We start from the raw sequence: 144,179 nt of genomic DNA on the forward strand, positions 1-144,179 counted from the left end.
GGTCACCAACTACTACATGTCCCAAAATTAGTAGTCATTGAGGTCAAAGGTCAAAATACTTAAAACCTAATAACACGAAAACTGAGCCACGTATTGAGGTGCTGTTTCCAAATCTAGTAACTGGTCATCAACTACTACAAGTTACAAAATAATGACCATCGAGGTCAAAGGTCAAAATACTTAAAACCCAATAACTCGACAACTGAGACACATATTGAAGTGCTGTTTCCAAATCTAGTAATACGCCATCAACTACTACAAGTTCCAAAAATAGTGGTCATCCAGGTCAAAGGTCAAAATACTTAAAACCTAATAACTCAGAAACGGAGCCACATATTGAGATGTTCTTTCCACATTTAGCAATTGGTTATCAGGTACTACAAGTTCCAAAATAATGATCATCGAGGTCAAACGTCAAACTCGAAAACGGATCCACATATTGAGATGCTGTTTCCAAATCTAGTAATACGCCATCAACTACTACAAGTTCCAAAAATAGTGGTCATCGAGGTCAAAGGTCAAAATACTTAAAACCTAATAACTCAGAAACGGAGCCACATATTGAGATGCTCTTTCCACATTTAGCAATTGGTCATCAGGTACTACAAGTTCCAAAATAATGATCATCGAGGTCAAACGTCAAACTCGAAAACGGATCCACATATTGAGATGCTGTTTCCAAATCTAGTAACTGGTCATCAACTAGTACATGTTAAAAAGTACTGATCATCGAGGTCAAAGGTCAAACTCGAAAATGGATCCACATATTGAAGTGCTGTTTCCAAATCTAGTAATTGGTCATCAACTACTACAAGTTCTAAAATAATAACCTTCCAGGTCAAAGGTCAAATATTTAAACGCAAATAACTCTTAAATGGATCCACGTATTGAGGTGCTGTTTCCAAATCTAGTAACTGGCCATCAACTACTACAAGTTCCAAAAATAGTGGTCATCGAGGTCAAAGGTCAAAATACTTAAAACCTAATAACTCAGAAACGGAGCCACATATTGAGATGCTCTTTCCACATTTAGCAATTGGTCATCAGGTACTACAAGTTCCAAATCAACAAATGAATAAATTTGAGTGACCTATTCAATTTGGTATCAACAAGAAATACCATTTTAAATAACTCAGCATTTTATATCTTTTTGTGCTATTTAAATAAACGAAGAAAGCGAAAGAGATCCAATATAGCTAATCAAATAAACGAAGGAATAAATTTTTGTAACCTATTCAGTTTTGAAAAACAAGCAGGAAAAGGAAAGAATTAACATTTTGTACTAATCAAATAAACGAAAGAATAAATTTTGAGTGGCTTAAGCAAAGAAGGTCAATTTGTACCTTTTGTGCTATTAAAACTGAGTGACCTATTCAATTTTGTTTGCAATTAAAAAAAACGGAGAAGGTCTATTTTATGTACATTTTGTACTACTCAAATACCATATTCTGCTACTCAAACAAACGACGGAATAAGCTCAGAATTTCTATACCTTTTTGTGTTATTCAAATAAACGAAGAAATAAATTTGTGTGACTTGTACCAACCAGGAAGGTCCATTATACCATTTTTGTAACAATCAGAAGAAAACAGCTCAGAATTTTATACCTTTGTGGTGTTACATTTGGTATATGTCTGTGCCATCCAGAGAACAATTTAAATTGACTCTCACTGACAATTCAGTTGCCACAGTCCAATGTTTGTAATATTACAGTACTACAAATTGATCCAGTTAACAGTTCAAGTTCTTCTATTCATTCACAAACAAATGCATATGCTACAGTGGGCTCAGTGTTCATTTACAGAATTAAATAATTGTTTATCTTTCTCTAAAAACATTTCTACTATTTTGTTGATATAATAATCACACTCTGTAATGTATTCATATACCAGATTAAATTTTTTCTCCAAAGTATAAGTGTTCTTAATATTACAACTTTTAAAATGCTTCTTTAAATAAAGTTTATAGATTTTCTGGCTCAGAATTTGAGTTGTCTATTTAGTTTTGTACCAACCTAAGAACAAGGGCGAAGAAGGACTATTTTATAATTTTACTACTCAAATAAGCAATGGAGTATTTAGTTTTGCACCATTTTGGAGTATTCAAATTAACAAAGAACTTATAATTTGTGTCAACTCTAAAAACGGCCATTTTGTATTATTTCAACAAACAAAAGAAAAAGCAAAAAGGACCATTTTAAACTATTTAAATAAACGAAGGCATAAACATGAGTGAGACCAGAGAAAAACCGAAGGAGGTCCATTTTAACTAACTGAGAATTTCTGTACCTTTTTGTACTATTTAAACAAACGAAGGGATAAATTTGAGTGACCTGTTTTTTTGTACTAACCAGAAAAATCGAAGAAGGTACCTTTATACTAGCTCAATGAACGAAAGAACAAATTTGGGTGTTCTACTTTTCCATTTTAACTTGCTGAGTATTTTATACCATTTTGTACTACTTAAATAAACGAAAGAAAAAGCGAAAAAAGACCTTTTTAACTAGCGCAGAATTTCTGTAACGCAAAAAATAAGTTGGATGGAGTAACAAGAAAGAAAGCAAATATATGCCATATTAACTATTTAAATAAACGAAGGGATAAATATAAGTGATCTATTCCATTTTGTACCAAGGAGAAATGTCATTTTTATCTAACTTAGAATTTCTAGTGCATGTTGTATTATTTAAACAAAACGAAGGGCTAAATTTGAGAAAGCGAACGTGAACCATTTTACTCAAAATTTGGATGGAGTATTTAGCTTTGTATGAACCAGAAAAAAATGTAAAGAAGAACCATTTTAACTAACTCAGATCTTTATACCATTCTGTACTATTTTTTGTACCAATCAGAAGAAAATCAACGAAGGGTTATTTTAACTAGCCAAGCAGAAAAAAGGAAAGAATTAACACTTTGTACTAACCAGAAAAGGAGAAGAAGGATCAGCATTCTATACTTTTTATGCCATTTATTCGGGTGTCCTATATCTTTTTTACCAACCAGAACCATTTTTAATTGACTTAGAATTTTATACCTTTTTGAAAAATTTGTATCAAATCGAAAAAAGCAAGGAAATACCATTTTAAATAGCTCAGCATGTTATAGCTTTTTGCTTTTTGGTCTACCCAATTTAAACAAACAAAAGAATAAATTTGTCTGACCTATTCACTTTTATAGCAAGCAGAAAAAGGAAAGAAAAATTTGAGTGGCTTAAGCAAAGAAGGTCAATGGTAACTAGCCTATTGAAGAATGAATAAATTTTGTTTGCAATTAAAAAAGCGGAGAAGATCTACTTTCTATACCAAGCATAGAAAAACAAATTTGTTTGAGCTATTCACTTTTATAGCAAGCAGAAAAAGCATGAAAAAAAAAGGGAAGAAGGTTCATTATAACAAGCTAGGTATTTTTGTACCATTTTGTATTACGGGTGGTCTATTTCATTTTTGTAACAATCAGAAGAAAACAGCTCAGAATGTTATACCTTTGTGATGTTATATTTTTGTGTCATCCAGAGAACAATTTAAATTGCCTCTCCCTTCACTAAGAAAGGCTCATAAAATATTAATAGTGAGATTTAACAAACCAGAGTTGAGTCATAATTGTGTAGAACAGACTCCATAGTTATTTCCGTAACATCATGCATGGCCATTTTTGATCACAGCAGAAGAAGAGATTATATCAAAGTAAGAAAAGCAGATATTTAAACAACGTTATGAATGCGTTACCTAACAGGTGTATTGCCTATTGCTCAACGATTCAATTATTTATAGACTTTCTTTCCTCGTCTAAGTCAAAAAAGACAAATATATATTTTTGCATTTATGTATTTTATTATAATGGAATATAAGTTTATGAAGTATATTTGGAAATAATAGAACATACATCACGATGTTGTATTGTTTTGAAACATATTATTAAACACGGAGAATGCATAGAATGCTTTTTTTCTAGGTATATAAATAGATGTATCACACTTGATTTGTTTTTGCTGAAGAGCAGAAAAAATGACTAGCAAGGAGATTGTTTATGTTTCACCTAGAGAAAAAGAAATTCAGCGTGAAAACGAGAAACCCATACTGTTAATCGAGCCGTCTGACCCCGATTTGCCAGATGAATTACGTGATAAAGTGAGAATAATATATCCAACACAAGAAATAGAAGAAGTGCATTATTTTAGACGCTATAATAGATATAATGATGAAATACTCCCGGAAAGTGATGATGACAGTGTTTCAAATATTACCTGTTTTGAACTGGAAGCTAATGAGTGCGACTGTACTAGTGAAACTAGTGTGTTCGTAATCGTATGTATTATCTCCTATGTTAAAATAGGGGTTGGAAAATATGCTCATAAAAGGGAACGAGTACACCCCTTCTATGTTTCATATTCTTATCTGTTATCTGTTCTGCTGTGTGTTACGTAGTGTTATGTGTTATCTGTTCTTCTATGTGTTCGTAATTAACATATGGGTTGGAAAATATGCTCATAAAAGGAAATGAGTACACCCCCTAAAATGGAGGTCGTAAAAGAGAATGAATACACCCCCCCCCAAAAAAAAGTGGTCATAAAAGAGAACGAATTCACCCCTAAAATGGAGGTCGTAAAAGACCGTGGGCTCACGGTGCACGGTGGTCATTTTCTCAGTGGCTTGTGAGTTGGCTAAAACTGGCTCAGGTCTGTTCCAGATCGATTCATTTTTTACTACTTCTGACGTATCGAATTAAATATTTTTTGTTATTTAAAATACATGGAATCTAATTCAATGCGTAAACAAGTATTGCAATGGAGAAAACTTTTAAAATATTCGTACTTATTTTCTGCGCATTTGTTTCGCGCACCCCTACCCTTGCACTATAAATCCGGCGCATGCGTGTACTTGTAGAGGAAAGGAACCGAATTTCGCCTAGTAGCCCAATTTCGCCCACCAGGAGATTTCAGCTGTTATGAGTTGGCAACTCTGCCAACTACGTGCCACGTGGAACAGTAATCCTACACAGTAATCTGTGAGAGAGTCGAGAGCGTAGCGTGTGTTGTGCGTACACAGCGACGAAAAATATTTGTTTTTTCGTGTGGAGTTTTGTTGAGGATTTGTTCTTCTAAGGAACCTACTTTTAAAGGTAAGTTTTTTTCTATTACAAATTAATATTTCTAATAAGGGATAGATGAAGTATCATATATAGTGATACTTTGGCTGGAAAGAAGTGCGAAGCTGAGCTATGGAGGTCGATGGTTCCGTGTACACAAGACCCTAATTTCAACAACTTGGTGACTCCTAATTTCGCATAGGCGAAAATAGGACGCAAATTTGTGTAGAACGTGAATATATTTTGGCCTCAAAGGATACGAAAATATATGTTTCTATTAGACTGAAGATCTGGCCAGAGAAAGGGTTACAGGAGAAACCTGTGCATTCTATTTCTGCATCATTATTTATTTACATTGATTTTCTATTGTTGTGGTACAAAGTGGAATCGGGAAGTATTACAAGTTTTGGGATTTTATTACGAGATTCTGAGCAACGCGGTTTAGAAAGAAATATCGCTCTGACCGTAAATAGTGTTCACGTTCTACACTGTTTCAAGATTTTGTGTGAGAAAAAAAATTATCCCAAGTTTTCCTTTTGCTTGGCATCTGGAAGGAAACGGAAATACTTTGTGACTTGGCTGTTAAAAGTGATGAAAAAGGCCATTTCCGCAGTGAACGAAAAGGGAATGGGATTGTTAAAAGCATCGAAAGCATTTAAAATTCTTCGGTCGGCGCTGAAGGATTATGTGAAGGACAACGGACGAAACAACATCGACGCTAGCATTGGAAGGAAACCAGTGCTGCCAAAAAAAAAATAGAAGATGAGTTAGTCTCATACTGCCTGTTGATGGAGAATACATTTTATGGTTTAAGTGCAAGGGACGTAAGGCGGCTAGCTTATCAGTTAGCAATAAGGAATAGATTGAAACACTCATTCCCGGAAGAGAAAGGAGCTGCAGGCAAAAAGTGGCTGAAACTGTTTCTTGGCCGACACCCGAAATTATCAATGAGGAAACCGCAACCAATTTTAGCCGCTAGAGTTCGGGGGTTCAATCGTGAAAATGTGAGTAAATTTTTTTCTGTGCTAGAACCGGAGTTGTCTAAAATAAACTGATCAACGTGGACGAAACAGGAATAACGATTGTGCAACACAAAACTAGTAAAGTTGTTGGTCTCAAAGGGAAAAGGCAAGTTGCCAATTTATCTTCCAAAGAAAGAGGTGCGCTAATAACAGTGGTAACATGCATGAAAAAAAAATGAAATTTTTAGTTTTACGTCCCACGTTTATGCCGGTTAGGCTAAAGGAGACGGTGATAATGAGTAATGAATGAAATGGTGGAATGAAGAAAGTGGGAGGAAACGGGAGAACCCCGAGAAAACCCACGCACACGGTGTTTAACGTGCATGAGTGCATCCGGACAAGATGTGCCTCCTATGCTTGTGTTTCCCAGAAAGAATATGAAAGCAGAATTGATCCCCCAGGGTCAATTGCAGCATGTCATGTGTCTGGGTAGATTCAACGTGAATCTTTTACACAGTGGCTAGAACACTTCATTTCAATAGTGAAACCTTCTAGAGAAGATCCAGTCGTGTTGATACTCGATGGTCATTATTCTCATACGAGAAATATCTCGGTCATCGATAAATCTCGTGACAACGGGGTAATAATTGTTTGTTTACTGCCCCATTCCACCCATAAATTGCAACCTCTCGATGTTGGGTTTATGGGTCCACTCAAAACTTATTATGCTCAAGCTGTAGAATCATGGCTAAAATCTCATCCAGGTCGAACAGTTACGCATTATCAGGTAGCTTCAGTGTTGTCTACTGCTTACGTACGAGCTGCAACAATCGAAAATGCAGTTAATGCATTTCGAAAAATCGGTATTTTTCCATTTCAGCCAACAATTTTCACAGAAGATGCATTGGGGTCAGATACAATCCCTCAGACTGCCTGTGAGGATCCTGCGCCTACACTTAACGTTACATACGTGACACCCTCTGACATTAGCCCTGTTCCTACAGACTTTCCCTCAGCCAGTAGACGTTCTAACGTTTCTGAAGCTTTTCTTATGACAGGAACTCCCCACAAAGAACGTTTAACAGAGCACTCGAATAAGATGATTAAAACATTACCTGAACATTGAAACTAAGGAGTGACACTGTACTGCGGAAACTGTCGATCAGCAGCAGACCGCGAAGCTCCTGAAATTAACTGCAATTGGATAGGTGAACGTTAAAGTGGAAGCCCATCGTGTACTGAACGTCTCTCGTAGCATAATATCGTGTTGAGAATTTCTAAACTCCATCGAGAAGGAAATTAAATCGGAGCTTGATGCTTTCAGTTTGCCCATGCTTCCCGAATACATCAAGGCTGGTTATTACCGACTACAGGTCCGTTCGTCATTCCCAGTCCCATGAGCTGATTTAAATGTCAACAATTTGGGCACACCAGCACATCGCGTAACGCGGGTGCTGCTCTTTGTGCTAATTGTGGAAAGGATAGTCATGATGCGGAACTTTGTACAGCGGCCAAGACCTTTCCTGTTAATTGAAACGGCAAGCATACTGCTTCCTCCCAGCCCTCCAATGGCAGAGACGTATCCGAAAATTAATGGTTGTTGAGATCTGTACTGCTTATGCCAAGCGTCGTTTAAAAGAAAGCATTCCATCTTCGCTAATCATGTGACTCATATGGACCTCTGCCTCGGAGACCTAAGAAAAAAAAATGTTTCTAACTGTCCTTGGTGTATATACTAGGTATCTACAGGCATATTGTCTCACGGTCGCCACAAGCGCCTCAATTATTAAGTTATTTCGAGCATTTAGAACTGCCTTCTTCGGTAGTCACCGACAATTGCGCAAAATTTACATCCAAGATATTGAGTGAAGCTATGGCCAAGTATAGCGTCAAAATAAAGCACTGCACCCACTTCCATCCGAAATCAAGCATCGTTGAACGCGAGCATTTCATCATTTCGCGATTGTTATGCCTTTTCTATTCAGAAAAGAACGCAGATTGGTCGATTTTTGTATCACAACTTGTAAGATTACTCGATTAATTTCTTTCTGTTTTATTAGGTCTGTCACCGATAGAACTGAACCTTAACATTCATCACAACAATAGTATAGAAAAGCAATTTAGTGTTCCTTTGACAGAGAAAACTTCTGAAAACAACTTGCATGGTTGGAAAAAGAAACTTGTAGTGGCAGACTTGCGTAGAAAATATTTATTCAAACGCAAAATGATTTTTAAAAAAATCAACGAATGTGAAAGTAAAGAGCGTTCGATAGACTCGCGATTTACTGTTCTTGAGACCTCCCATTAGTAGCGTGGTTGATAAACGGATCTCAAAAAAGTTTGTCGATTTATACAGGGGATCATACATTTGCACTAGACCAGTAGGACAGAAGGTATTTGAACTTCGGGATGCTTTATCCGGTAAATCGACTACGGTTCATTCTATTGGAAATCTAAAATTGTGGCTGCAAACTCCGCAAACAGAAGAAATTTGGTGGAAAATTGCGCTCCGTCATATCAACGACGCTGATGCTCGTAAATTAAAAGAAAAACTTACGATACTGGACGACACTGGAACCGACGCGCCTTCCTGTTCTACATCCTAGATTTTCCCAAACACCCCAGCCTCCAGCCCACGGGATTTACAAAAATAAAAAAAGAAAAGATAAAGCTACTCGTAATTGTTTTTATTAATACACACTGTAATGCCTCTTTGGAAGTGCCTTTTTCAGTGCTTATTTTGTGTAAATAAAAGTATAGTGTACTAACCAGTTCTGAAACGCTTCATTGAACTGCCTGTTCGAACTAGAATTATCTCTAAATGTATATTCTGTGTGAATGAAAGTATGGTGTAGTAAACAGTTTCGAAACATTTCACTTACAAAAAAATGGAAGTGTTCAATCGTGTATGTTTCCTCCAAGAGTGCAAATAGACACCTCAAAAATAAAACTCCCTGTACTTTGTTGTCCTTTAGTTGTGTGTGAATTAAAACCGTTTGTTAATACGCAAGTGATTTTCAGATTTTGACTGCATAACATGATCTTCCCATGTGTTCTAGCATCATTAAGGGCCAGATTTCTAATCCTTATTTTTTTATGCGTATTTCAGTTAAATTTCCTGACTATTCAGCCTTCGTGTGTTCGTCTCCAAGTAGTCTTACCGGAGCACCACATGTGGTAAGCAGTGTCACCACATCGCCTCGTCTCTTCTTCAATATCTTTCGATAGTTCCTCAGCTTTCCTGGGAGGTGGCAGCACATTGACCGGCCGAGGGGCTATATACTTTCACGAGAAAAGGACAGCTTCCTTCTTTACGTTGGAATCAGGAATGCAGAAGCAGCAGAAGAACCGACGCATGAAAAAAGTGCAGAGAACGAGTGTCCCAAGAATACGTGGTTCAGTGTTTGATGTGAGACATATGTGAGAAATGCGACCGGTGGATGGACTTCCCGTTAAGTATCCAACTTTCTTTTTACCTGTACACTCTTATTGTTTGCCATCTATGTATATTTTTTGTAAAATATGTGAAGCATTTAAAATTTTGATTATCATTTAACAGAATCAAAACCACCTTGTTACTCCACGCGTCATCTGTGCAACGAATATAAAATGCAGGTGCTCATTTGCTCAAGCGCAAATGCGCCGGTGACATCATCACTCAGGTGGACGTAGTTCCTCCAATCTCCAACATACAGCGTTGGGGCTGGCTTACGGCCACAAAGTCGGCTACACTGTCTGTTTGGTTTGGTTTTGGTGTGATGAAGTATATAGTCTATTGTAGTAGATATAGGTGATATGCCACCGTTGTACACATTGAAGAGCATATTTTACAAAGCATTATATTAATTCTATTTTAGAAACTTCATTTACTTCTCGAAGCAAGTTTCGAGGGTAAAATGTTGCTCAAAAAAGACAGAGGTGTTGCAATGGAATAAGAGTCACAGAAGGAATTGACAAAAATTATATGTACTAACGTCCTTACAGATGACACCGTAGCGACTCAAACGTACGTACTTTGGACTCAAGAAATCAACAAGCTATTTCTACGAGAGGTAGAATATGTTTATCAGAACTTTCCACGGAAGTGAAAAGGGAATGGTGAATCATGCTATAGCAAAGCAACCAGATATGATACACAATCTTAAAAGAAAGGCAGAAATAGTGGTCTCATTCCTCGTCGCCAGCTTTCTACATCACCGTCGTCTGTAAGACCAGTCAGCGTTATCTCAATCTTCAAGATTTCGTCCAGACATACTTTCTTCCTGGCCCGAAAAAACTAAAACACAGGTAGAGGAAAACCTACAATGATTGAGATATTCCAGTGAGCTATGGCAGGTAGCAGAAAATAAATGGATGCAAACAATCGGCAACACCTGAGTAAATCGCTCAATAGGCTATTTGAATTATGCAATGAAATAATACATAAAGTTCGTCGGATTATAATATGTAAATTTCATTAAGGAAACAGAACATAAAATTTGACTTAAATAATTTTATAAACAATTTGATCACTCCAAAATAGATTCTACAACAAATATAAAAAATTAATAACTGTGTATTCATTGATTATCAGCACAAATATATTCTATTAAAGTTATTTTATTTGATAATCTTCAATAATCTTCAATCAACTTAATAGGATAACTTTGAGATAAAAGAGTATTCAATTAGAAAAGTTAACATTTACCAATATTTTTCGCATATTACTACATCTTTCATAGCGAATATTACACTTTATACAATAAATATGTGGTTTTGTTCCAAAACAAGCTAATAAGGAACCTTCAAAACAACTTTAAACACCATTCATTTATACTCAATACTCACAAGAATTTAACTAATACATACACTATAGCTGTATTCACAAAACCTATGAAAAGCAGAATAGCATTTGCCACTAATAAACTTCAACATATTTTCGGATCAATCACAGAATATAGAATAAATCTTGAGATATTGGAAGAAATTGCTATATAACTCTACTATCCATATAGCAATAACTTGAACGTTCTATCACAAAATTTCATGCAAAACTTCCCTTAATAACATACAGATTCTTGCTTTTCAAACGTTTCTCTTCCAGTTTCGGAATGAAATTGTTACAGATATTTGATAAATAGGACCTTACTCATGAATTTGGATAGATTTCCATGTTTTCACTTCTGAGTATGTAGAAAACTAAAATGAAGATCCAGGATCAGATACTGAACCTTGAGAATTTGACTGTCCACTTCTCTATCGTAGTCGTAATTATGAACATACGGACGGCTACGGACAATTCACAGCCTAGCGCACGAGTTCCAATTCTATCCACTATCACATGAGTGGTGCTATTTATACTATAAATTGACTGCCGATTTCCTCACCTTTTTAACTTCAATAAAATTGATACATCACTTGCGTAGTTAGTGGGGAGTCGGGGGGACGCGTCCCCATAGATTTTAGTCAAATATATTTAAAGAAACTATACTACTTTCTATATGTAACTTTTGTTGAAAAGAGGATTTTGAGTTTGATTCGTCCGACCTCCCCAGAGTTAAAAAGCTTACGACGCCAGTGGTTGCAGACTAAAATTTACAGTGTAGAGCATTGCCAACAACAACACACTGAACATTGTCTACAAAACGACCGATAAACGGTCGTATTAAATACCGCTATAAACGGTCGTATTTAGTAGCTCATTGTCCAGGTTGTACTGCAAGAAATGAAAATATTTCTTCGCGCTACTGTGATTGCCAAAGTGAAATGTGTTTTTACTCAATTTGCTTTTCTCACATGACAGGATAATTTTCAAAAAAATATTTGGCTTCAGTGGGAATCGATTTGAGAACCCCGCAATCACTAGAAAAAAATTCGAACACAATGGACTAAAGTTAACTAATTTACCGAACGTGCCTCATTAGCTTGTTTAACTACTTATTAGTAGGTTTCAACTTATTTTACTCGCTTTTTACCCGTTTAACTCGCTTTAGCATTAAGCTAAAACGACAGGGACACGAACACAGGAACTTCGAAAACATTTAAAATTCCAAAGGCTCTCCCACTGGGACCCGCACAACAAAGGAGCACAAGCTAGCCACTTGACGAGCGGGGAGAGCATACTGAGACACTGCTTACAACAGAAGTGATTTCTTCGAGGGAGCCAAAGCATTTTACGTCGAACCTTTCTTTCGTCGAACCACAGAACGTTTCTTCATAGTGCGCTTCAAGACAGCTGCGATGGAAAGGCAGATAAAGAACGTGAAAGGCGGTAGAATAATAGGCCAGTGGGAGGCTGGAAAAGCATACGATGCAATAGCGATGGATATTGGTGTGAACGTAAAAACTGTCAGGAAATGGATAAGAAGATATCAAGAAGAAGGTGAGGAAGGTTTGATAAACAGGCCACAAAGTGGGCAACCAAGGGCAACAACACCAGATGAAGAGCCAAGGATTCTAGAACTAAATGCTGCTAACCCTTTCTTACCAGCCACGAGTATTGGTCGCAAATTAGGATTAAATGTGCATCCTGTCACAATACGTAGAAGAATGAAAGAACATGGGCGCAAATATAGGAAAGCAGCAAAGAAGGTAAGAGTTTGAGTTGATTTGATTTTGAAATGAAATTAATGAAGTTTTACGTCCCACGCTTATGCCGGTTAGGCTAATGGAGATGGTGATTATGAGAGATGAATGAAATGGTGGGATAAAGAAAGTGGGAGGAAACGGGAGAACCCCGAGGAAACCCGCGAGCACGATGTTTGTCCACCACAAAGTCCACACGGCGCGAGCTGGGATCAAACCAGAGACCCCAAGCACCGGAGGTGAACGCTCTACCACTAAGCCACCGCGGCCACCCAGAGTTGATTTTGAGTTTAACGTCCCGTTCAGCAGCTAGGCTATATGAGATATGGACCTACTGATTAACGTGGACTCCGAACCCGGGTATCTCACACCAAAGACGCGTACTCTAACCGCTAGCCACGAAGGAGCTCAAGGTAAGAGTTTGACTATTTACGTATATTATATGGGAAGAAGGCATGCTTGCATCAGTTCGAAATAGGGAACGGGAAATGATGTTGGGAGAGTAAAACAGGGCCTTTGCAGTGGAGTAACTAACGGGCCCGCAGTGCCCAAGACATGTGGGAGCCCAGGGCAAAAGTGGGGAGCATTTAAATGTTAGAGACAAACTTTATTATGTTAGGATGTCAATATCAACTTTTTAGGTTTCATATTATTCCACAATTTTGCTTTAAATTTGTTGTGTAGTCTTCTAATATTATAAGGTTAGAAAGACATTTAATTCACGGTGAGTTCTCTGTATAAAGACTAGAACAATAAACCGAAGAATTTGAAAATAACTTTTACCTGAGAATAAAGATGTGAAAGCGCCGGCTTTTCGCGGTGGTGTTTCTTTAAACTGAAATTTCGAAAATAATTTAGTGTCCGAGGGTGGGATATAATCAGCAGCGAAATATATCCTATATAATCTGTAAATCAATCGATTCAGTTTGAGAAAACAAATCGATCGATACTGATTGTAACTACTTCCGGTTATCAAGTTCCGGTTAGAGAGCCTAATTTAGTTACCAAATGTGGGGTATAATCAGTGGTGTTACGTATTCTATTTTTTTAACAACCGGCTCTCTCTCTATATATATACAAGGTGGTACATTTAAAATTTGTCACCCTCTATATCTTCGAAACGACTGAGAATATGAGAAAACGCAAAAACACGTCCATCATTATTTTGAGGGGCTTGAATTTTGAGCTATAAAAGGTCCACCCCTGGTACCCCATAGGGGGGTACGTGGGGTCAGCTTGAAAATTTTAAATGGCAAAGGGGGTCCAGTGATATATCGTTGGAAAGGTCTCAACAAGAGAAATATTCTGCTAAAAGTTTCAATGAATGAATGAATGAGTGGGGGTTAATGGGGACGTCAGCAACGAGGCTATATGTCCCCGTCACGATGAACAACGTTGCTCAGGACTGCAAGATTAAAAATGAATTACACGTTAAAACGAAAACAGTGCAAAGGAACGAGAGTGCTGCTAAATGAATAATAAATGGAAAAAACCAAAAGTGTAAGATAAAAGAATAAATAAGATAAAAAGATAACAATAACAATATACAAAAATAAACTTAAAACAAGTGACAAAATATAAAAATTTAGCAGCAATAAAACAAGGACAACAGACTAAAAACAGCTCAGAGAACGTGAGCAACGCCAATAAGATGCAGAAACTCAAGTACCCGGCAAACAACAGCACTATCATCCCCCAAAGCACGGGTGAGAACAGAAGGCAGTCCATAACGTTCTCTGAGATCTGAGTATTCAGGACATTCCACAAGAATGTGCTGAATACTCAGGGGAACTATACACTCTTCACAATACGGACGGTTCAACCTCCGTAGCAAGTAACTATGCGTCAGATGAGAGTGTCCGATACGCAAACGCGCCAGGAGCACTTCATCTCGACGACGAGCGGACGAAGACGTACGCCACTCACCTAGGAGTGGTTTGACTGCATGCAATTTATTCACAATGGCCTGGTCCCAATCGGCTTGCCAGTTAGAGCGCATCAAGGTGTGAAAATAGGAACGAAGATCGGAGCAAGGAAGGCTATGCTCCAGTGCAACCCCGGCCAAGGCGGCGTTCTTGGCGGCTGTATCAGCAAGTTCGTTTCCCCGGATGCCGACATGACCCGGCACCCAGCAGACAACGACGACACAACCCTGTTGCTGCAATTGATGGCATCTCAGAAGAATGTCCTGCACGAGAGAGTGCATACTAAAGGCATTCTGTATACTCAGAACCACGCTCTGAGAATCGGTGCAAACAAGCACACGACGTAATGAAAGCGTGAGAGCATGGTCCAAGGCAAGCTTAAGTGCAGTCAATTCGGCAGTGAACACGGAACACAGGCGATGCAAATTGAATTCTGAGCTGCCCTCGTCGGTGACAAAGGCACAGCCTACAGAATCCCCATCCTTAGAACCATCCGTATAGAACACACTAAAATCGGGGTACTGATCTAACAGTGCGGCAAACTCTTGCTGGTACACCTGGGGACTAGTTTGCTGTTTCGAATGCATAGATAAACGTAAATCATGGCGAGGGAGACGAAGCAGCCATGGGGGAACAGCGCAAAAGTGAACCAATGAAAGAGAGGGCCACACGAAATCGTCGCCAAGGAAACTCTCACACGCACGGATGTACCATGGACGTGTAGAGCGAGGACGTGCAGCATAGCGCTCGTATATCCGACCACCACGGAGACATGGTCTACACGGGTGGTCTGGAATACAACGCACATGCGCAGAATAATTAAGAAGTAGTCTGCTGCGACGATATGATAACGAAGGTTCATTGGCCTCAGCATACAAGCTGGCGACGGGACTAGTTCGGTAGGCGCCAGTAGCAAGACGAATACCCAGGTGATGCACTGTGTCAAGTTGTCGTAACAGAGAAGCACGAGCAGAACCATAGACAATACAGCCATAGTCTAACTTGGACCGAATTAGACTACGGTATAAACGAAGTAGAACAGTACGATCAGCACCCCACGTGCGGTGGGAAAGGACACGAAGGAGATTCAGAGCTCGAAGACAAGAATATTTAAGAGTCCGTAAATGTGGTGCCCACGACAAGCGACGGTCAAAGACCAGACCCAAGAAACGGACTGTATCAACGAATGACAAACGGGTGCCATCGAGGTACAAGTCCGGGTCAACAATGCAGGTACGCTGTCGGCAGAAGTGAACACATTGGGATTTCTCAGTAGAAAAGCGAAATCCAGTCTCATTCGACCAGCGAACAAGACGATTGAGAGTCAGTTGAAGCTGTCGAGTAACGCCGCGAAGATGACGGGAGCGACAGAAAATTACAAGGTCGTCAACATAAAGCAAACCAGACACAGGAGCCTGGATCTCCGAAAGAACGCTGTTGACGGCGACAGCAAACAACGTGACACTAAGTACACTGCCTTGTGGAACACCATTTTCTTGTACAAAACGCTCTGAGATATTAGATCCCACACGCACTTTAAAGTGTCGCTCATGAAGAAAATTCGAGATAAATTGGGCCATATGTCCACGGAGACCCCAGTCATATAATTGTTTTAGGATTCCGTAACGCCACGTGGTGTCATACGCCTTCTCTAAGTCAAAAAAATATAGCAACAAGATGTTCGCCGTTGAGAAAGGCGTCTTGAATATGACCCTCAACATAAGCAAGATTGTCTGTAGTGGATCGGAAACGACGGAATCCACTTTGATGCTTGCTCAGAAGTGAATTGGATTCCAAATACCACACCAGGCGCTTGTTGACCATGCGTTCAAACAGCTTACAGACGCAGCTCGTGAGAGCAATAGGTCTGTAGCTCGTGGGGCTAGTTGCGACTTTGCCTGGCTTCAAGATAGGAAGAACGAGAGCCTCACGCCAAGCCGGTGGGAAAAACTCCTCGACCCAGAGGCGATTATACAGTTGCAAGAGAGCAACCTGTGTATCGTGGGGGAGGTTGCGCAACAATTCGTAGGGTATACGATCAAGCCCTGGAGCAGTATTGGATGATTCACGAAGAGCAGAATCAAATTCAACGAGGGTGAAAGGTGCATTGTAATCTTCGCTGTTGGCGGTACGGAAGTTTAACGGTGTCCGCTCTAAACGGGCCCTAAGGGGAATGAAGGCAGGAGGATAATGTCCAGACTCAGAGATAGAAGCAAAATGCTGGCCCAAAATGTTAGCTATCTCCGAAGGGTGAGTAACTAAGACACCATTCACATTCAAGGCAGGAACATTAACAGGAGCAGTAGTGCCAGTAAGAGAGCGGACCCGACGCCACACCGTGGACATCGTTGTTCGATTATTCATCGACGAAACGTAATTTATCCAGCTTTGGCGCTTCGAGAGCTTGATAAGACGTCTAGCTCGAGCACGTAGAATGCGGAAACGCTGCAGATTGTCGTCAGTTGGATGACGATTAAAAGTGGCAAGAGCGTGCCGACGAGCCAGGATAGCCTCACGGATTTCCGCAGACCACCATGGAACACGCCGGCGGGAAACGTCGCCACCGCATTCTGGAATGGAACAATGAGCAGCATCAACAACAGTCTGCTGAAAAGCCTCAGCCACAACAGCTACAGGGAGATCATCACGACAATGAAACTCACTGAGCTCACGGAATTTACGCCAGTCAGCACGCTTCAAATTGAAGCGGCGCAGAGGAAAGGGAGGAGAAACAGGGAGACCTTCAAGAAACAACGGGAAGTGATCACTGCCACAAAGATCGGGATGCACCCTCCATGTCAATGAGGTGAAGAGACCAGCACTGCACATGGAGAGGTCGATACAAGAATATGTGCCATGGGCAGTGGAAAAATGAGTAGGACTGCCATCATTAAGGATAAGCAAGCCACTCTCCTCAAGAAATTCGGTGACCTGTCGGCCACGACCGTCAGTACGGACAGAACCCCACAGACGGTGGTAGGCATTGAGGTCTCCTACAAGCAAGACTGGCGGCTCGAGCTGATGGAAGAGCTGAAGCAGATCGGCGGTGCTAAAGGCTTCTGAATGAGGAATGTACAATGAACAAACTGTAAGCGGGCGAGAAAAGTATACTCGCACCGCAACTGCTTGCAGGCGGGAGACTAGGTGAATCTCCCGAGAATAAACTGAATCAGAGACGCATACGGCCACGCCGCCAGCAGCGTGACCAGCATCTGACTTATCACATCTGTACATAGTGTACCCAGAAAGAAGGAAGGACTGGGTTGGCTTAAAATGGGTTTCTTGCAAGCAGACGACAACTGGCGAGTGGTCGGAGACCAGTTGTAGCAATTCCTCACGGTGACTACAGAAGCCATTCAGGTTCCACTGAAGAAGCGCCATACTGGAAGATATCAACGTTTAAGGCGAACTTTACCACGCGGTCCAATCACAGCCCACTCAGTATCCATCAGTTCGTCCTCCACCATGTCAGACTTCAGAGAAGCTGCAGGTGGCTTACGAACTGGAGTAGATTTCGGTCTCTTCGGAGAGAGAACCGTGTCGTTCAACCTGCGGATATGCTGACTAAGTTTCAGGCCAGCCATATAAGGTGATCGGCGAGGGGCTGGAGTGCGCCGAAGACCACCACTAACAGTAATACGAGGAGGTTTCGGACGTTCACTCGGCGTTACAACTGGAGGCTTGGGATGTTCGCTCGTTGTTGCAACGGGGGTCTTGAGAAGTTCGCTCATCTTTGCAACTGGGGTCTTTGAGTCAGAACTACGCTTTGGGGTCAAGTCTGTTTGGGTGGAAACGTCTACGGTCTGTGTAGCTACAGATTTCCGAGAACTAGCAGCGACAGTAGCGAAGGGAACAGAAAGCGAGGAAGGAAGGCTTTCTTTCAATCGACGCTTCGCATCGGTAGCAGAAATCTTTTCGATTACCATGAGTTCTCGGATACGCTTCTCGCGCTGATAAGCTGGACAATCCCGAGACCAAGCAGAATGCTCACCCTTGCAGTTAACACAGAAGGGCTTGGTCGCTTTACAGGGTTCCGCACCATGAGCAGCACTCGCATTACACGAGGTGCTGGTGTGCCCAAAATGTTGACATTTAAAGCAGCGCAGAGGACTTGGTATGTAGGGTCGAACTTTTAAACGATAGTAACCAGCTTTCACAGACTCCGGAAGCGTGGGCAGACTAAAAGTAAGAATCAGTGACTGAGTAGCGACAAGTTCACCTGACTTCTTACTTTTGATTCGAGCTACATCTATAACGTGTTGGTCCGCTAATTCCGACTTGATCTCCTCTTCGGTGGCATTGAGAAGATCCCAACACGATATCACCCCTCTTGAAACGTTCAACATACGATGCGGGTCGACTGTAACCTTCACCGGTCCAATGGCAGTTAACTTAAGTAACTTCGCCGTTTGCTTCTCGTCTACCGTTTCCACCAATAAAGTGCCATTCCTTAGTTTCTTTATCTCCTTAACCTGTCCGGCTTGATAATTTATGACTTTATTGATTACAAAAGGGGATAAGCCCTTAATAGCACTCGGACGGTTTTCCTCAGAACTGGCACTATCAACATCTGTCTCTTTAATTACAAGATATCGGACAACAGGGGTCGCGATACTTGTCTGTTCCACAATTTCACTATCAGTTTGTTTGGGCTTCTTCCGTGAGGGAGAGCCCGGTTCAGTTGGAAGAGTTTTTTTACCCATATAAGTGAGATTATAATTAAACATTTATATAGAAAAAAGGGGTGTGAGGTCACACCAGGGCGTTAACAGGGGAACTAACGCTACCCCCTGGCAATCCCTTCAGCACGCCCGACACCTTAGGATCAGCGTGGGGCCGACGCGGTCAAGGGGAATGGGAGTGCAACAAAATCATTCCCGTCGACAAAAACGCGTGGCCCCGGAAAAGGAAGAATTAGAACAAAACAAAAGAGACCTGTTCAACAAAAAGAGAGACCCCCTCCAGCCCAGGAAAAACAAAACAAAACAAAAAGGTGCGGATTTTTTTGTATTTTTTATTTTTTTGTTTTTTTTAAGTTATTGTATATTTTGCGATTTTTTTTTTGGTTTTTTGTTTATGTTCAAAGACTCAACACCCCGGACAACACCAACACTGGACGTACACAACATTAGGCCGGGTGGGTGCACGTCCTCCCCAAGGGGAGGAAGACGTCCACTAGACCTGCCTCTTCCCGACTCCCACCAACCACCCGCGAGTCCGGTAGCGGTATTAGCGGCTGAGAGGGCGTGCAATGATATGAAGATGAGGGGTGATACATGAATGAATGATGAAGCCGCCCTCTCAGCTCCACCCCCTCCCCGACGATGACGGTCCGCTACATGGAGGGGGGCTAAAAGTTTCAAGTCCCTATGTTGACCCCATCCTAAAGGGCGTGGGTTCACATTTGGTGTCCATAAAGTTCATTGCCACCCAGCATATCTTCGAAACAACTGCGAATATGAGAAAACGCAAAAACACGTCCATCTTTATTTTAAGGGGTTTGAATTTTGAACTATAAATGCCCACCCAGAAACCCCAATAGGGGGTACATGGGGTCAACTTGAAAATTTTAAATAGCAAAGGGGTCGGCTGATATATCGTTGGAAGGGTCTCGACAAGAGAAATATTTTGCTGAAAGTTTCAAGTCCCTATGTTGACCCCATACTAAATGGTTGGGGTCCACATTCTTTCGAACGATATATCACTCGACCCCCTTTGACATTTAAAATTTTCAAGTGACCCTACGTTCCCCTATATGGGGTGTTTGGGGGTCCTTTTATGGCTCAAAATTCAAGCTCCTTAAAATAATGATGGACGTGTTTTTGCGTTTTCTCATATTCCCAGTCGTTTCGAAGATATAGGGGGTGGCAAATTTTAAATGCACAACCCTGTATATAGCGACAAAACATAGATAATCTATAAATATATCGATTCACCTTGAAAAAAAAACAAATATATTGTTACTGATATTAACTTCTTCTTTTTACCGACTTCCAGTTTACGTAGCCTAATTTAGTTAGCGGGAGAGGAGCATAATCCGCACAAAAACAGACAGTGTATACAACAATTGATTCAGCTTGATAAAATAAATCGATCTATACCGCTTTTCCCTACTTCCGGGTACTCACTTCCAGCGTAGAGAGACTAATTTAGTTTCCAGGGTGGTCTAGACTATAATCAGGAACAACACATAGACAATCTATATATCGTATTGATTCAACTTGATAATATGCATCGATCGATATCAATTTTAAGTACTTCCGACTACCCATTTCCAATTTACAGTCTTATTTAGTTACTGAGCATAGACAATTTATATTTCAATCGATTGAACTTGACAAAAGAAATCGATCAATACTGATTTTAACTACTTCCGGTTTAGGGAGCCTTATTTAGTTGTCGGGGTGAGGTATAATCAGCAATGAAACATAAAAAATCTATATACCAATTGATTCTAATTGACAAACAAATCCATCGATACTCATTTTAACTACTGCTGGTTACCAATTGTCGGTCTACGGAGCCTAACTTAGTTATTGGGGTGGAGTACAATCAGCAACAAAATATATTCAGTCTGTATATCAATCGGTTTGAATCAATCGATCGTAAGTGGGTAACTGGAAGTAGTAAAATCGCATCGATCAATTTGTCTTTTCAAACTTTATCGATTGATACATAGATTGCTTGGGTCTTATGCAGAGCTGTTCTGACGCGCGATGTGTACCATATTAAAGAGTTTGAATAACATATGTTTCCTGCAGTAGTCAGGCCTTTAGTATGACGCTAAGCGTACGTCAAAACGACTCTGCATAAGGCGGCTTATGTTTTGTTCCTGATTATATCTTACCCCGGCAACAAAATTAAGCTCTTAAACAGGAAACAGTCAAAATCGGAATCGATTGCTTTGTCTTGTCTTGTAATTTCTTTCTCTAGTAATAGAAAAATGCGTGTGCAAACCTATAAAGTACTGATCTGGAGTTAAAGGATAGATGAGGCTATCACATATACAAGATTAACGTGCACATGTCAATTAATGTTTCCAAGGAACTGTAATTTTTATAGCGATCCCGGGTTCGATTCCCCGTGGGGACACTCGGTCGAAAAAGTGTAAAAAGCTTTTTCAGGCCAGCCACCCTGAATGAGGTTTTCCTCATTCCCACCAGGCAAATGCCGGGGTGGTACCTAACTTATAGGTCCCAGGCCGCTTCCTTCCTTCCCTCATCCTTTCTCTCTTCCCTTTTTCCGGATTGTGTGCTCGCCGAGGGACGTCATCCTCAAAATGTGAAGGGCTAAATGGCCTTAGGTGCCGAAAGGCCAGAAATCTAAATCCCCCTGTAATTTTTATAGTGCACAGACGCCAGGTCATTCACATATGAAAATGAACATTGGCACAGTAAGTTTGTCATAGAAGAGTTGTGTCGGCTTATGCAGAATAGTACTCCTTCAATTAAAGGATCCATAAAATTATCATTCCTCCTACGAAACGAAAAGCACGACCAAAACTCATACTTACTCCCTATTTCTTACTATTGAGGTTAGGGTTGATAACTGCTCGAACCTCGAACTTATTACGAGTACCAACACTCTCCTATTACTTGGCCAAAAGATAACGTCATGTGTGCAAAAAAGTATAAATATTTACTTTGAACCCAAAACTGTAATCTTCCTTCACTACGACAGTTTTTACCCAAACTGTAGTCTGCAGAGCCCATGGAGCCCAACGAGTGATTCTCAGAGCCTCCATCAACAGCAATGACGAAAATGATAATTGTCAGCTGCTAAACAACACAGCATGACAAAAAATCAGTTGCTTCCTCTTTCTTGCGGGAAAAACGAGACCATTTCGATCAAGCAGAAAATATTTCTCTAATAATAACTTACTAAAATACTACGATTACTAATACATGGATTTTTGTACGAAATAAAAAAAATAATATCTCTTGTTTTGCACATGTCAATACATGCAATTAGTGATTATTTGTAGACAGGAACCCTGACAAATTCCTCCTCCACCTTTTCTTCTCTACCACTAACTCATAAGAACGTTTTCTACTCCTCTAGAACTTTTCTTTAAAATTTTTATAGACGTTATCATTACAATTTACATCTCAACAAACATCGTATCAGCAACATAGATATAATAATAATAATAGAAACAGTAATAAATATCATAATATAGATAAATACAGTCTTGAAAATAGTCAGAATTTGATATGGGCTTAATTGGTCGTCCCCCCTCTAGAACATGTCCAGCAAACTTTCTTACTTCTAGAAGATGCACAAATACAACATTGCATTTAACCGTACTCATATTATTTGTTTTGTTTTTCAGGTTCAACTAACAGATGCACATATCCATGCTCACTTACAGTTTGCAAGGATGCACATCAACAAGCCACAAGAGTTCTGGAACCGTGTAATCTGGAGTGATGGGAAAGTATTTAGTTCAGACGAGGGAGGAGACCTGCATGTGTGGCGGCAAGATAACACAAGATATCTTCCAGAGAACGTTCAGCCAACAAATAGACAAGGCCATATATCTGTGTGTGTTTAGGCACGGATGACTGCAGATGGAGTTGGAGAACTAGTTGATGTATCATCTAGAATGAGCGCTGACGAGTATGTTCAGGTTTTGGAGGACTGTATGTTTCCATCAGTGCGCTTAGTCTATCCTGCTGAACAAATGCCACAAATAACTTTTATGCATGATAATAGTAGCGTTCGTAAGGCACGAGTTACTACGGAGTGGTTAAATGAACATCCCGAAATTTCGGTTTTGGACTGGCCTGCAAAATCTCCAGACTTAAATCCAATAGAGAACCTTTGGGGCATGATTGTAAGGGAATGGGATAAAAGACAGGAGAGAACAAAGGAGGCATTGCTACAGCATGTGAAAGAGACGTGGGATAGTATCAGGAACAGACCACGAACATGTGAGAGACTGGTATGTAGCATGCCAAATCGCCTTAGAGCTGTGATAGAAAACAATGGCTGGTGGACACATTATTGATCAGTGGATTAGTGCTACTGACTTGCTACTACTAGTCACTATTACTACTACTACTACTACTATACTAGTGACTAGTGTCATGAGGTCTAGTAATACATAACTTCCGATGGAGGTAGGCAGAATATTTCGTGTGTGTCTACCCATTATGAGCCACCGAGACAAATGCGTTGTTGCTTTCCGTAAATAGACTAGGGTTCAGTGAGTGTTCTGTCAAGTGTATTGTATGGTGTACAATATGAATGAATGAATGATTGGGGGGTTAACGGGGACGTCAGCAACGAGGCTATATGTCCCCGTCACGACTGACACGGTTGCTCTGGACTAAAAACGTAAACAGAAAAAGCTTAAAATACCAAAGCACAATAAACAAGTGCTGCTAAATAATAAGAGAAAACGAAAAAGAGAAAATAAAAGAATAAATAAGCTAAAACAGATAACAATAACAATATATAGAAAACAATACAAGCTAGCAAAAAGTAAAAATTTAGCAGCAATAAAAAGCGAAAACACACTAAAACAGCTCAGAGAACGTGAGCAACCCCACAAGCTTTAACAAAGTCAAGTACCCGGCAAACTATATCTCTTGAATCCCCCAAAGCGCGGGTAAGAACAGAAGGAAATCCCAAACGTTCTTTGAGAGCTGAGTATTCAGGACACTCAACAAGAATGTGCCGAATACTCAGCGGGACTATACACTCCTCACAGTACGGACGGTGCAGTCTTTGCAGCAAGTAGCCATGCGTCAGATGAGAGTGTCCGATACGCAGACGCGCCAGGAGCACTTCATCTCGACGACGATGGCACGAGGACGTACGCCACTCACCTAGGAGTGGTTTGACTGCATGCAATTTATTTTCAATGACCTGGTCCCAATCGGCTTGCCAGTGAGAGCGCATCAAGATGTGAAAATAGGAACGAAGATCGGAGCAAGGAAGGCTATGCTCCAGTGCAACCCCGGCCAAGGCGGCGTTCTTGGCGGCTGTATCAGCAAGTTCGTTTCCCCGGATGCCGACATGACCCGGCACCCAGCAGACAACGACGACACAACCCTGTTGCTGCAATTGATGGCATCTCAGAAGAATGTCCTGCACGAGAGAGTGCATACTAAAGGCATTCTGTATACTCAGAACCACGCTCTGAGAATCGGTGCAAACAAGCACACGACGTAATGAAAGCGTGAGAGCATGGTCCAAGGCAAGCTTAAGTGCAGTCAATTCGGCAGTGTACACGGAACACAGGCGATGCAAATTGAATTCTGAGCTGCCCTCGTCGGTGACAAAGGCACAGCCTACAGAATCCCCATCCTTAGAACCGTCCGTATAGAACACACTAAAATCGGGGTACTGATCTAACAGTGCGGCAAACTCCTGCTGATACACCTGGGAACTAGTTTGCTGTTTCGAATGCAGAGACAAACGTAAATCATGCCGAGGTAGACGAAGGAGCCATGGTGGAATAGCACAAAACTGAACGAACGAAAGAGAGGGCCACACGAAATCGTTGGCAAGAAGGCTCTCGCACGCACGGATGTACCATGGACGTGTAGAGCGAGGACGTGCAGCATAGCGCTCGTATATCCGACCACCACGGAGACATGGTCTACACGGGTGGTCTGGAATACAACGCACATGCGCAGAATAATTAAGGAGTAGTCTACTGCGACGATATACTAACGAAGGTTCATTGGCTTCAGCATACAGGCTGGTGACGGGACTTGTTCGGTAGGCGCCAGTAGCAAGACGAATACCCAGGTGATGCACTGTGTCAAGCTGTCGTAACAGAGAAGCACGAGCAGAACCATAGACAATACAGCCATAGTCTAACTTGGACCGAATTAGACTACGGTACAAACGAAGTAGAACAGTACGATCAGCACCCCACGTGCGGTGGGAAAGGACACGAAGGAGATTCAGAGCTCGAAGACAAGAATATTTAAGATTCCGTACATGTGGTGCCCACGAGAAGCGACGGTCAAACACCAGACCTAAGAAACGGACTGTATCAACGAATGACAAACGGGGGCCATCGAGGTACAAGTCCGGGTCAACAACGCACGTACGCTGCCGGCAGAAGTGAACACATTGGGATTTCTCGGTGGAAAAGCGAAATCCAGTCTCATTCGACCAGCGAACGAGACGATTGAGAGTCAGTTGAAGCTGTCGAGTAATGCCGCGAAGGTGGCGGGAGCGACAGAAAATGACAAGATCATCAACATAAAGCAGACCAGACACAGGAGGCTGGATCTGCGAAAGAACGCTGTTGACTGCGACAGCAAACAACGTGACACTAAGAACACTGCCTTGTGGAACACCATTTTCTTGTACAAAGCGCTCTGAAAGACTAGATCCCACACGCACTCGAAAATATCGCTCGTGAAGAAAATTCGCGATAAATTGGGCCATATGCCCACGAAGACGCCAGTCATATAATTGTTTTAGGATTCCGTAACGCCACGTGGTGTCATACGCCTTCTCTAAGTCAAAAAATATAGCGACAAGATGTTCGCCGTTGAGAAAGGCGTCTTGAATATGACCCTCAAGATAAGCAAGATTGTCTGTAGTGGACCGGAAACGACGGAATCCACTTTGATGCTTGCTCAGAAGTGAATTGGATTCCAAATACCACACCAGGCGCTTGTTGACCATGCGGTCAAACAGCTTACAGACGCAGCTCATGGGGCTAGTTGCGACTTTGCCTGGCTTCAAGATAGGAAGAACGAGAGCCTCACGCCAAGCAGGTGGAAAAAACTCCTCGACCCAGAGGCGATTATACAGTTGCAAGAGAGCAAGCTGTGTAACGCGGGGGAGGTTGCGCAACATCTCGTAGGGTATACGATCAAGCCCTGGAGCAGTATTGGATGATTCACGAAGAGCAGAATCAAATTCAACGAGGGTGAAAGGAGCATTGTAATCTTCGCTGTTGGCGGTACGGAAGTTTAACGGGTTCCGCTCTAAACGCGCCCTAAGGGGAACGAATGCTGGAGGATAATGATCAGCCTCAGAGATAGATGCAAAATACTGGCCCAAATTGTGTGATATCTCCGAAGGGTGAGTAACTAAGACACCATTCTCAGACAAAGCAGGGACATCAACAGTAGGAGTATTACCATTAAGAGAGCGGACCCGACGCCACACAGTTGACATTGCTGTGCGACTATTGATGGACGAAACGTAATTCATCCAGCTTTGGCGCTTCGAAAGCTTGATAACACGTCTAGCTCGAGCACGTAGAATGCGGAAACGCTGCAGATTGTCGTCAGTTGGGTGACGATTGAAAGTGGCAAGAGCGTGTCGACGAGCCTGGATAGCCTCACGGAGTTCCGCAGACCACCATGGAACACGCCGGCGGGAAACGTCGCCACCGCATTCTGGAATGGAACCATGAGCAGCATCAAGAACGGTCTGCTCAAAAGTCTCTGCCAAAACAGCTACAGGGAGATCATCACGGCAATGAAACTCACTGAGCTCACGGAATTTACGCCAGTCAGCACGCTTCAAATTGAAGCGGCGGAGAGGAAAAGGAGGAGTAACAGGGAGACCTTCAACAAACAACGGGAAGTGATCACTGCCACAAAGGTCCTGATGCACTCGCCATGTCAATGAGGTCAAGAGACCAGCACTGCACATGGAGAGGTCGATACAAGAATATGTGCCATGGGCAGTGGAAAAATGAGTAGGACTGCCATCATTAAGGAGAAGCAAACTACTCTCCTCAAGAAATGCCGTGACCTGACGGCCACGACCATCAGTGCGGACAGAGCCCCACAAGCGATGATAGGCATTAAGGTCTCCTACAAGCAAGACTGGCGGCTCGAGCTGATGGAAGAGCTGAAGTAGATCAGCGGTGCTAAAGGCTTCTGAATGAGGAATGTACAATGAACAAACTGTAAGCGAGCGAGAGAAGTATACTCGCACCGCAACTGCTTGCAGGCGGGAGACGAGGTGAATCTCCCGAGAATAAACCGAATCAGAGACGCATACGGCCACGCCGCCAGCAGCGTGACCAGCATCTGACTTATCACATCTGTACATAGTGTACCCAGAAAGAAGGAAGGACTGGGTAGGCTTAAAATGCGTTTCTTGCAAGCAGACAGCAACTGGCGAGTGGTCGGAGACCAGTTGTATCAATTCCTCACGATGACTACCGAAGCCATTCAAATTCCACTGGAGAAGCGCTATACTGGAAGATGTCAACGTTTAAGGCGAACCTTCCCACGAGGACCAATAACAGCCCACTCAGAATCCATCAGTTCGTCCTCCACCATATCAGATTTCAGAGAAACTGCAGGTGGCTTACGAACTGGTGTAGATGTTTTCTTCTTTGGAGTGAGAACCGTCTCGTTCAGCCGGCGAATATGTTGACTTAGTTTCAGGCCAGCGATATAAGGTGACCGGCGTTGGGCTGGAGTACGCCGAAGGCCACCACTAACGGAAACCCGTGGGGTTCGGAGAAGGTCGCTTGTTGTTGCAACTGGGGTCTTGGGGTCAATACTAGGCTCTGGGACAAAGTCGGTTTGGGTGGAAACGTCGGACGTCTGGGTTGCTACAGATTTCTTAGAACTTGCTGCAACAGTAGCGAAGGGAACAGAAAGCGAGGAAGGAATGCTTTCTTTCAAACGACGCTTAGCATCAGCAGCAGAAATTTTTTCAACAACCATGAGCTCCCTTATCCGCTTCTCTCGCTGGAAGGCTGGACAATCCCGAGACCAAGCAGAATGCTCACCCTTGCAGTTGACACAAAAGGGCTTGGTTGCTTTACAGGGATCCGCACCATGACTAGCCTGGCCACAATTGGCACAAAGAGCAGCACTCGCATTCCACGAGGTGCTGGTGTGCCCAAAATGTTGACATTTATAGCAGCGCAAAGGACTAGGTATATAGGGCCGAACTTTCAATCGATAGTAACCAGCCTTTACATATTCTGGAAGCATTGGCAAACTAAAAGTAAGAATCAGTGACTGGGTAGCGACGAGTTCACCTGACTTCTTACTTTTTATGCGAGCTACATCTATAACATGTTGGTCCGCTAACTCCGACTTAATCTCCTCCTCGGTGGCATTCAGGAGATCCCAACACGATATCACACCTCGAGAGACGTTCAGGAGACGATGAGCTTCTACTGACACGTTCACAGGTCCAATCGAAGTTAATTTCAGTAGCTTCGCTGTTTGCTTCTCATCGATCGTTTCCACCAATAAAGTGCCGTTTCGCAATTTCTTGATGTCCTTAACCTGTCCGGCTTGATAATTAATGACCTTATTCATTACAAAAGGGGATAAGCTCTTAATAGCACTCGGACGGTTTGCATCAGAATTGGCACTATCAGCGTCTTTCTCTTTAATTACAAGATATCGGACAACAGGTGTCGCGATACTTGTCTGTTCCTCAATTTCACTATCATTTTGCTTGGGCTTCTTCCGTGAAGGAGAACCCGGTTCATTTGTTAAAGATTTTTTACCCATAAAAAAGATATTTTTTGAAACATTTAGAAAAGAAAAAAGGGTGTGAGGTCACACCGGGGCGTTAATAGGGGAACTAACGCTACCCCCTGGCCATCCCTTCAGCACGCCCGACACCTTAGGATCAGCGTGGGGCCGACGCGGTCAAGGGGAATAGAAGTGCAAAAACCATTCCCGTCGACAAAAACGCGTGGCCCCGGAAAAAGAAGTAGAACTAAACAAAAGAGACCTGGCCAACAAAAAGATAGACCCCCACCAGCCCAAAAGGAACAAAACAAAATATGTGCGAATTTTTTTGTACTTTTATTTTTTATACTTTTTTTGGCTTTTTTTTGTTTTAGGATTTTTTTATTTTTATTTAATTTTCTCAAGGACTCAACACGCCGGACAACACAAACACTGGACAGACACCAGCAGGCCGGGTGGGTGCACGTCCTCCCCAAATGGAGGAAGACGTCCACTAGACCTTCCTCTTCCCGACTCCCACCAACCACCCGCGAGTCCGGTAGCGGTATTCGCGGCTGAGAGGGCATGCAATAAGATGAAGATGAGGGGTGATAAATGAATGACTTATGAAGCCGCCCTCTCAGCTCCACCCCCTCCCCGACGATGACGGTCCGCTACATGGAGGGGGGTGTACAATATATTAAAGTGTTGTTCATACCCCTAAACTAGAGAGTGAAGAAGTGCATATAGATCATGTGATGCTTTGGAAACGTAAACAAAGGAATGGCGTTGACGCGAGTGCGTAATACGAGGGCTATCCAGAAAGTAGATTACGTTTTGGAATAAAAAATCAACAAAGTATAGGAAACAAATTTTATTATATACAGATGAAAGCCACACACAAATACTACTTTTCGACATAGTCACCATTCAAATTAAGGCATTTATCGTAGCGATGTACGAGCTTGGAAATTCCTTCGTCGAAAAATTCGGCCGCCTGCGACTTCAACCACTTCGTTACCTCTTCTTGCAGCTGTTCGTCGTCATCAAAACGCTGCATAGCCAGCCACTTCTTCATTGCTGGGAATAGGTGGAAGTCGCTCGGTGCCAGGTCGGGACTGTACGTCGGATGAGGAAACAACTCCCACTGAAAAGATTCAAGAACTTCACGCGTGACATTTGCCGTGTGGGGCCGGGCGTTGTCGTGAATCAACAAGATCTTAGAGCTCAACATTCCTCTGCGCTTGTTTTGAATTGCTCTTCTGAGGTTTTGCAGAGTTTGGCAATACCTTTGAGCGTTTATTGTAGTGCCTCTTTCCAGGAAGTCCACCAAAATCACACCTTTTCTGTCCCAAAAAACAGTCGCCATCATCTTCCTTGCCGACATTGTTTGCATGCATTTCTTGGGTTTTTGGGGAGAACCTGTGTGCCCCCACTGCATTGATTGCAATTTCGTTTCACAGTTCACGTGTTTCACCCATGTTTCGTCACCAGTAACGATGCGATCGAGTAAAGAGTCACCATCCTTATTGTAGGCGTCCAAAAAGTGCAACGCTGCAGCCATTCGCTGATTTTTGTGGTCCTCTGTCAAGATTTTTGGAATCCATCTTGCACAAAACTTGTGGTAACCAAGCTTTTCGCTGATGATTTCGTGCAACAAACTTCGCGAAATTTGTGGAAAACTCAAAGAAAGTTCCGTTATTGTGAACTTTCGATTTTCACGGACTTTAACATCGACTTTTTCGACAAGTTCGGCAGTCACTTTGCTGGGTCTCCCACTTCGATCTTCGTCGTGAACATTGGTTCGGCCATTTTTAAATCTTATGACCCACTGTCGCACTCCACCTTCAGTGATAATGTTGTCCCCATACACTTCACACAGCTGCCGATAGATTTCTATCGGTTTACAGTTTTTTGCTGTCAGAAACCTTATTACTGCACGCACCTCGCAGCTCGCGGGATTTTCAATTAACGCAGACATTTCAAACCGTCACAGTATCTTAACGGAGCACAGCACGAACCTCTCACTAGCACGGCTAGATGCCGACTGAGCTGCGCAACGCTCTGACCCCAAGATGGCCGCGCTAGCCCCGCCCCTAGCGGACACAGACGAAAACGTAATCTACTTTCTGTATAGCCCTCGTATATCCAGTGTATACGGTAAAGGACTGATATTCGTGCTGGTAATTAAAACTTGGTTTGTAAAATTTAGATCTGGAGAAACGACCTTAAAAGACGAACAGAGGCGGAACATCCTTTCGACGTTTGAAGGCAATATGAAAGCAAAATTCACATCACACAACAAGAGATATACAAGGAAGGCTGAATACATCATAGTGAACTCTTTACCACCACCTAAAGAAGTTAGGGAAAGTCAGCAAGGTAGGAGTAGGAGTACTTCACAGTCGCAGTGAACGGAATAAAACACATCGCATGTCAATCTCTACAAGTCTGTTCTCACGGGTAAATGTCAAACTATAAAACAGAATGTTAATATATATATACTATGTATAAAGGCACTGCGAATAGTAGTTGTACCGATCAATAATGCGGATCGTTGTCAATAGATGGAGTTGCCGTAGAATGTTTTAAATGTGACGTGCTGTGTGGGTTATTTTGTTTCAAGGATAAGAAACGTCAAATTCCCAGAAGTCAAGTGGGGAAAAATATCAACGTCATAGATATATTTACGCTGAACATGGCATAGTTCGTGCCAACAAAAGCAGCACATGCGAGAGGTGTTAATTCATTACTTTATTTTAAAGAAAAGCACTCCTGAAAGGTATCGTATATTCCGGGAAGCATATGGTTAACATGTGCCATCTCAAGATACGTATGAACAAAGAGTTAAACGCATTACAACTGATGATTTTGGTGTGAACGATAGCGAACGACCAGGTCAAAAAAAAGTTTGAAGTCGAACTACTGCAAGCATTATGGGATGAAGATGCGTGTCAAACTCAAAAACGACCGCTGCACTATGAAACGTTGCTCAGGAAACATCTTCTGATCGTTTCGAAGCAATGGGAAGGGAGTGACACATCAGCTTACCGAAAGACAAATCGAAACTCGAAAAGTCACCAGTGAATTCTTGCTTTAACGAAACTAACGAAAGTACTTTCTACATTGATTAGAGACTGACAACAAGAAGGGGATTTATTGTGAACATCCTCAATGTACAAAACGTACAACGTGGGTAGATCCATGTCAACCATCAACATCGACTGCACAGCCAAATTGGTTCGGAAAGAAGACAGTGTGGGATCACAATGGGAGTGGGATATGTGTGTCTGGCGTCAATCTAAACATGCTTTGATCGTCAAGTGCCCGCAATGGGCAACAAGACATGACAAGCTAATTTTGCTTTATGATAACGCAGCAATGCACAATTCAAAACGTTTTATCGACAAGAAAAAGGATCTTGCCTGCAAAATATTAACTCACATCCCGAATTCACCAGACCTTGCCTCTTCAGATTACTAATTGTTCCGATCGATGTCACACACACTTTCTAGGCAGGACTTCACAACGTATGAAGAAGTGGACAAGTGGGAATCTGAATAATGTGCCTTCAAGGACGCAACGTGCTATTAAGACGGTATTGACAAATTATTACGTAAAAGATGGGAGAAATGTGTAGCTAGTGATGGCCACTACTTCGATTCAAGTGCATGTGATGTTTCTGTTAAACTTATCGTGTTTTCTTTGGTTACAAAATCCGCATTATTAACCGGTACCTGTAGTATCAAAGACAACCAGACCCGCAGCCAGCCACCAAATTGTGGTTAACCATAGAGCCGTAAGTAGGGCCAATATAGATATTAGGGGGGGGTGAAACTTATCCTTCTCTATAGTAAGCATTATATATTAGAGGAGCAGCACTGTCATGCCTCCCGTAGTTGCAGGTCTGATCAGAAGGGAATGGTAAATTATACTAGACGTGTTATTATACTAGGACGAAGAGGCATGGCCGTCGTAGCCCCCTTTGGATACGGCCCTGGGTATTTTGACTTGTATAGTAGTATTAGAAGTACCAGTAGTGACTAGTAGTAGTAAGTCAGTAGTAATAGTACATTGATTAATAATGTATCCGCCAGCTATTGTTTTCTATCACAGCTCTAAGGCGATTTGGCATGCTACATACCAGTCTCTCACATATTCGTGGTCTGTTCCTGATACTATTCCACGTCTCTTTCACATGCTATAGCAATGCCTTCTTTGTTCTCTCCTGTCTGTTATCCCATTCCCGTACAATCATGCCCCAAAGGTTCTCTATTGGATTTAAGTCTGGAGATTTTGCAGGCCAGTCCAAAACCGAAATTTCGGGATGTTCATTTAACCACTCCGTAGTAACTCGTGCCTTATGAACGCTACTATTATCATGCATAAAAGTTATTCGTGGCATTTCTTCAGCAGGATAGACCAAGCGCAATGATGGCAACATACAGTCCTCCAAAACCTGAACATACTTGTCAGCGTTCATTCTAGATGATAGATCAACTAGTTCTCCAACCCCATCTGTTCTTATCCATGCCTAAACACACATAGATACATGGTCTTGTCTATATGTTGGCTGAACGTTCTCCGGAAGATATCTTGTGTTATCTTGCCGCCACACACACAGGTTTCCTCCTTCGTCTCAACTATATACTTTCTCATTACTTCAGATTACACGGTTCCAGAACTCTTGTGGCCTGTTGATGTGTGTCTATGCGAACCCTAAGCCAGCATGGACATGTGTATCTGTTAGTTGAACGTGAAAAACAGAATAATATGAGTATAGTTACATGTCTCTGCACTGCATTCCAGATCGAAAGTTGTTTGTATTTTTTCTGCAGGGAACATGTTTGCTATGTTTGCTTTAATGCTCGACACATTTTCATTTTCGTTGTCACGTGCGGTCTAGCCAGTTTCTGTTTATGTGAAATTCCTATTCCCCTTTCTGCTTCGAATCGTTCAATTCAATGTTTTACTCTTTTTAATACCTTGTCCCATGGATCGAACAATTTCCTTTGTTAGCATTCCAGCCTCCCACATCCCAACTATTGCTCCTTTAGTTATAAGGGACAAATGGCTTTCCATTTTCGCTTTTTATTATGAAATCAGTTTGCCGCACACAACAAACGGTCTTTTGTGCAATTAATGTGTGTTAAGAGTTGTAAAAGTAGAGTTCTTTACTTCAAAAAGGGTCAAACTGGCAAGAAAAGTAGCTACATGTCAGTAAATTCGGCAACAGCCCCGCTTAAATGTGTTCACAGTTACTGAGTTTAATACTATGGATAACGTTACATACTATTGGTATACTTTAGAAACAGATTTCAATTGAGATGTGACTTTGTATATTCATTAGCTGTTCACTTCCTGCTAGTAACAAATTGTTTGCAACTTTCCTCTATGCAACATAGTAAGACTATACTATCAAGTACAATGTTTGTGTCTTCTGATATGCAATTTCTTATAAGTGAATAAAGTATTTTTAAAGAAATGGTTAGCGTATTTCGTTTCCATGTTACGCTTCTCAGGTTCAAATCCAAATGGAGGTTTGTATTTAGTAGAAAAATATTTTATAGCACTATTCTACATATACTGTTGATAATAAATAAATGAAAACTTACCCTTTCAGACACGAACATGACAAACACGTTTTGAGTTTTACTTTCCAACATTGTAATCATTTCAATTTTCTGCCAAGTTAAGCTCGAAAGATGCCACGGAAGATAGCTTTTCTGGAAACCATTCGGTGTGTTTCTGACCTCTCATTACTTCGTTCTGGATGCATTTTTGCTTCACTTTTAGGATTAGATGTAGTCACCAAGCTTAGATAAAGTGCTACATTTGACTCTGATAGTCCTGTTACTTTAGATTTTATTAATGCGCAAAGTTCATTTCATCAGTTACTCTTTTATGAACATCAGAAGTTTTATGGTGCTTCCTGTACATATGGAAAGCTGAAATTTAGTATTGGTACGCTTGGTTTAGTGTGCAAGTAACAAAAAATCGCTTTATATTTCCATCCCTCAGTACCTAACAGTGGGGTGTGCAGATTATATAGCAACAACCAGAAACGAAAGAAAGGAAGAACGGGAAAAATGAAACCACATTAAACATTTCATGGAAAAGATGTAGTCACGTCATGAGATATCTTCACACTCGGAAAATTATTGTATGTCTTACAGGACCGATTCTATTCTGCTTGAACTCTTGCACTTTTACTGTCGGAACATTACAGGCCTCTTACTTAGCTTTATGACTTGGCCAATACGCAGCGAATCATTGACGCTACAGCGCGCTTTTATATTTCAATGTTCACATTTCTTATTGAAATGCCTATTACATGCACATATTAAAGAACAGTTTGCAGCAATTTTGAAGTGAATATAAGTGTAGCAGCATACCTATTGATATACTTGACCTAAATTCATATACGGATAACGATGGTAGGTTTTAATAACTTCAGAGTTCCGTAATAGCCAAATCATGTAAAATATGAAGCCGTATGTTCATCTTTCGTAAATAGTTTACAAATTTTGTAGCTTAGTTTACAAGCGTTGTGTAAGTGATTTGTGGCGTAATCTTAACGAAGGGGACTATCAAGACCACTACAGTTCGATTCCCGTCGCAGTAGTTGCTTTTCTTGTTCGATTTATTGTATCAGACCCTCAGAATCATTTATCTCAGATTCAGAATCCCGAAGAATATCCTGGTGAAGAAGAGAATAATCAAAGGCTATACATGGATGAAAGGAAAGATGGAGTAGCCAAGTCAAGGGTTTGACGAATTCCTAGACAATAGACGGAGGATAAATTGAACCAACCTGCTACTTTCATTTCAATTACTTGTATATTTAGTTTCCGATTTAAGCTTATTTTTATATTTTATTAATGGAAAGAAATCTAGAATATCGTTACTCTTGATCTACCTAGGTAGAGTCATACTTGCAGCCTTATATTATTACCTTAGACGAGAATAAGAAAAATCTAACAGAAGGGTACCATAATACTACAAGTAATGGCCGTTCTTTCGACGAAAAGAGAAAAAATACTACAAGTACTGGCTGTTCCTTTGATGAAAAGTAAAAAAAGTAAATATTACAAATAACGGCTGTTCTTCGACGAAAAGAAAAAAACGCACTTGCCGAAGATTCGAATATGGATCGGCTGATTGGTAGGATAGAATGTTACTCACTACACCACACTCGCAGGTGTCTGTTTTCTTCCTATATACTTTAAACGTTCAGTTTATGATTTTTGTTTGTCTCGTCTTACCGTATAACAGTTTCTCTGTTTTCCCTGCTTGTCACACTATTCGTGTTATTTGTTGTGTAAATTGCATTTGCAAACGTAATATGTTTTGTTGTTTTACTTGGATCCACGGCTTTAAAAGTTTTAAATGTCAATTACATTACGCGAAATGATTTTCTCATATTTTCCATCGCTTTCAGGGGCAAAAGATAATATCCATAGAAAAAAATTCACTTACTTATGAAACAGAAAATCCACCACAATACATGATTCTTGCTCTCATCTCTAGATGGAGAACTTTGAGCAAAGAATATTGATCATTCACCTTCCATGCAGCCATTATTTTATGCGAAAAAATATGTTACCTGGTGTGGAATCGAATGGAAGTTTTCTAGTTGGAAGGCAAACATGATACTCAGTGGCGGATTTAAAGTGTAGGCACGGGCCTACCCAAGAATTTAGAAAAAAATTAAACGCGAAAAGATACGATAAAGAGTAAATATACTTTCCACTTTTTATATTAATGGTAGATAATTATTTAAAAAATAGCATCAACCACTCCTGTAAGATTGATTTCCTTCTCTCATTAATCAATCAAATGTGTGTATGTATCCATAAGTGATGGAGCGGGCATACTCAAAATCCGCCCCTGATGATACCGATACCCCACAGATTACTCTACCGAAAATGTATTTTTAACAAATTGTGCAGTGATTCTTTCTAAGACCAATAACATGAAAAGAGGATACTTCAGATCAGTGAAGTTTTGAACGGCACTGGTAATCCCCGTAGATGTTGTTTGTCCTTTTTCAACCAACATTCGTAAATCATCTCCACCAGATGTGTGATTCCACCCTCTCAAGGATTGCTCGTTTAGTATGAGAAGTCACTCTTCGATTTTTCACGACCGTTTTGTAAAAAAAAAAAAAAAAAAAAAAACCTTTGAGTTGAAAAGAATTTGGACCTATGTTGATTAGCTGTATTTCTCAGAATTTCACCATGTTATCCCTACACGATCTTCCCACAGGAAATCATAAATAAAATAAGTTGGTATTACTAAGTTCAGCCCTGATGTTTGGAGCGAACCGGTAATGTTCTTCCTGTAATGATATTTCCACCAAAGTGAATGCCGAAACTCATTTATTCGATGACCTGGAGATAAATTAGTGCCCATTAGTAAACTAAATAACATGCAATGCAGGAAAATTACATAAACATTAACATATTATATAGTAATTTCAGCACTAAACATTAACAATAATAATTGATACGAAACACTAAAACGAACAGCTGATCTCCTAACGACAGGACTTACAGTTCTGGCCAAACTATGTTAAGAACCTCTGTGTTCAATAATCCCCAAGGGACTAGAACCAATGTCCACTCGCACGAAGACGTAAGTAATTCGTTAAAGTTAAAACTATACAGTGAAGGTGATAATTTATTATTATTATTATTAACATACTTTTGAATATACACGGCGAAATTACTGTATAATATGTTAATCTTTATGTAATTTTCCTGCATTGCATGTTATTTAGTTTACTGTCCTGGTACTTACATCCTATAACTTTGAGTAGTACATATTTTGATTTAGTTTGCTTCGGATATACTTTACTTGCAATAAAAAAGGGTTCTCATTTGAAAAATCAAAGTTGAGCCCCCTGAGTCCCACACAGGGCCGCACATATTTTGACAGGCACGAGCTTCCGATAGTTCCTTTGATGTCCTGCAACTTTTGTACCTTCAAATTTTCGAAAAAACGCATACTATTTGAGATATTTAGCCGTTCCGGAACTTTTGACAAGCACGATATAAAGTATATATATATTGTTTTGGCCTGCGGCGTTGAACAAGGTACCCATAAACTAAATTTGGTAACACTCAGCCCAGACCCCACACCGGTCCCGGTAAACGCTCCCCATGAGAACCCCTGGTTCGAAATTTAAAAAAAAACAAACGCTTCGTCTCGTTGACCCCTCTATTATAACCCCCGTTCCTAAGCTGATTGAGGCTAAATTTCAAAGTAAACGCGATCTTAAGTTTCACCATTGAGCTCAGCAACCACGAAAGCTATGGATTTGACACTTATATCGGTCTTTTTAGATAATTGTTACATGTCTCGGTAACCTCCCCCACATGTGACCCGGGCCCGCATACAATTTCATCTGAATTTGCAAGTCATCGCTAATGAAAGTGTCACCATTGATCTCAGCGACCGCGAAAACTATGGATTTGATACTCATATCTATCATTTTGGATTATTTTTACATCTTGGTACCCCCCCCACACACACACATGTGACCCTCGGTCCGCATACAATGGTAGCTGAATTTGCACGTCATCGCTAATAAAATTGTCACCATTGATCTTAGTGACCGCGAATATTTCAAATTTGACACTAATATCGGTCATTTTGGGCTATTTTAACATGTCTCGGTATCCCCTACCCGCTGACCCGCGGCCCGCATACAATAGTAGCTGAATTATTAAGTCATCGCTAATGAAAGCGTCACCATTGATTTTAGCGAGCGCAAAAACTATGGAATTGTCACTAATATCGGTCATTTTGGGCTACTTTTTACATCATGTCTCGGTATTTCTTTCCCCCTCCCTTTCCGCTGACTCCCGGTCCGCATACATTTGTTATTAAATTTGCAATTCATTGCTAATGTAAGTGTCACCATTGATTTCAGCGACCGCGAAAACTATGTATTTGACACTGATATTGGTCATTTTGGATTACTTTTATATGTTTCGATATTTCAGCCCCCCCCCCCCCGGTGACCCCTGGCAAGGAGCCGAATAGCGTGAATTTGGAAGTTTATTGTGAGAGGAGCTTCATTATTGATTTCAGCGACTGCGAGAACTATGAATTCGACACTAATATCGGAAATTTTCTACTACGTTTACATGTCCCAATAAACGCCCCCCTGGTTCGAATTTTAAGAAAAACGTTTAACCCTGATCTGGAGCATGGACCAAGGTATTTGTGACTAAAATTTGGTAACTCTCGGTCTATTTTTCTGGTTCCCAAGCTGGTTCCGGTAAAAGCCCCCTGGTTCGAAATTTGAAAAAACGGCTTCGTCTTGATCTCGGGCCTGGACTAAGTACTCCTGACCAAAATTTGGTAAGTCTCAGCCCACTCGTCTGGTTCTCAGGCCGCACACAGACAGACAGACAGACATACAGACAAACACACACACTCTTTATTTTATTTATATTAGATAAAGAATTAATATACTGAATATCAGCTCTGCAACTTGAACGGCTTGTGAGATACTAAAGTTTTCGCAAAAATTCGGACCCCCTTAGAATATGTAATATAACGAAACCGATACATGTATGATAACTTCCTAGTTGAGATTGAGGCTTAAGTATATACCAAAAATCATTTCATTTGACTTTGCAATTTGGATATGATGATCATGCACACATAGTCACATTCAATTTTTTATATAATAATTCATATATTACACATGATTCAAACACTTTCCCCAGTAGTTAGCTCCTCTAAGAAATCACAGGCTGCGTCTCAAATAAGTCCTATTGCTATTATTACAGTTGCAAATATCAATATCTAAAATTGCCTGAAGTTCTTTTGTCAATAGAAACAAATGAAAAGAAAAAGGATGCCTTGAAAGTAGACAAATTCACCAGTGTTCAGAAGCTGTCTACAATGCACTGAGGAGAATGAGACTGTGGGTCGTAATACGTTGTTAAGTCAGAGTGGGTCCTGGTGGGTGAGGGGTTGCAGTGGGTCACGTTCTGTTGACCCGTGGCCCCACGACCCGCTCCATCACTGGACTGTACATACGGATAAAAACAATCATATATATATGTATTTTAACCTTCTTGATTTTACTGAACCTTCACTAATTTACGATAATTTACAAAAAATGCAAGAAAGCAATTATTAATAACATATATAAAATATAGAAATGTATTTTGAAGGAAAAAATAATTGGTGTACTCGAGACTCAAACTCGAGTTGCCCACTCAATAAGCAGACACCTTACTGACTTATCCACGGTACAACGTGCAACTTGTAGTTTCGAAGCTTTATTTCTAATGTGTGTGTTACGTAACACCGCTACTAGATGTCAGTAGTGGTGCGATCACCGTCTTGAAGACCCATTACGAGGTTACGAAATCACTCTTTTAACCCCCATTAATCCGATTTTTATATACCTATCTCTCTCTCTCTCTCTCTCTCTCTCTATATATATATATATATATATATATATATATATATTGACAACAATAAGTAAGAGTATAGATTAATTTATTCTTGATTTTAATCTACAGAACAAGAACAAATGCTTTTAATGAAAACATGGGGCCTGTTACCGTAGATGGCTAAAGGCCGTAAATAAAATTCAAACTTCAAGCGTAACTGGGTAACTCCCGACATTGGCTGATTTAAGACGTTTGATAACAGCGCGGGTAATGGCTGGTTTATAAACGCATTTGCTATAACGTGTGTAGGTAAGTGGTTACACCGTCTGACTATCATTCTAAGGATCCGGGGTTCGAGTCTCGGCCTGGACTGAGTTAACTTTTTTCAAGGAATTAAACACTATAAATGATGTTCGCGTTTGATGCTGAATAGATTTATCCTATGGAGGGAGAAAAACCAGGACGGATACAGGGGGCAGGAGGAAAGACCGATACTGTTTATCCTTAAGTGTTAAAATTTAATTTATTCCCATGTCTTTTGCTCTTTCCTTTCCCTCTTTCCTTCTTTTCTCATTTTGTTTAGCTTTCCATACTTTTTCGGTCTCTGCATGATGCGTATTATTGTTTTCGTTTCCTTTGCATTAATTCCTAACTCTTTGATCTTAAAGTAAATGGAATTTCTGTAGATTTATCTCGTGGTTGTTTCTCTAAGTGATGCTCTCAGATAGTAATACTTTTTCCTCCAAATGGAGGAATATCCTGGCATGTTACGTTTTCGTGCATGTATTTGCTGTCATGTTGGTTGTACAGCTATCATACATAGAGTGAAACTATTCTGCTAGTGGAAAAAGCTATCAATTCTTATGTATCCAACCTCATATTATACAGAGAATTTGAAACATGCTTTATCATTGTAGAACAGTTCATCCTATACTAAACTCTATTTCATAATTTTTCCGATAGGCGTCACGACTAGAACCAATTTATTTTATTAATAATAATAATAGTATTAAAATATGAAGCATTTCTTCAAACAAAAATAGAACCCAATGTAATATCAAGTATTTCATGAAAAAATAGAACCCATGTATTATTAATGCATTTAAGACACTTATTTAATATAGTTACTGGAATCAGATATATAGTGTTTGTTTAGTTGAGGGGAATTAAAATTGAAGTACAGAGCGTAAACATATGAAGTGAAAGCGTTACCCACTTTTTTCTTTTTTTTTTGGTATTGAAAACTGTCTTAATCTGTTATGTTTGAGGGGGTTCTTGACGACTACTGTATTCGGGAAAGAATTGGGTTGTAATCAATACTAATTTATATGAATAAGAAAAATTCTACTCGATATGGTAAGCCATACTTGTAAATTGAATTTTGGTTTATTTGCACCGAACGCATTCATGTTAGCTTTTTATAGCACGGGAGGGGAGCGTTAGTTTTTACCGGGAGTTGAACCCATGTTCGTTCCACCAAAGGCGAGAGGCTTAGCTATTACCACATGCGATGGGAGCGCTAGTTCCTGCACTGGAAATTGAACCCGGGTTACTATGCACAAAAGGCGGTGGCATTAGCGGTTACGCTATGCGGGACCACTGGAAATTAAATTTAGCCCCACTTCCACCAAAGGCGAGAGTCTTAACGATTATGCTATGCGGGACCACTGGAAATTAAATTTGGCCCCACTTGCACCAAAGGCAAGAGCCTTAACGAATATGCTATGCGGAACCACCGCGAATCGAACTCGGGTCCGCTAGCACCGAACATCAAAGTATTAGCGCCCGGATCTTTTTACCGTACAGTTCTTATTCACGAACATATTGTAAGATTTATTAGTGGTAGCTTAATTTCAGTTAACCAAGCGTTCAGCAGCGTGATTATATAAAACATGAACCTATTAACGTTCACTGGAAAAGAAATTCGAACTGTCAAAGCATGAAAAGACATACATGGTAATTGTTTACTAACGGTTAACTTTGAATTGACTTTGAGTTTAGCGTTCTGTTCAGCAGCGATAGTATATGAAACTTGGACCTACACAAAGTTTAACTTTAAGAGAGTTTAGTTTAGACATATGAAGAAATCTTTTTATTTGATACTCCTAGAAACAATTCAAATAGAATAAATTAACTCCTCAGACTTGGTATTGCAAGCTATGAATATATTGTGCTTATTAAAAGAATAATTATAATTTGTACTAATAACAAGTTTATTTCTTTTTTATTTTGCAGAAGATAATGGCTGAAATGGAGTTCGAATTTGTAGAATATACCCCATTTGATTTTTATTTGGATCAACGTAGGAATGATAATGAGGAATTCATATTAACTTCTTATTTTTCTTATGAGTGCCGCAAAAACAAAAGGAAAGACGGCGCATATGCAGAACGTGCGAAAATCTAGATCTGGCCAGTTTGATTTTTAAATATGATACAGAGGAAGAACAACGGGTGAAAGAAATATTAGGGTTACAGTGGGACTTAGAGGGACGGGAGTTGGAAACAGAGCATTAGAAGAAAAGGAAGACGAAGAGAAGGAAGTGTTGGATAAAGAGGAAGAGGGGGAGAACTTATTTTGGGGTTGTAAATAGCTGCAAATATATCGTAAAAATAAATGTTTTTTGTGGGTGAAGGGAAAATTTGAGTTTTCTTTCCTTTGAATTTTTAAACCTTCTTAACAAAGTTCATAAATGTGTAACTTTTTTTCCTGGTCATATTGAACTTATATCGCTAAAATTGTATAATGAAACATATAGATGTTTTTATTAAGAGCAAAATTGAGAATAACAATTGTTGTTAGAATTTAAAAAGAAGCAGGAAAAAATTGTCATGCTTTTTCATTATGATGCACTATTTAGTTATCAGTCAGCAGGGAAAAGTTTTTCAATTTTGCTGTAGTGTCTACCAAAACTAGTTTGATTTCCCTCTAGTTTTAAATTGCACTTGAGTTTTCAGGATAACTAGTTTGTTTTCCTTATATTTTTTGACCATTATATACAATTGCAGGGTAAAACTAACCCATTGGGCCCCTTCTTTAGATGTTATTTAATTCTTCATTGAAAATATTTTATTTCTGTTCTTGTCTTAACCCAAAGTTAACAGTCACCAATGAAAAGATTTTTCAAATTTTGATGCAGTGTCTGCAATAACTAGTTTGATTCCCATGTAGTTTCTTGATTAACATACATACATACATACATAGTTGTAGGGTGAAACAAACTCATTGGGATAATTAATGGAAAAACAAGGTTTTCGTTTACTAATTAGTTTGTTGTTGATAAATGTTTACTATACAGTATTCTTGAAAGAAAGAAAAAAAATGAAATCTTTGAATATTACTTCTCGGTTAACTCAGACCAGATCAGTTTAAGATGAATGAATGAACTACAGATAGTGAAAACTGGGAGGAAACGGGAGAATTTCGAGAAATTTTATGCAGACAAGTTAATGAATTTGAAAACTTTTTCTTCTGTGAACACTAAAATTTACTTGGTAACAGGGAACATACAATGAGATCAGTTTTTCATTCCTTGAATAATTAATTAGGTATCTCTTTCGGGTTTGAAGATGTGGATTTGCGACCCAGGGTATTTTATATAAAATCATTTTAAGATGAAATGTTGTGCAAAAACACGATAATATCCAGCTATCTAAGGTATTGATCTCATACATGAAGGGTTTCAGTGTAGAAGGACAAACTATAACATGTATGTTGACATACTATTTATCCAGTTGGATTAAAGAAAAAACTTGAAAAATGAAATGGAGTCCCACACTTAGGCTAAAGGAGACGGTGATTTGTTGTATTATAGCTTTTATAAAAGCTCTTAAAACACAAATAGAAAGTGACCCTAAGAAAACCCAGGCACACAGTGTTTACCCACCAGAAAATCCAAAACTTGATGCTTATCATAAAAATGTTCAAACAATTGGCATGAGCTGGGGTCAAATCAGTAACCCCAAGCATCAGAGGTCCACTTAATTTTTTCAGTGACCCACCGCAGCCCCAAGAAGAACTTATGTTCAGATACTTAATTCTGATGTTCACCACCGCAGTTATTGTTTTAAAATTTTCAGAATATTTAGTTTTAGCACATGGGGCCACCGTTATTAGTTACGGTATATTGCCAATTGGGCAACTTTCTGAAGAAGCAGCTGAAGCTAGAAATTAGCATTTTCGCCAGTATCGGCAGGATTTTTTACGAAAGTTATCACGAAAATTATGCATGCGAGATGTTCTCAACAGGCTATTGCTCAGTTCTGATCCTTTCTTAAGCTGTTCCAAGCCTAAGTCAAGGACAAGGAGAAAGTTCTTTTCAAGCGAAACATTACAACTCCTACTTCCAGCGACACCAGACGTTCCACTCTTTGCAGGAGCGACAGGAGGCAGTGATGAAGGCGAGGATGAAACGGATGCATCATCGGATGAAGCTTCAGATTAGAATGTGTTACAGTTCTCGATGGTCGTTTGAAGATAGCAAGCAAGGATGACATGTGGTATACTCTCACGTGTTTGGTTATTCGAATTTGTATTATTTGAGTGTGACGAATGTGTATGAAGTTGGTGTGCATTTTCTAGGTTAGATAAAGTTACATTTGCGCTATTTTTACGAATATTCGCTTCTTTTCCACAAGTGGGTACCTGTTTTTATCTGGAGAAGTAGGTTGTACACCAACTACGAATAAGTTATTTTTCTGATTACGGAGGCTTTTAGTTGAAGAAAACCGGATACAAGACTTCTTTTGTTAACCAATTTGGCCTGACTTGATTTTACGTGCAAATTTCGACCATCTAAACCTAAATATACCAAGTTTTATAATAAAATGCAACTTCCTACTTTGGCCAACTTTTGAGGCTAAGTACTCCACTGTGCGTCGCCATTAATTATGGTTATCAACCGTTATATCCACTCTTACACGCCTATTTTCGAACTTTAGGTAATGGCAAGTAGATCAGCTTTCACTATACTTCAATAAAACTGCCGTCAACTTAAGGGAAAAGAACCATTTTTATGGCATTTATGCCGTATTTTTACTCTAACCATTTTACTACTACAGGAAACATGGAGTTCAGTAGATTACTCTCCAAGGATTCCGGACTATCGATTATACACTCAGCATAGAATTGATGGATACGGAGGCGTGGCAGTTGATTTTCATAAACAGATATCATTCGATGAAATTCAACAACTAGATCTTCAGCATCCTTTATTGAAACCGCCAACTCAAGTGCAAGGCTTCAATACAGCTAGCTAGTACTCATAAACATTTATTCTTCTCCAGACCAGGAGATTTCAAAGCATCTCTGGACCTACTTCTTCACGCAATGCCGCTCACTTTGCATCATAGCAGGCGACCCAAATACTAAGAGTAAATTATGGGGATATTCGAGTGACAATCGGGCGGCGGATCTCCTCATTGAGGCTCTGGAGGGCAAGCCACTGCTCATAGCAAATGATGGTACGGCTACACGTCTTTCTAATTTAAATTCTCCTCCTTCCGCACCAGATACAACGTTACTTAGTGTAGACAACTTCCTACAGCACAACTGGCATGTCTACGGATTCACTGGAGGCAGCGACCATTTTCCCATTATCACCACCTTGGAACACTTGCAAGGAACTATCATCTCAACAATCCGGTTATGCTTCAACACTGCTGCATATGTCACCAGAACTTACGACAGAGACATTTTCCAGGCTTACCTCAAACATGCTGGCACTTCTCTACAGACTACTGATGGAATAAATTCATTACAACTCCTGACAGAACACATCGTCACTGGCGCAAATGAGGCTGAACGAGGTAAGGAATTGCGAAGGGAAAGATCTCGGCGTTACAAATATCCCTGGCGGGATACGTATTGTCAAAAACTACTTAATAACAGTAAAACAGCTCGGAAACAATACTTCCAAGATCGAACTCCTGAAACCTATTATCGCTCCAGACTGGCGCAGTCACAACTAAAACACCTGCAAAGATGCCGTAGAACTCATTGACAACAATATTGTAAAACCTTACAAGCAGGAACTAACGCCACCTCTATCTGGAAGTTCATACGGACTAACTTGTTAACAAGTTCTCCTCACCATGCGCTACATCCTAACCCTACATGGCTAGAAGAATTTCATTGTAAGTTGACGGCTCCGTCTTGTCTTCCCGCAAAACGTTACTGTCGAACCTTACTGCTGCACCACTATCTCCTGCCCTTGCATTCCTCTTCCATGAAGAATTAACAGAAGCCCTATCAACAGGACGTCACACTAGCCCAGGCGTGGACCAAATCGCCTACCAGCACCTTAAGGACCTACCACCTTCCGGTATTTAACTATTACTAAAGTGTTTTCAATATATTTGGTCTACGGGACAAGTACCACCGAATTGGAAACATCATTTGGTACTCCCAATCTTGAAACCGAAAAAAACAGTGGGTCAAGCTAACAGTTATCGACCTATCACTTTGCTTTCATGCCTTAGCAAAACACTGGAAAAAAATCATCTTGAGGAAAATTGAATAGTACACAGAATACCATAATATCCTTTCAAACACAATCATCGGAGCTCGTAAAGGAAAGGCTACTCATGATGCGCTATCCACTTTTCTAATAGACATTTAGCGAGCATTCCAACATCGCCAATATGTTGTGGCACTTAAACTGGATTTCGACAGAGCCTACGACCGGATAGATTTAGATAGATTGCTGTGTCATCTCACTACTGCTAACCTGCCATCACAGTCCATCAGGTACGTACACAACTGGCTAGTCAACAGAAGAATCAGTATAAAATAACAAGGGGAAAACATCTGCTCCGCGCTTCACATCTCAAGCTTCATGCCTCAGTCCACTGTTATTCAACATCTACATGCTTGACTTTCACCTTGCACTGAAACAACATGCTAGAATTCTTAGTTACTTTGATGATCATGTCGTATATGTACGTAGCTCGTCTCTACAGGAAGCCAAAAGCAAACTTCAAGCAGCACTAACATTTATCTCACACTGGAACTTGTCCAATGGAATGCAGGTCAACTGACAAAAACGACATATACCGTCTTTACACGAAAAAGACAAGTGGGAAATATTCGATTGCACATTGACAATCATACACTGAACCGACAGTCACAGCTCTCTTACCTGGGAATTATTTTTGATTCACGTCTTTCCTGGAAGCCCCAACTCGATACTCTTTAGGCAAAGATACAACCTTATTATACATATAAGCATCTGTTCTAAAATTCCTTATGTTGTTCCCACAGGTGCACGTGCATATACTCAAAGAGAAAACCTATTGCCCGAGAATCCTGAATACAAAAAACATTCTCCGAAAATCTTGTCAAGGACAATATCTATTGTGCGAGAATTCTGTAAACAGAGGACATAGAGCCATCCTGTCCATTATCCTAATTTATTACACAGAAACATCTGTGCTAGAATGCCATACATTGTTCCTACACGTACACGTGCGTGTAGTCAAGGACAACATCCATTATAAAACAAGGCTCACAAAAGACCACCTGCTGATCCATTGTTACTATATGATCGAACCACCACTACTTTATCTTACGGGTGATAATAGGTCACCTACCCTTTACCATTTTCTTTCGAGTACCACCTATAACCTCTATTCCAATTTTACTTTCAAACAAATTTTTACAGGATATTTTAATGCACCATCATAATTTGCAGTATTACGATCTCGATGAACTTCCATGTACTTAGTTTTCTCAATATTTACTTCTAGACCAATATCCCTCCAAGCGTTTAACCTCTGCATTTCTTTCTATTGTTTTCCTATCATCTCCTACTATATTATCAGCGTACGCCATTACCTGGTAAATTCCATTCAGCTCTAGGCCCTGGCTGCTGCTTTTGATTTTTCCTTATAGCATACTCCAGAACAAACTTGAATAATAATCGCGACAACGCATCTCTGTTTCGGTCCTTTCTTGACATGAAAGCTAGTGGACAAGAATTTTCCTAGCCGGACTTTACTTTGGAGTTCATTTAAACATATTTTAATTAGCCGAACTAGTATTATTCGGTATTCCAAATTCTGTAAGAATGTTGTACAATGATTTTCTCCTAATAGTCATAGGTAGGCATTTCTAAAATCAATAAATAATTGACATACCGGGTATTATATTCCCATTTCTTTTCGAGTATCTTTAGAATGGTAAATATCTGGTCGATTTCGTCTAAATCCGCACTGATAGTCTCCAATAATTTCATCTACGTATGGAGTCAATCTTGCTAGTAGAGGATTTTATAGGATGTTGATAGAAGAGAAATGTCCCGATAATTATTACAATCGGTATTGTCGCTTTTCTTGTAAATTACAACAGTAATTGATTCTTCCCACTCTTGTGGAAATTCCCTTTTGTTCCTGATAAGGAGAATGAGTTTATCTTGTTCCACAATTTCCCCCTTCCCCGTCACGCTACTATTAAATCAGCCGGAATTTCGTCTACACTCGGAGATTTGTATTTCTTTAATTTCTTTGTAGCGATTTCTACTTCTGTTCGGTTAGGCCCTGGAATATACGGTTCTGCCGTGTGCATTTCCTTTTCTACATGAACATTAGCTTTTAGCTGGATGTTAAGCAAATTGTCAAAGAAGTCTTTCCATCTATTCAAGATACTATCTGTATCAGTTAGAATTGTTCCGTCGGCTTTCTTTAATATATAGTATGGCGCTAAATTCGTTGTACAAAAACAGAGGAGTGATTCCTGAGAGTAAAACAAACAACAAACGTTTCAATAAACATACGGCGAAAACCCGATAGTTTACGTGTTATAGGCTGCTGAAATCATGAAAAAAGGAATTTTAAAGGTTCATAGCTCCAAAACTACGGGACCTACCTTGGTCGGGTCGACTAAAGTAAGTCCCATAGTTTTGGAGCTATGGACCTTTAGAATTCATTTTTTCATGTCTTCGGCAGCCTATAACACGTAAAAGATCGGGTTTTCGCCCTATGTTTATTGGAACTTTTTTGTTTGTTTTACTGTTAGGAATCACTCCTTTGCTTTTGTACAACGAATTTAGCGCCATACTGTATAAGCACGAGGTTGATATCCTTTCTTAAATTCGTTGATGCATTTGTACACGTCCGAATGTTTTTGTTCTTACTATTATCTTCAATAATTTTAACTTTCAAACAATCGCGTTTCTTTGTTCTAAAATATTTTGGAAGTTTCCTGCCTGATGCCAACGAAATTTTGTGAAGTTATTTCGTTTGGATTTTGTAATAGACGTAATTTTGCGTTTTCTCTTCTCTGATAGTTTAGTGCATTCCTATTCGAACCATGGTTTATTATGTAATTCCACGTACCCTAATTTTTCTTTTGCTGAAATTCTAATGCTATCTCTAATTTCAACCTAAGTATCCTCAGCACTAGTGCATTCCAAATCTTCTAAAACCGAGAATCTATTTGACACTTCAATCTGGTATTTCCCTCTCACCTGGCTCTCCTCTTAATTTCTTTAAACCTCTCTGCTTTCAGATGTTGACAATTTCCTTTCTTCAAATCTATCTTATTATCGTTGCTGGAGGCAGGAGCAGGTTAAGGGCCAAGCTAATGGAGTCCAGGCTCCGGGGCCCCTGGACTTAGGGAGCCCCAGAAATCCCTCTTTCTAATACTAAAATATAGCAATCAACTTATTATAAGCTCCAGACCCATGCTAATTTTTTTCCCGCTCGCGGTATCGCTAGACTTGAATCTTCTTCCACTAGCGTCTTCACGATACTTATTTTGTGAGGGAGTGAGCTATTTTGGGCCTCTATTACAAAGCAAATTATTAACTTGTAGTGACAATTCCCTTCAAATGCCTGTCTTTACTTACAATGCAGTATATGAGCATTTAACTATTAATAATGAATGTAGTTAAACTAACTATTGTAAACCTGGAGCACTTTAACCCAGGACTACCCACTGTATGGTTTATCATACGAAAAACTAGTACAAGAAGAAAGACTATTAAGTCTGGAATAACACTGTAGTTGAATTTTCAATAGTCTGTACAGTAGGGGTAGGAAAAACTAGTAGTTCAACCCTTTAGGTCCAAATTGAGACTTCTGGCGTTACGTTAATGGTGTTTGGTATTGATTCGAGGGGCTGTCCGCCATTTTTGAGTGTTTATATGTTATTTATTGAGTAGAAAATATGTGTTAAATGACAATTTATGGCCGTGAAAGTTAAAATTCTTAGAAAATACAATTTGACTGAAGGTTATCTTCAAAATATAACTTTATTGTTGTGTTTTGGTAGCTTGTTTGATCAATTATTATTGATTTTTTGTAATAGAACACTTAAATTCTTAGAAATTACAATTTACTCAAGGTTTTTGAGAGTTGATGCAAGGCCAAGTTGAAAATAAAGGTTTATTATTGGCTATATATGAATTCTTTGATGATTTACTCATCTTTGTTGTAGGATAGATAATAGTTGGTTTAATTACAGAGTGGCCTTCACATGAATAAGAGTTGTCCTCGAGTGGATTTTTGAAATATTTGGAATACAAATCAGTTTACCGTTAAAAAAAAATGTTAAATTTGGGATTATTTTTAGAGACCTTTGTTGAGATTGCATTCTAGGAATGTGCATGTTCTTCAAGAATTTTTTTTACTCCCTTACAGAAAAAAGAAAAAAACCAAGTTGGCATTGAACTTTGAAAAGGTCCATGTATTGACCCCCTTTTACGTAACAGTTATGCTGTTTATTCTGACATGATTTTGTTTTCCTTGAGTTTTTGTAAAGATTCCATTGAGATACTATCCTTGAAACGAAACTTAAAAACATTTTTTTCTTTTATTGCTTTAAGATCGCCGGAAAAAGAAGCTCGCGGAATTCCAATATTGTTGTAAACAAAAAATAGCGCAAGGACGGGGGAACTGAATCGCTGAAACTTGTTTTGGCGGGAAGACGGGTTTATAAAATTGTTTTTTGTATAAATCATTGAATATTTACTCCTGTGATTAACAACGTATATGACCCATGTAATGTCCATCACATGACATTTGTTGTATGATGAATTCATTTGTTGATTTGTAAATATTGTGCCGTTTGGTTATATCAGTTAGGTTAACTTATAACAGTTTACTCTGTGCTAACAATCCCCTTATGATAAAGTGTTGGAATGATGAAAGCGAGAGGAAACTCACGGGCAAGGTGCTTGTTTACTACAAATTTACTTGATTGGAAAACGAACCAAGATATTCCAAGCAGTGGAGATGTGGACTGTTGCAGCAATGCACTAAACAGTTAGAAAAAGTTTAAATAATTCATGCAAACTACGATTCCCCAACCAACAGAGAACAAAACTTTACCACTGTGGTACTAGCCCTTAGAAAGTGAGAGGAATCTTTACAGAGATAATATTGATTGACAATTGTTTATCTTGAGTTTAGTAAAATGGTTTTTACGAGGAAATAAACCAAGAACCCCATATACTAGAGACTTCTTTACCACTGAGACTTTATGAAATCATTAAGTGTAATGTCAGAGAATTATTCCTGTTAAACTAATTTATATGAATCCATTTTTGTGGTAATATTTCCTGTATGAAAAAAATATAATAGTGGAATGAGGAAGTGGGAGGAAACGGGGAACTTCAAGAAGACTCGCGGACTTGATACTGATTAGTACAATTTATAGAATATACTTTTTGTTGTAAGAACACTAAAAATGATATGGCCAGGCTTTGCATGAGAAAATCCACCAGCAGAGGTATGTGTTCTACCACTGACCTACCTTGCACCATCATTAATTATATTAATTGGTTGCGTACGACCCGATTTGGGACAGAATTTTTGTAACTAGATTTGAGGAGTTGATTTTAGATTAGCGTGTCTTTTAGCAGTAAGGCTATATGAGACGTGAACTTAACGATTAACGTGGAATCCGAACTACATTGCTCCGCCGGGAATCGAATTGGAAACCTTACATACACTATTGAAAATGAAACTTAGGACCATATATATTTAAGGCAAGCACGATGTTATGAAATAATTAATACTCTTATAATTCTGTGACTCATATTGATTTTACAAGAAGAGTACGAACTAAAAAATGTGTGACATACAATAAAATACATACAGAGTTTCTTAAGACTGGCTAGACTAAAACAGTTGCTACATGAAATGAGTTCTTGCAGTTTACGGTCCCTCGACTATATCTTGTAGACTAGGTTTCAATTATTCATAAGATGTAAGGAAAATAAATGTCGAAGGCATGGATAAGTATGACATATGTACAGTAAATGCAATACATTGTTATGAAACTGATTAAAAATACCTACTTGGTCAGGGATGCCCCTCTTGGAACATAAGTAATTGCCTTACTTTAAAGAAATCTAGTTACACGTATACTAATTATATAATGAGAAAAAAATACTCACAGAATCTATAAAATCCAGTGGCAGACTCTACGGTCGTTTTGATGTATTGTGAAGGACACGGTTTTTCTCCCTTGGAGTTACAGGAAAGAGGGAATTGCTTTTTTTCTTCTTTTTTAAATGTTGTTTGCAACCCATACCGTTATTGCTATGAGGGTTACCGACCATCAAATTCCAGAGAAAAATGGTTTTACAGTCTTTTTTTAGAGGAACCTTCTTTATTATTGTATTGAACTTGAGAAATTTGGCTCTTGTTTTTTGATCAATATAAAAACTGAATTTTGAAGATTACTTTCATTTGAAGATTTAACTTTCTTGAATACAGTGTGGTTGTTGTGCTTGCTTTATTGTTTCACCGCTTTTACTTTATCTGTTCTTATATTTGAAAAGGTAAGTGGACTTCTGTTTTCTTAAATATATTCAGATAAAAATTCATTTTCATTAACTGATTACAACATTTGAAACATTTTTTAAACATTATTATTGGAAAATTATCTTAGAGTAATTCTTGTTGATTGTATGAATTCATTTGGAAATCATTAACTTCTTTTTGTTTCATATCACATCTATTTTGCCAAATACTTACAAGCTGACTTATACGTTATAGTATACTGGAAACAGAATTTTGAAAAAGAATTGGATTTTTTCTTTATTCCTTAGAATTATATCATTGAAATGAAAAATTTCTTCATTTTCGGAAAGCATTAATTTTATAACTAATCATTTGATTTTCTTAGCACTGATTATTATTTTTGTAATAAAAAAAATTCAAATATAATAATTCATTTTTTCTTTCTTTTTTAGATTACACCAATTCCAGGACTATGGACTATGTTTCAGAAAGAATTACCAAGTAAGAAAAAAAATATATATTTCTTATTATTATATAATATTTAATGTTGGAGAGATATGACTGTTTATTTTTCATGGAAGACCACAGAATGAAATCAATATTATTAGTTGGTTATTAACCGTGTCCAGAATATATTGCTTTTAAAGTTTAATTGAAAACAAGCATTCATCATTATCATAGGTATTCTGCCTTTATTGGTAGGGCACTTGGCACAGCTGAGAAGCTTTCATGCTTCACGCTCCTCCGCTAACCTTTTCGTCTTTGCGTACGATCTTTTGGTTTTAATATCATCCATTAATTGTAGTCTCCTTCGCCACCTCCCTATCTTTCCCGCCATCATACCCTCTAGGACATCCCTCATGATGCAATCTCTTCTTAGGCAATGTCCTAACCAGTTTCTCTTTTTTTTTTTCGTAATGTCTAAAAGAGTTGTTTTTTCTTACCCATCATTCTGAAACCCTTTCATTCGTTTTCCGCCCTACCCAACTAATTTTTCCATTTTTCTCCACACCCACATTTCGAAGGCTTCTAGTTGATTTCGTCACCTTTACAAGCATTAGGAAAGCGTAAATTGCAAACAGTAGACGAGAAATACGAAGAAATTAAATGTCGACTAAAAGCAGGGAATTCGTGTTACTACTCGGTTCAAAATCTCTTGTCGTCGCGAATTCTGTCGAGGAATTTGAAGCTTAAAATATATAAAACGATAATCATGCCTGTTGTTCTATATGGTTGTGAAACATGGTCGCTTACTCTGAGGGAAGAACATAGACTGAAAGTATTTGAGAACAGGATCCTGAGAAGAATATTCGGACCCAAGAGGAACGAGAATGGGGAATGGCGGAAGCTTCATAACGAGGAACTACATAGCTTATACGGTTTACCCAACATTGTTAGGGTCGTCAAGTCTAGGAGGCTTAGGTGGGCAGGTCATGTAGCTAGAATGGAAGAAAGTAGAAACGCTTTCAAAGTCTTGACTGGTAGACCCATAGGAAAACGACCATTAGGAAGACCTAGGCGCAGATGGGAGGACAATATTAAGATGGATCTTGCAGAGATAGGAATACAAAGTAGAAACTGGATGCAATTAGCTAAGGATAGAAGTCAGTGGAGAGCTTTTGTGAACGCGGCACTGAACCTCCGGGTTCCATAGGCCATAGAGTTAGTTAGTTAGACGAGAAATACAGTTTTTTAGCTACGAACTGAAATCAGTACTGAGCTTTTCACGTATTAGATGAAGTGATATTTTATATTTGGACTGATCGGAAGACAAATGATGTATTATTAAATCACGTTTTTTATACAAACTTTTGAACGCATTTATAAAAAATTATCGGGGTATTAATTAATGAGTTAATAGCCTTTTTACAACTAGGCTATATGAGACGGGGACCTCAAGTAAAGTGTAACTTTTATTGGGAACTACGTTAGGATTTCTTAAGTTAACGACATGTATATGATTTGATTATTAAAAAATGTTTTTTACGGTTTTGTGCAACAACTAGGCTATATGAGACGGGGACCTCAAGTGAAATGTCACTATTTGATGAGAGCAACGTTAGGATTTTTTTATGTTAACGATATGTACATGATTTGATTATTAAAAATTGCTTTTTACGGTTTTTGTGCAATAACTAGGCTATATGAGACGGGGACCTAGTGATTAACGTGGAATCCAAACTACATGGCTTTGCCGAGAATTGAACCCCGCTCTCCCACGGCAAAGGGGTGCACGATAAATGACAAGTCACGAGGAAATTATATGAAATGTGGTGTTTTAGAGAGGATTAAGACCGAGTTTTGAATTATTATTATTATAGGTCGGAATTACATTTATTTATTTTGATACGTTTGAACAATAATGTCCTGCAGTGTGCGTACTATTTATGGAAAGATACGAAGTGATAGTTGTTTGTGTGTATGCTGGGCCAAGATTTGAGCATTGATTTGTTGTGAATGAAAAAAAACATATATTATTATCGTTATTATTTGTGGAAATGGTAGATGATAGACACTGTATGTGATTACTAGTTTGTTCGAACAAAATAAATCATAATTTTTACTGAATTTATCAGAAAGACTAAAGAATCATTCATGGTAGATTAATCGATTTTTCTTTCTATATTTGGTCTTCCTGTTGGTGTTTTATTTTTCCATATATTATCAGAATAATTTAATTAGATTGTTGAATAAAACGGTACCTATTAACTTAAGACAATTTTTAAGAATATTATTTCACACTTTTCTAAAAATAGAACTGATTGCTAAACAAAATTGGAATACTTGGTGTTTTATAATATGATATTGTAATTTTAATTTGATTGAACGATTTACGTATTATTCATAAGTAATTATAAGAAAATTATTTTTATGAACACTTTTAGTAATGTTATTGGGAAAAATGAAATTTTTAGTTCCCACGATAATATTGATTATATTAGATTAAATTATAATGAAAGTAGAAAGGATTTTCGCCCGAGAAAATGTAGAAGCATGATGTTTGTAGAAGATCTAAACTGACAACATAAATCAAGTAACCCTTGCATCAGAAATGAAGGCTTTACCATTGATTTTTCGCATCACCCTTATTCATATTATTATTGAATTAGTATTATAGTTTGAAATATAAAAAGTAATTAAATCACTCTACAGAAGACAAGATTTCCTGAACTTTTGCCATCTAATATTATGTTAACCCGTTACGTCTCTTGACGTGTACACAATTCAATGAAAGGGGATCTTGACATATGTTGCATGGTCTGAAAAAGAAAAGCTTTCATGCTTTTTCGATTGAATGATTTGACAGTATATATTGTAGAAAAGAATTCCGAAATTAGAATATAGAGTTTGACATCTAAACTTATTGTTCCCCTTGATGGACGACAGCTCTCGGAAAGAAAATAATCCGTGAAAGAAAATGTTTGTATAATCCCTACATGTTAGGCAACACAATATGTTTCAGTGTACTGTTGGATTAACTAATCTGAAGGATAACTTCGTGTAAATAGACATCAATTGGAAATGAAATGAAATCTTTGAGTTTTACGTCCCATGGTTATAACGGTTAGGCTAAAGGAGACGGTGATGATAAGTAATGAATAAAATGCTGTAATAAAGAAAGTGGGAGGAAACGTGAAAACCCCGACAAAAGCCACGTACACGGTGTTTGTACACAACAATTTATAAAAAAGATAAATCCAAACTTCATGTTTGTCATGAAAATGTTCAAATAATTGGCGGGCGCTGGGGTTAAACCGGGACCCCAAGCACCAGAGTTGAACGCTCTATCAATGAATCACCACAGCCCCCAGAAATCATTTTAATTCAGTAAAATTTTAGTTATTATCTGAATATTCTAAGCTATGATAAAACAGTTGAAAATAATTTGTGCGATAAGGAAGAATTGTGCTTGTTTTTCGCAACAAAATAGTTTGATTGTACTGTCCAACTGTCTTGATTATTTTGTTAAGGTATGCATATATGTGAATTAAGTCATATTTTATTCGAAAGACCGATAAAAATGATACTTGAGATGATATAAGGCAACGGTCCGTACGTTAATCGGACAGCTTTATATTATAAGTCCGATACATGAAATTAAAATTACTTAGACTTTTAATTTTGTAGAGCTGAAGTTTAGTCTTGAAATTTTAATTTATTTTAAATTATGTTGACTTAAATGATCAAAAAAAGAAAACTCTCAGTATTACAGCTATAACATTGACAAAAATGTTGAGTTCTGATTTTTAGAGGATATGAATTTATCTGTTTTGTGATAAATGGATAGCCATAAGCATACTTAAGTTAGAATAAATAGATTTGTAATTTTCAGTTATTGATAATTTTTCTCTTATTTTGCAGGATGGCAGAGAGTAAATCAAGTTTGGAAATGCTTCAATCAATTGAGGAACTTGACTGTATTTTAATAGATATTGAAGAAGAAGAAAAGACAATAACGGAGATGGAAGAAGAAAGCAGAAAAAGAAAGAGGGAAGAAGAAGAGGATGAAAGGAGAAAAAACAAAAGCAAGCAGAAGAGGCTTTATGGGAACTGTTCCCATTGGATGAAGAATCGATAATTAACATAATCATTACAGTAAAAAGAATAGAAACATTAGATAAATTAAGATTTAAAAAGACAAAGTAAAAGACTGTACAAAAGCAAAAAGAAAGGAAATCAACATATTGTAAATAGTGAATGAATAAGGGGGAAAAAAATCTAATGATAGATATAGTGAAAATTTGATGTTTTATTTCCCCGTGACATCTTCTATTGGTTTCTTTACTACATAAAAATAATGCTTTAAGATTTTTGGTTTGCATTTATTTTTAACATTTTATTATACAGTGAAACCTGTCTTTAGCGGAATCGAGCGGGACTTGCAAAAGTTTCCGTTAAAGTCAGGTTTCCGCTTAGTGGAGGTAGACCTTTCCTTTCTTTCTTTTTTTTAATACATGCTTACAAAGGGGCATACTGAGGAAATATATTGCTGTGCATACATTGTTCTATTACAGTACTTCTTTCTTCTACGAATAAATACCCACACACACACAAAATGAATACAAAATACGCTATGCACACGTTTTCTTTATTTTTCTAATAGCCAAGCAGGGTTTTATGTGTACATTGCTGCTTGGCTGCTTGACTTTCCGCATACACTTTAACCTGAGAAATTATAGTAAGTGAGTCAGAATAATTTTTCCATAAGGCAAATTTTTGCAGTTCCTTTAAACTTCTGAGAGCATCTTGATATGTATTTATTCTACACTCTTCTTGGAACTCGGTATCGTATTCCTCTTCTTCCTCTATCTCGTTTTCTTCTTTCCGACATTCCGTATGATTCTTGATTAAGTTGCGGGGATTAAGGACAATTTGTGGTGGTGAATATGAGTAATGGTTGGGGAAGGTCAACACTGTCCAGAAATATTTAACAGAAGAACGAACATTTTGTCGCAGACAGTATAATGTATATGTCTCACAGAATGTCTAAACATCTTCTAAACGCTGTAGTCCGGAACTCAGAATTTTCCGTTAAATGTTTATTTTTCTTTCCGTTGTCCGCGTAACACAGTTTCCGCTTAATGAAGGGAGTTTTACACGGTTTGTTCTCCAAAATTCATGGGACCGTGAAATATTTCCGTTTAAGACAGTTTTCCGTTTAATAAAGGGTCCGTTGAAGACAGGTTTTACTGTATATATTTATATATGTAGTATACATATCATGGGTCATTTCTGACCCGTGGTATATTTTAGTATTAGATTACTATTATATATTAATACTAATACTAATACATAATACTAATACTAATCTTTATATTAGTATTAGATTAGTTCTTTACTGTAACTAGCATTTGTTTTACTAAATGTAATTATATTAGTAGTAGTATTACTACTACTAGTCCTGTACTTCGAATTAGATATTTTTAGAAAAGTACTTCGATCAGACTAATCTTTTTGATGACTAACAGATGGCTCTTAGTTACAATCGCTTCTTGTGAGTTTTGTGAATTGTCTACAAAAACTCTTGTACTAAACTACAAGTACTTGTTTGTATTTTAGATCTTCCATTGCCTTTTTTCATTGCAAAATAAACTATCGTCTATTTTGCGCAATATTTACAATCTGCAATACATTCTCAACATGTTCTATGGAGTATTTTCTTTTTCATACCTTTCCCTTGGTACTTTCTCTCAACATGGACAAATTTAAACTGATATATTGTGTAGTTGGTTTTGCCGGTATTTGGCGGATAAATTTGTAACTTCTGTCGTAGTGATGAAAATAAGTTTGGTGCTATATTGCTGTAGGATTGAATCAAATTGAAGTGTAAAACAATGGCTTATTAGGGCGAGAATGAAATTCATGCTATTCTTGATGAAAGTGACTGTGCTTTAGACAGTGGTGAAGAGAGATATGTTTTAGATGATGCAGAAGAAAATATTGAATACCATAGTGACGAAAGTGTTGAAATGTGATAGTAGCGTGACATCTGAGCAAACCACAGGAGATGAAGATTCTGGTATTGTTGACAGCCGGAAAGACTGGACAGACAAATAGAAACTGAACACCCAATCCTTCAGAACAAAGATCGAGAAGTGTGGTCATCTGTTTCCGCTTCAACAATAACATTACACTTACAAGTTACGTAACAAAGAAGACCAAGCGCGTGATTGTACTAAGCACAATGCACCATGGTTCTCAGATCGATTCTTTCAATGATAAGCGCAAACCCAAGTAATTCTCTACTATAGTATGACAAAATCAGGGGTCGATAATATGGACAAAATGGTCAATACCTACACTGTGAAACGACGAACTCGTAGATGGCCTATGGTTATTTGGTTCAATGTTAGATGTTGGAGCTCTAAACGCATAGATTTTATTTACTGCACTACACTCAAATTACTACAAGAACGTGAGGTATCAAAAAAGATAATTTCTCACAGACTTGTGCGACGAACTTGTCAAACCATACATCATAATCAGAAAGAATACACCTACGCTTCAAAAAAATGTTTTGGTTGCTAAGGAAAGGATTGGAGTCATCTGATATGACAAGAAAAGACCTCAACCAACAACGGCAAGTAAGAAGAGGAAGAGGTACTAGAAATGTCCCACAAAGACAGAAAGTCTTCAAAAGTTTGTAAAAAGTGGGGAAAATTTGTGTATAGTAAACATTAGTTGTTTTGTGAAGATTGCAAATATTGTAAAAAAAAATGGATTTCAATGTAAATACTTTGAAACTGCTTGCAGAAAAAATATTTTAAGAATTGTGATGTGCTGGACATAAGAACTTCAGGCTGATTACTAAAATAGCCAACAACGTTTATTTTTTTAGTCTGTAACTTGACACAATACATCCTAGTTTATAGTTAAAACAATTCATTTTCGTTTTGAAATAAAAATAAAATGTATTACAAATAAAGAACTCAATCAAAAATAATCAGATAATATGAACAAAATGTCTTAAACATACCAATACACCTATAGAACTGAAATTGAGTATGGGTCAAAAAAGACCCATGTTATGGAAACTATGGTACAGTCAGCGACAGTAATAAGTGGAGGTTGAATACATAAGAAATGATAGCTTTTTCCAGTAGCAGAATAGTTTCATTGTATGTCTGATAGTTGGACAATCAACATGACAGCAAATACATGCCCGAAAACATAACATGCCAGGATATTCCTCCATTTGGAGGAAAAAGTACTACTATCTGAGAGCATCACTTAGAGAAAGACCCACGAGATAAATCTGCAGAAATTCCATTCACTTTAAGATCAAAGAGATAGGAATTTATGCAAAGGAAACGAAAAGAATAAAACGCATCATGCAGAGACCGAAAAAGTATGGAAAGCTAAACAAAATGAGAAAAGAAGGAAAGAACAAAAGACATAGGAATAAATTAAAATTTAACACTTAAGGATAAACAGTGTCCGTCTTTCCTCCTGCCCCCTGTATCCGTCCTGGTTTTTCTCCCTTCATAGGATAAATCTCATTCAGCATCAAACGCGAACATCATTTATAGTGTTTAATTCTTTGAAAAAAGTTAACTCAGTCCAGGCCGAGACTCGAACCCCGGACCCTTACAATGACAGTCAGACGCTGTAACCACTTACCTACACACGCTTTAGCAACTGCGTTTATAAACCAGCCATTAACCGCGCTGTTATCAAACGTCTTAAATCAGCCATAGTCGGGAGTTAATCCAGTTACACTTGAAGTTTGACTTTTATTTACGGCCTTTAGCCATCTACGGCAACAGGCTCCATGTTTTCATTAAAAGCATTTGTTCTGTAGATTAAAATCAAAACTTTTACTTACTGTTGTCAATATATATATATATATATATATATATATATATATATATATATATATATATATATATATATATATATATATATATAGAAAGAGAGAGAGAGAGAGAGAGGGGGGGGGGAAGAGAGAGAGAAAGATAGGTATATAAAAATCGGATTAATGGGGGTTAAAAGAGTGATTTCGTAACCTCGAAATGGGTCTTCAAAACGGTGTTACGTAACATACACATTAGAAATAAAGCTTCGAAACGACAAGTTGCACGTTGTGCCGTGGATAAGTCGTTAAGGTGTCTGCTTATTGAGTAGGCAACTCGAGTTCGAGTCTGGAGTACACCAATTATTTTTTCCTTCAAAATACATTTCTATATTTTTATATATGTTAATAATAATTGGTTTCTTGCATTTTTTGTAAATTATCTTAAATTTGTGAAGGTTCAGTAAAATCAAGAAGGTTAAAATACATATATATGATTGTTTTATCCGTATGTACAGTCCAGAGTTGGAGCGGGTCGGGGGCCCGCATGTCAACATAAAGTGACCCACTGCAACCCCCCACCCACCAGGACCCACTCTGACTTAACAACGTATTACGACCCACAGACTCATTCTGCTCAGTGCATTGTAGACCGCTTCTGAACACTGGTGAATTTGTCTACTTTCAAGGCATCCTTTCTCTTTTCGTTTGTTTTTATTGACAGAAGAACTTCAGGCAATTTTAGATATTGATATTTGCAATTGTAATAATAGCAATAGGAGTTATTTGAGACGCAGCCTGTGATTTCTTAGAGGAGCTAACTACTTGGGAAAATGTTTGAATCGTGGTCACTAATCTAAAATAATGTAGGAAAAATTGCAAGAAAGTAATAATAATAAATATGACCAGTTGCAAATATGGTCAATTGCCTGAAGTTCTTTCTTCATTAGAAACACATGAAAAAAAGAAGAAACAGGAAGGCCCTGAAAGTAAAACGTAGACAATTTCATCATTCCTCAGAATCTGTCTACAATGCACTGAGCACAATGGGTCGGTGGGTCAGAGTGCATCGGTGGGTTTTGAAGCTTTATTTATATTGCGTGTGTTACGTAACAACGGTACCAGATGTCAGTACTGTTGCTACGACTTTCTTAAGGATCCGTTCCGTAAATTTCCGAAATAACTCTTTTAATCCTCAATGAATCCGATACATATATATAATATGTTGACAACAGTAAGTAAGACTATAGATTAATTTATTCTTGATTTTAATCTTCAGAACAAGAACAAATGCTTTTAATGAAAACATGGGGCCTGTTGCCGTAGATGGCTAAACATCGTAAATAAAATTCAAACTTCAAGTGTAACTGGGGTAACTCCCGAGGAAAACAATCACGAGATAAATCTGCAGAAATTCCATTCCCTTTAAGTTCTAAGGGATAGGAATTAATGCAAAGAAAACGAAAATAACAATACACATCATGCAGAGATCAAAAAAGTATGTAAAGCTAAACAAAATGAGAAAAGAAGGAAAGGAAAGAGCAAAAAACATCGTAATAAATAAAATTTTAACATTTAAGGATAAACAGTGTCCGTCTTTCCTCTTTTTTGTCTTGGTTTTAATTTCTTCATAGGATAAATCTCTTTCAGTATCAAACGCGATCATTTACAGTGTTTAATTCCTTGAAAAAATGTAAGAGTCTGGTCGGAGACTCGAACTGAGAACCCACAGAATGACAGTTACACATGCTGTCCACTTAGCTACAGAGGCCATATCAAGTAGGCTTTTAAATCAGGTATTACACCCGCTATAATCAAACGTGTTGTTAAATTAGCCACTGTCTGCGATCCACCCCAGTTCCATTTGAAGTTTAAATTTTATTTACGGCATTTAGCCATTTATGGGTAGCAGTCCCCTTGCTTTCATAAAAAGCATTTGTTCTGTAGATTAAAATCAAGAATGAATTAATCTGTACTCTTGACAGCTTACTAGTGCACCAACATACCTATATATATATATATATATAGATAGATAGATAGATAGATAGATAGATATTATAAGCTGATCCAGGGGGAGCTATAGGGGATATAGTCCCCTCTTGACGCTTAGGTATACACGGGATAAAATGGGCTTCAATCCAACTTTACACTGGATAAAGCCGCAAACTACGGTTTATCCAATCCCTTTGATCATGACCTAGATAATAATCTGACACACACACATATTATATATTATATATATATATATATATATATATATATATATATATATATATATATATATATATATATATAGTGGTTGTCAAAACTTCCGGAACGAATAAATATCTCGGATAGAATGCGTTTTTTTGAAAATATGAAAGATACAAAAGTTGCAGGATATCAACAGAACTATCGGAAGCTCGTGCCTGTCAAAATATGTGCGGCCATATGTGGGCCTCACGGGGCCGAACTTTGATTTTTTAAATGTGAATAGAGACCAAAATAAGTATATTTATAGAAAGCATAACTAGTATATGATTTCGAAGAATCTATTTATTGACTGAAGATGACATTTTCTGAATAAGATATACTATATTAGTATTAATTAATTAATTAAAGTAGAAGTTTAAAATTATTCAATGCAGCATTTACACAAACTAGATAATTTATTTGGGAATATTCACTAGTCCAATATACATTTGCGAGATTTTACTTTAGGAAATGAAGTATATCCAACATTGAATAGTAAATATGTTACAAAAATATATTAATACCGATATTGATTAGGTAATTCGAGATAAATATGCCTTTCCGGTAAGGTTTTTTATTGGGGACTTACTTTAAAGTGAAATCCAAACGAATATTCAAGATTTATTCCGACTAGAAATCCATAACCTTTACGATAATGTTTACTTCATTAGTACTATAATTCTTTATGCCTTTACGTATTATAATTCTCTAAGTTATGATTTTGCCATTTTAAAATCTGGAACGAGAAATAAATGTAACATTCAATCTGTTAAGAAAACCTTTCAAACAATGATGATTTAATGGGGTGACCTGAGGAAGAATTTGAGACGCTCTCGAGCTAACAAAATTCCCCCTTCTGGGTGTTATATTCGATCATGCTAAAAGTGGACTATCCGTGCTTAAGCTGTTTTTCCTCTTTCATGTATTGACAATCTCCAGGGAGAATCTTCTGAAATCACCACTATTTATAAATATTTTTTCCTTACAAATCAGAGGATAATAATGGAATATTGAGTATAACTACCCTTTTGTTTTAAGCCATGGATATTACATTTGCAATTTATATAATGTCCATCCTAATCGAATTTGAAGGAAAAGGAATTGCTAAGAGCTATTTAAACAAAGGTCTCTGGATGAAAATAGGAACATACTTAGAAAAAAAATGTAACTTCTTACTAGGTGTGAACACACCAAAACCTGATTGCTAGATTATTGACCCAAACCGCACGATCATTTCGTATGCCTTCGTAGATCGCCTTTGACTTTGGTGTTAAATAGTTTTCTGTTCCACACTAGCTTTTGTTTCTTTCGGTACGAGTATGAGTTTACGATGAATACTTGGATGTTACAGCTCTTGCAATGCATGAAAGTATTTTTCGAATAAATAAAATTCGATTTTAAGTCTTAATAATTTATATAAAACAGGTAATATCTTTGAAATGATTGGGGTTGGAGTTATCGTAATTTTTTTCATAGTTAGGAGTAGGACATGCAAACGAAACTGGCTTAATGTGGGTACCAAGAAGTACTCTATTCAAAACATCACTTCATCCTTTACCTACAAGAGGGGCGAAAGGAAATTCATTACTGCTACCAGGTAAAAATATTTATTCTCCATTTTTTGGACATAAAATGATAGTTGTTTGCAAATCCATAAACATATTAATACTATTACGTTCATGTGTAAATTAAAGAAGCATCTGACATATACAGGTATCTCTCATATTCCTATCAATAGCTACGGTATGACTTTTTCTTTCCATCTTTCGTAATTATTAAAATAAAACAATACTGTTTTTGTGGAAAACTGAAATTGTGACTTGTAACGTAGCCTGAGTGGAAGATAAAATATTTCCACAAAAACTAACTTTATGGGACAAGTACATACACAATTGGTATAAATAACTAAAGAAAATATATATATATATATATATATATATATATATATATATATATATATATATATATATATATATATGTGTGTGTGTGTGTGTGTAATAAATAAGCTGAAACAGATGCATTAATACTATCAACTGAGTGAATCGCTCAATACGCTATTTGAATTATGCAATGAAATAATACATAAAGTTCGTCGGATTATAATATGTAAATTTCATTAAGGAAACAGAACATAAAATTTGACTTAAATAATTTTATAAACAATTTGATCACTCCAAAATAGAAATGAAATGAAATCTTTGAGTTTTACGTCCCACGGTTATGCCGGTTAGGCTAAAGGAGACGATGATGATGAGTAATGGATGAAATGGTGGAATGAAGAGTGGGAGGAAACGGGAGAACCCCGAGAAAACCCACGCACACGGTGTTTGTCCACCACAAAGTTCACTTGGCGAGGGCTGGGATCGAACCCGGGACCCCAAGCACCAGAGATGAACGCTCTACCACTGAGCCACCGCGGCCCCCCACTCCAAAATAGATCCTACAACAAATATAAAAAATTAATAACTGTGTATTCATTGATTATCAGCACAAATATATTCTATTAAAGTTATTTTATTTGATAATCTTCAATAATCTTCAATCAACTTAATAGGATAACTATGAGATAAAAGAGTATTCAATTAGGAAAGTTAACATTTACCAATATTTTTCGCATATCAGTACATCTTTCATAGCGAATATTACACTTTATACAATAAATATATGGTTTTGTTCCAAAAGAAGCTAATAAGAAACCTTCAAAACAACTTTAAACACCATTCGTTTATACTCAATGCTCACAAGAATTTGACTAATACATACACTATAGCCGTATTCACAAAACTCATTAAAAGCAGAATAGCATTTACCACTAATAAACTTCAACATATTTTCGGATCAATCACAGAATATAGAATAAATCTTGAGATATTGGACGAAATTGCTATATAACTCTACTATCCATACAGCAATAACTTGAACGTTGTATCACAAAAAAATTCATACAAAACTTAACTTCCTGTAATAACATACAGATTCTTGCCTTTCAAACGTTTCATTTCCAGTTTCGGAATGAAATTGTTACAGATATTTGATAAATAGGACCTTACTCATGAATTTGTATACATTTCTATGTTTTCATTTCTGAGTATGTAGAAAACTAAAATGAAGACCCAAGATCAGATACTGAACCTTGAGAATTTGACTGTCCACTTCTCTATCGTAGTCGTAATTATGAACATACGGATGGCTACGGACAATTCACAGCCTAGCGCACGAGTTCCAATTCTATCCACTATCACATGAGTGGTGCTGTTTATGCTATAAATTGACCGCCGATTTCCTCACCTTTTTAACTTCAATGAAATTGATACATCACTTGCGTCGTTAGTGGGGAGTCGGGGGGACGCGTCCCCACAGATTTTAATCAAATATATTTAAAGAAACTATACTACTTTCTATATGTAACTTTTGTTGGAAAGAGGATTTTGATTTTGATTCGTCCGACCTCCCCAGAGTTGAAAAGCTAACGACGCCAGTGGTTGCAGACTAAAATTTACAGTGTAGAGCATTGCCAACAATAACAAACTGAACATTGTCTACAAAACGACCGATAAACGGTCGTATTAAATACCGTTATAAACGGTCGTATTTCGTAGCTCATTGTCCAGATTGTACTGCAAGAAATGAAAATATTTCTTCGCGCTACTGTGATTGCCAAAGTGAAATGTGTTTTTACTCAATTTGCTTTTCTCACATGACAGGATAATTTTCACAAAAATATTTGGCTTCAGTGGGAATCGATTTGAGAACCCCGCAATCACTAGAAAAAAATTCGAACACAATGGACTAAAGTTAACTACCGTATTTGCCGGCGTATAAGACGCACCGGCGTATAGGACGCACCCCCTTTTTTGGAAACGATTTTCGAGAAAAATATAATATGTGAAAATTTTATTAATTTCCATTATTTTTTGTTCAAGTATTTGTTATATTTTATTTTACTTTAATGTAGGTATTTTACTTTAAGCATAAAATGTAAACAGATATACTGTAAAAAGACAACAAAAAATGCATGCATTTATGACAAAAATACAAGAACTTCATTACTTGCCGTTTCACCAGAAGCAGAGCTACCACTGTCTTCATACAGTAAGTCGTCCTCAGAACCATCCATATCGTTACTGATTCCACATTTTTAAAATGATTTTATGACAGTTTCCTTTTTCACTTCATCCCATGATGCTTTCACCCATTCGCATATTTGTGAGATACTGGGTTTCTTTCTTCTTCCTGTGGGAGTGACTTCGAAGTCAGCAGACCTCATCCACGTATTCCATTTCTCTCTCATGAATCCCTTGAAAGGTTTGTTGATAGAAACATCTAAAGATTAAAGCTGGCTTCTCAATCCTCCCGGTATTACGGCTATGTGCGTTTTCATATCATGCAGTTTTTCTTGACAACCTCTGTTTTGTGGGCACGAAATTCATCTCAAACAAGCAAGGACGGTTTCCTTAAGAGTTCTCCAGGGCGCCTGGACCACACCTTCTCTATCCACATCTTAATTCCGTTTTCATCCATCCAACCCTTTTCATGAACGTGAATCACTACACCATTTGGTATTTGTTCTTTTGGTAATGTTTTTCTTTTAAATACCAAGAATGGCGTCAATTTCGTTCCATCTGCACAACATGATAGCACAACAGTGTAACGAGTTTTTTCATGACCAGTGGTTTTCACAGTAACAGTTTCTTTGCCCTTTTAGTCCACTGTCTTATTTGAAGGTACATCAAATGTGAGAGGTACCTCATCCATATTGGCTATTTGCAAAAGTTGAAATTGTTTACGCTTTCTGATTTTTAAGACATATCTGTGAAACTGTACAATTTTGTCATCATATTCAGCTGGCATTCTCTGTGCTATTTTAGTTTTTACACGCATAGAAAGGCGATTTCTTGTCATGAATCGGGAACACCATGAAGTTGAACCAATGAAATCAGTGATACCTGTACGCTCTGCCACAGATTTTGCTTTGTGGATTATCATCTTTGTAGACACTGTAATCCCGTCCTTCCTTTGGTTCTCAACCCATTTTCTTACATCCTCTTCGAGTTGTGGCCATTTGACGACTCCTCTGCGAAGATTATGCTTAGATCGCTTTGCTGCTGTAAGTTCATTTTCTTGTTTTCGCCAGGTGCGAATCATCTTTTCTGTAGGAGGAGGGCCAAAATGACGTTCTGCGGCTCTATTCCCATTAGCTTTAGCATATTCTATAACCTGCAGCTTAAAAGCTATGTCGTAGCTGTGCCTCCGCGACATTTTAACAACTTGCCACGATAACGAAGATTAAAGAACTGAGGCAGAACACGATGCGAATCTTTCTTAGCCTTTGTTGGTCATCTATTCATAAACAATACAAAACATAAAATCTGTGGTTACAAGTACTAAATAAAAGAACACCGTCATCCTTTCAAAAGCAATGTGGTGAAACAACAATCGGTGGTTACAAAGAACACGGACTGTTTGGTCTTTATTCAGCGGTTTATAAGAACCACGGCGACAAGTTTTGCAGGCATATTCCTTTCGGAAAAACAATGTTATTGGTACCTTTGAAATATTCAACCTTATGTCAGCACTTTCTTGAACCATGATTTCAACAACACAAAGGAGAAGCAGAGGCAGTGAAATATAATGTCTTCGAAATACCGTTAGTTGCATAAGACGCACCGGCGTATAGGACGCACCCCAATTTTACCGACAATTTCCAGAGGAAAAAAGTGCGTCTTATACGCCGGCAAATACGGTAATTTACCGAACGTGCCTCATTAGCTTGTTTAACTACTTATTAGTAGGTTTTAACTTATTTTACTCGCTTTTTACTCGTTTAACTCGCTTTTCCATTAACCTAAAACGACAGGGAAACGAACACAGGAACTTCGAAGACATTTAAGATTCCAAAGGCTCTCCCACTGGGACCCGCACACCAAAGGAGCACAAGCTAGCCACTTGACGAGCGGGGAGAGCATACTGAGACACTGCTTACAACAGAAGTGATTTCTTCGAGGGATGCAAAGCATTTTACATCGAACCTTTCTTTCGTCGAACCATAGAACGTTTCTTCATAGTGCGCTTCAAGACAGCTGCGATGGAAAGGCAGGTAAAGCTCGTGAAACGCGGTAGAATAATAGGCCAGTGGGAGGCTAGAAAAGCATACGATGCAATAGCGATGGTTATTGGTGTGAACGCAAAAACTGTCACGAAATGGATAAGAAGATATCAAGAAGAAGGTGAGGAAGGTTTGATAAAAAGGCCACAAAGTGGGCAACCAAGGGCAACAACACCAGATGAAGAGCAAAGGATTCTAGAACTAAATGCTGCTAACCCTTTCTTACCAGTCACGAGTATTGGTCGCCAATTAGGATTAAATGTGCATCCTGTCACAATACGTAGAAGAATGAAAGATCATGGGCGCAAATATAGGAAAGCAGCAAAGAAGGTAAGAAAAGATTTCATTTCATTTCATTTGAAAATCAACTCAACTCAAACTGACAGTGAAAGTTCTGTGGAATCGGTGCAACAGGGTGAGTCCAATATTGCTATGTGTGCTCCTTTTCGTATTTATCCTCATCAGGTTCATTTTGACTCACCTGGCACCTTGTGTTGTGTTTCAGAAGTTACTCACATTCCTCCTCTCAATGCCCCTTGTGCTATTCGCCGTACTAAATTTAGATATGATTCAGTGCTCCGTGCAATGTGCGACGCTGGGATAATTAAAGAATATCCTGTCATTGTTAACTCCTTTCCAATTTTTTGCATTCCCAAAGGAGGTTCATATCGAGTGATATATGATTGTTCAGAATGGACCAAATGGTACAAATCAGTGTCCCATGTGTCTCTCCCTAAAGTTCAAGATATAGCTGCTATTGCCTCCCCAGAAGATTACATGGTAAAAATTGACTTGGCGCAAGGCTTCTACCATTGCTCCCTAAGTCTCTATACACGAAGATTCTTCGGCATTAAATGTGGTGAGAAAACCTACCGCTTCACACGTCTTCCAATGGGGTGGGCTCTTAGCCCCCTCATTATGCAACGTTTTGTGATTCACGAGTTACACACTCACATTGCTCACCTAGTCAAGTTTCTTGTCTACTACGACGACATTCTTCTCATTGGAACTCTGGACAAGTTACAAGAAGCCCTCAGTGTTATCTTCTCGCTTACCTGGCAAGTGAACATGGATAAGTCAGTGCTATACCCCACCAAAAGACTCCTCTATTTAGGCATTTGGGTGGATTTTGAGGACAATACACTTACCATTGATTCGCGCTACCTCAACATAGTGAAGTCGTGCCCTCTCGCCCTTCTGCATCGATCTCGCCGGGCCCGACAAGTGCTCTCAGGATATATTGTGTGGTGTGCCCCAGTCATTAATCTTACATATCCCATCGCCTTCTCGGTGATACATCGTAAATATTTGCAATTTATTGCCTCTGTGATACAAAATGTGCAATTGAAACCGCGATCGATCAGCCAATCAGAGCGTTCCACCTGGCAGCCAGGTTAACAAAACCTGGCAGCCAGGTGGGAACAGCTCAGTTCGAGCAAGTTGAGGGTGATGGTAGGGTCGTGTTAGAAGCGCGCGTGGGATTTCCGATTGATTGCGAGATCCGCCCATAGTGGTTGAGCCCCTCTTCCGGGCTACACATCACCTGTTCCATTCGCTTGCTGCCGCAACCGGAACGATTTCGTCGCTTCGTTGTAAGTGACGTGGACGTCGCATTGCCGTCAATTGTCCCGTACATATCTCAGTGCCTTATGATGCGTCTCGCGTGCCCTCACCGAACGTAACCTTACAACAAGAACAATTTGCGCAAGACTTGTCCGCAGTTCTTGCTTCTCCGGCTAGTGAGTTCGGTTCGTTGTCGAGTGCCACTTCTCTTATACGGCGCTCACCAGTGATCGGCACCGCGAAAGGAGGTGTATCGAAGACTAGTGCCAGTGCTGTGCAAGTTCATAGTGTTGGTGACGCTTTGACGTCTTCTACCCCTCAAGTGAATCCTGTCTCGTCCTCTAGTGCATTGCGCTTTAAGAAGTTCCACCAAACCAAGTTAACGCAATTTCTGTTCAAGAAGAAAATGAGCAATGAACGTTCCGAGACTCCAGACCCAGCGCTGCCCTGGTGGAATCTTTACAGGCCCTCACACAAAACCGACAGCGGAACCAAAATAACCAGCCTCCTCGTCACTACGGAGCCACCTTTGATGTCGATGCTGCCATGGTCTACCTTCGTAGCCGTCTCCAGGACCACACTGTGCCTAGACGGGATGCCATCGAACTTCGACATATCAACATTTCTTTTACATATGTGGAGCAACTTAACGAAGAGGATCGTGCCTTCCTTATTGAAAGAATTAGACTGTTGTGTATTGCGCTGCAATAGAACTGACGTGTGGCAGCCGAAAACGCCACTGTGGCCTCCATTCCCGGTCTTCAAGTCAATCTTCCTCCGCAGCCCTTTCGGACTTCGTCCCAGACGGGTGCATCGGCGCAGAAGAACAAGACTACGAATGCAGCCAAGTCCGAGAAATGAGGTTTCTCCGCCCATCATTGACTTTTGGACGCCGCTACCAGCTGAAAGAGCCCCAGCCAATCCCTTGGACGATATACCGGACCAGCCTTGGGCCCTAGACGACACCCTTGCACAATTAATAGTGGATCTAGACTTACAACCGGAAGATGTGCGGTGGGCGCCAGAGGACCCCCGCATTTTCTTCCTATACAACACCCAGGAGCGTAACATTGACGCCATCAACCAATTGGCAATTCGTGAACCCTGGTTCTACCTACCCGATGACTGGGAATTTTGGCGGGAGCTTATTGAACAATTCAGTGGTGTCCCACGTCAAGACACTCCCGAACCTAGTGACAATGAAGATAACGATGTGGACAGTGAAAGTTCTGTGGAATCGGTGCAAGAGGGTGAGTCCAATATTGCTATGTGTGCTCCTTTTCGTATTTATCCTCATCAGGTTCATTTTGACTCACCTGGCACCTTCTGTTGTGTTTCAGAAGTTACTCACATTACTCCTCTCAATGCCCCTTGTGCTATTCGCCGTACTAAATTTAGATATGATTCAGTGCTCCGTGTAATGTGCGACGCTGGGATAATTGAATAATATCCTGTCATAGTTAACTCCTTTCCAATTTTTTGCATTCCCAAAGGAGATCCATATCGAGTGATATATGATCGTTCAGAATGGACCAAATGGTACAAATCAGTGTCCCATGTGTCTCTCAGTAAAGTTCAAGATATAGCTGCTATTGCCTCTCCAGAAGATTACATGGTAAAAATTGACTTGGCGCAAGGCTTCTACCATTGCTCCCTAAGTCTCTATACACGAAGATTCTTCGGCATTAAATGTGGTGAGAAAACCTACCGCTTCACACGTCTTCCAATGGGGTGGGCTCTTAGCCCCTCATTATGCAACGTTTTGTGATTCACGAGTTAAACACTCTCATTGCTCACCCAGTCAAGTTTCTTGTCTACTACGACGACATTCTTCTCATTGGAACTCCGGACAAGTTACAAGAAGTCCTCAGTGTTATCTTCTCGCTTACCTGGCAAGTGAACATGGATAAGTCAGTGCTATACCCCACCAAAAGACTCCTCTATTTAGGCATTTGGGTGGATTTTGAGGACAATACACTTACCATTGATTCGCGCTACCTCAACATAGTGAAGTCGTGCCCTCTCGCCCTTCTGCATCGATCTCGCCGGGCCCGACAAGTGCTCTCAGGATATATTGTGTGGTGTGCCCCAGTCACTAATCTTACATATCCCATCGCCTTCTCGGTGATACATTGTAAATATTTGCAATTTATTGCCTCTGTGATACAAAATGTGCAATCGAAACCGCGATCGATTTGCCAAAATCTTACATGTACCGCCCAGTGCCATGTAGATGCCACGCCAACCTCCATCGCGGTTGTCGATATTTCTGGTGAAATTGTAATGCAATGGACAGAGCTCCCTGAGCTCCCTATTTTTGTAACAGAATTTCTAGCCGCAGCTTTTGCTGCTCTTTTGTACTACCCTCAGCGGGTACATATTTATTCTGACAACATGACAGTGGTATACTGCTTACAAAGAAAAATTTGTCGAGTATTCTATCTGCTTCCTATAGCTCACATGTTGTATTTGTTAGATAACTTTGTAATTTCATATGTACCATCCGAAATCAATAAAGCAGATGGGGTTTCACGCGCCTTTGGCGCGATCCTACAATTACCTTCAGCCAATCAGAGCGTTCCACCTGGCAACCAGGTTAACAAAACCTGGCAGCCAGGTGGGAACAGCTCAGTTCGAGCAAGTTGAGGGTGATGGTAGGGTCGTGTTAGAAGCGCGCGTGGGATTTCCGATTGATTGCGAGATCCGCCCATAGTGGTTGAGCTCTTCTTCCGGTCTACGCATCACCTGTTCCATTCGCTTGCTGCCGCAACCGCAACCATTTCGTCGCATCGTTGTAAGTGTCGTGGACGTCGCATTGCCGTCGATTGTCCCGTACATATCTCAGTGCCTTATGATGCGTCTCGCGTGCCCTCACCGAACGTAACCTTACAACAAGAACAATTTGCGCACGACTTGTCCGCAGTTCTTGCTTCTCCGGCTAGTGAGTTCGGTTCGTTGTCGAGTGCCACTTCTCTTATACGGCCCTCACCAGTGATTGGCACCGCGAAAGGAGGTGTATCGAATTCTAGTGCTGTGCAAGTTCATAGCGTTAGCGACGCTTTGACGTCTTCTACCCCTCAAGTGAATCCTGTCTCGTCCTCTAGTGCATTGCGTCCTAAGAAGTTCCACCAAACCACGTTAACGCAATTTCTGATCAAGAAGAAAATGAGCAATGAACGTTCCGAGACTCCAGACCCCAGCGCTGCCCTGATGGAATCTTTACAGGTCCTCACAAGACATATCGAGACTGTCACACAAAACCAACAGCAGAATCAAAATAACCAGCCTCCTCGTCACTACGGAGCCACCTTTGATGTCGATGCTGCCATGGTCTACCTTCGTAGCCGTCTCCAGGACCACACTGTTCCTAGACGGGATGCCATCGAACTTCGACATATCAACATTTCTTTTACATATGTGGAGCAACTTAACGAAGAGGATCGTACCTTCCTTATTGAAAGAATTAGACTGTTGTGTATTGCGCTGCAATATAACTAGCGTTTGGCAACCGCCAACGCCACTGTGGCCTCCATTCCCGGTCCTCAAGTCAATCTTCCTCCGCAGCCCTTTCGGACTTCGTCCCAGACGGGTGCATCGGCGCAGAAGAAGAAGACTACGAATGCAGCCAAGTCCGAGAAATGAGGTTTATAGATAGATAGATAGAGTAGGGGGTTAATGGGGACGTCAGCAACGAGGCTATATATCCCCGTCACGATTAATTATGTTGCTCAGGACTGCACTATTAAAAATAAAAATAATTAAAACCAACAGTGTTTACAAAGACAAAAGTGCTGCTAAAAAATAATATGAATGAATGAATGAATGGGGGTTAATGGGGACGTCAGCAACGAGGCTATATGTCCCCGTCACGATGAACAACGTTGCTAAGGACTGCAAGATTAAAAATGAATTACACGTTAAAACGAAGACAGTGCAAAGGAACGAGAGTGCTGCTAAATGAATAAAAAATGGAAAAATGCAAAAGTGTAAGATAAAAGAATAAATAAGATAAAAAGATAACAATAACAATATACAAAAATAAACTTAAAACAAGTGACAAAATATAAAAATTTAGCAGCAATAAAACAAGGACAACAGACTAAAAACAGCTCAGAGAACGTGAGCAACGCCAATAACATGCACAAACTCAACTACCCGGCAAACAACATCACTATCATCCCCCAAAGCACGGGTGAGAACAGAAGGCAGTCCATACCGTTCTCTGAGATCTGAGTATTCAGGACATTCCACAAGAATGTGCTGAATACTCAGGGGAACTATACACTCTTCACAATACGGACGGTTCAACCTCCGTAGCAAGTAACTATGCGTCAGATGAGAGTGTCCGATACGCAAACGCGCCAGGAGCACTTCATCTCGACGACGAGCGGACGAGGACGTACGCCACTCACCTAGGAGTGGTTTGACTGCATGCAATTTATTCTCAATGGCCTGGTCCCAATCGGCTTGCCAGTGAGAGCGCATCAAGATGTGAAAATAGGAACGAAGATCGGAGCAAGGAAGGCTATGCTCCAGTGCAACCCCGGCCAAGGCGGCGTTCTTGGCGGCTGTATCAGCAAGTTCGTTTCCCCGGATGCCGACATGACCCGGCACCCAGCAGACAACGACGACACAACCCTGTTGCTGCAATTGATGGCATCTCACAAGAATGTCCTGCACGAGAGAGTGCATACTAAAGGCATTCTGTATACTCAGAACCACGCTCTGAGAATCGGTGCAAACAAGCACACGACGTAATGAAAGCGTGAGAGCATGGTCCAAGGCAAGCTTAAGTGCAGTCAATTCGGCAGTGAACACGGAACACAGGCGATGCAAATTGAATTCTGAGCTGCCCTCGTCGGTGACAAAGGCACAGCCTACAGAATCCCCATCCTTAGAACCGTCCGTATAGAACACACTAAAATCGGGGTACTGATCTAACAGTGCGGCAAACTCTTGCTGGTACACCTGGGAACTAGTTTGCTGTTTCGAATGCATAGACAAACGTAAATCATGCCGAGGTAGACGAAGCAGCCATAGTGGAATAGCACAAAAGCGAACCAACGAAAGAGAGGGCCACACGAAATCGTCGGCAAGAAGGCTCTCGCACGCACGGATGTACCATGGACGTGTAGAGCGAGGACGTGCAGCATAGCGCTCGTATATCCGACCACCACGGAGACATGGTCTACACGGGTGGTCTGGAACACAACGCACATGCGCAGAATAATTAAGGAGTAGTCTACTGCGACGATATACTAACGAAGGTTCATTGGCTTCAGCATACAGGCTGGTGACGGGACTTGTTCGGTAGGCGCCAGTAGCAAGACGAATACCCAGGTGATGCACTGTGTCAAGTTGTCGTAACAGAGAAGCACGAGCAGAACCATAGACAATACAGCCATAGTCTAACTTGGACCGAATTAGACTACGGTATAAACGAAGTAGAACAGTACGATCAGCACCCCACGTGCGGTGGGAAAGGACACGAAGGAGATTCAGAGCTCGAAGACAAGAATATTTAAGATTCCGTACATGTGGTGCCCACGACAAGCGACGGTCAAACACCAGACCCAAGAAACGGACTGTATCAACGAATGACAAACGGGTGCCATCGAGGTACAAGTCCGGGTCAACAACGCACGTACGCTTCCGGCAGAAGTGAACACATTGGGATTTCTCGGTGGAAAAGCGAAATCCAGTCTCATTCGACCAGCGAACGAGACGATTGAGATTCAGTTGAAGCTGTCGAGTAATGCCGCGAAGGTGGCGGGAGCGACAGAAAATGACAAGATCGTCAACATAAAGCAGACCAGACACAGGAGCCTGGATCTGCGTAAGAACGCTGTTGACGGCGACAGCAAACAACGTGACACTAAGAACACTGCCTTGTGGAACACCATTTTCTTGTACAAAGCGCTCTGAGAGAGTAGAGCCCACACGCACTCTAAAGTGTCGCTCGTGAAGAAAATTCGAAATAAAGTGGGCCATATGCCCACGAAGACCCCAGTCATATAATTGTTTTAGGATTCCGTAACGCCATGTGGTGTCATACGCCCTCTCTAAGTCGAAAAAGATAGCTACAAGATGCTCGCCGTTGAGAAAGGCGTCTTGAATTTCACCCTCAAGATAAGCGAGATTGTCTGTAGTGGATCGGAAACGACGGAATCCACTTTGATGCTTGCTCAGAAGTGAATTGGATTCCAAATACCACACCAGGCGCTTGTTGACCATGCGTTCAAACAGCTTACAGACGCAGCTCGTGAGAGCTATGGGTCTGTAGCTCGTGGGGCTAGTTGCGACTTTGCCTGGCTTCAAGATAGGAAGAACGAGAGCCTCACGCCAAGCCGGTGGAAAAAAATCCTCGACCCAGAGGCGATTATACAGTTGCAAGAGAGCAAGCTGTGTATCGCGGGGGAGGTTGCGCAACATCTCGTAGGGTATACGATCAAGCCCTGGAGCAGTATTGGATGATTCACGAAGAGCAGAATCAAATTCAACGAGGGTGAAAGGAGCATTGTAATCTTGGCTGTTGGCGGTACGGAAGTTTAAAGGGTTCCGCTCTAAACGCGCCCTAATGGGAACGAATGCTGGAGGATAATGATCAGACTCAGAGATAGATGCAAAATACTGGCCCAAATTGTGTGCTATCTCCGAAGGGTGAGTAACTAAGACACCATTCTCAGACAAAGCAGGAACATTAACAGTAGGAGTATTACCATTAAGAGAGCGGACCCGACGCCACACAGTGGACATTGCTGTGCGACTATTGATGGACGAAACGTAATTCATCCAGGTTTGGCGCTTCGAAAGCTTGATAAGACGTCTAGCTCGAGCACGTAGAATGCGGAAACGCTGCAGATTGTCGTCAGTTGGATGACGATTGAAAGTGGCAAGAGCGTGTCGACGAGCCAGGATAGCCTCACGGATTTCCGCAGACCACCATGGAACACGCCGGCGGGAAACGTCGCCACCGCATTCTGGAATGGAACCATGAGCAGCATCAAGAACGGTCTGCTCAAAAGTCACTGTCGAAACAGCTACAGGGAGATCATCACGACAATGAAACTCACTGAGCTCACGGAATTTACGCCAGTCAGCACGCTTCAAATTGAAGCGGCGCAGAGGAAAAGGAGGAGTAACAGGGAGACCTTCAACAAACAACGGGAAGTGATCACTGCCACAAAGGTCGGGATGCACTCGCCATGTCAATGAGGTCAAGAGACCAGCACTGCACATGGAGAGGTCGATACAAGAATATGTGCCATGGGCAGTGGAAAAATGAGTAGGACTGCCATCATTAAGGAGAAGCAAACCGCTCTCCTCAAGAAATGCCGTTACCTGACGGCCACGACCATCAGTGCGGACAGAGCCCCACAAGCGATGATAGGCATTAAGGTCTCCTACAAGCAAGACTGGCGGCTCGAGCTGATGGAATAGCTGAAGCAGATCAGCGGTGCTAAAGGCTTCTGAATGAGGAATGTACAATGAACAAACTGTAAGCGGGCGAGAGAAGTATGCTCGCACCGCAACTGCTTGCAGGCGGGAGTCGAGGTGAATTTCCCGAGAATAAACCGAATCAGAGACGCATACGGCCACGCCGCCAGCAGCGTGACCAGCATCTGACTTATCACATCTGTACATAGTGTACCCAGAAAGAAGAAAGGACTGGGTAGGCTTAGAATGCGTTTCTTGCAAGCAGACAGCAACTGGCGAGTGGTCGGAGACCAGTTGTATCAATTCCTCACGATGACTACCGAAGCCATTCAAATTCCACTGGAGAAGCGCCATACTGGAAGATGTCAACGTTTAAGGCGAACCTTCCCACGAGGACCAATAACAGCCCACTCAGAATCCATCAGTTCGTCCTCCACCATATCAGATTTCAGAGAAACTGCAGGTGGCTTAAGAACTGGGGTAGATTTTTTCTTCTTTGGAGTGAGAACCGTCTCGTTCAGCCGGCGAATATGTTGACTTAGTTTCAGGCCAGCGATATAAGGTGATCGGCGTTGGGCTGGAGTACGCCGAAGGCCACCACTAACGGAAACCCGTGGGGTTCGGGGAAGTTCGCTTGTTGTTGTAACTGGGGTCTTGGGGTCAATACTAGGCTCTGGGACAAAGTCGGTTTGGGTGGAAACGTCGGACGTCTGGGTTGCTACAGATTTCTTAGAACTTGCTGCAACAGTAGCGAAGGGAACAGAAAGCGAGGATGGAATGCTTTCTTTCAAACGACGCTTAGCATCAGCAGCAGAAATTTTTTCAACAACCATGAGCTCCCTTATCCGCTTCTCGCGCTGGAAGGCTGGACAATCCCGAGACCAAGCAGAATGCTCACCCTTGCAGTTGACACAAAAGGGCTTGGTTACTTTACAGGGATCCGCACCATGACTAGCCTGGCCACAATTGGCACAAAGAGCAGCACTCGCATTGCACGAGGTGCTGGTGTGCCCAAAATGTTGACATTTATAGCAGCGCAAAGGACTAGGTATATAGGGCCGAACTTTCAATCGATAGTAACCAGCCTTTACATATTCGGGAAGCATTGGCAAACTAAAAGTAAGAATCAGTGACTGGGTAGCGACGAGTTCACCTGACTTCTTACTTTTTATGCGAGCTACATCTATAACATGTTGGTCCGCTAACTCCGACTTAATCTCCTCCTCCCTGGCATTCAGGAGATCCCAACACGATATCACCCCTCGAGAGACGTTCAGGAGACGATGAGCTTCTACTGACACGTTCACAGGTCCAATCGAAGTTAATTTCAGTAGCTTCGCTGTTTGCTTTTCATCGATCGTTTCCACCAATAAAGTGCCGTTTCGCAATTTCTTGATGTCTTTAACCTGTCCGGCTTGGAAAGTAATAACTTTATTAATAACAAAAGGGGATAAGCCCTTAATAGCGCTCGGACGGTTTGCATCAGATGTGGCACTATCAGCATCTTTATCTTTAATTACAAGATATCGTACGACGGGCGCGGCGATACTTGTCTTTTCCACACTTTCGCTTTCACTCGGTTTGGGCTTCTTCCGTGAGGGAGAGCCCGGATCAGTTTGTAAAGTTTTAGTACCCATATAAAAATGATTTTATTTTAACATGTAGAAAAGAAAAAAGGGTGTGAGGTCACACCGGGGCGTTAATAGGGGAACTAACGCTACCCCCTGGCCATCCCTTCAGCACGCCCGACACCTTAGGATCAGCGTGGGGCCGACGCGGTCAAGGGGAATGGAAGTGCAAAAACCATTCCCGTCGACAAAAACGCGTGGCCCCGGAAAAAGAAGAAGTAGAACTAAACAAAAGAGACCTGGCCAACAAAAAGATAGACCCCCACCAGCCCAAAAGGAACAAAACAAAATAGGTGCGGATTTTTTTGTACTTTTATTTTTTTATACTTTTTTTTGGCTTTTTTGTTTTAGGATTTTTTTATTTATTTTTTTTAATTTTCTCAAGGACTCAACACGCCGGACAACACAAACACTGGACAGACAACAGCAGGCCGGGTGGGTGCACGTCCTCCCCAAGTGGAGGAAGACGTCCACTAGACCTTCCTCTTCCCGACTCCCACCAACCACCCGCGAGTCCGGTAGCGGTATTCGCGGCTGAGAGGGCATGCAATAAGATGAAGATGAGGGGTGATAAATGAATGACTTATGAAGCCGCCCTCTCAGCTCCACCCCCTCCCCGACGATGACGGTCCGCTACATGGAGGGGGTAAAAAAATAATAAAAACAAACCAAATCTAGATAAGATAAAATAATAAATAAGATAAAAAGATAACAATAACAATATATAGAAAAAAAACACTAAAAACGGGAGAAAAGATAAAAAGCTAGCAGCAATAAAACAATTACACAAGCTAAAACTGCTCAGAGAACGTGAGCAACATTAATGGCCGATACGAACTTAAGTGCCCGGCTAACAATATCACTATTATCCCCCAAGGCACGGGCAAGTAAACAAGGCAGTCCAAATCGTTCTCTGAGATCCGAGTATTCAGGACATTCAACAAGAATGTGCTGAATACTCAGAGGGACAATACACTCTTCACAATACGGACGGTTCACGTGACATAATAAATAGCTATGTGTGAGATGAGAGTGTCCGATACGCAGACGCGCCAGGAGCACTTCATCTCGACGACAGGACTAAAATGACGTACGCCACTCTCCAAGTACAGGCTTAACCGCGTGTAATTTATTCTCAACGGCCTGGTCCCAATCAGCTTGCCAGTGAGAGCGCATCAAAGAAAGGAAATAATTCTGAAGGTCGGAGCAAGGAAGGCTATGCTCCAGTGCAACCCCAACTAAGGCGGCATTCTTAGCAGCTGCGTCAGCACGTTCGTTTCCCCGGATGCCAACATGACCAGGCACCCAGCAGACAACGACGACACAACCATGCTGCTGCAACTGATGGCATCTCACAAGAATGTCCTGAGTGAGAGAGTGCATACTGAAGACATTCTGTAGACTCAGAACCACGCTCTGAGAATCGGTGCAAACGAGCACACGACGTAAAGAAAGTGAAAGAGCACGGTCCAAGGCAAGCTTAAGTGCTATTAGTTCAGCTGTAAACACGGAACACAGGCGATGCAAATGGAATTCAGAGCTGCCCTCGTCAGTGACAAAGGCACAGCCTACGGAATCACCATCCTTAGAACCGTCCGTATAGAACACACTAAAATCGGGGTACTGATCTAACAGTGCGGCGAACATCTGCTGGTACACCTGGGAACTAGTAGCTTGTTTCAAAAGCAGAGACAAACTAGTATCATAGCGAGGTATACGAAGCACCCATGGTGGAATAGCACAAAACTGAACCAAAGGAAGAGAGGGCAACACGAAATCATCAGCAAGGAAACTCTCACACGCCCGGATGTACCATGGACGTGTAGAACGAGGGCGTGCAGCATAGCGCTCGTAATTCCGACCACCACGGACACGTGGTCTACAAGGGTGGTCTGGAATACAGCGCACATGTGCAGAATAATTAAGAAGGAGCCTCCTGCGACGATACGCTAGGGAAGGTTCATTGGCTTCAACGTACAAGCTTGCAACAGGACTAGTACGGTAGGCGCCAGTAGCAATCCGAATACCCAGGTGATGCACTGTATCAAGTTGGCGCAACAAGGAATCACGAGCAGAGCCATAGGCAATACAGCCATAGTCTAACTTGGACCGAATTAGACTACGGTACAAACGAAGTAGAACAGTACGATCAGCACCCCACGTGCGGTGGGAAAGGACACGAAGGAGATTCAGAGCTCGAAGACAAGAGTATTTAAGATTCCGTACATGTGGTGCCCACGACAAGCGACGGTCAAACACCAGACCCAAGAAACGGGCTGTATCAACGAATGACAAACGGGTGCCATCGAGGTACAAGTCCGGGTCAACAACGCACGTACGCTGCCGGCAGAAGTGAACACACTGGGATTTCTCGGTGGAAAAGCGAAATCCAGTCTCATTCGACCAGCGAACGAGACGATTCAGAGTCATTTGAAGCTGTCGAGTAATGCCGCGAAGGTGGCGGGAGCGACAGAAGATGACAAGATCGTCAACATAAAGCAGACCAGACACAGGAGCCTGGATCTGCGGAAGAACGCTGTTGACGGCGACAGCAAACAACGTGACACTAAGAACACTGCCTTGTGGAACACCATTTTCTTGTACAAAGCGCTCTGAAAGAGTAGAGCCCACACGCACTCTAAAGTGTCGCTCGTGAAGAAAATTCGAAATAAAGTGGGCCATATGCCCACGAAGACCCCAGTCATATAATTGTTTTAGGATTCCGTAACGCCATGTGGTGTCATACGCCTTCTCTAAGTCAAAAATATAGCAACAAGATGTTCGCCGTGGAGAAAGGCGTCTTGAATTTCACCCTCAAGATAAGCAAGATTGTCGGTAGTGGAGCGGAAACGACGAAATCCACTTTGAAATTTGCTCAAAAAGGAATGCGATTCCAAATACCACACCAGGCGCTTGTTTACCATTCGCTCTAGCAACTTGCAGACACAGCTCGTGAGAGCAATTGGTCTGTAGCTTGTGGGGCTAGTTGCGGCTTTCCCTGGCTTTAAGATGGGAAGAACCAGGGCCTCACACCAAGCAGGTGGAAAAAACTCCTCAACCCAGAGGCGATTATACAGCTGCAATAATGCAAGCTGAGAATCGCGGGAGAGGTTGCGCAACATATCATAGGAAACACGGTCAAGCCCGGGAGCAGTATTGGACGATTCGCGGAGAGCAGAATCGAACTCAACGAGCGTGAAAGGAGCGTTATAGTCCTCACTGTTGGCGGTACGGAAATTTAACGGGTTTCGCTCCAGCTGAGGACGGAAACGAACAAAGGCTGGTGGGTAGTGATCTGACTCAGAGATAGTGGCAAAATGGTGGCCCAATATATTGGCGATCTCTGAGGGATTGGTCGCTAGAACACCATTCACGTTTAAGGCTGGAACAAGAAGTAAAGAAGCGGATCCGTTTAGGGAGCGAACCCGACGCCACACAGTTGACATAGGTGTGCGACTACTGATGGACGAAACGTAATTCTTCCAGCTTTGACGCTTCGAGAGCTTTACCAGACGTCGAGCACGAGCGCGTAGAATGCGGAACTGCTGAAGATTTTCGTCTGTTGGATGATGATTAAAAGTGGCAAGAGCGCGCCGACGAGCCTGGATAGCGTCACGGAGTTCCGCAGACCACCATGGAACACGCCGGCGGGAAAAGTCGCCACCGCATTCTGGAATGGAACCATGAGCAGCATCAAAAACAGTCTGCTCAAAAGCCTCAGCCACAACAGCTACAGGGAGATCACGACAATGAAACTCACTGAGCGCACGGAATTTACGCCACTCAGCACGCTTCAGATTGAAGAGGCGGAGAGGAAAAGGAGGAGTAACGGAGAGACCTTCAACAAACAACGGGAAGTGATCACTGCCACAAAGATCAGGATGCACTCTCCAGGTCAATGAGGTCAAGAGACCAGCACTGCACATGGAGAGGTCGATACAAGAATATGTGCCATGGGCAGTGGAAAAATGAGTAGGACTGCCGTCGTTAAGGATAAGCAAGCCACTCTCCTCAAGAAACTCGGTGACCTCGCGGCCACGACCGTCAGTACGGACAGAACCCCACAGACGGTGGTAGGCATTAAGGTCTCCTACAAGCAAGACTGGCGGCTCAAGTTGATGGAAGAGCTGAAGCAGATCGGCGGTTGTAAAGGCTTCTGAGTGAGGAACGTACAATGAGCAAACTGTAAGCGGGCGAGAAAAGTGTACTCGCACCGCAACGGCTTGCAGTCTGGATACAATGTGAATTTGCTGAGAATACACAGAATCGGAGGCACAGACTGCCACGCCGCCAGCAGCGTGGGCAGCGTCTGGCTTATCACATCAATACATAGTATACTCTGAAAGAAGAAAGGACTGGGTAGGCTTAAAATGGGTTTCCTGCAAGCAGAGAAGTACAGGCGAGTGGTCAGTGATCAGTTGGGTCAATTCCTCACGGTGACTACAGAAGCCATTCAGGTTCCACTGAAGAAGCGCCATACTGGAAAGGATTAACGTTTGAGGCGAACTTTCCCACGGGGTCCAATAACAGCCCACTCGGAATCCATAAGTTCGTCCTCCACCATGTCAGATTTCAGAGAAACTGCAGGAAGCTTACGAACTGGCGTAGATTTTCTTCTCTTGGGAGTGAGAACTGTCTCGTTCAGTCGGCGAATATGTTGGCTAAGTTTCAGTCCGGCGATATATGGTGATCGGCGCTGGGCTGGAGTACGCCGAAGAGCACCACTAACAGAAACACGTGGGGTTCTGGGAAGTTCGCTTGTCGTTGCAACCGGGGTCTTCGTGGCACAATTATTCTCTGGGATCGAGTCTGTCTGGGTGGAAACGTCGGAAGTCTGGGTGGCTACAGATTTTCGGGAACTAGCTGCAACAGTAGCGAAGGGAACAGAAAGCGAAGAAGGAACGCTTTCTTTCAGACGACGCTTAGCATCAGCAGCAGAAATCTTCTCAACAACCATGAGTTCCCGAATACGCTTCTCGCGCTGAAAGGCTGGACAGTCCAGTGACCAAGCTGAATGCTCACCCTTGCAGTTGACACAGAAGGGCTTGGCCGCTTTGCAGGGTTCCGCACCATGACTACCCTGGCCACAAATTGCACAAAGAGCAGCACTCGCATTACACGAGGTGCTGGTGTGCCCAAAATGTTGACATTTGAAACAGCGCAAGGGACTAGGTATATATGGCCGAACTCTTAAACGATAGAAGCCAGCCTTGACGAAATCCGGAAGTGTGGGCAAACTGAAAGTAAGAATCAGTGACTGTGTAGCTACGAGTTCACCTGACTTCTTACTTTTGATGCGAGCGACATCTATAACATGTTGGTCCGCCAACTCAGATTTAATCTCCTCCTCGGTAGCATTGAGGAGATCCCAACACGATATCACCCCTTTAGAAACGTTCAGTAGACGATGGGGTTCTACTGACACGTTCACTGCTCCAATTGAAGTCAACTTCATGAGCTTCGCCGTTTGTTTTTCGTCCACGGTTTCCACCAATAAAGTGCCATTCCGCAATTTCTTGATATCTTTAACCTGTCCGGCTTGATAATTAATAACTTTATTAATAACAAAAGGAGACAAGCCCTTAATAGCACTCGGACGGTTTTCCTCAGTACTGGCACTATCAACGTCTTTATGTTTGATTACAAGATATCGGACAACAGGGGTCACGATACTTGTCTTTTCCACAATCTCCCTTTCAGTTTGTTTGGGCTTCTTCCGTGAGGGAGAGCCCGGATCAGATATTAAAGTGTTTTTACCCATAAAATTATGATTTTATATAAACATTTACGAAGGAAAAAAGGGTGTGAGGTCACACCGGGGCGTTAATAGGGGAACTAACGCTACCCCCTGGCAATCCCTTCAGCACGCCCAACACCTTAGGATCAGCGTGGGGCCGACGCGGTCAAGGGGAATGGAAGTGCAAAGAAAAACCATTCCCGTCGACAAAAACGCGTGGCCCCGGAAAAAGAAGAAGGGAAACAAAAGAAAAGAAACCTGGCAAAACAAAAGGATAGACCCCCACCACCCCAGAAAAACAAAACAAAACAAAAAGGTGCGGATTTTTTTTGTTTTTTTTTTTATATTTTCAAAGACTCAACACGCCGGACAACACAAACACTGGACGCAGACAACATTAGGCCGGGTGGGTGCACGTCCTCCCCAAGTGGAGGAAGACGTCCACTAGACCTGCCTCTTCCCGACTCCCACCAACCACCCGCGAGTCCGGTAGCGGTATTCGCGGCTGAGAGGTCATGCAACTATATGACGATGAGGGGTGATATATGAATGAATGATGAAGCCGCCCTCTCAGCTCCACCCCCTCCCCGACGATGACGGTCCGCTACATGGAGGGGGAGAAATGAGGTTTCTCCGCCCATCATTGTGTAGCGTGGCGCCAGCCAATTTAATTTTTTTTTAATTTTGTCGCCACACTCCACGAATAATTAAATAGTTTGCTACAATTATTCGAAATGAAAGTGTGAATTATTTTATATTTTTTTTAAAAAATTCTTAAAATGAGAAACCAGTTCACGAGATGAGAATCATCGTTTGCTTTCCTCAAAAGCTTCTTCTCCCTCTCTCTCTCTCTTGTTGTATTTTTTGTGCGTCTAGCTTCACAAGTTAGTCATCACACAGCTGCGTGAAACCAACCCTCTATCTTAAGTAAATAAAAAGTTGTGATCTTTTAGTTCCAGGGAAATATAATAAGGTCTTGTAGGAAAAAGAAAGTAAATTTATCTGTCAGTACTACAAACATTTAGATAAACACAGAAACGCTAGAGTATCAATTAAATTGTATCCTCTGCCTAAAAACGTACAAGAGGTTATTTTCTTAGTTCTCAAACATCTTTGGTAATGACATTAATGTATTTTATTGTAGACTTCGTCTATAAGAGTGCTTTCATAATTTAGAAAATAGCTATGATTTTGGACATTTACAATGTTAGACTGTCACTGAAGTGAAGAGATATTACTTCCCATGTTGCAGTTGCTAATATGAACTTTTCAACTTTCTAAACTTTGGTCAATCTCAATGGTTCCTATGAGCATCTGTAGTAATCAAAATTGTCTTAATAAATTTGGTTTTATGTATCTCTGTGCTCATATTGTTAGTGCAAGGTCGAAGGTTACTAAACCTACAGGTTATCTAAAATTTAAAGGAAATGATGCAATGTTAAAAGGAAGTCTTTAAAGGCGTATCCGAACACCTCATTACGCAGCGCGAAGAGTAAACTTTGGATTTTTCGATAAGCCGGATCCAATCCGAAAAGATTCTCTTTTCTTCTTGGACCGTCCCCCATTTCCACACGTAACTATCAGTGCAGTGTGAACAAGATAAGCGAGGAACAAAAGTCCTCTGCAGGTTTGCTCCGAGAGTTATTCTAGAGTTATTCCAGGATAGTTATTCGGGTTACTCTACGAGAAGGTGTGGGCCTTCGCCCATCGCCCTTCGGGGTAAACAGTCTCTTCTACCGTCGGTGTTGGACTTGTAATTTTTTTTTGAAGACCGTTCCTCGCACGGGAGAACTTAACTTTTCTCTTACGGCTGAGACCCCCGGACTCTGTTAACCACAGGTCTCTTGTCATCATCCGAGGCTTACAGTCCAACCACAATACCGGCCTTTACATCTTGTCGGTAGTCACTTCATAAACATGACACTACCGTAGAATATTAACTATCACCACGTGCAGACGACTAAGCTTGTTTGTTCTTAATAGTTTTTCATCGTGACGACTCCTCGTCACTCACACGACTCTCTACAGCATAATTTTACAACAGCGTTGTGTGTTTGTTAAATCTGCAATCGCAAGATTTGCGTTGGAACAGTTGCACTCCGTATAAGTGAGTATAACGCCAACTTCATTCTCATTATTACTAACTGAACTTACTTTCCCGTCGTAGGATTTTCGTCATCCATAGTTAAGTGACTCTTAACGGCTTCCTTGCCTACACAACTCTGTATTTCAATATCAATTTGCAAAGTGAAACGAACCTTGCACCTGTGAACTGTGTTGTACTAAGTCTCCGGACTACGTGAGTCACTAATAAAATCTCCACTTACTCAAATCTGAGTTACGTTATTTAAAACTACTCACATCAACCTCACCATTATTTGTTTCAATTCGTCTACTTTGTTCTTACGAACTTGGACTACGTTCTAACTACTAGTCGTTGTATGATTTCACTTCTCCAACCCATTTCTAAAGTTTGATCAGCCTCCATCCTTGGTGAAGCATTTTGTGGTCTACAGGAAGCCCAGAATCCCATTGGAACGTCCTTCTTCGTAGCCCGCGCTCAATTGGATCTGAGTTACCTTCCGGCACTGCCAACGATTCTCGACAACCTTCCTAACAAGTGGCCCGGCGTGTGCGATCTCTCCACATCCAGAGAAGACTAATCTGGTACGCAGCCCATGAAGACCTCTTTTCGTACGGCCGACTGGGGACATTTTCCATCTCCTTCTCTTAGCGTCTCTGCCGCTCGAGACACTAGTGAGTATTTACATCTTAAGTGTTGTCCCTTGTGAATAGTGATTTTGCTACCAGGCGTGTTTTACGGAATGTCCACAGGAACACCAAGCTAACCCCCCATTGGATTATCGTGTTATTGTTTGGTAATTACCTGTCTTGTAAAGGAAAGACCTCTGAAGCTAATTTAATTTTAATGTTCAATTTATCTTATTCTTGTTTGATAAACCGATTATTGTTTATTGGCGCATAGTGGCGGTATTCCAATCACTCCGCCTTTGTTAATATATTTGAAGTCATTAATTGAAGCATCTTACGTGATTTGTAATATTGGTTAAGTATAGTGTATCGGCCCGTAGTGGTAGTATTCTAATCACTTGCCGTGCTTTACTGTTTATTGTGTTAAAGGTATGAGACTTACCCTTTTGCCCAAAACTTGATCTGTAAGACAACTCTTCCTCTGTGTAACAACCCGCTCGTCTCATTCTCATTCGACCGCCTAATTTAGTTCTTTAATTGTGTCGGGACCTCCACTGTTCCCCCTGACTGACAGTGAAGTTCCCCCTGACAGTGAATGAATGAAAAAATGATGGGGGTTAATGGGGACGTCAGCAACGAGGCTATATGTCCCCGTCACGATTAATAACGGTGCTCAGGACTGCAAGGTTAAAATTGAAGTACACGCGAAAATGAAGACAATGCAAAGGAACGAGAGTGCTGCTAAATGAATAATAAAAGGAAAAAAGCAAAAGTGGTAGATAAAAGAATAAATAAGATAAAAAAAATAACAATAACAATATACAAAAATAAACTTAAAACACGTAACAAAATATAAAAATTTAGCAGCAATAAAACAATGCCAACAGACTAAAAACAGCTCAGAGAACGTGAGCAACGCCAATATCACGAACGAACGCAAGCACCCGGCCAACAAAAGCACTATCATCCCCCAAAGTACGGGTGAGAACAGAAAGCAGTCCGTAACGTTCTCTGAGATCTGAGTATTCAGGACATTCCACAAGAATGTGCTGAATACTCAGGGGGACCATACACTCTTCACAATATGGACGGTTCAGCCTCCGCAGCAAGTAACTGTGCGTCAGATGAGAGTGTCCGATACGCAAACGCGCCAGGAGCACTTCATCTTGACGACGATGGGACGAGGACGTACGCCACTCGCCTAGGAGTGGTTTGACTGCATGCAATTTATTCTCAATGGCCTGGTCCCAATCGGCTTGCCAGTGAGAGCGCATCAAGATGTAAAAATAGGAACGAAGATCGGAGCAAGGAAGGCTATGCTCCAGTGCAACCCCGGCCAAGGCGGCGTTCTCCCCCTGACGAGTGTATTACCCGATAGTCTATTGTAGAGATGAACTCGGCGCCTCTGCGCCCTAAAGTCGCTTAATTATAATTTAATTGTTGTTTCGCTAATAGAGCTTCGCAGCTCGCCCTGGTGTTGGACTCAGGTCAGTCCCTGTAATAAAACAGCCCTTTTGAGGGCTACCCAATGCGTTAATTGTGTCTTATTGTCTATATAGACCACCATCACAAAGTGGTTATTATTAGCGACAGATCGATACACACGATCCTTTGATCTCATTGTGAATAACTAACACCTGCGGTGAGGATCTAATCCGATCCTACCCTTTTCTCTTGCCACTACCACAATCTGGTGGCTTGGTTGAGATACGACCCCAGATTGGTAACGAACTGGTGATCTGTAGTAGATTATACTCGTTATTGTCACTCATTAGTGACCATTAGAATAAGCTAGCGACTAAAGTTGTTTTCCCCACCATCTCTCCGAGTGGTGGCCTTGTACGAGAGCATTATATTATATAATTTGGTAATAATCACCCTGCGGTCATATAATTGTTAATTGATTGGCTATCGTTCTCTTTCGGTGTCACATCACCTTGTTGGTACCATCATAAATCAGTTAAGCTGTCCATTTCTTTACATACTTGTACATTTCGGTTTATTCTCGTAGTCTGATTGATCTCCTACTTGGGAGCGTGAAAGTTATTGGCTACCATCCAAACCCTGAATGCCAGTGGTCTAATCTATATTTTGGTACTTTTAAACCATTCAAAATTCCTACAAGGAGTCGCCCCAGCCACTCTTTCCTCCCCGAAAAGATTAGCTGGCTCCGCGACACCACAAACTGGTGGCGAGCGGTGGAATTCCTACCCTACCTCGCACTCCTTCAAATAAATTTGAAAAGTGTTGACAGTAACTCAAATTGATAAATTGATAATTTGTTCAATTGGTAGCCATCTTACGGATATTCTTTAAACCTTGAAAATTACCTGTGTAATTGGTTGTATTTTCTGGTAATTTATTCATTAACTTTAAGTGAAATTGAGGTATATTATAATTCATTGTATAACTCTGTAATTAAGTTAAGTTGTGTGTTTTGAGTAGTTTATACACACCATTTAAAGTACCTTCACTTTTTGAATAACATAAGTTAGCTTTTCAAAAACCAAATATCTTTTATCTTTGACGTAACGTTTCTTTTATTTGTTCTTTAAAACAAACAAAAAGAAAGGAAAATCCATTTTGTTCATTTATCACTCTACAAATTAAGAAAAACACAACTCTTCTTAAGACCGAGTCGTTATTGCCGTGGTACTTTTGTAAATAACCCCTAAGGCAAAAGAAAACCTCTCCCATTGAGACGTAACAAGACACCTACCCTAACCATCGAGAATTTTTCAGTCTTCGCTGGACAGAAAAGCTCCTCTATCTTCCTTTTCGATCTTGTTGTTCGCTTAACAGCCAACAAAAAACAAAAGAAAGAGGGAAACGGAAACCTTCTTTCGAAGCTATTAATCAGTGGGTTGTTATTCTCAGTTACGAAGATTTCTTTTCGTCTTAAACTGAGATAAATCTAGTGTAATCTTAGTTTAGAATACTACCTTAGATTTAATTCGGAGGCGTATATAGAGAATCTTTAAGTTAAACACTCTTCCCTTTAAGTCATTGCATTTAAACTATTGCAATTATATAAGATTAGTATTTAACTTGATTGAGTCAACCATACTCATATTAAGTAATTTTGTAATTTAGAAAACTATAGGAGACAAACAAATCGAGACATCCCTTTGTAATCATGTTAGGACATCATAAGTTACATTACCCTATTTATAAAGAGAGTGATTTAATTGTCAGTGACAACAAATTTAAATACCTACTTGCTAAACCAGGCGTCCTACCTAAGTTTGAATTGTACAACCCAACTTACGGTTTACCCGAACAAGAAGAAATTGTTCAAAATCTTCGCGGCTTACGTTTTAAGAAATACTATGAGTTACATCTTCAGACAGACCTTGCTAACAGCTCTGAAATCATCTTTAATGGAGTAAAAACAATGTCTCTGCATTATCTCTCAAATCTCATTGAACACCATGATGAGTTAAGATCATCTATTCTTTATGCATTTGAGGGTCCAAACCCCGCGTACAAATTGTTGCAATGTTGCCATTAGTGGACAAAAATATCGTCCTAAAGCGTCTTGAATCAACCTTAGTAGATTTGCGTCTTGTCAAGTATTGCAAACTAAATGATCCCTTTTATTCTTTGCGAATGCATAACGACTTCGCATTCTTGGTCACATCCACTAACCGAAGTAATCTGAATCTGACAGAAAACGTTAATTTATTCCAAGAAAATGTGTCTATTTATGAAAATTGTTAGTAATGAAATTGAGAAAACCGTATACAAACGCTTACATATGTAGATAAATTTTGGGAAATTGTAGTTAATGAAAGCGTAATAATGTTTGTACATCTTTAGTTAAATTTTCCTTCACAATGGCTCCGTAAATTTAAAGTGATTTAAAGTTATTAATTTAAAATCTAAATGTCATTTAAGTCGGACGTAAAACGCTATCATCCTCAATACCATTCTTATGTTCAATTTTGGTGCTATTATTATTATTGTTTTAAGCTCTCGCTCACCTTTAATTGTAGTGTATTGGATCGAGAATACTCTCCTTACACCTCATAGAAGACTATTAAAGTGCGATTGATATGTACCCATACATATCTCCTGTATATTATATTGCTCTCGACAGTACTTCTAAACCTGTCCTTTAGTTATAGCAACATAACTTGATGCATCATGATACACGAAGTACGTAATTATAGTACATAATGCTCTATTTATGTCAATCGTGGCCCTCTCGCGTAGACATACAGTCGTAGTCGTTCTTTAACTGACAACCTCTGTTACGCCAGACCGGCACTTTATACGATTGCTCTTTGAAAAGAGGTCCGCCATGTATCTCAATCTGCCGACCTCGGGTTGCAAAACTCTATTTGCAAAACCCCAGTTTTCTTCTAGAAAACCCAAATGTGCTCAAAGGTGAATATAAGCCAAGAGGAGGAAGCCCAGTTTTTGCCTCTTGCATAAATGTGAAATGAGTGTGAGAAGATAGTGATATGCAAATTAGTATGCTCTCATTTATCTGTGTGTTATTGAATGAATGAATGGGGGTTAATGGGGACGTCAGCAACGAGGCTATATGTCCCCGTCACGACTGACACGGTTGCTCTGGATTAAAAACGTAAACAGAAAAAGCTTAAAATACCAAAGCACAATAAACAAGTGCTGCTAAATAATAAGAGAAAACGAAAAAGAGAAAATAAAAGAATAAATAAGCTAAAACAGATAACAATAACAATATATAGAAAACAATAAAAGCTAGCAAAAGGTAAAAATTTAGCAGCAATAAAAAGCGAAAACACACTAAAACAGCTCAGAGAACGTGAGCAACCCCACAAGCTTTAACAAAGTCAAGTACCCGGCAAACTATATATCTTGAATCCCCCAAAGCGCGGCTAACAACAGAAGGCAATCCGAAACGTTCTCTGAGAGCTGAGTATTCAGGACACTCAACAAGAATGTGCCGAATACTCAGCGGGACTATACACTCCTCACAGTACGGACGGTTCAGTCTTTGCAGCAAGTAGCCATGCGTCAGATGAGAGTGTCCGATACGCAGACGCGCCAGGAGCACTTCATCTCGACGACGATGGCACGAGGACGTACGCCACTCACCTAGGAGTGGTTTGACTGCATGCAATTTATTTTCAATGGCCTGGTCCCAATCGGCTTGCCAGTGAGAGCGCATCAAGATGTGAAAATAGGAACGAAGATCGGAGCAAGGAAGGCTATGCTCCAGTGCAACCCCGGCCAAGGCGGCGTTCTTGGCGGCTGTATCAGCAAGTTCGTTTCCCCGGATGCCGACATGACCCGGCACCCAGCAGACAACGACGACACAACCCTGTTGCTGCAATTGATGGCATCTCAGAAGAATGTCCTGCACGAGAGAGTGCATACTAAAGGCATTCTGTATACTCAGAACCACGCTCTGAGAATCGGTGCAAACAAGCACACGACGTAATGAAAGCGTGAGAGCATGGTCCAAGGCAAGCTTAAGTGCAGTCAATTCGGCAGTGTACACGGAACACAGGCGATGCAAATTGAATCCTGAGCTGCCCTCGTCGGTGACAAAGGCACAGCCTACAGAATCCCCATCCTTAGAACCGTCCGTATAGAACACACTAAAATCGGGGTACTGATCTAACAGTGCGGCAAACTCTTGCTGGTACACCTGGGAACTAGTTTGCTGTTTCGAATGCAGAGACAAACGTAAATCATGCCGAGGTAGACGAAGCAGCCATGGTGGAATAGCACAAAAGCGAACCAACGAAAGAGAGGGCCACACGAAATCGTCGGCAAGAAGGCTCTCGCACGCACGGATGTACCATGGACGTGTAGAGCGAGGACGTGCAGCATAGCGCTCGTATATCCGACCACCACGGAGACATGGTCTACACGGGTGGTCGGGAATACAACGCACATGCGCAGAATAATTAAGGAGTAGTCTACTGCGACGATATACTAACGAAGGTTCATTGGCTTCAGCATACAGGCTGGTGACGGGACTTGTTCGGTAGGCGCCAGTAGCAATACGAATACCCAGGTGATGCACTGTGTCAAGTTGTCGTAACAGAGAAGCACGAGCAGAACCATAGACAATACAGCCATAGTCTAACTTGGACCGAATTAGACTACGGTACAAACGAAGTAGAACAGTACGATCAGCACCCCACGTGCGGTGGGAAAGGACACGAAGGAGATTCAGAGCTCGAAGACAAGAGTATTTAAGATTCCGAATATGTGGTGCCCACGACAAGCGACGGTCGAACACCAGACCCAAGAAACGGACTGTATCAACGAATGACAGACGGGTGCCATCGAGGTACAAGTCCGGGTCAACAACGCACGTACGCAGCCGGCAGAAGTGAACACATTGGGATTTCTCGGTAGAAAAACGAAATCCAGTCTCATTCGACCAGCGAACAAGACGATTCAGAGTCAGTTGAAGCTGTCGAGTAACGCCGCGAAGATGACGGGAGCGACAGAAAATTACAAGGTCGTCAACATAAAGCAAACCAGACACAGGAGCCTGGATCTCCGAAAGAACGCTGTTGACGGCGACAGCAAACAACGTGACACTAAGGACACTGCCTTGTGGAACACCATTTTCTTGTACAAAGCGCTCTGAGAGATTAGATCCCACACGCACTCTAAAGTGTCGCTCGTGAAGAAAATTCGAGATGAAGTGGGCCATATGCCCACGGAGACCCCAGTCATGTAATTGTTTTAGGATTCCGTAACGCCACGTGGTGTCATACGCCTTCTCTAAGTCAAAAAATATAGCGACAAGATGTTCGCCGTTGAGAAAGGCGTCTTGAATATGACCCTCAAGATAAGCAAGATTGTCTGTAGTGGATCGGAAACGACGGAATCCACTTTGATGCTTGCTCAGAAGTGAATTGGATTCCAAATACCACACCAGGCGCTTGTTGACCATGCGTTCAAACAGCTTACAGACGCAGCTCGTGAGAGCAATGGGTGTGTAGCTCGTGGGGCTAGTTGCGACTTTGCCTGGCTTCAAGAAAGGAAGAACGAGAGCCTCACGCCAAGCCGGTGGAAAAAACTCCTCGACCCAGAGGCGATTATACAGTTGCAAGAGAGCAACCTGTGTATCGCGGGGGAGGTTGCGCAACATCTCGTAGGGTATACGATCAAGCCCTGGAGCAGTATTGGATGATTCACGAAGAGCAGAATCAAATTCAACGAGGGTGAAAGGAGCATTGTAATCTTCGCTGTTGGCGGTACGGAAATTTAACGGGTTCCGCTCTAAACGCGCCCTAATGGGAACGAATGCTGGAGGATAATGATCAGACTCAGAGATAGATGCAAAATACTGGCCCAAATTGTGTGCTATCTCCGAAGGGTGAGTAACTAAGACACCATTCACAGACAAAGCAGGAACATCAACAGTAGGAGTATTACCATTAAGAGAGCGGACCCGACGCCACACAGTGGACATTGCTGTGCGACTATTGATGGACGAAACGTAATTCATCCAGCTCTGGCGCTTCGAAAGCTTGATAAGACGTCTAGCTCGATCACGTAGAATGCGGAAACGCTGCAGATTGTCGTCAGTTGGATGACGATTGAAATTGGCAAGAGCGTGTCGACGAGCCAGGATAGCCTCACGGATTTCCGCAGACCACCATGGAACACGCCGGCGGGAAACGTCGCCACCGCATTCTGGAATGGAACCATGAGCAGCATCAAGAACGGTCTGCTCAAAAGTCTCTGCCAAAACAGCTACAGGGAGATCATCACGACAATGAAACTCACTGAGCTCACGGAATTTACGCCAGTCAGCACGCTTCAAATTGAAGCGGCGGAGAGGAAAAGGAGGAGTAACAGGGAGACCTTCAACAAACAACGGGAAGTGATCACTGCCACAAAGGTCGGGATGCACTCGCCATGTCAATGAGGTCAAGAGACCAGCACTGCACATGGAGAGGTCGATACAAGAATAGGTGCCATGGGCAGTGGAAAAATGAGTAGGACTGCCATCATTAAGGAGAAGCAAACCACTCTCCTCAAGAAATGCCGTGACCTGATGGCCACGACCATCAGTGCGGACAGAGCCCCACAAGCGATGATAGGCATTAAGGTCTCCTACAAGCAAGACTGGCGGCTCGAGCTGATGGAAGAGCTGAAGCAGATCAGCGGTGCTAAAGGCTTCTGAATGAGGAATGTACAATGAACAAACCGTAAGCGGGCGAGAGAAGTATACTCGCACCGCAACTGCTTGCAGGCGGGAGACGAGGTGAATCTCCCGAGAATAAACCGAATCAGAGACGCATACGGCCACGCCGCCAGCAGCGTGACCAGCATCTGACTTATCACATCTGTACATAGTGTACCCAGAAAGAAGGAAGGACTGGGTAGGCTTAAAATGCGTTTCTTGCAAGCAGACAGCAACTGGCGAATGGTCGGAGGCCAGTTGTATCAATTCCTCACGATGACTACCGAAGCCATCCAAATTCCACTGGAGAAGCGCCATACTGGAAGATGTCAACGTTTAAGGCGAACCTTCCCACGAGGACCAATAACAGCCCACTCAGAATCCATCAGTTCGTCCTCCACCATATCAGATTTCAGAGAAACTGCAGGTGGCTTACGAACTGGTGTAGATTTTTTCTTCTTTGGAGTGAGAACAGTCTCGTTCAGCCGGCGAATATGTTGACTTAGTTTCAGGCCAGCGATATAAGGTGATCGGCGTTGGGCTGGAGTACGCCGAAGGCCACCACTAACGGAAACCCGTGGGGTTCGGAGAAGTTCGCTTGTTGTTGCAACTGGGGTCTTGGGGTCAATACTAGGCTCGGGGACAAAGTCGGTTTGGGTGGAAACGTCGGACGTCTGGGTTGCTACAGATTTCTTAGAACTTGCTGCGACAGTAGCGAAGGGAACAGAAAGCGAGGAAGGAATGCTTTCTTTCAAACGACGCTTAGCATCAGCAGCAGAAATTTTTTCAACAACCATGAGCTCCCTTATTCGCTTCTCGCGCTGGAAGGCTGGACAATCCCGAGACCAAGCAGAATGCTCACCCTTGCAGTTGACACAAAAGGGCTTGGTTGCTTTACAGGGATCCGCACCATGACTAGCCTGGCCACAATTCGCACAAAGAGCAGCACTCGCATTGCACGAGGTGCTGGTGTGCCCAAAATGTTGACATTTATAGCAGCGCAAAGGACTAGGTATATAGGGCCGAACTTTCAATCGATAGTAACCAGCCTTTACATATTCTGGAAGCGTTGGCAAACTAAAAGTAAGAATCAGTGACTGGGTAGCGACGAGTTCACCTGACTTCTTACTTTTTATGCGAGCTACATCTATAACATGTTGGTCCGCTAACTCCGACTTAATCTCCTCCTCAGAGGCATTCAGGAGATCCCAACACGATATCACCCCTCGAGAGACGTTCAGGAGACGATGAGCTTCTACTGACACGTTCACAGTTCCAATCGAAGTTAATTTCAGTAGCTTCGCTGTTTGCTTTTCATCGACAGTTTCCACCAATAAAGTGCCGTTCCGCAATTTCTTGATGTCTTTAACCTGTCCGGCTTGGTAAGTAATAACTTTATTAATAACAAAAGGGGATAAGCCCTTAATAGCACTCGGACGGTTGGCATCAGATGTGGCACTATCAGCATCTTTATCTTTAATTACAAGATATCGTACGACGGGCGCGGCGATACTTGTCTTTTCCACACTTTCGCTTTCACTCGGTTTGGGCTTCTTCCGTGAGGGAGAGCCCGGATCAGATTTTAAAGTTTTGGTACCCATATAATTTAGATTTTTAGTAAACATATAAAAAGGAAAAAAGGGTGTGAGGTCACACCGGGGCGTTAATAGGGGAACTAACGCTACCCCCTGGCCATCCCTTCAGCACGCCCAACACCTTAGGATCAGCGTGGGGCCGACGCGGTCAAGGGGAATGGAAGTGCAAAAACCATTCCGGTCGACAAAAACGCGTGGCCCCGGAAAAAGAAGAGGTGAAACAAAACGAAAGAAACCTGGAAAACAAAAAGATAGCCCTCCTCCAGCCCAGGAAGAACAAAACAAATGGTGCGGATTTTTTTGTATTTTTTAATGTTTTATGTTTTTTATAGAATTTTTTGTTTTGCGTTTTTTTTTGGTTTTTCTATATTTTCAAAGACTCAACACTCCGGACAACACAAACACTGGACGCATACAACATTAGGCCGGGTGGGTGCACGTCCTCCCCAAGTGGAGGAAGACGTCCACTAGACCTGCCTCTTCCCGACTCCCACCAACCACCCGCGAGTCCGGTAGCGGTATTCGCGGCTGAGAGGGCATGCAATAATATGAAGATGAGGGGTGATAAATGAATGAGTTATGAAGCCGCCCTCTCAGCTCCACCCCCTCCCCGACGATGACGGTCCGCTACATGGAGGGGGTATCTGTGTGTTATTCTAAAGTCTTCACAAAAAAAAAAAATCACGTGAAATTTCGGTCGAGCATCCTCAGCTCCCCTGTACAAACTGATGCGAGAAAACAATTGAAATTGATTGAATCTAGATCCATATGCCATTTTACTTCCTGCTGAAAATCTCAGGATGCACCAACAAGTATTTATGACTGTCCACCCTTGGAGAAAAAGGTTGTCCGCGCTCAATAATTCTGATATGATAGCCGTGGCTTAATTAGATGTGTAATCTTTTCTTAATGTTTTATGAGCCCAATGCCGTTGTGATCTCTAGTGTTGAAAACCTGTGACGCATTAAACTCCTAAAGCGAAATTCGCAGTAATAATTACGAAAACGTGACCAACTCCTGTGCTCCATTTATAGAGAATGCCGCCCTCTAAGATCGAAATTTTAACTAGAAAATTGTCTCGTTCTAAATTTAATTATTGTACGTGTTGTTAAGTAAAAGTTAACAATCCATTAATTAAGCAATGTCTTGAAGATTCTCCGGATATTCGCCAATATCACCCTATAATAATTTAAGTTAAAGGTCAAGTATTGTATGAGTTGTATAATATTTAAATATACTCTTCTATTTGTTATTACTATTATCTCCTTGTAATGTGTAAAATGTGTATAACCTTGGTATATATGAGTACTCTAATCTCACGTTAATTAAGTAAGAAGTAATATATATATCCAAATAGTTTTACTGGTATTATTAGAAAACCAATACCGTTTTACTCTCCGGTTAAAAATAAACTGTTTTGCTACTATATCTAGTAAACTTCTTGGCAAATTAGTCGCTCAATTAACGAAGGTAGCGTGAACGAGCTTCATTTTAATAAATACTCGTTATTTATTTCAAGATCCTAAAGTTAATAATGATCTTACTGTGTGTTGTAATTGTGTATTTAAGGTTAAAGCTTTTGTTACCTTCACCAATATATATTATTTGTGTCGATTGCATGGTATAAATGCACATGTTTAGTATAATTGATAAAACACTTCTTTAGTGTTGACCAAGTGAAATAATCAAACTCATTCAATTGCTACATCGTCCTAAGCAGTTTCAAACGATGTATGTTGTATTTGGTTCAAATTCATTACGTTACTATAAATTAATGAACCCATATTCTCTATGTTTTAAATTGCATTTCAATAGGATGCCGAAAAACTTATTTGACTTATGCTTGCATAAACATTCAAACCTATATATATATCAAGAGCGATCAAGTTTTTAATTCTTAATGAAGTATCATATGTTTAAATTTGAAAGTCTCATACTCTTTCAGTTAATTCATTAGATAGTTTATTGTAATTTCTTGGTGTTCCTTCAGAACTAATAAAAAAGAAATTCTAAACCAATATTTTAGTAAATTGCTCGTAGTTTTAAAAATGTGTAAGTAACTCTGTTTCTGTTAAAGATCTCAGAAAATTCCTGCTCTGCTTTTAAAAACAGATGTTTGCTGTTCTTCCAAAGCCACCTGTTTTGTGATGTAAAAAAAAACTACAGGCATTGGAAAAGAAAAAGAACATTCCTTATATGTTAGTTGTATAGCAGATATATATATATATATATATATATATATATATATATATATATATATATATATATATATATATATATATATACTTTAACTCTGTTCTCTTGTTGGAAAACCTACCTCTCTTGAAAAGTATCAAGTTTCACTCAAGGCAATTCTGCCTGCCGTTAAAGGTCTAGACTAAATTATTTGAAAGGTCACTTGTAAAAAAAAAAGAAAAAAAAGACAAACTATGAATGGAAAACGAAAACTTCCGTATTGGAGTGAGTAAAACTCTCTCACATCCCTTCGTTATCTTAATGTTTTGTTTGGGTGCAACAGGTCAAATACCCAAGCATTCCTTTTTACTTCCTTATTTTGGTTTGGTAAAAGAAAAAGAAAACTCTTGTTTTCCGAACTTGATAATCTCTTTTTTTAAATTTTGCTTATAGCGAGTAAATTCTAGTATCAATATCAGAGCTACTTAAACCAATGGTTTTAATTAATGTAATTAGATCCAAATTTCTGAAGTCAATTATTGTAGTGGTTTTGGTTAATCTTGGTTTCAACAGAGAAACAATCCAAGATAATATATGAAATTTAAGAATTACAAATGAGTTAGGTAAATCATAATATATGTTTGATTCCAAATATGTATGTTTATACCTTATGAAATGTTAATTATATATCAATAGATTCTAAGTCTACTATGTCACCTAAAGGTTATTGGTATTCTCATATTTGATTAAATTGTCCTATGTATACTAATAATCAACGTCAAAATCAGTACTCATACATATAAGTATTCATATATCTATATAACATTATAATTAATTGTAGTGATACATTAATTAATTTTAAGATAATGTGACTCAAAGTACACCAGAGTGCAAACTCAGTATAGGATGTCAGTGTTGCTAACCACCTAACTTAAAATGTTGGGGTAAAATTTTTACAGGGTTGCCAACCTTTCCAAAATTTTCGGTTGCCTTAATATCTAGCAAAAAAAATCTTAGATTTGACAAATCAAACAATTTTTTTTTTCTTAAGGGGCGTCGACTTGCTTTCCTCAAAAGCTTCTTCTCCCTCTCTCTCTCTCTTGTTGTATTTTTTGTGCGTCTAGCTTCACAAGTTAGTCATCACACAGCTGCGTGAAACCAACCCTCTATCTTAAGTAAATAAAAAGTTGTGATCTTTCAGTTCCAGGGAAATATAATAAGTTCTTGTAGGAAAAAGAAAGTAAATTTATCTGTCAGTACTAAAAACATTTAGATAAACACAGAAACGCCAGAGTATCAATTAAATTGTACCCTCTGTCTGAAAACGTACAAGAGGTTATTTTCTTAGTTCTCAAACATCTTTGGTAATGACATTAATGTATTTTATTGTAGACTTCATCTATAAGAGTGCTTTCATAATTTAGAAAATAGCTATGATTTTGGACATTTACAATGTTAGACTGTCACTGAAGTAAAGAGATATTACTTCCCATGTTACAGCTGCTAATATGAACTTTTCAACTTTCTAAACTTTGGTCAATCTCAATGGTTCCTATGAGCATCTGTAGTAATCAAAATTGTCTTAATAAATTTGATTTTATGTATCTCTGTGCTCATATTGTTAGTGCAAGGTCGAAGGTTACTAAACCTACAGGTTATCTAAAATTTAAAGGAAATGATGCAATGATAAAAGGAAGTCTTTAAGGGCGTATCCGAACAACTCATTACGCAGCGCGAAGAGTAAACTTTGGATTTTTCGATAAACCGGATCCAATCCGAAAAGATTCTCTTTTCTTCTTGGACCGTCCCCCATTTCCACACGTAACTATCAGTGCAGTGTGAACAAGATAAGCGAAGAACAAAAGTCCTCTGCAGGTTCGCTCCGAGAGTTATTCTAGAGTTATTCCAGGATAGTTATTCGGGTTACTCTACGAGAAGGTGTGGGCCTTCGCCCATCGCCCTTCGGGTTAAACAGTCTCTTCTACCGTCGGTGTTGGACTTGTAATTTTTTTCAAGACCGTTCCTCGCACGGGAGAACTTAACTTTTCTCTTACGGCTGAGACCCCAGGACTCTGTTAACCACAGGTCTCTTGTCATCATCCGAGGCTTACAGTCCAACCACAATACCGGCCTTTACATCTTGTCGGTAGTCACTTCATAAACATGACACTACCGTAGAATATTAACCATCACCACGTGCAGACGACTAAGCTTGTTTGTTCTTAATAGTTTTTCATCGTGACGACTCCTCGTCACTCACACGACTCTCTACAGCATAATTTTACAACAGCGTTGTGTGTTTGTTAAATCTGCAATCGCAAGATTTACGTTGGAACAGTTGCACTCCGTATAAGTGAGTATAACGCCAACTTCATTCTCATTATTACTAACTGAACTTACTTTCCCTCCGTTGGATTTCCGTCATCCATAGTTAAGTGACTCTTAACGGCTTCCTTGCCTACACAACTCTGTATTTCAATATCAATTTGCAAAGTGAAACGAACCTTGCACCTGTGAACTGTGTTGTACTGTCTCCGGACTACGTGAGTCACTAATAAAATCTCCACTTACTCAAATCTGAGTTACGTCATTTAAAACTACTCACATCAACCTCACCATTTATTTGTTTCAATTCGTCTACTTTGTTCTTACGAACTTGGACTACGTTCTAACTACTAGTCGTTGTATGATTTCACTTCTCCAACCCATTTCTAAAGTTTGATCAGCCTCCATCCTTGGTGAAACATTTTGTGGTCTACAGGAAGCCCAGAATCCCATTGGAACGTCCTTCTTCGTAGCCCGCGCTCAATTGGATCTGAGTTACCTTCCGGCACTGCCAACGATTCTCGACAACCTTCCTAACAAGTGGCCCGGCGTGTGCGATGTCTCCACATCCCGAGAAGCCTAATCTGGTACGCAGCCCATGAAGACCTCTTTTCGTACGGCCGACTGGGAACATTTTCCATCTCCTTCTCTTAGCGTCTCTGCCGCTCGAGACACTAGTGAGTATTTACATCTTAAGTGTTGTCCCTTGTGAATAGTGATTTTGCTACCAGGCGTGTTTTACGGAATGTCCACAGGAACACCAAGCTAACCCCCCATTGGATTATCGTGTTATTGTTTGGTAATTACCTGTCTTGTAAAGGAAAGACCTCTGAAGCTAATTTAATTTTAATGTTCAATTTATCTTATTCTTGTTTGATAAACCGATTATTGTTTATTGGCGCATAGTGGCGGTATTCCAATCACTCCGCCTTTGTTAATATATTTGAAGTCATTAATTGAAGCATCTTACGTGATTTGTAATATTGGTTAAGTATAGTGTATCGGCCCGTAGTGGTAGTATTCTAATCACTTGCCGTGCTTTACTGCTTATTGTGTTAAAGGCATGAGACTTACCCTTTTGCCCAAAACTTGATCTGTAAGACAACTCTTCCTCTGTGTAACAACCCGCTCGTCTCATTCTCATTCGACCGCCTAATTTAGTTCTTTAATTGTGTCGGGACCTCCACTGTTCCCCCTGACGAGTGAATGAATGAAGGAATGAAGGGGGTTAATGGGGACGTCAGCAACGAGGCTATATGTCCCCGTTACGATCAACAACGTTGCTCAGGACTGCAAGGTTAAAATTGAAGTACAGGCTAAAATGAAGACAGTGCAAAGGAACGAGAGTGCTGCTAAATGAATAATAAAAGGAAAAAAGCAAAAGTGGAAGATAAAAGAATAAATAAGATAAAAAAATAACAATAACAATATACAAAAATAAACTTAAAACACGTAACAAAATATAAAAATTTAGCAGCAATAAAACAATGCCAACAGACTAAAAACAGCTCAGAGAACGTGAGCAACGCCAATATCACGAACGAACGCAAGCACCCAGCCAACAAAAGCACTATCATCCCCCAAACCACGGGTGAGAAAAGAAGGCAGTCCGTAACGTTCTCTGAGATCGGAGTATTCAGGACATTCCACAAGAATGTGCTGAATACTCAGGGGGACTATACACTCTTCACAATATGGACGGTTCAGCCTCCGCAGCAAGTAACTGTGCGTCAGATGAGAGTGTCCGATACGCAAACGCGCCAGGAACACTTCATCTTGACGACGATGGGACGAGGACGTACGCCACTCGCCTAGGAGTGGTTTGGCTGCATGCAATTTATTCTCAATGGCCTGGTCCCAATCGGCTTGCCAGTGAGAGCGCATCAAGATGTAAAAATAGGAACGAAGATCGGAGCAAGGAAGGCTATGCTCCAGTGCAACCCCGGCCAAGGCGGCGTTCTTGGCAGCTGTGTCAGCAAGTTCGTTTCCCCGGATGCCGACATGACCCGGCACCCAGCAGACAACGACGACACAACCTTGTTGCTGCAATTGATGGCATCTCAGAAGAATGTCCTGCACGAGAGTGTTCATACTGAAGGCATTCTGTATACTCAGAACCACGCTCTGAGAATCGGTGCAAACAAGCACACGACGTACTGAAAGCGTGAGAGCATGGTCTAAGGCAAGCTTAAGTGCAGTCAATTCGGCAGTGAACGCGGAACACACGCGATGCAAATGAAATTCTGAGCTGCCCTCGTCGGTGACAAAAGCACAGCCTACAGAATCCCCATCCTTAGAACCGTCCGTAAAGAAAACACTAAAATCGGGGTACTGAGCTGACAGTGCGGCAAACTCCTGCTGGTACACCTGGGAACTAGGTGCTGTTTCGGACGCATAGACAAACGTAACTCAAGGCGAGGGAGACTAAGCAGCCATGGGGGAATAGCAGAAAAGTGAACCAACGAAAGAGGGGGCCACACGATATCGTAGCCAATGAAACTCTCACACGCACGGATGTACCATTGACGAGTAGAGCGAGGACGTGCAGCATAGCGCTGGTATATCCGACCACCACGAAGACATGGTCTACAAGGGTGGTCTGGAATACAACGTACATGCCCAGAATAATTAAGAAGTAGTCTGCTGCGACGATATGATAACGAAGGTTCATTGGCCTCAGCATACAGACTGGCGACAGGACTAGTTCGATAGGCGCCAGTAGCAATACGAATACCCAGGTGATGCACTGTGTCAAGTTGTCGTAAAAGAGAAGCACGAGCAGAACCATAGACAATACAGCCATATTCTAACTTGGACCGAATTAGACTACGGTACAAACGAAGTAGAACAGTACGATCAGCACCCTATGTGCGGTGGGAAAGGACACGAAGGAGATTCAGAGCTCGAAGACAAGAATATTTAAGATTTCGTATATGTGGTGCCCACGACAAGCGACGGTCAAACACCAGACCCAAGAAACGGACTGTATCAACGAATGACAAACGTATGCCATCGAGGTACAAGTCCGGGTCAACAAAGCAAGTACGCTGCCGGCAGAAATGAACACATTGGGATTTCTCGGTGGAGAAGCGAAATCCAGTCTCATTCGACAAGCGAACAAGACGATTGAGAGTCAGTTGGAGCTGTCGACTAACGCCGCGAAGGTGGCTGGAGCGACAGAAAATTACAAGGTCGTCAACATAAAGCAAACCAGACACAGGAGCCTGGATTTCCGAAAGAACGCTGTTGACGGCGACAGCAAACAACGTGACACTAAGAACACTGCCTTGTGGAACACCATTTTCTTGTACAAAGCGCTCTGAGAAATTAGATCCCACACGCACTCTAAAGTTTCGCTCCTGCAGAAAATTCGAGATAAAGTGGGCCATATGCCCACGGAGACCCCAGTCATATAATTTTTTTAGGATTCCGTAACGCCATGCTGTATCATACGCCTTCTCTAAGTCAAAAAATATAGCTACAAGATGTTCGCCGTTGAGAACGGCGTCTTGAATGTGACCCTCAAGATAAGCGAGATTGTCTGTAGTGGATCGGAAACGACGAAATCCACTTTGAAATTTGCTCAAAAGTGAATTGGATTCCAAATACCACACCAGGCGCTTGTTGACCATGCGTTCAAACAGCTTACAGACGCAGCTCGTTAGAGCAATGGGTCTGTAGCTCATGGGGCTAGTTGCGACTTTGCCTGGCTTCAAGATAGGAAGAACGAGAGCCTCACGCCAAGCCGGTGGAAAAAACTCCTCGACCCAGAGGCGATTATACAGTTGCAAGACAGCAAGCTGTGTATCGCGGGGGAGGTTGCGCAACATTTCGTAGGGTATACGATCAAGACCTGGAGCAGTATTGGATGATTCACGAAGAGCAGAATCGAATTCAACGAGGGTGAAAGGAGCATTGTAATCTTCGTTGTTCGCGGTACGGAAGTTTAACGGGTTCCGCTCTAAACGCACCCTAATGGGAACGAATGCTGGAGGATAATGTTCAGACTCAGAGATAGATGCAAAGTACTGGCCCAAAGTGTTAGCTATCTCCGAAGAGTGAGTAACTAAGACACCATTCACAGACAAAGCAGGAACATCAACAGTAGGAGAATTGAAATTAAGAGAGCGGACCCGACGCCAAACACTGGACATCGCTGTGCGACTATTGACGGACGAAACGTAATTCATCCAGCTTTGGCGCTTCGAGAGCTTGATAAGACGTCTAGCTCGAGCACGTAGAATGCGGAAATGCTGCAGATTGTCGGCAGTGGAATGACGATAAAAGTGGCAAGAGCGTGCCGACGAGCTAAGATAGACTCACAGATTTCCGCAGATCACCATGGAACACGCCGGCGGGAAACGTCGCCACCGCATTCTGGAATGGAACCATGAGCAGCATCAAGAACAGTCTGCTCAAAAGCTTCAGCCACAACAGCTACAGGGAGATCATCACGACACTGAATCACACTGAACTCACGGAATTTACGCCAGTCAACACGCTTCAAATTGAAGCGGCGGAGAGGTAAGAGGAGTAACAGGGAGACCTTCAACAAACAACGGGAAGTGATCACTGCCACAAACATCGGGATGCACTCGCCATGTCAATGAGGTCAAGAGACCAGCACTGCAAATGGAGAGGTCTATACAAGAATATGTGCCATGGGCAGTGGAAAAATGAGTAGGACTGCCATCATTAAGGAGAAGCAAGCCACTCTCCTCAAGAAATTCCGTTACCTGACGGCCACGACCGTCAGTGCGGACAGAGCCCCACAAGCGATGATAAGCATTAAGGTCTCCTACAAGCAAGACTGGCGGCTCGAGCTGATGAAAGAGCTGAAGCAGATCGGCGGTGCTAAAGTCTTCTGAATGAGGAATGTACAATGAACAAGCTGTAAGAACTATACTCGCACCGCAACTCCTTGCAGGCGGGAGACTAGGTGAATCTCCCGAGAATGAAAAGAATCAGAGACGCATACGGCCACGCCGCCAGCAGCGTGACCAGCATCTGACTTATCACATCTGTACATAGTGTACCCAGAAAGAAGAAAGGACTGCGTAGGCTTAAAATGCGTTTCTTGCAAGCAGACAGCAACTGGCGAGTAGTCGGAGACCAGTTGTATCAATTCCTAACGATGACTACCGAAGCCATTCAAATTCCACTGGAGAAGCGCCATACTGGAAGATGTCAACGTTTAAGGCGAACCTTCCCACGAGGACCAATAACAGTCCACTCAGAATCCATCAGTTCGTCCTCCACCATATCAGACATCAGAGAAACTGCAGGTGGCTTACGAACTGGGGTAGATTTTTTTTCTCTTTGGAGTGAGAACTGTCTCATTCAGCCGGCGAATATGTTGACTTAGTTTCAGGCAAGCGATATAAGGTGATCGGCGTTGGGCTGGAGTACGCCGAAGGCCACCACTAACAGAAACCCGTGGGGTTCGGGGAAGTTCGCTTGTCGTCGCAACTGGGGTCTTGGGGTCGTCACAACTGGGCTCTGATACAAAGTCGGTTTGTGTGGAAACGTCGGACGTCTGGGTTGCTACAGATTTCTTAGAACTTACTGCAACAGTAGCGAATGGAACAGAAAGCGAGGAAGGAAGGCTTTCTTTCAAACGACGCTTAGCATCAGCAGCAGAAATCTTGTCAACAACCATGAGCTCCCGGATACGCTTCTCGCGCTGAAAAGCTGGACAATCCCGAGACCAAGCTGAATGCTCACCCTTGCAGTTGACACAGAAGGGCTTCGTTGCTTTACAGGGATGCGCACCATGACTAGCCTGTCCACAATTGGCACAAAGTGCAGCACTCGCGTTGCACGAGGTGCTGGTGTGCCCAAAATGTTGACATTTATAGCAGCGCAAAGGACTAGGTATATAAGGCCAAACTTTCAATCGATAGTAACCAGCCTATCGACGGAATCCGGAAGCATTGGCAAAGTGAAAGTAAGAATCAGTGACTGGGTAGCAACGAGTTCACCTGACTTCTTACTTTTTATGCGAGCTACATTTATGACATGTTGGTCCGCTAACTCAGATTTAATTTCGTCCTCGGTGGCATTGAGGAGATCCCAACACGATATCACCCCTCGAGAAACGTTCAGTAGACGATGGGGTTCTACTCACACGTTCACTGGTCCAATACTTGTTAACTTAAGTAGCTTCGCAGTTTGCTTTTCACCCTTCGTTTCCACCAATAGTGTGCCATTCCTCAATTTCTTAATGTCTTTAACCTGTCCGGCGTGGTAAGTAATAACTTTATGAATAACAAAGGGGGGATAAGCCCTTAATAGCACTCGGACGGTTTTCATCAGAAGCGGCACAATCATCTTTATCTTTAATTACAAGTTATCGTACGACGGGCGCGGCGATACTTTTCTTTTCCACAATTTCACTTTCACATGATTTGGGCTTCTTTCGTGATGGAGAGCCCGGATCAGATTTTAAAGTTTTGGTACCCATGTAATATTGATTTTTATTAAACATATAAAAAGGAAAAAAGGGTGTGAGGTCACACCGGGGCGTTAATAGGGGAACTAACGCTACCCCCTGGCCATCCCTTCAGCACGCCCAACACCTTAGGATCAGCGAGGGGCCGACGCGGTCAAGGGGAATGGTAGTGCAAAGAAAAAAATATTCCCGTCGACAAAAACGCGTGGCCCCGGAAAAAGAAGAGGTGAAAAAAAACGAAAGAAACCTGGAAAACAAAAAGATAGCCCTCCTCCAGCCCAGGAAGAACAAAACAAATGGTGAGGATTTTTTTGTATTTTTAATGTTTTTTGTTTTTTATAGAATTTTTAGTTTTGCATTTTTTTTTTTTGGTTTTTTGTCTATATTTTCAAGGACTCAACACTCCGGACAACACAAACACTATACGCAGACACCATTAGGCCGGATGGGTGCACGTCCTCCCCAAGTGGAGGAAGACGTCCACTAGACCTGACTCTTCTCGACTCCCACCAACCACCCGCGAGTCCGGTAGCGGTATTCGCGGCTGAGAGGGCATGCAATGATATGAAGATGAGGGGTGATAAATGAATGAGTAATGAAGCCGCCCTCTCAGCTCCACCCCCTCCCCGACGATGACGGTCCGCTACATGGAGGGGGCAGTGCTTATGGAGTAGGTGCGCTGCTGTGCAATACGAAGAAAGACAAAATCATTACTGTCGCTTGTGCTTCATTAAATGCCGCAGAAAAGAATTATAGCCAATTTGAGAAAGAAACACTAGCTATAATTTTTGCCTTACAAAAGTTTCATAAAAATGTCTTTGGGCGTCCATTTGAGATACGCACGGATTCTTTGCCTGCAAAATTAATCTTCGATGAGAAAACTAATCGATTACAGAGATGGGCACTAATGTTACTAAATTATGATTATAAAATTTCCTATAACAAACATGTGGAAGTTGCGGACTGCTTATCACGTTTGCCAGTAGAAGAGCAAATCGGTGATTGGCAAGTATCCCAGGAGTTTCTAGATAGTCTTGCCATGGAACACCCCTTATATGAGGCAATTACGAGGAAAACAGCTAATCATAGGGTGATGTCGAGAGTCATGAACTGGATACTACATGGATGGCCTAAACAACTTGAAAATGGTGATATAAGAAGTGAGTTGCAAGCGTACAGTAGTTGACGGCATGAACCACATATAGAACAAAATTGTCTTTTTTGGGGAAACAAGCTAGTTGTTCCAAGTTCATTAAGGAAAGTAATTTTAACTATGATCCACGACCAACATTTAGGCTTAAATAGGACTAAGGCTGAAGCCCAAGCTAACTATTGGTGGCCAACCATGGAAGAGGGTATTGCGAATCTGTTGCAACAATGCACTCCATGTCAAGCGATCCTCAAAATCGTTATCAGGCATGGATACCTCCGAGCCAACCATGGCAACGAGTACATATAGATTTCTTCGAGATAGCAGGACGTAAATCTCTTCTATTAGTGGATGCTTTTACCCAGTGGGTTGAGATTTGGTAAATGGGCCAAACATCTGCTTGGGCCACTATCGAAACATTAAATATTTGTTTCGCAAGATTTGGCTGGCCACAAGTGGTTGTTTCAGATAATGGGCCACCTCTTGCTAATCAACCATTTACAGAATATTGGAAGAAAAGAAGAGTGAAAATAATGCACGCGCCGCCCTGGCATCCGCAAAGCAACGGATTGGCGGAAAGAGTTGTTCAATTAGTCAAAGGTTTAATAAAAAAGAAACTATTGGAGCTGGCTTCCTAGGCATGATACTTTTTGAGCACACCTCGTATGTAAATTTAAATATCTATTTTGTCACTTTTTAACGCAAATATCTCATCCATTTCTTTTCTTGATTTTGTTGAAGGACTGGGAAAGAACAAGAAGAAGCAAGTAAGTCCAGTGAGTAAGAAGGAGACTGAGGAATTTTTTAACCTTCTAGAATTCAGCTCAAGCACACACAGCGAAGATTGGATCTAAAAGTGGTCTCTTCCAAGAAATTATTATCTCGTTCATTAAAAAAAAATCGTAAGGCCAGAATCAGAATGAATGCAGTAAAAAGAAGCCAGTAAAAATTTTGTTTCTTTTGTTAATCATATCTACTAAATTAATTTTTGATTATCTTTCAAGTAACTGTGTTGGGCGTGCAGATAGTTGGAAATGTGAGAAATGCATTTATTGACCTAGCAAATAACCAGTTTAAGGGGGCTCTCAAGGTCAAATTAGCCCAAGTATCCTAGATCAACTGAATTTGAACTATTCGTGTACGGTTAGATATTTTATAATTCCTTTTTAAGTTAGATATTTATTAATTCCTAGCCTTTTATAATGTTCGGAAACATTCCAAACACTTTCCTTGTGTGCCTTTTCTTACAGTCATATCCTATATATCTATATATTCAACACAATAAGTTTTAACCCATCTTAGTGTTTTCGGCTACGCCACTGGGATAGTAAAATTATGTTATGCCTGAAATAGTATAATAGAATCTTGCCTGGGAGCTCACTATGATTGCCCAGCTAGACACTTAGATTCGCGTTTTCCCTTCGACGTCAAGCCTAATTCAGGTAAATGATTATCCAATCACTTATTAAGTGGTTCATGTCTTAGAGAATGCTCAATTTATTAAGATTTAAAATTTACTTTATTAACTTGCAACATAAATATGTCATACTTTTCTTATGATAATTTTGTTTAAGGGAAAGAAAAGAAAAGAAAAGAAAAGAAAAAGGAGTCAGAAAATATAATCCGCCAGAAACAGGAGCTAAGGTTAATGATGCCTGAGCTGCAGTTACAAACCTCGAGCAGTGAGAGCGAAGACTCACTGGAAATCTCTCGCCCTTGCAGGCTAAGTAAGTATTATATTTTTGACATGTTCATAGTTTAAAAATTAACAAATGAAAGTGCTTAGTCAGAAAAGACCGGAGTAGTAAGGTGTTAATAGCAAAACATCAATAGTTTGATTCGTATCTACTCATAAGTTCAAGAAACATTTTAAAATAAGGTGTCTAAAGCCAGAACGAACTCATTTCTTTTCATGGTGTAGTAAATTAGCCCTTATGGAAACAGTAACAACTTGGCGCGGACTGCTGTCGTTGAAAATAGGTTTCACGTGACTGTTGCGTAAATTTCTTCACATAGTTTGTTGTGACACAAGGTTCCGTGTGAAATCCTCCCCGGAATAACCAAGAGGCATATCTCACATTTCCTTACTTCCACTATCTAATTTACGGCGTTTGATAATGCGGCAAATCTGTTTTAGCCTTCACACCTGTTTTCTCATTAACTTGATATGTTAGAAATAAAGCCTCCGTCTGGAACAGTTATTATATGAGGCAATTACGAGCGAAACAGCTAATGATAAGGTGATGTCGCAAGTCATGAACTGGATACTACACGGATGGCCTAAACAACTTGAAAATGGTCACATAAGAAGTGAATTGCAAGCGTACAGTAGTCGACGGCATGAACTACATATAGAACAAAACTGTCTTTTTTAGGGTAACAAGCTAGTTGTTCCAAGTTCATTAAGGAAAGTAATTTTAACTATGATCCACGACCAACATTTAGGCTTTAATAGGACTAGGGCTGAAGCCCGAGCTAACTATTGGTGGCCAACCATGGAAGAGGATATTGTGAATTTATTGCAACAATGCACTCCATGCAAAGCGATTCTCAAAATCGTTATCAGGCATGGATACCTGCGAGCCAACCATGGCAACGAGTACATATCGATTTCTTCGAGATAGCAGGACGTAAATTTCTTCTATTAGTGGATGTTTTTACCCACTGGGTTGAGATTTCGCAAATGGGCCAAACATCTGCTTTGGGCCACTATCGAAACGTTAAATATTTGTTTCCCAAGATTTGGCTGGCCACAAGTGATTGTTTCAGATAATGGGCCACCTTTTGCTAATCAACCATTTACAGAATATTGGAAGAAAAGAGGAGTGAAAATAATGCACGCGCCGCCCTAGCATCCGGAAATCAACGGATTGGCGGAAAGAGTTGTTCAATTAGTCCAAAGTATGATAAAAAAAAGAAACTATTGGAGCTGGGTTCCTAGGCATGATACTTTTTGAGCACACCTCGTATGTAAATTTAAATATATATTTTGTCACTTTGTAACGCAAATATCTCATCCATTTCTTTTCTTGATTTTGTTGAAGGACTGGGAAAGAACAAGAAGAAGAAGCAAGTCAGTCCAGTGAGTAAGAAGGAGACTGAGGAATTTTTTAACCTTTCAGAATCCAGCTCAAGCAGCAAAAGCGAAGATTGGAACTAAATTTGTGGTCTCTTCAAGAAATTATTATTTCATTCATTCAAAAAAAAATCGTAAGTTCAGAATCAGAATAAATGCAGTAATAAGAAGCCAGTAAAAATTTGTTTCTTTTGTTATTCATATGTACTAAATTAATTTTTGATTATCTTTCAAGTAACTGTGTTGGGTGTTCAGATAGTTGGAAATGTGAGAAATGCATTTATTGACCTAGCAAATAACCAGTTTAAGGGGGCTCTCAAGGTCAAATTAGCCCAAGTATCCTAGATCAACTGAATTTGAACTATTCGTGTACGGTTAGATATTTTATAATTCCTTTTTAAGTTAGATATTTATTAATTCCTAGCCTTTTATAATGTTCGGAAACATTCCAAACACTTTCCTTGTGTGCCTTTCCTTACAGTCATTTTCTATAAATCTATATATTCAACACAATAAGTCTTAACCCATCTTAATGTTTCCGGCTACGCCACTGGGATAGTGAAATTATGTTATGCCTGGAATAGTATAATAGAATCTTGCCTGGGAGCTCACTATGATTGCCCAGCTAGACACTTAGTTTCGCGTTTTCCCTTCGACGTCAAGCCTAATTCGGGTAAATGATTATCCAATCACTTATTAAGTGGTTTATGTCTTAGAGAATGCTTAATTTATTAAGATTTAAAATTTACTTTATGAACTTGCAACATAAATATGTCATACTTTTCTTATGATGATTTTGTTTAAGGGAAAGAAAAGAAAAGAAAAAGGAGTCAGAAAATATAATCCGCCAGAAACAGGAGCTGAGGTTAATGATGCTTGAGCTGCAGTTACAAACCTCGAGCAGTGAGAGCGAAGACTCACTAGAAATCTCTCGCCCTTGCAGGCTAAGTAAGTATTATATTTTTGACATGTTCATAGTTTAAAAATTAACAAATGAAAGTGCTTCGTCAGAAAAGACCGGAGTAGTAAGGTGTTAATAGCAAAACATCAATAGTTTGATTCGTATCTACTCATAAGTTCAAGAAACATTTTAAAATAAGGTGTCTAAAGCCAGAAGGAACTCATTTCTTTTCATGGTGTAGTAAATTAGCCCTTATGGAAACAGTAACAACTTGGCGCGGACTGCTGTCGTTGAAAATAGGTTTCACGTGACTGTTGCGTAAATTTCTTCACATAGTTTGTTGTGACACAAGGTTCCGTGTGAAATCCTCCCCGGAATAACCAAGAGGCATATCTCACATTTCCTTACTTCCACTATCTAATTTACGGCGTTTGATAATGCGGCAAATCTGTTTTAGCCTTCACACCTGTTTTCTCATTAACTTGATATGTTAGAAATAAAGCCTCCGTCTGGAACAGTTATTATATGAGGCAATTACGAGCGAAACAGCTAATGATAAGGTGATGTCGCAAGTCATGAACTGGATACTACACGGATGGCCTAAACAACTTGAAAATGGTCACATAAGAAGTGAATTGCAAGCGTACAGTAGTCGACGGCATGAACTACATATAGAACAAAACTGTCTTTTTTTGGGAAACAAGCTAGTTGTTCCAAGTTCATTAAGGAAAGTAATTTTAACTATGATCCACGACCAACATTTAGACTTAAATACGACTAAGGCTGTAGCCCGAGCTAACTACTGGTGGCCAACCATGGAAGAGGATATTGTGAATTTGTTCCAACAATGCACTCCATGTCAAGCGATCCTTAAAATCGTTATCAGGCATGGATACCTCCGAGCCAACCATGGCAACGAGTACATATCGATTTCTTCGAGATAGCAGGACGTAAATTTCTTCTATTAGCTTATGCTTTTACCCAGAGGGTTAAGATTTGCCAAATGGGGCAAACATTTGCCTGGGCCACTATCGAAACGTTAAATATTTCTTTCGCAAGATTTAGCTGGCCACAAGTGATTGTTTCAGATAATGGGCCACCTTTTGCTAATCAACCATTTACAGAATATTGGAAGAAAAGAGGAGTGAAAATAATGCACGCGCCGCCCTGGCATCCGGAAAGCAACGGATTGGTGGAAAGAGTTGTTCAATTAGTCAAAGGTATGATAAAAAAAGAAACTATTGGAGCTGGGTTCCTAGGCATGATACTTTTTGAACACACCTCGTATGTAAATTTAAATATATATTTTGTCACTTTGTAACGCAAATATCTCATCCATTTCTTTTCTTGATTTTGTTGAAAGACTGGGAAAGAAGAAGAAGCAAGTACGTCCAGTGAGTAAGAAGGAAACTGAGGAATTTTTAAACCTTTCAGAATCCAGCTCAAGCAGCAACAGCGAAGATAGGATCTAAATTTGTGGTCTCTTGCAAGAAATTATTATTTCATTCATTTAAAAAAATCGTAAGTTCAGAATAAGAATGAATGCAGCAGTAAGAAGCCAGTAAAAAGTTGTTTCTTTTGTTATTCATATTAACAACCTCCAATCGTCGTGCCTAAATTGCATGGGGATAAATCAATGTGTGACGGTTGAAGATCGCTACTACTCACCATCTGTAATGAGTAGGTACGAAGTGGGAACAGAAGAAAACCACATAAAGTTAACTTTAATTTAAATGTTTGTATTCTATGAAATATCATGTGTTAATGTTGTTAACGTAGACTGTGTATAACGCGTCAGATCACATATCTTAAGCATCTAAGAAATCAATCACGAATAACTCGAACATAGCTGAGATACACATACCTTCTAGTAGATGATGCCTGGACTGATGTAGTTCTCAAAACGATGAATAGCTCGTGCTGCCAATAGTCTATGTTCGCCGACTATTGTTCAACCATAATCCAAGTTAATGGCTGTACTGGATAATGTTAGATCTCCCTAGATCTACTCCTAGACTGGACTCACAGTTGAATGACTACTGTGATACGAGTACAAGTGGTTCTCTCTGTTGATACTCAACTTCTGATGATCCACTTCTGATCCAAATCCTTTTTGAACCATAGGTTTTTATACTCAGTTTGCAGACATTCTGGAATTTACGTTGTTGACTTTTTGTATATCTCAGCTATTGGTAAAACATTGGTTTCACCCGAACTACATCGTGATCAAATTCTCAGACCAACAAATTTCTGCAAACTTGACTGTTATGCCACAGTCAAAGTGTGTCACTGTTACAGCATTACATCTTGATGACATTTCAATTCTTCAACCAAAACATTACAAATCACAATAACATACAAACTGACGACTTAGCGTCTAGCCGTAACAAAACATAACATTCAACGCATATACAAATTATAGACGTAAACACATAAACACAAACACGTGTTTACACTATATGACAACATTTCATTAATATACTTTGATATAACATTTAATAATTAATATGCTCTATTTCCAAAATAATATGTTCCTAAACCGTATATATTCACATGCCCCCCTTCAAAATGAGGGAACTGCGTTCTCGAATAAATTTCTTTCTAGAAATTGACGAAATCCTTGGTACAAAAATACAAAAATAATTGACTATATTTATCCAACACCCTGTGTATATATATATATGCATATTAATTTAACTATTTATCATATTTTAAAAAACAATCTGTCAAACATCGTTTATTTATTTACATTCATTCTTGTTTTTTTTAAAAAAAATCTTGTCGAGGATTTTATAAAAGTATCGGCTCCTGCCATCTATTGGATTATACACATAACTACATGTAACTGTCTAGCACTTCCCTTGCTCCGAAACACATATACATATACTTTTTGTTCTCTCGTTCTCGAAAACTTTCCGTTGCTTTTAGTAGCAAAGTCCAAAGCAGTGTTTGTTACCTCTGCACTTGTTTCACTAGTATCAGTGTCTACACCACTGATGTTTTTAATGAACATTACACACTTTATTATACACTCTTTATCTCGTCATGATACACTAATATATTCAGAAACAACGTCTCTTCTCGTTGCATGATTTTTACAACACAATTAAAATTCGAAAAATATCAATCACTTCAGTATTAGTATCTTTCCTATTCGTAGAGTTAGCAACTCTGTGTAACTTTCGTCCGTAGATTGATTGCTCAGCAAAGTTTTTGGCAATGACATTGAGAAAAGTTCCACGTATCTTTCTATTTGTCGCGTCGCTTCAATACTTACAGTTGACCATGAAAACGTGTCCGCACTATTCGTTAAACTTTGGAAAATTGTTCACAAAATTAAGATATCACATGGTCTTACATAAAGTTTTTCACTTCTCACGTTCGTGGATAAATGTCTATCCGTTTTTTCCGTCTCGAAATTAGATAATTCCGTGATTTGTAGTGCATCACTCTGAGTTTTGGTGTTGTGGAACGTCTCTTGTGTACCAACTATATCTGAGTTATTTTGTGCTACCTCCCTGTGCTTTTGATAGTGATCTGAATTATTTTTTGTGTTACTAGTGTGTTTTCTAGTGTGATTTTTATTAACTAGTGCATATATTGGGATTGATTCGTAGTGCTCTATATAATTAACATCGTCATATACCTTATTTTTATTCTCTACATTTCCTATCTGGTCTTTCTTCCTACTAAATTTACGTAATTTAATAATTACATATACTATAACTATAAACGTCGCTAGTTCTAACACTGTTAAAATTGTTAATGCAATAGTAACTACCATAAACTTCTTCTCCATATTGCCTGTAAATATAAATAACTAGTTGTGAAATCCCGTTTTTATTTATCTTAAAAAGTAATATCACTAAATCTTTGTCTATGGTTCTCTTTCGTAAAAAAAAATATTACTTACTTTTACCACAGGCCTAGTATCAATGTTCTAAATTTGTTCATTATTCCCTATAAAATGCATAATAGATGCATATTCTAAATAATGACTAGTGTTCTAATAGTTATGTAACCTATTCGGACACTAAAATGCTATCCTCGTCACATTTTAATTCGTTTAACACCGTATTTCTCATTTTTTTTAAAAGTCGTAAAAATCCTACATTTTCATGCGTATTTATGTACTTAAATACACTTTACTACTGGTTTTACTGTTACATGTAGGTACTACTATCTTTATTGATGTTTATTCCATCATTCTTTAACATTACAACGTTCTATTTACTTAGAAATCATTCATATTGCATCGTAATTGTCGTGAATAAGAGTAACTCCTCATGAGTAGGCCTGGCTTTTTGCTATGGGTCAGCCATCTTGCTTAGAAGCTCCACCCCTAACGACGGATCCTTCTCTCGAGAGAGAGAAGCGATTGCATCCTAGCATGAGTAGTTACTGCCAGTGAACTGAAATGCTACAAGCTGTTGCTTCTATACACATGAATATTGAAGTAACTAATGAACTGAATACTTTAACTTATTATTATAATAATAATCGATATGCCAATTGATTATTCTATAACAATAATGGATCAATAATTTTACTCTCATTTTAAAAAAAAAACTTGAATTTAGAAAATGAATTTTGACTAAAAATAACTTGTTTACATACAACTCACTGACAATTATAGGCATGATGCATTATGACTGTATTCTATTTTGACTATTTCTCGTCTATTATCTATTATTTTTCTTACTTTATATTCAAACTATTTACTTCTTTTAACGACTTTTTCATACTTTTTCCGACTTCTATTCTTGATTCGTAAGCTTACTTAACTAGTTTATATCACTAGCATCTATAATATCTACTATTTGTCTATTTCTCTAGCTTTTACTAACAGACAATTCTTTCTACTTTTTCTCTTTTTGCTTTTTTTCCATAGCTTTGAGCTACTGATTTCACTAATATTATGCTGTTATATAACCTAGCTATTATCTATTTACATGTTCGTATCTATTTTCATCTATGATGATCTATTTACTATGCTTATTTTCTACTGTTTTTCTTTTTCTACCAAAACAAAGAGTTTTGCCGTATTAGTACTGCGTAACCATTCTTATTCAACAACTTATTCGTTTCACCAAATCGAATAGACCAATCCTAGTTTTGTCTAGGATCACATAACCTAGGCTTTTTCGACTCGCAACTACCTCATGCTGTAGGTAAGTATTTCTACATGTTACCGATTGTTTCATATGCTAATCAAATATTCCTTTTCAGGTTTTTTATTGCAACTTAGACTTTCTTTTTTTTTTCAAATAAATACCATTCTTCATATCCGAAAATGTAAAAACTTTTTTTTTCACAACCCAAGCCACGTACAACATCGATTTACATACTATGCTTACTTCATTAATACTTATTGATGATTATTAATATTATGATTATTATTATTATTATTATTATTGATTTTGAACTTTATACTGCCGAATTGATTTATAAAGCTTACAATACAATACTAATAACAATAACGTCGTTGAAATTAATGCTATTATTATTCCAAATATTACATATATGATATAATCTGTTTTTAGATGTAGTTCTGGGATTGATGTATCGACTTTTAATTTTAATAATTTTTCGGTTAAACTATTTAACTCCTGCGTATGCAATGAAAAATTTACTTGTCTCTCCGTCCAATTTCCAATCAATTTAATATGTTTATTTTGAACTTGAATTATCCCCTTAGTTGGAATTACCAGCTCTCCTATTATGTTGTCAAATTTATCATACTTTATGAAACTTGATTTAGATTTAGTTTGATCAAGTTTTGTGGAAGTAACTTCTTGATGTACACCCACTTTTGTCATGTACACTTCCTTTTCAACAGAAGAATACATCACACCTGCGTGTGTATATCTGAATATCACATTCCCCAAAAATTTCTCAGAATTCTGCTGGCATCCTTCCAACGAATTATTTAAAATAATATTATTCAGACACTTTGCCTCATTATCCATAGTTATGCTTTCACAGAAATACAGAAAACTTTTAAATTCGCATTTATTTTTATCTAATGAATGATATTTACCTTCCGCCAAGTAAACTGCTTCCGGTAATTCATAAAATATTCTGGTATTATTTATTAAGTAGCCCATAGATATTATGTCATACATGATTGAAATACTAGTATCATATATTATCGGAGTTTTTAATATTAAATCAATATTATTTTCTTCGTAATGATATTTTACTAAATATACGCTAGACATTTGGTAAAACATTCCAATGTCTGACCTATAAATAGTATTCTTCAACACATCATGAAAACTTATTAACCTTTTAACATCAGCATTAGATAATATATGATATGTTAATTGATTATTTAATATATTATTTACTATTTTATTTACTCTCTCCTGTACAAGATGAGCAAACAAATTTGCCATTATCTTGCGTTGGGATTGATGCAAATAACAATATAGCTCTTGAATTTTATTTTTAAAATCTTGCAATACATGTTGCACTTTTACTACAACTCCATGGACTACAGAAATTTCATTATTAAACGATTCTTTTAGATTTTTAATTTCACTTGTTAATAAATTTTCGTGTTTATTTAATTTATCAATAGAACGAGACAACTGTTGATTATCTATTAGGTTATATGTCGATAGACCAATAGACGATAATCCCAGTAACCACGAAAATATAAATCTTTTATTTCTATGATTATTATTACAAATAGTTTTTCCATTTTCATAGACAAAATGACACGGTAGTAAATTTACTATGTCTTGTCTGAATTCTTTTTCTTTTACAGCATAGTCGTTAAGAATTTCGTATGCATCAGTACACTTATCATGTACTGGCACAGATTCTTGAAAGTTCAAATGCATCTTTACAGTAGTAAACACCATATTCGTAGCATGTACAGCATATGCATTCTGCGTCAAAGCTAATCCAATTTCCGTTAATGTTATATGTTGTTGTTCCTCCTCTGCTATGCCAATACTAATCAATAGTATTTGAAAAATGAAAATCTTGAACATGATGTTAACTGCAAATAAATGAAACTTAGAATTACTACCTGAATTTAATTTATTTATTTTAATTATTTTCTACATCTTTTATTTAGTTAATACTTATGTTTTTATTTTTTTAATTTACGTTGTATGTGTACCTTGGATTATTTAACAATTCAACCAAATTTACTACATATCTCTAATTTAAAAAAAATTCTCTATTTTCCTAATCACTCTAAATTCTGTAAACAATACATATTTACCAGTTAAGGGATTTTTCAGATGGAAACCAAAATTTCCTTTGATTTCGGGACACGGACTTTTGTTGATAAACAGCGGTCCACCTCGCTGTTTCACTGATAAAAACATTTTGTTTACAGATCCCTAACAAACAAAAACAAACTTATATACTTAATCTTTTTCGTGTTTTGTCGTTGCAAAAACACTTTTAACTTTTTGTGATGTAGTCTTGGAGTCATAGAACCTCTTGGTTTTCCCACGCGTTGTTTTTTTCTTTTTAGACATCACTGTCTAAATCCGAATCATCATCTTGCCTATCATAATCTTCATCATTCGCGCTAATAAATGGTTTTAAACGCCTAATATCAATTGTATCAATCTTCTCTTGCCCTTTCTTCGTCTCATATTTTACTTTATATGAATTACTATTCATTTTCTGCACTATAACTCCACGAGTGTTGAATCTTTTCCCAAAACAAGCTGGAATGCCTGCTCTTGGCATCTCACGTATCCAAACTTTTTGACCAATGTCAAAGTTAGGTTGAGAAAACTTCTTCTCGATCTGCTTCTTTTGAGACTTAAACCGTTTTTACAAATTTTGGTACGCTACCTTCCTTGCTTCTTTGACAGTTCTTATTCGCTCCTCATTATCTACATACTCACAAGGAATGTCCAGATCTTGTTCCAAGAACGTTCTGGGTTCACGCCCTGTAAGCAAATAATATGGCGAGTGTTTCGTTCCGTCATGAATCTGCGTAATCATGGTAAATACTATGCAAGGTAAGATTTCGTCCCAATTTGTGAATTCACGGTCTATATAGTGCTTCATAACCTGCTGTATGGATCCTATAGCTCTTTCAAATGTTCCTATGTTATAGTGAGCATCCGTATTGGCGAAGTTTAACTTGATACCAAAACGCTCTGCCATTTCTTCCATTACTCGGCTTCGAGGTGTACTATGCCGGTCCATGGCTAGAATCTCAGGAATGCCATGCTTCGTGATTAGCTCTCCAAAAATCACTTCTGCTATAATCTCGGAAGTTATAGTGGGAACTGCTTTAGCAATTACATAACGTGTAGCACTATCTACGAATACAATCACATATTTATTCCGATGGTTTTTAGATCTTTTAAATGGCCCAATCTCATCCATAGTTACATGCTGGAATGGCATATAACTCGGGTACGTCTGTGGATGCAATGGTGTCCTACCAGCTTTACGCTTCTGAATCTGACAACTCATACACTGGCTGACTTTCTCCTGGAAAAACTTTTTCATATTCGGGAAATAAATAGATTTTAATGCCCGATTATAGCATTTAGTATAGGAGTAGTGTCCTCCTCCATAAATCGAACAATGCAGGTTTTTAAATACTTGTTCCCTTAATGAAAGAGGAATGCACAATAGAAATTTCTTTCCATTTGCCATCTTTTGTGTTCTGAAAAGTTTCCCATCTTTTACTACATACCAGCGTGCTTGTCTTTCCGCTTTCTCGTCTGCTACCTCAGGATGTTCAATAGCATTCATAATTGGCCCGAAGAAAGAATCTTTCCTCTGCAATTCAGCTACGTCTACGTCTTCATCGAAAGTGATGTTTACTTCGAGATTTCGGTCTTTACTGGTAACGCATCCAAATCAATGTCTTCATCGGTCGGTTGAATATCGGTGTTTCTTGACAATACATAGCTCGGGTTCTTCTCACCTGGACAATGCACCGGCGTATACTGGTATTGTGCCATTTCTAAACTGTATCTCAACAACTTCGGTGATAATTTTGGCGTTGTTTGTAAATATTTAATACATCTACAATCAGTGTACAACTCGAACTCTTTGTTATACAGATAGTAGTTGAATGCTTTAAAGGCACTCACCACGGCCAAAATTTCTAACTCTACAATGTGTCTTCTAGTTTCATTCGGTCTTAACACCCTACTATAATATGCAATTGGGGTCCATTCTCCATTTACTTGCTTTTGCATGAGCACAGCTCCTATTGACTTCGTCGACGCATCAGTATACACTCTCGTCTCTAGATTTTCTCGGAATGGTGCTAATAAAGGTGCATTCATAAATGCATCTTTTAATTTTTTAACGGTCCATACAAATTTGTGATTTTTCCTCAACAACTGTTGAAAACTTGCTGACATTTCTGCGTAGTCTTTACAAAACTTTCGTACGTAGTTCGTCAACCCAAGGAATGACTTAAGTTCTTTTGCGCTTGTGGGTGGCTTACAAGCTTTTATTGCCTGAATCACTTTTGGGCTTATTTCATATCCGGCCTCGCTTACAATGTGACCTAATGCCATTACTTTTTCCTCCATAAAGTGACACTTTTCTACCGACAATTTTAAGCCATACTTTCTTAGTCTTTGAAAAACTGAATGTAATACCGACACCATCTTTTCTTGATTGTTTACATAAAGGAATATGTCGTCCATGTAATATGACACCGCCTCCGGATGAACGTTAGCTAATGTCATAGCCATGATTTTCGTATATATGGCTGGCGATTGGATGTATCCCATGGGTAATTTTGAATATTGGTAAGCACCGACGCCAGGAATGTTAAACGCTGTGTACTTTCTTGATTCCTTAGAAATCGATACAGTGTGGTAAGTACTTTTGATGTCAAGTACGCTAAAGAATTTATGACCCCCCATACATGTTAGAATCTGGTGTATGGGCGGCAACGCCACGGAATGGAATTTTACGTGTTTATTTAACATACGACAGTCGAGACATGCTCTGATCGCTCCATTAGGCTTTTTGACGAATAGCATGGGTGAATTGTAAGAGCTATTACTCTCCTCGATAATGTTTTGTTCGAGCAGGATGTTTATTTGCTCTTTAACCTTGTCTCTCATCGTAATTGGTATCGGATACTGTTGCCTTCTAAAAGGAACTTCCGTTTCCAATTCTATTTTATGTTCTACGCCTTTAACTCTACCTAACTCATTTTCTCTCCACGCAAAAACATCTGCATAATCATAACACTTTTCTTTTTGATTTCTGGTTGAGTCTTCTCGCCAAATTTTAACCTTGTTTTGTCATAATTTTTCCGTGCATCTAACACCTCTTCAATTTCATCATCCGTTAATCCTTCCTGTCTCAATTCCGACTCACTAACACATCCTTCTGCATCTCCAACTTTCAAATTCCTTGTTAACATTATTGTCTTGTTCGATGGATTAATTATCTCTAGACTCCGATTTTCTTTTGACAATATCGCTCTAGGTATAAATACATTGTACTGTGTTTCAGGCTCTAATAGGTACTCGTTGTTTGCCCAAGAGTTGACTAGGTTGACTTCAACAGTCGTCCTAGTTCTTGGTAACAACTTCACTCTATGTCCTAAGACCCATTTCGGTTTCAAACTTGTCTTTATACTAATCGCGATATTATCGGAAACTGTTCTTGTTCCCTGATCATTTCTACCATTTCTAGTCCGTCTCCCGAACCTTTGAACTAAGATTTTACTATTTCCGTAGTCTATTTGACAATTCTGTGTTCGCAAGAAATCGTTCCCGATTAACATTTGGTATGGAAAATCCTTTATTATTCTAAACTCTTGATGAAATGTTTGATTCGATATTTTAAATTTAATTACTGCTAATTTATTAATTACGAGTGTATTTTGCGTAATACCCTTAATCTTCGTTTGTCGTGGAATAATTCGCGCACTTGGTGGCACTAATTTCTCATTAATAATCGAAATTTATGACCCACTGTCAAGTAAAGCTTTAATTTGTCTATTTTCTATTTCTAATGGTAAATATACCATATTGTTTTCCAAATTTACTCAGGCAATTACTTCTCGTGTTCTTACGTTTCTGTTCCCTGTAAATGCGCCTCGCCCATTTACAGATGTATTCAGTTTAAATGACTAGGACCTGCGGTTTGGTAGTATGTTGTACCATTCACTTGTGCTGGTACAACTTGCACAAATCTTTGCTGATTATAATTATCAGAATAATGGGATTGTCGACAACAAGAATTCTGACAACTGCCGTGCCAGTTTCCCTGTTGACCACATCCACGATTATTTCGCCAGTATCCACCCCGATTACCACGTTTGTTGTGAAAACCATTATTTCCTCTATTACTATTTTGACCTCTATTATTATTATTTGACCAATACTTGTTCTTATTTCCGCGATAATTATTCCGATTATTACCTCTATATTGCCGATTGTTTCTAAAATTTTGATTCTTCCCTTGTTTTCTTCCTTCATTATCGTGTTTTTCTTCTTCTTGCGTTTTTGCTGACAATGCGAGTTGCAATTTATCGATCTTTTTCTCTAATTCCGCGATCTGCGTTAGACTTTGCGGCTCTTGTTTAATTTTGTGTCCTTCCTTACTTTTCCTTACAACCACGTGATCCAACTCGGACTCACTTCCTTCATCTTCGACTTGTTCCCTGATCTCTTTGACTAGGTCTTTAATCGTAACTTTTCCAGTTTCTCTTTTCACGCGCTTCGCGATCTTACATTTGTTCTTTTCGATCTTTTGTAGATCGTCAACGAACTTATCTAAACTAGAATAGGCTATCGTCCCTACTTTCTCCATATAATATGGATGTAATCCACCAACTATTATTCCAATTTTCTTTATGTCCGTCATGTTTGAGTCTAACCGCTCGCAAAGAACGAGCATGTCATAGACATAGTTTATGACAGCCTCGTCTTCTTGTTGCAAACGTTCCTTAATTCTGTCTTCGATATCGAGCGTCACATTCGATTTGGTAAATTCTTCAACGATTTCTGCCTGTAAATCCTTGTATTGTATTTCCGCTGTATTTTTCCGTTTCAGGAACAGTTTTATCCACTGTCTCCCTACTCGTTTAAAAATATTTGGTATCAACTCCTTTCTTTTGTTTTCGGCGATACCTGCCATCTGACAAGCATCGTCGAACTCATCAAAGAAAGAAACATTGTCACTATCGTTCTTCAAATCAAACTTTGGTAGCTTATTTATGTCCGCGTAAAAAGTAATATTAGACGCCCTCTCAGCTCCACCCCCTCCCCGACGATGACGGTCCGCTACATGGAGGGGGGGTTGAGATTTGGCAAATGGGCCAAACATCTGCTTGGGCCACTATCGAAACATTAAATATTTGTTTCCCAAGATTTGGCTGGCCACAAGTGATTGTTTCAGATAATGCGCCAGCCTTTGCTAATCAACCATTTACAGAATAATGGAAGAAAAGAGGAATGAAATTAATGCACGCGCCGCCTTGGCATCTGCAAAGCAACGGATTGGCGGAAAGAGTTGTTCAATTAGTCAGAGGCTTGATAAAAAAGAAACTATTGGAGCTGGGTTCCTAGGCATGATACTTTTTGAACATACCTCGTATGTAAATTTAAATATATGTTTTTTCACTTTTTAACGCAAATATCTCATCCATTTCTTTTCTTGACTTTGTTGAAAGACTGGGAAAGAAGAAGAAGCAAGTAAGTCCAGTGAGTAAGAAGCAAACTGAGGAATTTTTTAACTTTTCAGAATCCAGCTCAAGCAGCAACAGCGAAGATTGGATCTAAATTTGTGGTCTCTTGCAAGAAATTATTATTTTATTCATTTAAAAAAATCGTAAGTTCAGAATCAGAATGAATGCAGTAGTAAGAAGCCAGTGAAAATTTGTTTCTTTTGTTATTCATATCTACTAAATTGATTTTTGATTATCTTTCAAGTAACTGTGTTGGGTGTTCAGATAGTTGGAAATGTGAGAAATGCATTTATTTACCTAGCAAATAACAAGTTTAAGGGGGCTCTCAAGGCCAAATTAGCCCAAGTATCCTAGATCAACTGAATTTGAACTATTCGTGTCCGGTTAGATATTTTATAATTCCTTTTTAAGTTAGATATTTATTAATTCCTAGCCTTTTATAATGTTCGGAAACATTCCAAACACTTTCCTTGGTGCCTTTTCTTACAGTCATTGTCTATAAATCTATATATTCAACACAATAAGTCTTAACCCATCTTAGTGTTTCCGGCTACGCCACTGGGATAGTAAAATTATGTTCTCTCTGGAAAAGTTTAATAGAATCTTGCCTGAGAGCTCACTATGATTGCCCAGCTAGACACTTAGTTGCGCGTTTTCCCTTCGACGTCAAGCCTAATTCAGGTAAATGTTTATCAAATCACTTATTAAGTGGTTCATGTCTTAGAGAATGCTTAATTTATTATGATTTGAAATTTACTTTATTAACTTGCTACATAAATATGTCATACTTTTCTTATGATGATTTTGTTTAAGGGAAAGAATAGAAAAGAAAAAGGAGTCAGAAAATATAATCCGCCAGAAACAGGAGCTGAGGTTAATGATGCCTGAGCTGCAGTTACAAACCTCGAGCAGTGAGAGCGAAGACTCACTGGAAATCTCTCGCCCTTGCAGGCTAAGTAAGTATTACACTTTTGACATGTTCATAGTTTAAAAATTAACAAACGAAAGTGCTTAGTCAGAAAAGACCGGAGTAGTAAGGTGTTAATAGCAAAACATCAATAGCTTGATTCGTATCTACTCGTAAGTTCAAGAAACATTTTAAAATAAGGTGTCTAAAGCCAGAACGAACTCATTTCCTTTCATGGTGTAGTAAATTAGCCCTTATGGAAACAGTAACAACTTGGCACGGACTGCTGTCGTTGAAAATAGGTTTCACGTGACTGTTGCGTAAATTTCTTCACATAGTTTTTTGTGACACAAGGTTCCGTGTGAAACCCTCCCCGGAATAACCAAGAGGCATATCTCACATTTCCTTACTTCCACTATCTAATTTACGGCGTTTGATAATGCGGCAAATCTGTTTTAGCCTTCACACCTGTTTTCTCATTAACTCGATATGTTAGAAATAAAGCCTCCGTCTGGAACAGTTATTATATGAGGCAATTACGAGGGAAACAGCTAATGATAGGGTGATGTCGCAAGTCATAAACTGGATACTACATGGATGGCTTAAACAACTTGAAAATGGTCACATAAGAAGTGAATTGCAAGCGTACAGTAGTCGACGGCATGAACTACATATAGAACAAAACTGTCTTTTTTTGGGGAAACAAGCTAGTTGTTCCAAGTTCATTAAGGAAAGTAATTTTAACTATGATCCACGACCAACATTTAGGCTTAAATAGGACTAAGGCTGAAGCCCGAGCTAACTATTGGTGGCCAACCATGGAAGAGGATATTGTGAATTTGTTGCAACAATGCACTCCATGTCAAGCGATCCTCAAAATCGTTATCAGGCATGGATACCTCCGAGCCAACCATGGCAACGAGTACATATAGATTTCTTCGAGATAGCAGGAAGTAAATTTTTTTTATTAGTGGATGCTTTTACCCAGTGGGTTGAGATTTGGCAAATGGGCCAAACATCTGCTTGGGCCACTATCGAAACGTTAAATATTTTTTTCCCAAGATTTGGCTGGCCACAAGTGATTGTTTCAGATAATGGGCCACCTTTTGCTAATCAACCATTTACAGAATATTGGAAGAAAAGAGGAGTGAAAATAATGCACGCGCCCCTCTGGCATCCGCAAAGCAACGGATTGACGGAAAGAGTTGTTCAATTAGTCAAAGGTTTAATAAAAAAGAAACTATTGGAGCTGGGTTCATTGGCATGATACTTTTTGAGCACACCTCGTATGTAAATTTAAATATATATTTTGTCACTTTTTAACGCAAATATCTCATCCATTTCTTTTCTTGATTTTGTTGAAGGACTGGGAAAGAACAAGAAGAAGCAAGTAAGTCCAGTGAGTAAGAAGGACACAGAGGAATTTTTTAACCTTTCAGAATCCAGCTCAAGCAGCAACAGCGAAGATTGGATCTAAATTTGTGGTCTCTTGCAAGAAATTATTATTTCATTCATTTAAAAAAATCGTAAGTTCAGAATCAGAATGAATGCATTAGTAAGAAGCCAGTAAAAATTTGTTTCTTTTGTTATTCGTATCTACTAAATTAATTTTTGATTATCTTTCAAGTAACTGTGTTGGGTGTTCAGATTGTTGGAAATGTGAGAAATGTATTTATTTACCTAGCAAATAATCAGTTTAAGGGGGCTCTCAAGGTCAAATTAGTCCAAGTATCCTAGATTAACTGAATTTGAACTATTCGTGTCCGGTTAGATATTTTATAATTCCTTTTTAAGTTAGATATTTATTAATTCCTAGCCTTTTATAATGTTCGGAAACATTCCAATCACTTTCCTTGGTGCCTTTTCTTACAGTCATTGTCTATAAATCTATATATTTAACACAATAAGTCTTAACCCATCTTAGTGTTTCCGGCTACGCCACTGGGATAGTAAAATTATGTTATGCCTGGAATAGTATAATAGAATCTTGCCTGGGAGCTCACTATGATTGCCCAGCTAGACACTTAGTTTCGCGTTTTCCCTTCGACGTCAAGCCTAATTCAGGTAAATGATTATCAAATCACTTATTAAGTGGTTCATGTCTTTGAGAATGCTTAATTAAGATTTAAAATTTAATTTATTACCATGCAACATAAATATGTCATAATTTTCTTATGATGATTTTGTTTAAGGGAAAGAAAAGAAAAGAAAAAGGAGTCAGAAAATATAATCCGCCAGAAACAGGAGCTGAGGTTAATGATGCCTGAGCTGCAGTTACAAACCTCGAGCAGTGAGAGCGAAGACTCACTGGAAATCTCTCGCCCTTGCAGGCTAAGTAAGTATTATATTTTTGACATGTTCATAGTTTAAAAATTAACAAACGAAAGTGCTTAGTCAGAAAAGACCGGAGTAGTAAGGTGTTAATAGCAAAACATCAATAGTTTGATTCGTATCTACTCGTAAGTTCAAGAAACATTTTAAAATAAGGTGTCTAAAGCCAGAACGAACTCATTTCCTTTCATGGTGTAGTAAATTAGCCCTTATGGAAACAGTAACAACTTGGCACGGACTGCTGTCGTTGAAAATAGGTTTCACGTGACTGTTGCGTAAATTTCTTCACATAGTTTGTTGTGACACAAGGTTCCGTGTGAAATCCTCCCCGGAATAACCAAGAGGCATATCTCACATTTCCATACTTCCACTATCTAATTTACGGCGTTTGATAATGCGGCAAATCTGTTTTAGCCTTCACATCTGTTTTCTCATTAACTCGATATGTTAGAAATAAAGCCTCCGTCTGGAACAGTTATTATATGAGCAATTACGAGGGAAACAGCTAATGATAGGGTGATGTCGCAAGTCATGAACTGACTACTACTTGAATGGCCTAAACAACTTGAAAATGGTCACAAAAGAAGTGAATTGCAAGCGTACAGTAGTCGACGGCATGAACTACATATAGAACAAAACTGTCTTTTTTGGGAAACAAGCTAGTTGTTCCAAGTTCATTAAGGAAAGTAATTTTAACTATGATCCACGACCAATATTTAGGCTTAAATAGGACTAAGGCTGAAGCCCGAGCTAACTATTGGTGGCCAACCATGGAAGAGGATATTGTGAATTTGTTGCAACAATGCACTCCATGTCAAGCGATCCTCAAAATCGTTATCAGGCATGGATACCTCCGAGCCAACCATGGCAACGAGTACATATAGATTTCTTCGAGATAGCAGGAAGTAATTTTTTTTATTAGTGGATGCTTTTACCCAGTGGGTTGAGATTTGGCAAATGGGCCAAACATCTGCTTGGGCCACTATCGAAACGTTAAATATTTGTTTCCCAAGATTTGGCTGGCCACAAGTGATTGTTTCAGATAATGGGCCAGCCTTTTCTAATCAACCATTTACAGAATATTGGAAGAAAAGAGGAATGATCACGCGCCGCCTTGGCATCTGCAAAGCAACGGATTGGCGGAAAGAGTTGTTCAATTAGTCAAAGGTTTGATAAAAAAGAAACTATTGGAGCTGGGTTCCTAGGCATGATACTTTTTGAGCACACCTCGTATGTAAATTTAAATATATATTTTGTCACTTTTTAACGCAATTATCTCATCCATTTCTTTTCTTGATTTTGTTGAAGGACTGGGAAAGAACAAGAAGAAACAAGTATGTCCAGTGAGTAAGAAGGACACAGAGGAATTTTTTAACCTTTCAGAATCCAGCTCAAGCAGCAACTGCGAAGATTGGATCTAAATTTGTGGTCTCTTGCAAGAAATTATTATTTCATTCATTTAAAAAAATCGTAAGTTCAGAATCAGAATGAATGCAGTAGTAAGAAGCCAGTAAAAATTTGTTTCTTTTGTTATTCGTATCTACTAAATTAATTTTTGATTATCTTTCAAGTAACTGTGTTGGGTGTTCAGATAGTTGGAAATGTGAGAAATGTATTTATTTACCTAGCAAATAATCAGTTTAAGGGGGCTCTCAAGGTCAAATTAGCCCAAGTATCCTAGATCAATTGAATTTGAACTATTCGTGTCCGGTTCAAATTCCTTTTTAAGTTAGATATTTATTAATTCCTAGCCTTTTATAATGTTCGGAAACATTCCAAACAATTTCCTTGTGTGCCTTTTCTTACAGCCTTTGTCTATAAATCTATATATTCAACACAATAAGTCTTAACCCATCTTAGTGTTTCCGGCTACGCCACTGGGATAGTAAAATTATGTTATGCCTGGAATAGTATAATAGAATCTTGCCTGGGAGCTCACTATGATTGCCCAGCTAGACACGTAGTTTCGCGTTTTCCCTTCGACGTCAAGCCTAATTCAGGTGAATGATTATCAAATCACTTATTAAGTGGTTCATGTCTTAGAGAATGCTTAATTTATTAAGATTTGAGATTTACTTTATTAACTTCCAACATAAATATGTCATAATTTTCTTATGATGATTTTGTTTAAGGGAAAGAAAAGAAAAGAAAAAGGAGTCAGAAAATATAATCCGCCAGAAACAGGAGCTGAGGTTAGTGATGCCTGAGCTGCAGTTACAAACCTCGAGCAGTGAGAGCGAAGACTCACTGGAAATCTCTCGCCCTTGCAGGCTTAGTAAGTATTATATTTTTGACATCTTCATAGTTTAAAAATTAACAAACGAAAGTGCTTAGTCTGAAAAGACTTGAGTAGTAAGGTGTTAATAGCAAAACATCAATAGTTTGATTCGTATCTACTCACAAGTTCAAGAAACATTTTAAAATAAGGTGTCTAAAGCCAGAACGAACTCATTTCCTTTCATGGTGTAGTAAATTAGCCCTTATGGAAACAGTAACAACTTGGCACGGACTGCTGTCGTTGAAAATAGGTTTCACGTGACTGTTGCGTAAATTTTTTCACATAGTTTGCTGTGACACAAGGTTCCGTGTGAAATCCTCCCCGGAATAACCAAGAGGCATATCTCACATTTCCTTATTTCCACTATCTAATTTACGGCGTTTGATAATGCGGCAAATCTGTTTTAGTTTTCACACCTGTTTTCTCATTAACTCGATATGTTAGAAATAAAGCGTCCGTCTGGAACAGTTATTATATGAGGCAATTACGAGGGAAACAGCTAATGATAGGGTGATGTCGCAAGTCATGAACTGGATACTACATGGATGGCCTAAATAGCTTGAAAATGGTCACATAAGAAGTGAATTGCAAGCGTACAGTAGTCGACGGCATGAACTACATATAGAACAAAACTGTCTTTTTTGGGGAAACAAGCTAGTTGTTCCAAGTTCATTAAGGAAAGTAATTTTAACTATGATCCACGACCAACATTTAGGCTTAAATAGGACTAAGGCTGAAGCCCGAGCTAACTATTGGTGGCCAACCATGGAAGAGGATATTGTGAATTTGTTGCAACAATGCACTCCATGTCAAGCGATCCTCAAAATCGTTATCAAGCATGGATACCTCCGAGCCAACCATGGCAACGAGTGCATATAGATGTCTTCGAGATAGCAGGAAGTAAATTTTTTTTATTAGTGGATGCTTTTACCCAGTGGGTTGAGATTTGGCAAATGGGCCAAACATCTGCTTGGGCCACTATCGAAACGTTAAATATTTGTTTCCCAAGATTTGGCTGGCCACAAGTGATTGTTTCAGATAATGGGCCACCTTATGCTAATCAACCATTTACAGAATATTGGAAGAAAAGAAGAGTGAAAATAATGCACGCGCCGCTCTGGCATCCGCAAAGCAACGGATTGGCGGAAAGAGTTGTTCAATTAGTCAGAGGTTTGATAAAAAAGAAACTATTGGAGCTGGCTTCCTAGGCATGATACTTTTTGAGCACACCTCGTATGTAAATTTAAATATATATTTTGTCACTTTTTAACGCAAATATCTCATCCATTTCTTTTCTTGATTTTGTTGAAGGACTGGGAAAGAACAAGAAGAAGCAAGTAAGTCCAGTGAGTAAGAAGGACACAGAGGAATTTTTTAACCTTTCAGAATCCAGCTCAAGCAGCAACAGCGAAGATTGGATCTGAATTTGTGGTCTCTTGCAAGAAATTATTATTTCATTCATTTAAAAAAATCGTAAGTTCAGAATCAGAATGAATGCAGTAGTAAGAAGCCAGTAAAAATTTGTTTCTTTTGTTATTCGTATCTACTAAATTAATTTTTGATTATCTTTCAAGTAACTGTGTTGGGTGTTCAGATAGTTGGAAATGTGAGAAATGTATTTATTTACCTAGCAAATAATCAGTTTAAGGGGGCTCTCAAGGTCAAATTAGTCCAAGTATCTTAGATTAACTGAATTTGAACTATTCGTGTCCGGTTAGATATTTTATAATTCCTTTTTAAGTTAGATATTTATTAATTCCTAGCCTTTTATAATGTTCGGAAACATTCCAAACACTTTCCTTGGTGCCTTTTCTTACAGTCATTGTCTATAAATCTATATATTTAACACCATAAGTCTTAACCCATCTTAGTGTTTCCGGCTACGCCACTGGGATAGTAAAATTATGTTATGCCTGGAATAGTATAATAGAATCTTGCCTGGGAGCTCACTATGATTGCCCAGCTAGACACTTAGTTTCGCGTTTTCCCTTCGACGTCAAGCCTAATTCAGGTAAATGATTATCAAATCACTTATTAAGTGGTTCATGTCTTTGAGAATGCTTAATTAAGATTTAAAATTTAATTTATTACCATGCAACATAAATATGTCATAATTTTCTTATGATGATTTTGTTTAAGGGAAAGAAAAGAAAAGAAAAAGGAGTCAGAAAATATAATCCGCCAGAAACAGGAGCTGAGGTTAATGATGTCTGAGCTGCAGTTACAAACCTCGAGCAGTGAGAGCGAAGACTCACTGGAAATCTCTCGGCCTTGCAGGCTAAGTAAGTTTTATATTTTTGACATCTTCATAGTTGAAAAATTAACAAACGAAAGTGCTTAGTCAGAAAAGACCGGAGTAGTAAGATGTTAATAGCAAAACATCAATAGTTTGGTTCGTATCTACTCACAAGTTCTAGAAACATTTTAAAATAAGGTGTCTAAAGCCAGAACGAACTCATTTCCTTTCATGGTGTAGTAAATTAGCCCTTATGGAAACAGTAACAACTTGGCACGGACTGCTGTCGTTGAAAATAGGTTTCACGTGACTGTTGCGTAAATTTCTTCACATAGTTTGTTGTGACACAAGGTTCCGTGTGAAATCCTCCCCGGAATAACCAAGAGGCATATCTCACATTTCCTTATTTCCACTATCTAATTTACGGCGTTTGATAATGCGGCAAATCTGTTTTAGCCTTCACACCTGTTTTCTCATTAACTCGGTATGTTAGAAATAAAGCCTCCGTCTGGAACAGTTATTATATGAGGCAATTACGAGGGAAACAGCTAATGATAGGGTGATGTCGCAAGTCATAAACTGGATACTACATGGATGGCCTAAATAACTTGAAAATGGTCACATAAGAAGTGAATTGCAAGCGTACAGTAGTCGACGGCATGAACTACATATAGAACAAAACTGTCTTTTTTGGGGAAACAAGCTAGTTGTTCCAAGTTCATTAAGGAAAGTAATTTTAACTATGATCCACGACCAACATTTAGGCTTAAATAGGACTAAGGCTGAAGCCCGAGCTAACTATTGGTGGCCAACCATGGAAGAAGATATTGTGAATTTGTTGCAACAATGCACTCCATGTCAAGCGATCCTCAAAATCGTTATCAGGCATGGATACCTCCGAGCCAACCATGGCAACGAGTACATATAGATTTCTTCGAGATAGCAGGAAGTAATTTTTTTTATTAGTGGATGCTTTTACCCAGTGGGTTGAGATTTGGCAAATGGGCCAAACATCTGCTTGGGCCACTATCGAAACGTTAAATATTTGTTTCCCAAGATTTGGCTGGCCACAAGTGATTGTTTCAGATAATGGGCCACCTTTTGCTAATCAACCATTTACAGAATATTGGAAGAAAAGAGGAGTGAAAATAATGCACGCGCCACTCTGGCATCCGCAAAGCAACGGACTGGCGGAAAGAGTTGTTCAATTAGTCAAAGGTTTGATAAAAAAGAAACTATTCGAGCTGGGTTCCTAGGCATTATACTTTTTTAGCACACCTTGTATGTAAATTTAAATATATATATTTCGTCACTTTGTAACGCAAATATCTCTTCCTTTCTTTTCTTGATTTTGTTGAAGGACTGGGAAAGAACAAGAAGAAGCAAGTAAGTCCAGAGCACACCTTGTATGTAAATTTAAATATATATGTTCCGTCACTTTGTAACGCAAATATCTCATTCAGGTAAATGATTATCAAATCACTTATTAAGTGGTTCATGTCTTTGAGAATGCTTAATTAAGATTTAAAATTTAATTTATTACCATGCAACATAAATATGTCATAATTTTCTTATGATGATTTTGTTTAAGGGAAAGAAAAGAAAAAGGAGTCAGAAAATATAATCCGCCAGAAACAGGAGCTGAGGTTAATGATGCCTGAGCTGCAGTTACAAACCTCGAGCAGTGAGAGCGAAGACTCACTGGAAATCTCTCGCCCTTGCATGCTAAGTAAGTATTATATTTTTGACATCTTCATAGTTGAAAAATTAACAAACCAAAGTGCTTAGTCAGAAAAGACCGGAGTAGTAAGATGTTAATAGCAAAACATCAATAGTTTGGTTCGTATCTACTCACAAGTTCAAGAAACATTTTAAAATAAGGTGTCTAAAGCCAGAACGAACTCATTTCCTTTCATGGTGTAGTAAATTAGCCCTTATGGAAACAGTAACAACTTGGCACGGACTGCTGTCGTTGAAAATAGGTTTCACGTGACTGTTGCGTAAATTTCTTCACATAGTTTGTTGTGACACAAGGTTCCGTGTGAAATCCTCCCCGGAATAACCAAGAGGCATATCTCACATTTCCTTATTTCCACTGTCTAATTTACGGCGTTTGATAATGCGGCAAATCTGTTTTAGCCTTCACACCTGTTTTCTCATTAACTCGATATGTTAGAAATAAAGCCTCCGTCTGGAACAGTTATTATATGAGGCAATTACGAGGGAAACAGCTAATGATAGGGTGATGTCGCAAGTCATAAACTGGATACTACATGGATGGCCTAAATAACTTGAAAATGGTCACATAAGAAGTGAATTGCAAGCGTACAGTAGTCGACGGCATGAACTACATATAGAACAAAACTGTCTTTTTTGGGGAAACAAGCTAGTTGTTCCAAGTTCATTAAGGAAAGTAATTTTAACTATGATCCACGACCAACATTTAGGCTTAAATAGGACTAAGGCTGAAGCCCGAGCTAACTATTGGTGGCCAACCATGGAAGAGGATATTGTGAATTTGTTGCAACAATGCACTCCATGTCAAGCGATCCTCAAAATCGTTATCAGGCATGGATACCTCCGAGCCAACCATGGCAACGAGTACATATAGATTTCTTCGAGATAGCAGGAAGTAAATTTTTTTTATTAGTGGATGCTTTTACCCAGTGGGTTGAGATTTGGCAAATGTGCCAAACATCTGCTTGGGCCACTATCGAAACGTTAAATATTTGTTTCCCAAGATTTGGCTGGCCACAAGTGATTGTTTCAGATAATGGGCCACCTTTTGCTAATCAACCATTTACAGAATATTGGAAGAAAAGAGGAGTGAAAATAATGCACGCGCCGCTCTGGCATCCGCAAAGCAACGGATTGGCGGAAAGAGTTGTTCAATTAGTCAAAGGTTTAATAAAAAAGAAACTATTGGAGCTGGGTTCCTAGGCATGATACTTTTTGAGCACACCTCGTATGTAAATTTAAATATATATTTTGTCACTTTTTAACGCAAATATCTCATCCATTTCTTTTCTTGATTTTGTTGAAGGACTGGGAAAGAACAAGAAGAAGCAAGTAAGTCCAGTGAGTAAGAAGGAAACTGAGGAATTTTTTAACCTTTCAGAATCCAGCTCAAGCAGCAACAGCGAAGATTGGATCTGAATTTGAGGTTTCTTGCAAGAAATTATTATTTCATTCATTTTAAAAAATCGTAAGTTCAGAATCAGAATGAATGCAGTAGTAAGAAGCCAGTAAAAAGTTGTTTCTTTCGTTATTCGTATCTACTAAATTAATTTTTTATTATTTTTCAAGTAACTGTGTTGGATGTTCAGATAGTTGGAAATGTGAGAAATGCATTTATTGACCTAGCAAATAACCAGTTTAAGGGGGCCCTCAAGGTCAAATTAGCCCAAGTATCCTAGATCAACTGAATTTGAACTATTCGTGTCCGGTTAGATATTTTATAATTCCTTTTTAAGTTAGATATTTATTAATTCCTAGCCTTTTATAATGTTCGGAAACATTCCAAACACTTTCCTTGGTGCCTTTCCTTACAGTCATTGTCTATAAATCTATATATTCAACACAATAAGTCTTAACCCATCTTAGTGTTTCCGGCTACGCCACTGGGATAGTAAAATTATGTTATGCCTGGAATAGTATAATAGAATCTTGCCTGGGAGCTCACGATGATTGCCCAGCTAGACACTTAGTTTCGCGTTTTCCCTTCGACGTCAAGCCTAATTCAGGTAAATGATTATCAAATCACTTATTAAGTGGTTCATGTCTTAGAGAATGCTTAATTTATTAAGATTTGATATTTAATTTATTAACTTGCAACATAAATATGTCATACTTTTCTTATGATGATTTTGTTTAAGGGAAAGAAAAGAAAAGAAAAAGGAGTCAGAAAATATAATCCGCCAGAAACAGGAGCTGAGGTTAATGATGCCTGAGCTGCAGTTACAAACCTCGAGCAGTGAGAGCGAAGACTCACTGGAAATCTCTCGCCCTTGCAGGCTAAGTAAGTATTATATTTTTGACATGTTCATAGTTTAAAAATTAACAAACGAAAGTGCTTAGTCATAAAAGACCGGAGTACTAAGGTGTTAATAGCAAAACATCAATAGTTTGATTCGTATCTACTCATAAGTTCAAGAAACATTTTAAAATAAGGTGTCTAAAGCCAGAACGAACTCATTTCCTTTCATGGTGTAGTAAATTAGCCCTTATGGAAACAGTAACAACTTGGCACGGACTGCTGTCGTTGAAAATAGGTTTCACGTGACTGTTGCGTAAATTTCTTCACATAGTTTGTTGTGACACAAGGTTCCGTGTGAAATCCTCTCCGGAATAACCAAGAGGCATATCTCACATTTCCTTACTTCCACTATCTAATTTACGGCGTTTGATAATGCGGCAAATCTGTTTTAGCCTTCACACCTGTTTTCTCATTAACTCGATATGTTAGAAATAAAGCCTCCGTCTGGAACAGTTATTATATGAGGCAATTACGAGGGAAACAGCTAATGATAGGGTGATGTCGCAAGTCATGAACTGGATACTACATGGATGGCTTAAACAACTTGAAAATGGTCACATAAGAAGTGAATTGCAAGCGTACAGTAGTCGACGGCATGAACTACATATAGAACAAAACTGTCTTTTTTGGGGTAACAAGCTAGTTGTTCCAAGTTCATTAAGGAAAGTAATTTTAACTATGATCCACGACCAACATTTAGGCTTAAATAGGACTAAGGCTGAAGCCCGAGCTAACTATTGGTGGCCAACCATGGAAGAGGATATTGTGAATTTGTTGCAACAATGCACTCCATGTCAAGCGATCCTCAAAATCGTTATCAGGCATGGATACCTCCGAGCCAACCATGGCAACGAGTACATATAGATTTCTTCGAGATAGCAGGAAGTAATTTTTTTTTATTAGTGGATGCTTTTACCCAGTGGGTTGAGATTTGGCAAATGGGCCAAACATCTGCTTGGGCCACTATCGAAACGTTAAATATTTGTTTCCCAAGATTTGGCTGGCCACAAGTGATTGTTTCAGATAATGGGCCACCTTTTGCTAATCAACCATTTACAGAATATTGGAAGAAAAGAGGAGTGAAAATAATGCACGCGCCGCTCTGGCATCCGCAAAGCAACGGATTGGCGGAAAGAGTTGTTCAATTAGTCAAAGGATTAATAAAAAAGAAACTATTGGAGCTGGGTTCCTAGGCATGATACTTTTTGAGCACACCTCGTATGTAAATTTAAATATGTATTTTGTCACTTTTTAACGCAAATATCTCATCCATTTCTTTTCTTCATTTTGTTGAAGGACTGGGAAAGAACAAGAAGAAGCAAGTAAGTCCAGTGAGTAAGAAGGAAACTGAGGAATTTTTTAACCTTTCAGAATCCAGCTCAAGCAGCAACAGCGAAGATTGGATCTGAATTTGAGGTCTCTTGCAAGAAATTATTATTTCATTCATTTAAAAAAATCGTAAGTTCAGAATCAGAATGAATGCAGTAGTAAGAAGCCAGTAAAAGGTTGTTTCTTTCGTTATTCGTATCTACTAAATTAATTTTTGATTATCTTTCAAGTAACTGTGTTGGATGTTCAGATAGTTGGAAATGTGAGAAATGCATTTATTGACCTAGCAAATAACCAGTTTAAGGGGGGCTTTCAAGGTCAAATTAGCCCAAGTATCCTAGATCAACTGAATTTGAACTATTCGTGTCCGGTTAGATATTTTATAATTCCTTTTTAAGTTAGATATTTATTAATTCCTAGCCTTTTATAATGTTCGGAAACATTCCAAACACTTTCCTTGGTGCCTTTTCTTACAGTCATTATCTATAAATCTATATATTGAACACAATAAGTCTTAACCCATCTTAGTGTTTCCGGCTACGCCACTGGGATAGTAAAATTATGTTATGCCTGGAATAGTATAATAGAATCTTGCCTGGGAGCTCACTATGATTGCCCAGCTAGACACTTAGTTTCGCGTTTTCCCTTCGACCTCAAGCCTAATTCAGGTAAATGATTATCAAATCACTTATTAAGTGGTTCATGTCTTAGAGAATGCTTAATTTATTAAGATTTGAGATTTACTTTATTAACTTCCAACATAAATATGTCATACTTTTCTTATGATGATTTTGTTTAAAGGAAAGAAAAGAAAAGAAAAAGGAGTCAGAAAATATAATCCGCCAGAAACAGGAGCTGAGGTTAATGATGCCTGAGCTGCAGTTACAAACCTCGAGCAGTGAGAGCGAAGACTCACTGGAAATCTCTCGCCCTTGCAGGCTAAGTAAGTATTATATTTTTGACATCTTCATAGTTTAAAAATTAACAAACGAAAGTGCTTAGTCAGAAAAGACCGGAGTACTAAGGTGTTAATAGCAAAACATCAATAGTTTGATTCGTATCTACTCATAAGTTCAAGAAACATTTTAAAATAAGGTGTCTAAAGCCAGAACGAACTCATTTCCTTTCATGGTGTAGTAAATTAGCCCTTATGGAAACAGTAACAACTTGGCACGGACTGCTGTCGTTGAAAATAGGTTTCACGTGACTGTTGCGTAAATTTCTTCACATAGTTTGTTGTGACACAAGGTTCCGTGTGAAATCCTCCCCGGAATAACCAAGAGGCATATCTCACATTTCCTTACTTCCACTATCTAATTTACGGCGTTTGATAATGCGGCAAATTTGTTTTAGCCTTCACATCTGTTTTCTCATTAACTCGATATGTTAGAAATAAAGCCTCCGTCTGGAACAGTTATTATATGAGGCAATTACGAGGGAAACAGCTAATGATAGGGTGATGTCGCAAGTCATGAACTGGATACTACATGGATGGCTTAAACAACTTGAAAATGGTCACATAAGAAGTGAATTGCAAGCGTACAGTAGTCGACGGCATGAACTACATATAGAACAAAACTGTCTTTTTTGGGGAAACAAGCTAGTTGTTCCAAGTTCATTAAGGAAAGTAATTTTAACTATGATCCACGACCAACATTAAGGCTTAAATAGGAATAAGGCTGAAGCCCGAGCTAACTATTGGTGGCCAACCATGGAAGAGGATATTGTGAATTTGTTGCAACAATGCACTTCATGCCAAGCGATCCTCAAAATCGTTATCAGGCATGGATACCTCCGAGCCAACCATGGCAACGAGTACATATAGATTTCTTCGAGATAACAGGAAGTAATTTTTTTTTATTAGTGGATGCATTTACCCAGTGGGTTGAGATTTGACAAATGGGCCAAACATCTGCTTGGGCCAGTATCGAAACGTTAAATATTTGTTTCCCAAAATTTGGCTGGCCACAAGTGACTGTTTCAGATAATGGGCCACCTTTTGCTAATCAACCATTTACAGAATATTGGAAGAAAAGAGGAGTGAAAATAATGCACGCGCCGCTCTGGCATCCGCAAAGCAACGGATTGGCGGAAAGATTTGTTCAATTAGTCAAAGGTTTGATAAAAAAAGAAACTATTGGAGCTGGGTTCCTAGGCATTATACTTTTTGAGCACACCTTGTATGTAAATTTAAATATATATATTTCGTCACTTTCTAACGCAAATATCTCTTCCTTTCTTTTCTTGATTTTGTTGAAGGACTGGGAAAGAACAAGAAGAAGAAAGTAAGTCCAGAGCGCACCTTGTATGTAAATTTAAATATATATATTCCGTCACTTTGTAACGCAAATATCTCATCCATTTCTTTTCTTGATTTTGTTGAAGGACTGGGAAAGAACAAGAAGAAGCAAGTAAGTCCAGTGAGTAAGAAGGAGACAGAGGAATTTTTTAACCTTTCAGAATCCAGCTCAAGCAGCAACAGCGAAGATTGGATCTGAATTTGAGGTCTCTTGCAAGAAATTATTATTTCATTCATTTAAAAAAATCGTAAGTTCAGAATCAGAATGAATGCAGTAGTAAGAAGCCAGTAAAAAGTTTTCTTTCGTTATTCGTATCTACTAAATTAATTTTTGATTATTTTTCAAGTAACTGTGTTGGATGTTCAGATAGTTGGAAATGTGAGAAATGCATTTATTGACCTACAAATAACCAGTTTAAGGGGGCTCTCAAGGTCAAATTAGCCCAAGTATCCTAGATCAACTGAATTTGAACTATTCGTGTCCGGTTAGATATTTTATAATTCCTTTTTAAGTTAGATATTTATTAATTCCTAGCCTTTTATAATGTTCGGAAACATTCCAAACACTTTCCTTGGTGCCTTTTCTTACAGTCATTGTCTATAAATCTATATATTCAACACAATAAGTCTTAACCCATCTTAGTGTTTGCGGCTACGCCACTGGGATAGTAAAATTATGTTATGCCTGGAATAGTATAATAGAATCTTGCCTGGGAGCTCACTATGATTGCCCAGCTAGACACTTAGTTTCGCGTTTTCCCTTCGACGTCAAGCCTAATTCAGGTAAATGATTATCAAATCACTTATTAAGTGGTTCATGTCTTAGAGAATGCTTAATTAAGATTTAAAATTTAATTTATTACCATGCAACATAAATATGTCATAATTTTCTTATGATGATTTTGTTTAAGGGAAAGAAAAGAAAAGAAAAAGGAGTCAGAAAATATAATCCGCCAGAAACAGGAGCTGAGGTTAATGATGCCTGAGCTGCAGTTACAAACCTCGAGCAGTGAGAGCGAAGACTCACTGGAAATCTCTCGCCCTTGCAGGCTAAGTAAGTATTATATTTTTGACATCTTCATAGTTTAAAAATTAACAAACGAAAGTGCTTAGTCAGAAAAGACCGGAGTAGTAAGATGTTAATAGCAAAACATCAATAGTTTGGTTCGTATCTACTCACAAGTTCAAGAAACATTTTAAAATAAGGTGTCTAAAGCCAGAACGAACTCATTTCCTTTCATGGTGTAGTAAATTAGCCCTTATGGAAACAGTAACAACTTGGCACGGACTGCTGTCGTTGAAAATAGGTTTCACGTGACTGTTGCGTAAATTTCTTCACATAGTTTGTTGTGACACAAGGTTCCGTGTGAAATCCTCCCCGGAATAACCAAGAGGCATATCTCACATTTCCTTATTTCCACTGTCTAATTTACGGCGTTTGATAATGCGGCAAATCTGTTTTA

The sequence above is a fragment of the Thermobia domestica genome, chromosome 7 (assembly GCF_964235325.1).
Source record: "Thermobia domestica chromosome 7, izTheDome1.hap1.1, whole genome shotgun sequence".
NCBI lineage: Eukaryota > Metazoa > Arthropoda > Insecta > Zygentoma > Lepismatidae > Thermobia > Thermobia domestica.